Source organism: Lepidothrix coronata, unplaced genomic scaffold (genome assembly GCF_001604755.1).
Source record: "Lepidothrix coronata isolate B3197 unplaced genomic scaffold, Lepidothrix_coronata-1.0 Scaffold4, whole genome shotgun sequence".
NCBI lineage: Eukaryota > Metazoa > Chordata > Aves > Passeriformes > Pipridae > Lepidothrix > Lepidothrix coronata.
Window position 1 is genome coordinate 5,635,098 of NW_016690184.1, and position 144,179 is coordinate 5,779,276.

The 144,179-nt window shown below is 37.7% G+C and overlaps 2 protein-coding genes and 1 long non-coding RNA gene across 10 annotated transcripts in view; 2 read left to right on the plus strand and 1 right to left on the minus strand.

Moving 5' to 3' along the window:
* Positions 1–10,307: 10,307 nt before the first annotated feature.
* Positions 10,308–84,472, plus strand: SENP6 (SUMO1/sentrin specific peptidase 6). 5 transcript variants are annotated; one of them, XM_017825817.1, is made up of 24 exons: positions 10,308–10,326; positions 28,435–28,528; positions 36,348–36,411; positions 36,857–36,999; positions 42,415–42,516; positions 47,928–47,948; positions 52,993–53,063; positions 55,246–55,385; positions 57,734–58,124; positions 58,966–59,198; positions 61,619–61,789; positions 62,691–62,733; positions 64,390–64,569; positions 66,485–66,711; positions 67,315–67,421; positions 67,508–67,624; positions 68,450–68,572; positions 68,843–68,935; positions 72,270–72,703; positions 75,700–75,803; positions 77,856–77,944; positions 79,688–79,756; positions 79,883–80,033; positions 81,881–84,472. In XM_017825817.1, the coding sequence occupies exons 4-24, from the start codon at positions 36,974–36,976 to the stop codon at positions 82,079–82,081; spliced, it is 3,093 nt and encodes a 1,030-aa protein (XP_017681306.1). In that variant the 5' UTR covers positions 10,308–10,326; positions 28,435–28,528; positions 36,348–36,411; positions 36,857–36,973; the 3' UTR covers positions 82,082–84,472. The 5 variants fall into 5 exon arrangements, with proteins under 5 accessions (XP_017681306.1, XP_017681282.1, XP_017681298.1 ...); XM_017825793.1 differs by lacking the exon at positions 10,308–10,326 and adding an exon at positions 10,747–10,875; XM_017825809.1 differs by lacking the exon at positions 10,308–10,326 and adding an exon at positions 10,747–10,875 and having other exon boundaries at positions 57,734–57,923.
* Positions 84,473–96,992: 12,520 nt separating this feature from the next.
* MYO6 (myosin VI) overlaps positions 96,993–144,179 on the plus strand; it is a 107,642-nt gene continuing 60,455 nt past the window's right edge. For all 4 annotated transcript variants that reach the window (XM_017825734.1, XM_017825742.1, XM_017825750.1 and 1 more), the window contains exons 1-7: positions 96,993–97,094; positions 127,199–127,337; positions 133,176–133,245; positions 137,826–137,899; positions 139,887–140,016; positions 141,029–141,134; positions 142,978–143,033. In XM_017825734.1, coding sequence (XP_017681223.1) covers positions 127,221–127,337; positions 133,176–133,245; positions 137,826–137,899; positions 139,887–140,016; positions 141,029–141,134; positions 142,978–143,033 — 553 coding nt within the window. In that variant the 5' untranslated portion in view covers positions 96,993–97,094; positions 127,199–127,220. The remainder of the gene's footprint in view (positions 97,095–127,198; positions 127,338–133,175; positions 133,246–137,825; positions 137,900–139,886; positions 140,017–141,028; positions 141,135–142,977; positions 143,034–144,179) is intronic.
* Positions 140,954–144,179, minus strand: part of LOC108502639 — a 17,113-nt gene continuing 13,887 nt past the window's right edge. Inside the window, exon 3 of the long non-coding RNA XR_001876539.1 lies at positions 140,954–141,100. This is a non-coding gene — a long non-coding RNA (uncharacterized LOC108502639). The remainder of the gene's footprint in view (positions 141,101–144,179) is intronic.

A 144,179-nucleotide genomic window follows, 5' to 3' on the forward strand; every position in this document is an offset into this window, starting at 1 on the left:
ATGTCACAGCTGAAAAATGTAAAGAGTTGAATCTGGTTTCTGTTGCTTCAAATACACACACAGAAATGAAGTTAAGTTCTTCCAACAGTTTTTATATATAAATCAAGTATTATTGTCTGCATCACCTTAATGTTAGGTCAAATAAGGTATAATTTGTCTTTCTGCAGTCAATGTAAGCCCAGAATAATCACAGTACTATTTTGTATCTACTCAAAAGAGGTGGCCTGTGTTGTCCTATCTAATGTAGAACTTATCTGTATTGTCAAGAATGTGAAGTCACTGATTTAGACATTGATATCAGTGTAGTCTGGGGAGGCTCCTGGATATAACCCCTAAGACACATTAGGCACTCTGAAATACCTGAAAATCTCATTTCTTTTTCTCGGACAGTACAGCTTGGATTTATCATACTTGAAGAAATAAATTGGGTCAGGAAGAAATCTTGTCTGGTTTCTCCAGGCCTACTGTATAGTTAGTAGAGTAAGACAGGCAGAAGGCAAATCACTTCCTCAGGAGCACTGAATCATCCTTTGGAGATGCTCTTCTATTTCCTAAATTGTAGAGAAATTGCAAGGTGTATATATAACTTTGGCTCCTTTTTTTAAGTGCTTATAGTTAAATGGGATGATTTCAGGTACTGAAGTCTGCCCCTTTTGAATTCCCATATGCTTTTATGTGGCTGCCTACTCTGAAATATAATTACTTAAAATTAAAGAGTCTGCTTGTATTATTTTTAAGAATTACCAACAGCTTTCCTCCCATAATTATTTAGGGAAACAGATATCTGGGAAACTAAAAACATGCCAAAAATTCATTTGCAGGCAGGATTTATGCTAATGATGTTGTAACATCATGTTAAGTTTATGCAAAAATTTTTTCTAGTATTTATATATGTACACTACCTCTACAAGGCACAATGATATAACTTCCTTTGAAGATATATAAAATTTGGTAAGTCCTTGTGTACTTAACTCACCTATTAAACTGATATTCTATTTATGGAATAATACAGCACATTCTCTAGCAATATGTGGTCATGTAAAAAAAGACCCTATCACACAGACACAGGAGGAGACAGAGTCAGGTTGCTATGGGAACCTTAGCTCTAAATGGTCTGGCTTTTGTTGGCTTAAAATCTCAAACATTGTGTTGCATTAATTATGTTTTTGTTGAGGTTCTTTGCACTGAGCATGAAATTTGTTTTGCATGCTGTTTCAGTCTTACATGTACGTATGCAACACTTTTAAAACAAAATGATGTGCTAGATAATACAAGAAGAGATGAATGTGTTTTATTACTAAACTGAGTTATGGCATTAAAGAAAAGATACTCAAGAAATAGGGGCAAGATTTTCCTTTTATTCATCTAGGTAAATTTCAGCTAACACTATCCTACATTACTGAATATGGATCGTAGATCCTAAAAAACTAATATAGCAGAAGCAGCAGTGGGAGGGAGCCACAACAAAAGGCAGGAATGAGGTGGCAATTGTGGAAGAAAAGGGGTGGAGAACTCTCTGCTGGAAGCATGGGAAGGATTTTGGTATGGAGAGTAGGAGGAAAAAAGCTGAAAACAGAAACTGAATCAAAGAGCCAGAGAAAATGATTTTAGGGAAGACTGAGGAAAGGGAAGAACTTGAGCAATGACAGAAGTTGAAGGATTGCATTTAGTGCAGGAACCACAAGGAGGAGTGAAAAGTGGATAAAGAGATTCAGAAAACAAGGTTGAGTTTGTGTTTTGAGGAGAAGATGGTAGTTGATACGTTGCTATAAAATATACCAATGAGGACAGCAATAGAACTCAAAACACACCCAAATGATGCAAATATTGTTCATCAGATCTTACAAATGTGAATGGACAGCATATATATAGTTCTAAGGCATCTTAAAAACTTTTTCTGTATGAAAGCAACAAAGTTTCATGCTAGAAGAAATGTTCTACAACACTGAATTTCTTCCCAGGACATTTCAAGTGCCATGATTTTCATGATTTCAGTGATGATTTTCTACTTGCAAAACTGGTTGCAGGTAATGAATAAGACTTAATTTTCTTTTCTCTAAATTATTTTATCTATTCTTAAGAAGATTTTATTTAACTTGCTGAATTTCCCACAGAATTACTACAATTTTTACAATCTTTATTCATCTCTATGGGTGGCACAGAGTCTGGAATTTTTATGATGAAAACTGATACAGAACTTTAAAACTTTTTTGTGCTGAAAACCAATACATTTAGCTTCTATACTACCAGGCAGAAAATAGGACAGACATAACAGGTCAGCTCCACTTTAAAATGTCCTCATATGGTAACCATAATTTAAACAGTCTGCTAAAATTTCACATTGTTTTAGCAACCATAGACCCTCAGTCAAAGTACATATATCTTCAAACTGATAGAAACTGTTTAGTTTTCCTGTCTTTATTTTGTTTAAAAATAAGGAAAACAGAGTTTGATATATTAAGTAAGCAAATTTAATCACAAATTAGAGGGTTTTCTTAAAAAGAGAGATTAATGTCTTCATAATATTAAAAGGAACATTATCTTTCTTCTGAGCACTAAACACTTTCCTCTGAGTAATATGCTTACATATGTTCACAATATGCTAGCACAGTGATGTGGACCTCACGTTCCTAGAAAAGACACATAACTACCAAAGAGATTCTCCAGAATGTTTAGCATAAAAAGGATTGTAACAGAAACCCAATCTAATCCACTCCTGCAAAATCTGCAGGCCAGTCACATAATGGTTATGTTCATAGTAGTTAAGATCTCCTTAGCTTTTGACAAAATCAGCAATACTATTGATGTTTTAATCTGAATGAATGTGTTACTATAGAGGCTCCACCAATTTCTGACAGGACTCAAGAGTGGTAGCAGCTATTCCCTGATCCCAACTATCTCTTTGGTTGTTGGCCTCCTACATTTAACAGCTATATGTGAGTACTTGAAGAATAACACGAACTAATGGTACCCATTAGGAATAATGACCAATGACAACCAGATTCATCTTGGTTTTATACATGCAGCTAATGATAAAGATTGTATATGCCTGGGATGAATAAAAGGTAGATACATAATGACTGACATTTTCATTTATCAAAGAGCATAAAGACTTGGAGAATCTGTAAAGTTAAAACCAATGCTTGTGATAGGCCACTTTACAAACTGGTACAGCTCGTTAACAAAGACCACAGAACTCACAAATCCCTGTGGGTTAGAATATCCCCTCCCACTAAGTTACCCTTATACAGTATAACTTTGGGCACATGGGGTAACTCTAATTTCTTTAACCTCCTCTGTCTCAAGGCTCATTTTGCTTATACCAATCAAGGTTCTCTACAGAGCCCATCAGGGCCAAGGCTCTACTCAATCAATATTTCTTACCTCTTATTTCATATGGATTATACAGGAGTTAGTTTGGTTCTTTGTATAATTCTGGAGAAAACTTCACCTCGCCTTGAGCCTTCCAAGCACACATTCTACCATTTGACAATTACATGTATAACGGTATTTCACGTGGATTGGTGCTGTTAGCGCACACCTTCATTAAAGGATGAACGTGGCATTCAGTGCCATGGTCTAGTTGACATGGTGGTATTCCGTCACAGGTTGGACTCAATGATCTCAAGAGGTCTTTTCCAACCTAATTGATTCTGTAATTCTGTCAAAAATAGCAGTGGACATCCACATCCTTCTAACAGAGGGAAATAATGTCTCAGAATGTCATTCTCTTCTTCAGGAAAAGAGGAAAAAGACTGAGAAGATCAAAGCACTTTGGACTTCTACACAGATAGGAAGGTTATCTTATACACCTCTGGAACTTGTATTCCAGTCTCCTGAGAATCTCTGGAAAGCTCTGATGTCACGCTACAGTTCTGTTCATCTTCATTGGAATAGTTGGCATGCAGGACCAATAGGGAGGGAATGCAGGTGATACTGACTCTAGTAAAACATTAGCCACTGTCATGCATGACTTCTCAAAGCTGAACCAGCAAACAGACTGGAAAAATGCACTCTCAGTGTGTTTCCCTGACAGTCTGAGAGAAGAACTTGATCCTACACAGGTTTATTCCAGCTATAATTCTATTATTTTCACTGCCAGACCACAAAGATGCAAGTACCTAAAAAGTGGTTAGGTTAAGGACAGGATTAGAATTAAAAGAAATTATCTAAACCATCAAGATGATGTGCAGTGAAGACAAGTAGAAAATCACTTTAAATGGAGAAATCAAATTAACTAATACAAATTGAGATATAGCTGACTAGGGAACAACACTACAAAAAAAGGACTGATGATTTATATTAGATTACAGATTGACCATGATCTGCGATTTGGTAAAAAAATATTGTAGGATATATTGAGGGGAACTGCAGTATGTCAGAAGCAGAAGACAGTCTTTCCACTCATTCAGCTTTGGAGAGACCTACATTAGTATTGCATCCTGTTTTGAATGCCCCAACTTTAAATACAGACAAGTTAGACTCCAGAGAGATTAAACACAATACATGAAGGAAGACTGAAGAAACTGTAGAAGATAAAAGACTGAGATAAACAACAGCAATCTCCCAGTATAGCAAGGTTACTCAAAAGAGCACAGCGAACTCTAACTGAGGTAGAAGAAATCTATTTCTAGAAAAGATTGTTGAGGTTAATATGGACATCCCATCCTCCCTCCCCCCACATCTTTATAATATTTTAGCTGTGGAGACTGAAACCAAGATTTTTAAGGGCATATGTCAGTGAGGTTTTAAGTCTGTAAAACTTAACTCTATGCAGAATGACAAACAAAATTTTCCCTTTACATCTTTCAAATCATGTACTGTGAAGATTCTATTATTTCCAGTATGGTCATTGCTACATTAACTGTCTGCACTTCACAGGTGAGGCAGAGCACACCACTATACTTAACCACTACAATACACTGACAGGAGCACACCCATCTTCATAGTCCAGATCTCAGATCTGTTTTGTACATTAAGAAAGAGGTTTCAGAAGTTCTGATTAGAAGTGGAACTTGTAAGGAACAAACTCAGTGTCTTAGCAGCATGAGCAGTAGGGGAGTAGGTCACGCAAAATGAGTACGTCCTGATTTTTTTCTCTCTGCTTTCATTATGATTGATACAACCCCATGGGTCATGTTCACAGGTACACAAATCTGACCTTTTTCTTTGCTTTGGAATGTATTTTTGCTTGTATGTGTACAGGTTAATACTTGCTGTTTTATGAACTCTTGGTGTAGTTTACTTTTAGAAACATGATTCAGAAGTTTCCCACTTGAAACACATAACAACATTTGTTAAAAAATCACCTTAAAATTGCTCTGAAAAGTAAGTATTCTTGAAGCTTTAGAATTGGCATCTAATGAAACAGGCAGAGAAAAGGTGATCCTCCTCTAAGAGGCGTGAGCCTGCTGTAACAATTTCAATTAAATATTTTCTGTTTATTACAAGCATTTGTTTAAATTGGCCATCTCTATTAACATAAAGTTCTTAAGGCTAATGATTATTCACAAAGGACCTCCAAGGATTTGAGCTACAAAAGAGTTCCCATTTCTGATGTGTGAGACCATTTTAAAGACCATCTGCAAGTTCTGTTAGGTGGCAATTAAGAACCCATATTTCTTTCCATGTGTGATCATGAGAGTGACTTCTGTATAACTACATACAAAAGAAGTTTCGGTATCTATTAAATGTGTTTAAACATAGTTTGGAAGTTGACATAAGACATATTTCCCATTGATTTGAAAAGCAAGAGATTAGAGGCAGGATTTGCCCCCGTGCATAAACACACAGTATGTTTTGTATGCTGGATGGTTTTGGATGCCCGACATGCCTTAAGTAACAGTCTGAATTCTTGCTATGTTTTAATTTTTATTGCAGTAAAAATTTCTATTATTTTATTTTTCTGATTACATAGTCTTTGATTTTAACATTTTGTGCTGTAGATGCATTTATTATATTCTTTTTGTTAGTAGGTGAAAGACTATTGTGGTTATGGTATACTATTTATGTTGACAAATGAAACATTTTCTATATTTCCTTCTTTAAATCAGTTAGAACTTCTGCTATTATCAATAAAATGATGAGTCACACTAAAAGAAAAAAAATACACTGTTGCCTAATCTTAAATCTTGGAACACAATCAATAAATGTATTTCATCAGTCTGTATGCAAAAATATATTTCCCTTAGAGAAACACCATAAGAACACTGAAGAAAAGTAAAAGTTTATTTCAGATTAACAAGAGAGTTGCTTCAGGAAACTTAAAAAATTATTTAAAAATGAGTCAAAATATGCTGAAATACCTTCTATATAAACATTTTGAATATACACTGAAAGTATATTCTATGCATCTCAGATCTGATGTGTTCTCTTGAGCCTTTTACATGCTCCCCTTCTAACACTTACACAACTATCAACAGTTTTGTTTTGCGTTAAAGATCAATATTTGCCTCAGATATTTAATGTACATTTAACCAATATACATTACTAAGAAATAATCAAAATATATAAGGTTATCCCAAATTTTTCAGGTGGAATATTTCATATTCCATCTTATATGCACATATATACATTCCCTTTCTTCTATAGTACGATTCCATGTATACATTTGAAATTATTCTTATTTAGTAAGTCTTACTTTTTTCCACAATCACAATTTTTCTTCCATTTAGGTAAGGTAACTGATGTAATGCTTCTGGACTGTGCAACAAATTCTGCAGGTTTTTTTTCTTCTAGGAAAAACAGCCTTCCAAATGTAGCCCAACCTTGCAAAAAGAAATTTTTACTTCCAAAAGTAGTATCTAATGCTGTGTTGTGGCAAACAGTGTTGGCATACCCCTCAATCACTCTTTTATACCTACAAATCTCACTTTGATGCTTAATGAGTCATTATGTTTTTTAGCCCAACACAGTTGTTTAATCTCACTGTCCATCACAAGAATTTGCAGATTTAAAGCAAAACTGTTTCTCTTTGAATGGGTCTAATGCAATAATGATCAAATGCAATAGATAAACAACACCCAATGCAATGAATAATGGGATTTTAAATTTCAAAATGTTTATAACAGTAGCAGAAAACCTAATAGGTATTTGTTTATTAATAGCACAAGGTTGTGTTTTGAGGTATGCTGATCAGATTTAAAAACCAGGTCTCCTTCAAGGAAGGAATTCAGAAAACATTTTAGACAAAGTTCCAATGATCTTTAGCAGTCCTTAGTCATTTAGTACCTACTTGACAAGCCATCTTTGATAACAAAATTTAACAGAAAACTTTTCCACATCCTGACATATCATTAGAAGTCCTAGCACATAGATGAATGGCACTCTTCCCTTTGGGAACATTCCTGAAGAGTTAACTATTGTATGCCAGCTATCCTGGAATAATATGTGGTAGGAAACTCCTAAAATTACAACACTAGCTTTAATAGAAAGAAAAAGACATTGCAGGACAACAAATAGAACTGATTTTGCTTTAAAAATACAGAAGGGGAAAAAAACGCCAGACATCAGGCCATGAGAGCACCAAGAAAATGGTTATTTTTTTAAAAACCAAGAACACAGAAGGTGCATCATCAATACATTCAAGGAACTTAAAACTAAGAACAACAGTGGAAAACAAGTGAAAATTATTCAGTCCATAAGCATGAATTTCTGAAAGGTGGGACTGTTAAAAATCATTTATTTATAGTCTATAAAATGGGTTCATGGGTTGTGAACCAAATAAATAACCAAAAAAAAAATAAAATTTCAAGGCGCCTATAAATTCCCTTAAACATCTATATGCAATTTATGTACCAGTAAAGAAAATTAGGTAATGTACACTACAATAACAGAAGCTGCAAAACTGCAATCCCAATTCAATTTTATTCCTTATGTAAGGAACTACTGTTTTGGGGAGCAGCCACCTCCATTTGTTGGCTAACCTTAAAAAAACATAGAGGAAACAAGAAGTCACTGGAAAGAATCAGAAATGCAAATAAAAAAAGACATATTTTTCAATAGTTGCAGTACTGAATCTTTTAAGCCACATTCATTAGTAACAACTCTTTCACTGTCGGAAGAGAGGCAAAAAATGGATTTCTAAGGTGAAACAAAAATTCTTCATCATTGCCTAATAAAGTAACCAGCTTCCCACTCTACACAGTGCTGTGAGAAGAGAGCTGTGCATGTGCAAGTGTTTGTAAATGCAGGACCTCGGACTGTGGCCTCCAATTGTCAACTACCCACAGTGGGACATGTCGACTTCTAGAGGCTGCTAAAGGCCAGGAAGCAATCATAGAATGGTCTGGGTTGGAAGGGGACCTCCAAGCCCCCTGCCGTGGGCAGGGACACCATCTACTAGGCCAAGTTGTTCAGTACCCCAGCCAACCTGTCTTTGAACACCTCCAAGGACAGGGTAACGATCTGATGTATTTCATCCCTGGGCTCTTATTATGTGAATAGAATTAAATTTTTGCTTCAAAGCGGGAAGAAAGCTCAGTAAATTCTGTATTACTTCCCCCAGAAGGAAGGGGAATAGTAGTTTTCTCTTTTTCATTGATCACTCAGTCAATTCTCATACACAATGAAAATCCTCTGGTTCCAAGCAAAGTTAAGAGGATGCTGAAAAGATTTTGCAAGACTTGAGTGATCTCAGTATTTCATTCCCCTCCCAAATACTTCTCCCATGGAAAAACAAGCCACTCTAAGGCAGAGAATAAGATTACTATTAAAAACTTAATGAAAAATAAATGAATAAGAGTTTTGACTACGTATTATCCTTTTGCATCCTTAAAGAGCTTCAAAATAAAACAAAAAGAGCAGTAGAATAAGATGTAATTTTGGGGCAGCTCTTTTACATAAAAATGTTATCAATCAAAAAAATCAAGCATGCATCTAGAATATTGATAACTTGTCCTTTCTGCTTTTAAAGGTATTTTAATCTATGCTGTGCCTCAGTTCATTAAAAATAAGACTGAAGCTGTATCTGATGCTTTAATCAACAAAAGCCCACTACTGTGTATCAAACATTTATTCAAATAATTCATCATCATAAATCATAATCCTCAGTTTTTTAAAAGTTGTGTAGAATTGGGTAGACTTTAGTCTGGTCTCAACTATCAATAAGAATTTGTTTTTGTGGATTAATGCTGTAACCTCCACAGCAAACCTTCTGTCTAGACAACACTTTTCTGAGATACAATAGATTATTTCTTGAAAATTAGATTCTAAAATTCCTTTATTCTCATTTTGGTTTTTGGTTTTGTTTTGTTTTTTTAATATTAGGTTTCTATTGAGTATATGGTTTTCTAGTCTCTGTATAAATAGCTTGCACCAATTTTTCCTAATTGTTTCCTGTTAATCCCATTACTAATGAAACAACATTTTGTGATCTCTCTTTCAGAAAAAGCCTTTTTTTCTAAGGAGATTTTGAAGATTGAGATTTGTAGGTTTGCCAGCACTGTTCCAGCTTTTGGGATTCTTTCTAATTACTTGTTAGCTCTGGTGGTGTGACGTAGCACTTGGGGAGCAGTCTGACATCTCCTGTCATCTTCCAGGCCAGCTCTGCTTTCTTCTCTGCTTCTTTTTGCCTCGATTGTGTAAAAACTGAGCACTCTCACACTGGCTTATGCATATGGTTGATGTCAACACAGAACTCAGGAACAAAAATAACCAATTTAGAAGGAAAACAACTTTCCTCTCTCTAGTTTTTAATTTTCATATGCACTAGGTACTTCTACTTACCTAATTTAGGACTTTAGTCTACAAACTCTTCAGTTCAAGCATTTTTGAAAGCTCACTTGTCAGGGATGAGTCGTGTTAGGAACTAGGTGCTTTAAATTAGATATAAACATTTCCCAATTCTACAGTCACTAGAATCCCAGATGAAAGAACCTGCCCCAGAAAGGAGCATCTGGTTTTCCATAGCTCTAGACTGCCATAATTTACCTTGGAGTTTTTAAAGTAGGCATGGTTTTGCTACTTAGGCTTCATGGGACAGCTTTTTAAAATGTAAAACCTTACATACTAAAAAAGGATTTTTACAAATCAAATGTACATGGGGCCATGACTTGCAAATTCACTTTAGCACATTTTGCAAAATCCAAGTTTTGGATTTAAATATGCCTTGATCAGGCCTCAGAAGATTTTATGATTGAGAGGAGTCTTTGAAGCTTGGCAAGACCTTTTGCCGGAGCGGGAGTGAGGTGAGAGGCCAGCGGGCCCCAGCGCTGCGCAATGGACTCCTGCACTCCTCAAACTCCATTCATTTTATCCGATCCACCTCCTCGCCTCCCAAAAGCTGCTGCCTCCAGGCTGATCGAGGAGGGAGCGGGAGAGCCCGAGGTACTACCGGCTGCAGCGCTGCTGCGGCCATTTTATCGTCCGGGGGCCGGGAAAGCCGGCAGCTCCCGGGCCGGGAGAGCCGCGGGTCCGGGCAGGGAAGTGCCGTTCATGGAAGAGAGGGGCGGCAGCGCTGCGCGCACCGTCCCCTCGTCCTCCCCGAGTTCTCGGAGGCGCCTGCGGCGGAGTCCCGGCCAGGCCCATCGGCCCCGCCGGGCGCCATCGGCAGCCGCTCTGCCGGGCCCGGCTGGAGCCGCTCGGGGGGTGCCGGCGGCGGGCGTTGAGGGAGGAGCGGGCGCGCTACCGCCGCCGCCGCTTCCTCCTGCGCGGGGGCCGGAAGGCAGCGCGGCCCGGGGAGCGGGAGAGGGCCGGGCCTCGGCGGCACTGCCGCCGCTGCGGGTCAGCCAGCCTTCCGCAGTGGGGGCGGGCAGGCCGGGGGAAGGGCCGGGCCCCGCCGCTGCGCTGGGCGATGGAGTGAGGGAGCGCGGCGCGGCAGCGGGAAGATGGCCGGTGGCGGCGGCGGCGGCTGCAGAGACAGCTCCTTTCTGGAAGGTGCGTGCAGGGCTGTGACGGGGGGAATGTGGCCCGCGGGCTGCGCTTCCCTTCTGGCGACCAGTAAAGGGGCATGGCACAGACTGGGGAATGGGGGAGGCGGGCGTGTGTGTCTATACGGAGGGGGGTAATGAGTCCCCTCTGGGGGCGACGACAATGAGAGGTGGCTTCGTGGTGGGGGAAGGGTGGGTGCCGTGGTTAGGTCTGGTGTAAAGAGACCTGCTTTTGAGGGAGGGCTTAGCGAGGGCGATTTGGTTCTTCTCTTTTTTCTTTCTTTCTTTCTTTTACTGTGCCGAGGCGTTGGGAGTGCGGCGTTTCTTCCCTTTGTAGGGGCAGCGCCGAGAGCTCGGTGCAGCGGGAGGACTCAGCCGTGGCTCGGGGGGCGGTGGGCTCGGGGGGTGCCGGGCAGGGTTAGCGCTGGGCGAGGAGGGGAGGCCAGGGCTGCATTTCCCTGATTCCACTCCGCTTCCAGGCCCCGGCCTAGCCCGCACTCTTTCGCCTCACCATAAAATGAGTATTTCTGAAAGGCTTCTTTAAAGGTTTGGGACTGAGGTTACATTTTTGATACGAAGGTGATGATGAACCTTATTATCTGCATTTGAAAGAAACCTTTAGCGTTTGTAAAGCGCTAATTTTTTTTCTGTTATACGAATAAAATTATTGATGTTATTGTGGATTGTTATTGCTATTTTGAGGATTTTTTTATTACTGTATAGCTTTTAATTATAATGCAAAAAGTCTCTTGAAATTCGAATATTTTTAGCTGTTGAGCTTTTACAGTTTTCACTGATACATCCAAAAATCCGCTGTTGTAGTCTTGCAAAATTGCTGTAATCACATCTCCTGATGGCATAGGTCAATAGTCTGCTAGATTCTGCCAAATTACCATGATGATACCAAAGAAAAATATATGTAAAAGAAATTAACTACTCGTAAGTAGAGTTTTTCAAGTAGAGGGATAAGTTTAGCATTGGAGATTTTGCAATACCTGTATTACACAGAACATACCTCTTGCAGGTTTTCTCTTGCTGCAGGATCTTGGGTTTTGGTTTTTTATTACGTGTTCTGGAATAGATGTACTGTGTGAACAAAATACTGCTTGTTGTTTTAAATAATTAATCTGAAGTTCTGATGTTCAGAAACTCTTTCTGGTTAATAACAGCTGTCATATTCCGTCCCTTATACCTTTAAAGGGTTTGGTGGTGAAATGCAGTCACTCAGTTATGTTTCCTGAACTCTGCACAGAATATAGGGAGGTTTGTGCAGGCAGCTGAAAGTGTCAAGGTGATGATTAGTCATTGTCTAATGCACCTTGGCCACCTGTCCAGCCAGCAAGTACTCAAGAAAAGATAGGTTTCATATGCAACTGCCACACTTTTTTTGCTTATGAGTTCTCTTTCCAACAGCAGGACTAACTGGATAGCATCCCCATTTGAAGCTTCAGTGTTCCATGATGGGTAAACTGAGTTAATCAACGGGTTTTGTGTTTCCCCATTATTTGGGGGCACGTTCATTTTGACGTGTTCATTTCAGGACTGATGATGTGATAGAAACCCTAAGAGTATGCAAGTGTGCACCCATATGTGAAGAAAATCTAATGTGGATGGTGGTGACAGAAAATTTCTGAGAGTAGTCCAAGTCCAAATGGGATGATAATACTGGAGCAGATCTAGTAAGAGCTGTTGAAGTTTGTAGTGATTTGAAGCAAGAAGGCTTTCAGATGTTATTTGAGAGGTACTTATTAGGGGTGTTTACTTTATAGAAAAAAGTAAAGGCATAGAGCATCTATAAATAGATTTATATCTCTAGCTATATATACACACATACACACACACACACACGAGTTTTTTGGCAATATGCAATCTTGAAATGTATGCCAGCATATTGGATCAACCTAATGATGTTAGAACCATCGTTATCCAAAAGCTAGACAAGCATGAGAGTGCCAGACTTGTGGAACAAGTATAATGGGGACAAAAACGGGGATAAAAGTGCATAGAGTTGGAAATACAGCAGCTTTTATTTCAGGATGATGATTAGTACATGAGCTTAGAGTTGTATCTGTAACTAGTCTGAGTGTGTATACTTCATGGACTCTCTTGAAGTCTGTGTAAGCAACAACCAAAAAGTATTTACTTGATGTTTTTGGAAGTTTTCTTAAAGGCTGGCAAAGACGAGGAGGAAGACATCTTTGTCCATCCCTGCCTTAAGTGTGTAAAACAGATGGAGAATAGGCCAAATGGATGTTAGATCTATCACCAGTTGAACTCAGTCTGATGAAAACTGTGCTGGTTAAATATGTACCTTTATATGTGTGTGTGTGTATACGTACATGTACACAGACATTTCTAGTGCTGTCATGCTTATGTTGACTACCAGTCAGGCCAAACGTACATTTAAATTAAATAAATTGCTTTCCAGTATGATAGTTGTTCAGAATTTCGATTTTGATTCCCCATGTCCAGTAAGATACTACTTTTCACTCATTTAGTATAACAGATGTTACTGTGAAGAAATATGTCAATCAGTCTACTGTAAAAGTGCTTCCTTTAATATTTTTATTGTTTTATTCTCCAGTGAAAACAAAGTGTTCTTTCTGGAAGGTTGTTCCTTCAATGATTTATCTGTTGCCTTTCTGGTAATGCTGTTCTGAGCACAGTGATTCATACTAGTACATGTTTTTTGTCCAGTTCTGCATATCTAATGTGTCATTATTTTTTCTGCTGTATTGTATAGACTGTTTAGCAGAAATGTGAAAAAGACACCAGGACTATAATATTGGACTCTCTATAAAGCTGCGTTTGTTATTCTGGAGCAGTGCTAATAGTTGATACATATCGCATATACATTGATATACAGGACATGCATGATTACTCTTCTTGAAGTGTCTGGACTGTTAGAATTTATATGCGTGGAAAGTACCTTATTTTTGTTATTTAATGTAGTTCGCAAGTGGAATTAGTAAGACTGCACTGAATTTACTTTTCTGCAATAATGTTTCAAAGTTATGAGCCAAATATGCAGAAATTCACACTAACAAAGTAGTCCTGTTAAATGGGAATTCTTTCCTGATGTGGAGGAATACAAGTTTAGACTTTTGATATTTCCATCTGCAGCAATTCCTGTGTTTTTTAGTTGATAATCACACCTAAACTATAGAGCATGATAGGCAAATCCACTTGGATTTAGAGGAGGCATGTTAAGCATGTGGAAAGGGAGAGTACTGTTGATCATTACTCCTGCAGAAAAATTATGGGAACACTTGTTTTCTACCTCTTTCACTATTACTGACTTGCAAGGGAATTGTAATTTCGCTTCTGCAGCATGAAATTTAAAGTTTCTCTATGCCATAGGTAACAGATAAACTTCAAAGTATTTTCCAAAAGAAAGGAGAAATACATTATTTGTTCCTGTTTTCTTATTTCAGTCTTCTGGTGGTTACAGTAGTGACACCGAGAACCAGTATTGAATTTGCTTTCGGGGATCTCCTTTCTAAGGAATGTTGCCAGTCTCTACCTTCAGAGCTACCGAGAGATTTCAGCAATACTGTGACAGGAATTTCCTCAATTTTCATTCCATTTTTTTGGCTACAGGTTTCCTAATAACAATAGAGAAAACTATGCAGACTACCCAATAGCAGCAGCAGTATAAACTTCACAGTTGTCTGCCAGAAGACTCCAGAGGATTGCTTTGTTCTTCTTGCAGCTCACATGTAAAGAACTGTTTTCACCAAAGCAAGGGTTGTAGACTAGTGTATTTTCTTAGAGGTGGCTGAGATTCTGGAATGGTACAGAAGCACGCTGCATTTGTGTGTTAGTGTAGAGTCATAGAGTTGCCATTTGAAGTGGTGGTCAGCCTTTCCTTTTTTTTTTTTTCTGTTTTTAATCATATTGAAAAATCTCTGGCTGGAGCAATACAAATTAGGAGGGTAGAGTGGAGTTTATGTTCAGGTAGAACACTGAAATTTTTTATCTGCCACAACTCTTTATTTTTTTCTTAACAGTGCAATTTAATTATTAATTGTAATTATCTTTGAAGTAGTCTCTGGTGCTTTATGATCTAGTGGAGATAACAATGAGCTTGAAAATGAGGGAAAGAGATGTTTTGGGTGTCATTGACCTTCTTCTCTATATCTAAAGTCTTGCTTTATCCTGTTGAATATTCTCTGGTTTGCATCGATCCCATCAATGTCCAGACATGTTCTGTTCCTTTTTTCTATTTTTCTTAAGAGTAATCTTCTTTCTAGAAGTGGTAAATTTGTGATTCTTCCATGACTTGTTTATGTCTCCCAGTCCTCTGATCCATTCAGAATTTCTTTGCAGCACTGCACCTGTGTCTTCTTAGACCTAAAGACTATTCAGCTGTCCTTTCCAGTGGTTTTAAGAATAAGGACCCTTCTTATTGAGTTCAATAACAGGTTGTTTTGTATGAATGAAACCCACTTGTTGAGAACTATTTCTCAGAAAAGTTAAATTGAAAATATCTTCTTACTGTTTGTATTTTTTATATATTTTGGACAAACTTGGGTGATAGGTGGTATAAATATTAAGAAAGACAGGGTGCTTCTTAAAGCATGTAGAAAGATACTAAAAAGAAAATTTATCAGTTACTGCTCTATAACATACATTGTAATATGCTTAGCAATGCATTCTAAAGTAATAGCCTGTGCTCCAGTCCTCTTCCACATCATCACCTTCTTAATTTTGAGACATAGGATTCTAGGAGTCCAGGCTTGTCCTCAGCTTTTTGGAGTGGAAAGCATCCAAAGTGCACTTTTCAAGTTTTCATTAGGAGGCATTTATTATTTGGTAGTTTTTCATAAGTAACTTCTGCTGTAATAATTTTTCACAAAGTGGGACACAAACTTCAGGTGTAAGAGTAACTGTCTTGTTCGGGATGCCTCATCCATTATTTTCTGGCACTTTGATTTGGTAGTAAAGCAATACTCTTTCCTCAGAAAAAGTACAGATTTTATACTGGTTTTTAGTGGCAAAAGAACAAATAAAATGAGAATGTTGCTAGAAGAGATCCTTATACTCTTCTTTATGTAAGTATAACTAAAAAACTGATAGTAATAACATAAGTAGTAACATTAATATATGGTTTGATAGCAAACATAAACCAGCAGCTTGCAAATGTGATGCTTGCTAGATACTTTTATGATGAGCCTATTTAGATATTTTAGTGTTTTGCTTCTTGTTTTATGTACCAGAAAAAAGCAAAGTGGATTATTTATTTTGATGGTTTCAACAGTAACTTTGGCTGTTGTACTATTGTTTTTGGAAGACTCTGCATGAATTTTGGTGCAACATCAAACTTCATCGCTTCTATAGAGTTTTAGCTTTGTCTTCTCTTAATTGAGACAACTGAGGAGTTTTGTGTTGTAACAGGTCCTATAATGTGAGACTAATCACTAAACTTGTCACTTTTAAATGCTGATTTATAAGAATATGGGATTTTTTTGAGTCACCTCTCGTAATTTTGCCTCCTCCCTTCCCACTGATAGGATCACCTGGTTCCGATCCCCCTGCCATAGGCAGAGACACTTTTCACTAGACCAGGCTGCTCAAAGCCCCATCCATCCTGGCTTTGAACACTTTCAGGGTTGGGGCATCCACAGCCTCCCTGGGCAACCTGTTCAGTGTCTCACCACTGTCATAGTAAAAAATCTGGTCCCTGGCTAGTGCTTTGTTATGAGTAACAAATACAGTAGTGTAACTTTTATTTTCCCAGAACTTAAACCCTTTTGTTTACAGAGGAGTAAAGGTAGAAATTTCATGAAACTTGGCAGCTTCCATGACACAGAAGTCAAAATTAGTGCCCCTGAATAGAAGGTTCCAGTGTTGCCTCAGCAAGGTTCAGTTTGCTGCTAACCAGTGGTAGTACCATACACTGGCTGGGCAGTCAGGGGTCAGGGCAGCTGGAGCGCTCAGGAATCAGGGCACTGTATTGCCTTCATCTGTGTGTGATGCAGAGAAAGGAGTGGAGGAGTGTGCAGGATAGCTTAAGATACTGCAGGAGACTGAGAAAACACGATAAATAAAAGTGGAGCTGTTGTGGTGAGGGAGACTGTTGACATACCAGGAACAAATTCTGGTTTTTTTGGGGAAGAAGAGCAAATGTAATTGTTCTTCTTACTTGGTTGTTCTAAAAGGTGCTTGCATTGAGAGTGAGGGGAGCACACTGATAATTTTTTTTTTCTTTTGGCATGTTTTAGCACCTATTTGTTTCCAATTTGGAGGATTTTTTTAAGGTAGAGGCATTCCTATATAGGTTAAAATCTGTTTTATACTCTGTACTTGCTTACTTATTTAAAATGAAGAAAATTAAAGCATTAGTAAAAATATTACTATTCTTATTCACTTAGTAGAATTAAATCTGTTGGCAGTTTATCTTACACATTTAATTTTTAAACAGCATGTGTTCTTAGCTTCCTCTTACTGTATTCTGCAGCCTAGTATGCCTAATATTTTCAGGTGAAGCTGACCTTAAGCTGTGATGAGGTAAAAATTGGTGTCTTCTTCTGGCCAAGTCATTTGCTTATGAATGTCAGTTCCACAGTGGGTGCAGCTCCGTTTTGGAAGCAGAGCTGCCTGTGCTCTCCCCCACCCTTGAGACTTACCACTTGATTGCCAAAGAAATTGAACTTGCTGTGTACTGTCTTGCCAGACTGGCACTTTGCCAAACCTTTGTTGAATTTTCTCACTGAAGGGTAAACCGTAGAGACAGGACAATGCCTTGGACTGGGAGAGCATACAGACTGTGTGAGAAGAGTAGGACATTCCCCCTTTCATCTCTGCCGGGTGATCTGTTGAGTCTGGTGAAGGTGTGATACACAACTTATACAAAAAGTATCTATTCCAAAGTTTAACAGCAGCTTTATTCTGTTCAGGGAAGTGCAATTATTTTAAATAACAGGTTAACTTCTGTGAAGAACAAGTTTATGGTGAAGGCTGGAGACTGGAGGGAATAAATTACCCGACTGTGGTTATTCTTCCCAGGTTGGTCAACAGGTGTTTAAAATGTATTTGTTAACGGACAAGTGCTGTGAGGGTTGCATGAGTCAAGGAAATATTTCTGAATGTGTCCCTAGAATTTCTATAAAAGAATAATTTGAGGTGAAAGACTTTTCGATATCTTTCTTTGAATCTTGAGTGATTATAAATAAAGAAAAGTGATGATTCAGAAACTGCATGAAGCTTTCCTGGGTTTTTGTTTGTTTGTTTTCAAACCATATAAGCTGGAGCTGGAGCAAAATCTCTATGTGTTTTTGTTTGTGAGATTTTGGTTGGTTGGTTGTTTTTATTGTAAGACTTGCCACAGCAATGTTTTAGGAATGATAAATACTAATAATATTCTGCTGGTGTGGTAAAACGTAATACTATAATACATGATTAATAATATGTAATCTTAGAAATTTATGTCTGTAAGAAACAGCTGCAAAATATTTGTTATTTTCATGAGCATGTTTTTATCCAGTGCCATACAATTGTTTCATTTGTACTAAAATTCATTCTACTGATGTATTTTTATTAATGTCTTAGGATATAATGTTGTATTTGTTCGGCATGTCCAATTTTTGTGGCTCATTTAGCAAAATATGAATATCCTGCTGATGACAGAATTTAATACGCCAGTCTAACAGAAAGATTGTTCAAGAGCCCATTAGATGAGAATTTGAACTATGCAGTAGATGTTAAGTTTCATATTTACAATTGCCCTTGTAATTTCTGAGGCTCACTTCCTCCAGAAACATTATTACTAGAGTCCATTGTAACTTTATTTCTACCAAGGCTTACTGCTTAAGAAACAATTTAAGAATCCTTTACAATTGGGACTAAACTTTTAAAAGTGAACTTCAGCACTGCTCTGGTCTAGGTTATTATGATTGCATATAGCTGGCACAGTGGGGCAGTAAACCTTTAATTGAGATTTAATAGTTCTGCTGTAAGGCAAGGATGTTGTACCTGAATCTTTACCTGCTTTACCTGATGAATACCGCAAAAAATTATCTGTCATTGATAAAGAGGTTGTCATCTAGCAAAGACTGTTAGAAAAGTCTCTGCTCATTAGGTGGAAGAAAGACTGTGCCCTGACATAGAAAGAACCGATAGATCAAGGTAAGCAGGTGCTTCATGTTTGGATGGAAGTGGCTGAAACTTATTTCTGGTTGCAGGATCATCTCTTAAGAAGGTGGATGTTTTGCTTCAGCTGTGTTTTGAGTGCTATTTCTTGAAAAGTGGTTTTATAACTAGGTACAATTAGCAGGCTGGCATCTATTATTTATTAAAAATTAGTTGATTCATAGCACTTCTTCATCTTCACTGCTTTTACAAGGAATTACTGAGAAAATGTTGGTTTTTCAAGGGATGTTAAAGTTATTTTTTAGCTTTTTAAAAAATATAGGCTGCTTAGTGAATTTTAGCATACTGTGGCTTAGTTAGCAGTTGTCACTGTTCCTTAAACTCATTATTAGTTTTGGAGAAGTTTGGTACTTCCATCAGAAAGATTTCAGTGCTTTTGGTGCAGTACTGGAGTTGCATTACATACATCATGCTTCACTGCGTGATGTAATGATCTCTAATTGCAAAGGAAGTGGAAATGTCTAGTGTATGGTGCGAGCAGGAGGCTCTTGCCTATATTTGTGTTGCATTTCACTGGTTTGTTTGCTTTTTTTTTTAACAGACGTAATGTACTTGATTTTTAACTGTAGGTGAATTTGCAGGGTGACTTTCTAGCTCTTAGCAGGCCCCGTGTGTGGGACCATGCTGTATGGCTGTGCAAGGAATTGTGCCAGGGATTTAGGACACACTCAGGCCTACTGCTGTGTGCTGCTCAGAGTTACGGTGCTGCTGCCCCTCCCAGAGACAGTGTGCTCGCAGCTGTGCTTGAGTCAACAGCGGCGCTCCACCGGCTCCATGGCTAGTTGGCTGAAAACTAATCCTCGAGGTGGGGGGGAAGTGTTGGTGGATCTAGTCCGGTACTCTACAGTCAGAGATCCAGTTCAGCTGACTGCTCTCTCATATAAGTGAAAGCTTTTCAGTGTCATAAGAATAGGAAGAAACCCTGGGTATTCAGCCTTTACAGAAAGGCAAATGCAAATTGTTTTCTAACCACTTAGAGTTTAACTAACTCTTTCATCGTCTGTTCCCCACTCAAATTTTTCTGAAATGTGCCTTTTTCATGTGACCACATTTTTGAGCTTTTTTTTTAATTAAAGTTGCTGAGAGTTTTCTTTATGTATGCTTTTTTTGCTGTCCATTTCATGTGATTTTTGAACAATTGATAACATCAAAGAGGTGTCTTGCTTTTTTCAGCTCTAATTACATTTTAAAGTTACTTGTTTTGGAGGAAACACTTCTCATGGAAGTGTTCAAGGCCAGTCTGAATGGAGCTCTGAGCAACCTGGTCTTGTGGAAGGTGTCCCTGCCCATGGGAGCAGGGTTGGAACAAGATGATCTTTGAGGTCCCTTCCAACACAAACCATTCCTGCATTTGCATGTTAAGTTCTTGTAGAGATCATAGAACCTTTGTGGATTTTAATTTCTGTATGTTTTTATACAGGGGATAATGTCTGTCTGACATAATCTTTGAAAGTTTACAGGATAAATCCAGAAGTGCTAAATAGTACAAATTCTTGATATTTTTTCCTAATTCCTTTTGGTATGTAGATACATGCTTTATTTCAACCTGATGTTCCAATTATTGCAGCAAATGTGACACTTTTCAAAGTGTCAGTTGCCTAATTTCAAGATAGTTAGGCTAGGTTATTAATCTTGTTCTGTATGTAACTGCCTTTTAGCACTTTTTAAAAATGGATTGCTGTTTGTTTAGTGCTGCTGTATTCTTGGTTGCACAAGCTTAGGTTTTATATGAAGATGGATCCCATGGTGCATAAAGGAATGTGCAAATCAGATGCATAATATACTGTAAATTTCCTGCTGTGTTTTGCTTATCTTCTAAAACTCTTCCAGTATTCAGAATTTGAGATCCTATGTGATTAACATCACATACTGATTTGCCACAGAGATTGTGTTCTGGAATTCTTGTTCAAGTGTCATCTTCCTTGAATTGGCTTGTTAGCTTTATGTACTTTTTCACATTTTGTGAGTAAATTGACAGTTCGGAAATTGTTCCTAGCCTATACTAACCTTTTATCCTTTAGTTTTATCTATAAAATAGGAAGATACTGCTCTTATATTTATCTTTCCTAAAAAAGCAATGAAACTTCGTTCTTCATTTCTGAATTTTAGTATATCTCCAGTCTAGCAATAATGATCTTATGTAAGTAAAGAATTATTTATATTCATAATAATATGAATAGAGATGAAAAAAATTACTTTTTTGTTTGTTTCTTTTTTTTTCCCATTTACTGGGTGAACCTGCTTTTGATGTTATTTGAATTATTTTACTTATGTAGAAAGTTTGAGTGGGTGTCAGACTTACTCAGAGAGGGAAAAAAAGAAGAGTGACCAAGCTGCTTAATTTTGGATGTGTTTGTAATGGTGGTGCAGTTGCCTTAGGTGATGCTTTGTACCTACGAACAGTCACTGATTTTATTTGCCTGCTGATGGGAATCACATGGATTGGAACATCGTGTCCAAACCAAGCCCAGTTAGAGCAGGTTGCTTAGGGATTTGTCCAGTCTCCATTGCTTCCCAGGTGAACCTGGTCCACTCTTGAGCACCTACATGGTAAATCTAGTTCACCAGATCATCCTTGTTACCCATCTTGAAGGGCAGTGATGTTTTTCCAGTCTTTGGGAACCTCTCTGGTGCCATGACCTTTTAAAGATAATGTAGAGGGTCCTAACAGTGACATTGGCAAGCTCCCTCAGCATCATCAGATATATTCTGTCTGATCCTGTAGACTTTTACATGTACAACTGGCTTAAGTGGTCCTTAATCATACCTTCCTCGACAATGGGTGATGTTGCATTCTCACAGATTCTGCTGGTAGAGTTGGGGAATTGTGAGGTCAGAAGGACTTAGCAGTGAAATCTGAGGTGACGGAAGAAAGAAAAGGATCAAGTTCTTCAGTTTTTTTCATGTCCTTTGTCACTAGGTTCCTGTCTCCTCGAGAAGAAAGTGTCCCCATTCTCTGTAGCGTTCCTTTTGCTACTGGTTTAAGTAAAGAAGACCTCTTGAAGTACTTCTGTATTGTTTTCTGATGCTGTCGTAAGGGCAGCATCCTTGGGTGGTACCTGTATATCTCTGCTGGGATAATCAGTACGAAAGGTCAAGAAATGCTAATCCATCATGTAGTTATCATCACTACCTTACCAGAAAAACTTTGAAAGGCATCACAAAAAACATGTTTAACATAAAGTTCTATCCTTTTATCCTCCTCTGTTACTCCTTGTTAATACTTTAAAAATGTTAAACGCAGTTCGGCAAGTGATCAAACTAACACGGTTCTGTGTTCTTCAGTCCGGTCATTCAGTATGATATTCTGCACTGTGAGCAGCCCAGTGTGCATGTCCTGAAAAAAACCCCATTTATCAGAATATGCAAATGATTTCCATCTTTGAAGTACAGATCTTTCATAAATGCTTTTGCTTTGTGAACTTTTTGTCCAGGAGTGGATGCTCTGTATTTATCATTGGTTTTCTCTTGACATCACATTCTTAAAAGGGCGTGGGGGTTTTTGTTTGCCATCTGAGAAATTAAATTCCTTCATGTGCGAAAGAATGTCCATACTTAGTATCCATTACACTGGTATCACAGAACTTTACTACTGAACTCTCTGCTTCATGTAATATTTCACTTGCTATGAGGTTATGATTACTGCCTGTTATTAGAGGTGCTTTTAACATGTTTTGCCTCTGCAGCTAATTTAGGAAGCAGAAAGTTAAAGCATCTTTTAAGCACTAGGTCTCTAAATCTGTACCTGTAAATCTAGGTTAGGCTACAATTCCATGCAAATTTCTTTGTATTACAAATTTCTTAGTACTTAAAACAATCCCATTTCTGGATGGATCTTATCTCTGCTGTGCTGTCACAGCTATGCTGTGCTAGTGTGGTTGAACAGAGGAGGGAACTGATATGGTTGAAAAAAACTTTTCCTTTCCTCTGCTGCTCAAGGGGTTTTTGCGTGAATTAGTTTCCTTCACCAGATTTGTTGTCAGTGCTCACATATCACAGGGTGCAGGATAGGAGCAAGAAGCCCCAGCTCTTAGGAAGTGAGAGGGATGTGTAAAACTGTTCATGTAGTGCTGCTTCAGAATGTGAAAATGCAACCTCACTGTGGTTACAGAGTTGATGTACTAGAGTTGATGGTATCAAAGCTGAAAGATAAAAAGCTATTTTGCATAGAAGCCTGTCTGGAAGAATAATGAAGCAATGGGGAAAGTAAACCAAAAATATTTCTGTGTCAGGCTTTTATGAGTGCTTCTATCCTCTTAACAATATATCTGATGACTCTAAATGAGCCACAGATTAGAAAGCTTAGAAGCATTCTTTTTAATTTACTTAAATATGAGTCGGGATGAAGGCAATGATTCTGAGTACATTTAAATTAATTTACATTTTCTGTGTGAACACTGCAGTATCTGATAAGTTGGTTGCAGTTGTGATGGTCTCAGCATTTGTAAGATGAGGCTTGTATTATTTCTTTACCAGTGTAAGTGGGGGAAAAGAACATAAACTGGAGATCTTCCTGGAAAAGCACCTGGGTCCTGAATTAAACCTTTGTTTGATTTAGGTTTCATGTTCAGGATGGTTCTTGGACATGCAGAAATAGATGAGATCTCAGCAGATGAAAGACTTATAAAAGCTATTGTGTGTAATAGAAACCTTAAAGTCTCTACTGTTATATTCTGGGAGTGGTAAGGAGTAATTCTGGCAATCCAGTGATACATACAGAAAAGTAATTTTACTAAAAAAATTGGTCTTTGTGTGGATAGTAAATGCATCTGACTTTGGTGAGTTGACTTTACAGAATCATAGAATGGTTTGGGTTGAAAGAGACCTTAAAGGTCATCTAATTCCAACCCCCCTGCCATGGACAGGGATACCGTTCACTAGGTCAAGTTGCTCAGGACTCCATCCAGCCTGGTCTTGAACACTTCCAGGAGTGGAGCATCCGGAACTTCTCTGGGCAACCTGTTGTAACTGATGTAACTGATGTAACTGATAACAGGTGTTCAAAAAAGCAGTGACCTATGTCAGCTACACCTGTGTAAGTTGTCTATTTAAATTACAGTTAGTTTCTTGGGCTTGGAATTGCTATCTCCCTTGGTGTAACTGCACCAAAGGGAGCTTGTGGGGGAGGAAAAATTATAGTGGAATCTGCTCCAGCATGCTGCCTTTCTTGGGCAGAGGTACTGCAATTGGCTTCTGTTGGCCTTAGGGTCAGCTCTGCTGTTCTCAATGTTTTCAGCTTCTCCGTGTTATAGTCTGGGTAGCAACTGCAACAAGGTTATTTAAATGGATACTATGAAGACGAGATTAAGGCACTAAATCCAAATGTTAAGGTTTCAAACAGAAAATGAACTTTATTTTTATCAATAAGTAAATGGTAAAAACGAGGGAAGGAGGGAGGAGAAGGGGGAAAAATAAGGAAAGTGAAAAGCTACAAAATTAAACTACAAAAGGATTGCCACCACCAGTGAGGGAAGAAACCGGGTGCATACGACCTCAAGCAGTCAGCAGGAGGACAGTCAAACAGAGGCAGGTGGTGAGCAGGGTGGATGGGTAGGCGGGACGGTGGCAGGCAGGCGAGAGGATGAAAGCAGGCGTGGGGGTCAGCAGCCAACACTGGACCCTGAGTTGAACCCGACCAAGCTGGAGGCGAGCGGGAGAGGTGGAACGGAGGCAGGCGAGGTGGAGCGAGGAGTGGGGCCAAGACTGGAGCAGACTGGAACCTGGTGGACTGGATCTTGAACATGGCGTGTCCTGGGCCCAAACAAAACTGAACTCTGGCTGTCTTGGACCCCCAAAACAAAAGACCACCAACAAAAAACACTCTTGGCGATGCTGGGTACGGTCTTAATACCCCACAGTCGACGCTCATTGGCCGGCTCGCCTCCGGGCAGACTCCTCCATGCTGCCAGTTGGTTAGCCCGTTGGTATCTGGGCAGGCTGGCTCTGCCGAGGTGGGAAAATGTAGCTTTTCTCTGATGTAAACTCTCCAGGGGGGCTGGCAGGTAGTCTAAAAATGTCCTCTTGGGACAGTGAAGACAGCCCTGCCAGGAGTTAAAGACAGAGTCTGCCATTTTGTTCACCAAACTGGTCAATGTGAAAACAACAAAAAAAGAGATGAAATCGTCTTTTACACTGGGTATGAAGGCATTTTGCTGATTAAAATGGGCTTGATAGTGTACATAGTGAAAATTGCAACATGGAGGTTCCAAATTTAAATCTTACTATAAAATAATCAGCAACTTAGCCTATGTAACAGGTTACTTGTTATCCCTGTTAAAAGAAAAAATAATAAATTCCTGTGTAGAATCAGATACCAAGTGACCATTCAGATAAAGTGACTCAGGTGAACACTCTGGCTAACATGATGGTATACTTCTAGATTTACATTTTTGTTAGGACCAAGAATGCTAGAGAGTGTGAAAAGTGATCCAGATCTGAGTGAACAGAACAGAGATATTAAGACTGTTCTTGCATGGACAGCTGCATTGATCAGTAGAGGTGGACAAACTGTCCAATCCAGAAATGCTTAATTAAAAAAAAAAAGACTACAGAAAATACAGAAAATAGTAAGAAACTTTTTGAAAAGGAATGAATAGATGCAACTGGAGTGTAAAATGTTTGCAGGCAGCTTGGGAGTTATTTAAAGATAGCATCTTGGAGGCTTACAGTATGCATCCTGTTTATTTAAATACATTTCAAAAGGCCCCTCAAATGTTGGCCTGGCTAAACAGCAGGGTAGAGTATAATATCTGAAATAAAACATCATACTTCTTAAATCTGATCTTTCATCTGAATAATGAAATTAGGGAATAATAACAAAGCTGGTGGATTTAACCTATAATTACAATGAGGTGAAGAAAAATTGATTAGTAACTCCCAACAAGCATAAAAACTATTGTTAAGTATTTCTTCAAACTCAGCAGGAAAGTTTCAGGAGTATCTGGAGGGTCAGTAGACAACGCCCTTGTGAAAGGTGGCTTAGATAAGGTCATAGCTGAAGAATGGAATCGCTCGCACTTGCTTTGACAACACTCTACAGACCTCTTCGTGCCACCATCTTTCTTAGTAAGGAATGTGATAGAATATATGACTCAAAACGAAACATCAGTGGAAGAAATTACAGTACATGAAGCAAGCTGTAAATAAGGCAGCAGGATCAAATGGCATTCATCCAAGTGTTGTAAGAGGAACGTGGAAACAAAGGAGCTAATGGGTGTAGCGTGTTACTTGTGGTTAGCATCATCTTTGTGGTAAGGAAGGTAGCTAGTGTGATATCAGCTTTTTTAAAAGGCATTGGAAGTGTTTGAGGAACTTTACATCAGTGAGCTTTGTGACCATGCAACCCAAATTCATAGAAATTATAATAAAGACCAGATTTGATTTCATTGTTATGTCTGTAAAGTCCTTTACGAAAGGCTTTGGGAGAAGCTAAGTAGTCTCTGAATAAAATGGAAAGTTTTATAAAAAAAATTTGGTAACAGATGGAAAGAGTGGGCAAAAAAGTTTCATTTTGTTAATAGAAGAAATTGAATTGAATTATGTGAGGATCTATGTTAACATTGGTGCACAGATGTAAGGAAAATGTTATGATAGTAAGGTGGCAAAGTTTTTAGATGTTTAAACTTTACTTGGGTTAGTATAATGGCTGGCTATTTAAAGCAAATTGTAGATGCTCAGTTTTTGAGTTATGTGGGTTGAAATAATACGTGAAATTTAGTGTAGGTAAATGTCAAGTAATCTAAGTGAATGAGAAGTAGGAAAGAGGATTTTTGTAGGCAGTGATTGGCTCTGAAGTGGTTCTTAACCAATCATGAGTGAAAGATGGAATTATCCTGTACATAAAGATCAATGCAATTCTCCTTAGCAATGAAAACAGATCTAGGAAAGGAATAAAGAACAAAAAGGAAAGGAAATAAAAAACAACTAGGAAAGGAATAAAGAACAAAACAGAAATATCATGTTGCTTCTGTAGAAATCCATGGGATCTTGAGTTTTCCTTGTAGTGTGTGTATCCTCATCTCAAAAGGGGTACAGTAGACTAGAAGAGGTTCTGAAAGAAGCATCAGAGAGTTATTCAAAGGCATGAAACAGCTTTCATCTGAGGAAAAATTAAGCTGACTCACTTTTTCTTTTTCTGCCTGGGAAAAGGATGACCATGAAAGGACACAACAGGGATCTATGCGATCATGAGGGAATAGGGAAGGATTGCTTATTACTGTCTTCCTAAGTATATGGAGTGAAGGAGTAGAGTACTAAGTAAGAGCAAAAGGTACCAGTTTGAATCAGAACAAACTGAAGGAGATACTTAATCATATAATTAAGCGGAGGTATTCTCTGCTGCAAGATGCTGTTGATTCTTTAAAGAAGGTTTGATTAAAAAAGCAAGCAGGGAGAAGAAGAAGGTAGGAATAGCTGTTAAAAACAAAAATATGACCCATGGCTCAGGAAGCATGCAGTAGATGCAAGTAGATGAAGCAGAGGTTGAAAATGTTATAAATGTTTCTGTGGGCAGTGTTTACACTTTGCCATAGACATCTGTTGTTGGTTGTGATTTTCTTGTTCTTTTCTATCAAAGTTGCATTTATTAATTCTAAGTGCATTCCCAACAATGTAAAGAAAAATGTAGTAAGAAAAGACACATTTAAATTGTACCGAAATCAAAGCAGCTGCATAGTTTGTCATACAGAATTTGTGTGAGATTGCTCTTAGTTGCAGTAGTTAGGGTCCAGAGGGAACAATGTCCTGCTGTATTAAGTGCTATCTCCATGCTTTGGACCATCTCACTTAAAAATACCCCATGCCATTGTATTATATGAAAATCTCCGTAGTAATCTGAAATTTTATGTAGTATGATTGTTTTCAGAAAGTTCAGGTTTTTACTTAGTTGATGATAACACTGAAATTCAGTTAGCATCGAATGTTAATTCAGGTCAGTGTCAGATGTTGAATTAAAAAAAAAGTATATTATGCTGAAATGGTGCTTGGGACTATTCAGAACTGTTGCTTTTTTATGGAAAAATTAATATATATGTTTGGGTATTAAACAATGAAGTAATAAATTTTAGAACCCTTTCTGTATGTGACATATAGTTCATATCAGCGAAGCTACCCTTAAATTTATGGGTTTCAATAAAACAGTCGAAATAAGTTGAAAACAGTTGTTACACTACCTCAGGTCATAATTTTTAACAGCTTGCTAACTTAGTGCATTAATAAGATGTTGACAGGTACTCATTTATTTAAGTAAACGAATCGCCACTGCATTGATGAACTTAGTCATCAGATGATAGTTGAACATTGACATCAATAAAATAAATACTTGGGGAATATACATACATCTGGTTTACTTTTCTAGTCTGTGTTATTAATAACTCAACTTGAAATCAAGACTTATCTTAACTTGTTCTCATTTCAGCTTTGGATAGATCACAGTCCAAGAGAGATGGAGGTTTTAAAAGTAATTGGAGCTTTGATCATACGGAAGAAAGTGAAGGAGATGCAGAGAAAGAGTAAGGATGCTTTTATTTAGGCTATTGAAAGTATAAATGTCTGTTTATAATTAAATACTTATTTTTTGTAATTTATGCATAAGAAACAATATATAATATCTTAAAATGCCAGTAATTAAGAAAAATTGTTTCAAATAAGTCTTGCCATATAGAAGTGCATTATAACGTAAATTAATTGTGAACATGGGGCTTATAACATAGGGCACAAGTGTTGCAGTTGTCTTTGGAGCTTCTGTGTAAGTCTAAGGAACACAGATAAGAAATATGTCAACACACAAAATAAGGAAATCAGTAGGTAGGGTGTGTAAGCAGTTTCAGCTTTTCCTTTAGTGATGATGTTACTCAGTACTTCACAGTTACGATTAAAGTACTTCAGTAGCTTTGTGCCTCCATCAGGTTAAACTGAGCTTAAAAGCTGTAGATTTTTTTTCTCTTGTGCTTATTTCACTGAGTAAAGGCTGGTTTTGTTCCGTTATAATTTATTCCTTTACTTAGTATATTTGGATTTTGTCTAAAACTTAAATCCCATCTATGTAGTTTGAATGCATACTTTGTCCTTATGACTTCTTTTGTTACTAATATGTTTTCTCAATATTATTGTATTTATTTCCAAAATGACTAGTGAATTGTTAAAAAACAAGTGTCATGCATGAAGAATGCGCATCAGATTATTTGTTACTCTTAGATATTTGGAGATTAGGACCAGCAAGTTTAAAAAGTATGCTTTGGTTCTCTAGTAAGAAAACACTGAATCCTGTGATTAAGTACAAAAGTTTATTCATATATGAATTTGTATCTTGTCATATTCTGCCAAATTCTGTGTGTTGGAAGGGAGATGGTAAAGTAGACGCACAACCACATAGGCTGCAGCAGCAGGCTATGTTGTAATCTTATTAAAACATTAAGAAATGTGAAGTTTTTAGTCATTAAAAAATTAGTTCAGGAATTCATTGAAGTGTGAGGAAGGCATTCAGAGCTCTTGTCAAAGAGCTGTATCAGAAGTTAAAACCATTTTTTTGAAAGGTTCACAAATTAAGGGCATTTTAGTTTTATAAAACTAAACTAGCTTTTTTCCTTAGCAACTTTACATCCATTTCCGGTGCACAGTAATATGTTTTAAGTATAAGGGCAGTACATACCATAGAGTTAGTCTTTGCCTTCAGAAATAAAACTAACTCACATTTGTAAGCCTCACAGCTTTTTTTCTTCTCATAATTTACTGCTGTTTTCTGTCCATCTCCAGCTGATGTTGACTTATGAACACAGAATGAGATAGGTATAGAGTAATGATGCTGAAAAAAAGAGAAAAATTATTATGGAACATATGTTTCATATAATTGTATTTGATTTTAAGATTGTATGTCTGGGTGATTTTTCATTCCTTTCAAATATTCTGTACAATAAACAGTTTTCCTGTAGCCAGAATTGAATTTTTATTACCTACTTAGATCAGTAATTTGCTTTTATATCTTTGAATTATGCAGAATCTTATCTGGAAACAGAGATAAAAGAGTAGTTGAAAATTGATTTAAACTGGAGATAGTGCCTTTTTTACTTACCCATCCTCTGATACCATTTGAGGCAGCTTCTCACTCCCTCCAAACAGCTACACATTTTCAGCTGCCCACGTATTTACTTTTGGTAATACCTGGGTTTATTTGTCTTAAAGGCATAGTGGGCTATGAGCATTTTGAAATAATTTATGTATTTTGCTTTTTTGATGCATTTTTATTTTATATAAGAAAACACTGACAGAAGGGAATATTTAGAAAACAAACAACAGTAAACTGTCCTTTTTCTTCTAAATTCCCTTTAGCCTTAGAACATTTCATATAATTGTTCCAGCGTAAAGCTTTGTATCCCCACAATATTTTGAGTATATTGTGCAGTAAGTAGGTATTCTGACAATTACTTAAATATGTCATTCTTATTTGCTATGGTGTACTCGTATTTACTACAATGTTTGAATCTTGCTGCGTGTCTTTGTGGAGAGAGCTGCAAGTCTGAAGCGAGCAGCTGGATGCATCTCATGGTGGTTGTTGAGGCACTGGTATTATAGTGCCTGACCTTATCACAGCTTTTTGCCCTCTTAATGGCAGACACACAACAAGTTTGTTTTGAACTAGCCTAAGAATAACATTCTAGCACTTAAAGGATTGGCTGTATTCTTATATTACCCCATGAGACCTGTGCTAATGTTGTTGGTTAATACTGGATGTCTACTTGGATTATCTTTCTTCAGTGAATTGAACTTAGAGTATGTGACCTCCTATCAAAGCAATTTTTAGAATAGGTAGATTTTTTTAAAAGAAGGTGTCATTTAAACCATTTAATAGTAAGGTATCAAGTAATGAACACAAAAAGACTAAATAATATTTGCACACTGAAGGAAATTTGGAAAAATTATTGATCACTCAACACTTTGTAAGTTTAAAATGATGCTACAGTTGATATTTGGCATGGAACTAGCGTTATGGAAATTCAGAATGATAACTGACAAGTGTCTTATCCCAAAGTCAATGCCTGCAGATAATATTCAGTCCACTTGAAAGAGTAAAAGTAATATTTTTGATGTTCTAAAAGATTTGCTCTACTGAAGACAGCAATCAAGATAATACCAAATGATGTGAGACTTTTCTTGCTTTGTACTTGGAGATCCCACAGGAGAGGAACCTTTACATAGAACGACAGGAAAAAAGACCAATGAGTCAGTTGAACACACTGAAACCTGTGTAGTCCATCACAGAATAAATGGTGGGAATGATGCATATCTCATGTAGCAGAACACGTGGAAGGCTGGCAGACTTGTGCAAATGTGGCCAAACTAATATATTAAATAAATTGATGTGTGAAATTAACATGTTACAAGATGCTTTCTAGTGTTACATATGATTATTCTTGAAGTGTCTTGAATAATTTACAGTTACTTCCTTTTTCATATCTGGATAAATGTTTTTGAAATGTACCTCAGTATGCTCCACAGTGGTTTTGTAAATGGATGGGCCCAGTTTGCTCTTGGCTGTCATACTGTTTTCTTAATAGTCTAGACTTCTGCCTTCCACTGAGATTTGTTCAAGAGCAGCCTTATCAAAAACAATGAATACAAATAAATGGTTCTGGGTTATTTGCACTGTGGTATCCTTTCTTAACTACCATTTTCTTTAAAAAGTTTTAATTTTTTTTCCCTTTTATTTCGGGTGATAAACTGCTGAATGGAAAAACAATGTACTATTTTATTTATTTCTGTTTGGCTTTTTTCCAGTACTTTTAAAATATGTAATACTTTCGCAAAAAACCCTCCCGTATTTATATAGGTGTCTTATGCTTCTTTTGTGAGCTTGTTAGTAAGGTACTATAGCCTTTGAAGTGATGAAAACTTTTGTTCAGAGGCTCAGTTCTTAATTTTTAGTAGTTTTAATTAAGGTAAAATTAACCCTTAATTATGCTTATTTTTAATGGAATGGCACTGTGAATGAGTTGAATAATACCACTACTTCTCTTGTGCCCCTGATACTGGAGCTTTTTTTTAATGTGCTGCCTACCACCACATAACTTAAAATAAAGAATGTACACAGTGCACTGTGAGGGGAAATCTGGCAACGTCCTGGTTTTATATGTAATAGTTTTCAGAAAGAAATTCCAATTAGGTTTGAAACACAGCTGGATCGGTTGGTAGTTGATAGAAATATGCTTGCACCTTATTGGAGTGTAACCTCAGTGGTCAACAGAGGTTTAAAGTAAGGCACGAACCCCACTCAGACACGAACGAGTGCCAGAGCAGAATTGATGTTTATTCCAAAACACTTAGGTTTAAATACAGCGCTTAAATATGTTACATGATCTCCCAACCAATGACAATCAAGTGTTGATTGAGCATGCGTGAGAACCCGGAAGACTACAACTCCCATGATTCCTCGTCACATTCTTCCTGCCACATTAAAGTTTGGGTGCTTGAAGGTAGTAGTGAAAACATGGTCTAGTAAACTGAGCTATCTAACTGTTGCATTTGCAACATTGAACAAATGGCAAGTGATTAGACATGAGTAAACAGAAATTTTTGTTTTTCTTGTTCAGTGCCTAAATTTGAATGTGTAATTATGCATTCCCTTTTGGAAAGAACTCTATTTAGGTAAATTACTTCTGTTTTTTTCCCTTGATTTTAGTAAAAACTTAACATTCATTTGTTATAAAATTTTAATGAAAGTATTGAAAAATTAGAAATTATTGTTCCAATATGAAAATAACCAGGGAATGCACAGGTTAAAAGTGACAAAATGTGGAGGCATAGCATACTCCCAGTACAACCACTGAGGTTTAATTTCAGCAGCATTAAAAACGTTGCTGACTGGTATGTGGGGATGTAGTATAGTGGGTTTTTTCAGGGCTGTATAAATTGCATCTTTGAAGCAGGCAACTGCAAGCATGTGATACATGAGCAAATAGGCATTACTCAGTTGCTGTCTATTCTGCTCTCTGAAAAAACAGCCTTTCTGGTACTGATGCATTGTGGTGGTTTAACACCAGCTGGGAATTAAACTCCAAATAAGGCACTCTCCTTTCCTCCTGCCCACCTCCAGTGAGAGAGGGACAAAGGCAGACTATGGGTTGAGGTAACAAACAAACAGCAATGGAGTAAGAAACACACAGTAACAGCAACGATATTAATATCAGAAGTATATGGGAGAGAAAGTGCTTTACACACAAAAGGTATTCACCACATTGACTTGCTTCTGCATGGCCACCAAGACAAAGAAGATTTTGAATGTTCCTGCAGCTCAGCAGTGACATGGGGTTATTCCCGAGACAAAGACACTGTGGCAGGCGCGCTCTGCAGTCGACTTTCCCTGTCCTTGAGCCCAAGACAATGAAAAACAATGATGGAGAAACCCCCAAAACCCAGATCGTCTGTGGCACCCTGACCAGCCCAGCTCAGCCGTGCTCGGCTCCTCCTGGCTCCACTCGGCTGGATGCCCACGGCACAGCTGGGCTCCTTTCAGCTGGGTTCAGGCTTGCCTACACCACTCCGTTCCCCACGGCTGCTTCTTGCACTGGTGCCGCAGTGGGCTGTCATGGATGGGTGTTTTAAGGTCACAGCACCACATGGGCTCAGCTGTTTTGGCCGCTTGGAGTCGCGTTCTTCCCAGGGGATAGAAGGGACGGGCAGTGGCAGGAGAGGGACAGAGTCTGCACTGCTGGGTCCCAGCAGCTTCCTTAAGGAAGAAAACTGAACAAAATGGTGAACTTCTGGTTTGTTTTTCCTTCCCCCCTGGAAGCCATGTCCCCCAGCGATGATGTGGGCGGTATAGAACAGCATCTTAGCCATGTCCACAGGGCTCAAAGCTCTGTCCCTTGCAAGCAAGCCTAGGGCTTGCATATACTTCGCATTCCTTGAGATCTAAAGATACTGTTTAAAATTTTCAATTCCCTGATATTTTTCTAGTCATGTTGCATCATAAGAGATACTCTTGTTCACTTTGATTTAAGCATTGTTTCAGTGTTTTGTTCATTTCCTCTGTGCTCAGCGCTGGTGAGGCCACACCTCGAGTACTGTGTCCAGTTCTGGGCCCCTCAGTTCAGGAAGGATATTGAGGTGCTGAAGCAGGTCCAGAGGAGGGCAACAAGGCTGGTGAAGGGATTCAAGCACAGGTCCTATGAGGAGAGGCTGAGGGAACTGGGGCTGTTCAGCCTGGAGAAGAGGAGGCTCAGGGGAGACCTCATCACTCTCTACAACTCCCTGGAGGTTGTAGCCAGGTGGGGGTTGGTCTCTTCTCCCAGGCAACTTATCAGCAAGACAAGAGGGCATGGTCTCAGGTTGTGCCAGGGGAGGTTTAGGTTAGATATTAGAAAGAATTTCTTCACAGAGGGGGTGGTCAGACATTGGAATGGGCTGCCCAGGGAAGTAGTGGATTCTCCGTCCCTGGAGATTTTTAAAAAGAGACTGGATGTGGCACTGAGTGCCATGGTCTAGTAACCGCAGTGGTAGTGGATCAAGGGTTTGACTTGATGATCTCTGAGGTCCCTTCCAACCCAACTGATTCTATGATTCTGTGATTTGCAGTGTGTTGCCTTCTCTCTCAGCATCCCCCTCAAATGCCCTTTGTTAAAGTGGTTGCAGTATTGTGGCATGTTGAAATCCTAAAAGTATAGCCACAGGAGAAAGGAATTTTGAAAATCGTCTTGATTTTTGTATGAACTGAAGCTGAAGAATGAAAATGTTTCTAGAGGTGAAATGATCTGGCTAGGTCAGTACAGTAGGCAAATGCCAGAGCTGCAGATACCGTAGGTTGCTGTTCATATCTGCAGGTTTTTGTTTATTCTTTAGGATCTGGAAAACTTCTGAAATTGTTAAACTCGTTGTTTTCTGATGAAGGGTTGAGAAGGCTCAGTGAGCCTCCTTTGAAAGAATAATCTCTCCTGAAACAGAGTTTAAAAAATGTTGCAGTATTTTAAAATTTTAATATCCATGTGTAGTCTGTACAGAAGTACAACCATACTCTTTTGTCTTTGTTTGGAATTACTGATGATCCACTACACTGTTCATTTTCCATTGAGCACCTAGAATTGTGGTGGTCTGTAAATGAAAGGAAAATACAGCAGTGTGCCACTCACTGTCTGTGTGTTGATGTTTACATCATTCTTGCCATATCAAGGGCAACAGTGTGCACAGTTTCAGAGTCTCCAGAAGTTTCAGAGTTTCTCTTTCCTGAAGTTTTGAAGTCTGCAGATCTCACCCTATCAGTCAAGAACTTTTTTCTTTTATTTTATTTGCTGTAGGGATATCTGTATTGTGTAAGGTGGAAAAATAAATTGTAACATGAAAGGAAATCTTATTCATCTGAGCCATTACCTAATATATATAAAGAGCTAAAGTCACTGTATGTATTGCAGTCAGCATGTCATATCTGCAGCTGAGAAATGTTTCCACCTTCACCTCCATACTTGTTTCTCTTGTGTAGTTGTTCCCTTGGAACTCCTGGCATAACTGCTTGTATTCTTAAGTAATTTCTGCCTGAATGATCTTGATTAAAACTCTCCAAAGCATGCAATTACAAGTTGGCTAAAAGTTATGTTGTTTTCTTGTGGCCCAGAGAGAAGTAACCTTATCAGGCTCGATGAGAAAGGATTATCTGCAGGTGCTTCTCCGGAAAGCAAGAATATGTTAGCCTAGTCTACCTACTGTCTGTATAAAATGTGTGATGGGGTTCTAATTTAAATACTTAAGATTATTTGAGGGTAATTGCCTATTAATGAAAAGAATACATTCTTTTTCTTTTTAATCTTCTTCCTCATTTTAATATTTGGGGATTACAGACATCGAAAGTACTAAAGAAACACATTTTAATGAGCAGTAGAACCAAACTGAATATGTTATTTTTAGGAAGAGATATTTTGATAGTAATCGCTATGGGATAAAATTTATTTATATTAAGTTCTTCTCCTAAAACACTATGAAGTTTGCAGTTTTGAACATTGATATGCATGAACAAATTATGTTTTACAGGTTAATGAAATATTTGACTCAATGTAAGAATAGGGTGTAAACTCTTTTGTGATGTCAGTAATTGAATTAATCCCTTTAGTTTTGCTTTTTGTGAAATAATTTGATATGCACTCTGAGTTCAGGTTCACATAATGCATCTGATCACTGTGTTACTTATTTCATGTTCCTGTGGTTTCATGCCTGTAAATACAGTATATGTATGATGCATTTAAATTTAAAGAGGGAAGAGAAATAAAAAACGCTTTGTGTGTTTAAAGTGTTTTGCTTGTGCTCTGTTGGATTACAACATATGTGCTTTTCTCTCCCACACCTGTCTAGCGAGGCAAATCTGCTCAGTTTAGATGAGAGTGATGAGCCTTTCAGTCCCAATGAAGAAAGAAAGGTAAGTAATCTCTTTATCTCATGGTGAAAATGTATCTTTAAAACATGCTAGGTTCTTAAACAATATTGCATAGTCATCTGTGGAGCATTAAAAATGGACATTTATGTGATGGTTTAGGACCATATGCTCAAGCTGTCTATCCGCCTACCCTTAATGTTTTTGTTCCCATCTTGATTTGTATTGTAGTCTGAAAATATAAGCATGAATAACTAACGTTAAATTTAGACAATTATTACTATTTTATTATATATAAATTATATATTATATTTTGTTTAATAAGGAATCCTAGTGGGTAAGGGTTTAGGCAGTGTATTTTACGTGAAATTCAATACAAAAGCAGTTTGAAAAGGAGGCCAAAGTACTATTTATACTAGTAACTTGTAAATAATTTTGTCCTTTTAATTTTATGCAATTATTTTAATGTATGTGCATTGTGTTGTTACAGTCATTTCGTTGTCGGCCTGGAACTATTGGCACTAGCAGTGATTCCATAAAAGCATTTGCAAGGCGTGGCAAAGCTGGAAGCTTCAGACTTTTTAAGGGGAATGCAATCGGCCTCAACATGATGGGAAATAGCAAGAAACTTAGGTAATGCATATAGTTTTATGTTGGCTTGCCTACTTGATCATTGATACAAATCAATACTAAATAAACAGAATTTCCGGTATATTTCCATTATCTGCTGTGCATTTTGAGAAGCTACACTGTGCTGTGTTTCTCAGTAAAGATAGAAAACTAGATTGTTAAGGTCTTTTCCAAAATGTTTGACAGCACATTAGTAAAGTACCAGAAGACTACGGAAATGGAATTAGAGCATTCACTGGCATATTTGTCAGTACCTTACAAACATTACCTGCATGTGCTATTTTTTCTTCTATACAGTGCTAGCAGATAAAAGAATATTGGTAACATCCCCATCAAGAATCTCTTCTTTCCATGACCATGAATTGCCAAGGTTAACTCAGGATGCATTTTCTGTTTTCCTTGCTGCAAGATAGAATTTAATTTAGGAGTCAGAGACTATATCTTTAAAGGATTCAGCAAATGCCATACTCCTGTATGATAGCTTGAGCTTGTCACTTGCATTTAGTGCTGACAGGAACAGTGTTGTACTTGCTTGTTACTACTGTCCCTTGCTTGTAAGAGACTTATTTCTTTACTTAGCATATAAGAAAAAATGACATATTCACCAAACTTTCTGAGGGAGCGTTTCGTGTTACTGAAGTGCAATCAGTTTGGTGACCTTTGCAGGAAGGAAAAGTTCATGAGATAGATAGCTAGCTATAATTGGAGCAGTCATCAAATATAGAACCTCTGTGTGGCTGCATGAGGGATGTTCTTGTCTTTGTTCTTTCATGCTGATCCCCAAGAGCATTGTTGGTTAGTGGGACCATTCTTATCACAAAGTCACTCGAGAAAATAAATCCTTGAAGTCCTATGTGATGTGCATCCTCTCCTGCTGTTTTGATCTTTGAACCTGATGTCTTGACTAATGGGATGTTATTTGGAACTTTAAAAAGTTGTTTTAAAAATAAAATTTATTTAATAATGGCAAGTTTTTTGTTATAGGCTAAAAGAGCCTTGCACAAAGGTCTGTTATTTTTCAGCACATTCAAGCACTTCTTTGTCAGCTCTTGCCATCTCTGAACATGGGTACTTCCTTCTGTCCCTCTATTAAATTCTTTTTACATTTACACAAATTAGCACACTACTTCATTGTCCTTGATTTATGCTGTACAAATAATGTTTTGTGTTTCAGTCTTTTGATATTTTTTTTGCATACACAACACATTTATAAGATTATATCCAGATTTCTGTCTTAATCCTCTTCAAATTTACCAGTTCTTACAGAATCACCCTGGTCATTTCCATTCTTTAGGATTCTGTTCTTGAACATAGACATGAAGATAAAAGTAACTTTTAGAAATCTGTCGAGTCTCCTTTGATCTGGTTTAGTGAAGACTGTGCATGCACATTATATTTGGTCGTTGTTTTGAGCACACCTAACCATTTTAAACAAGTAACTAGAATTTTCCTCTGTCTGGCTGTGGGATTTTTAGTGAAATCCAACATTACTATGTAATTTTTCTTCATTTTCTGTTAAAGCAGTCATATTTCACTGTGTCCATTGTTTTGATTAAGTTCCAGAACGGAATTGTTTTTAAAATAAGTAGTTACTGAGGGTTTTTTAGATGGTGTAAGCATTTAGATCAGACATTCTGTTACCTGGACTGGGACTGCCTTCTGTTGACAAGTAATACATTATAAACCCAAGACCTAGTATGATTTATAAAATTCAACTAAAAAAGTAAAATCTGTGGAATGTAAACAGGCATCCACCCTCTGTCTAGTACTGAGCTGCATACTGAATTTAAATGAAAAATATAAGTATTCTCTTCCTCTTAATAAACTGTCATTGATGAAGAATTTTAGTTGTGAATAATGGATGTGTAGAAGCCACTGTGACAGTTTCTCAGATTTTGGTCTCTGAGTCTACTTGGAAATGTGATTATGCTCTAAAGTGATTATCTTGAATTAATAACTTATTTGTGATAGTGTTGTATCTTTCATAACACATGCATCAATAAAGGTTTATGGTCTGGTCCCTGCAGTGATGACCAGTGGTGTGTTCACTTTGACATGCAGAATGAAAGGTGATTAATAGTTACTCCATCAGTATTTGAACTCTTCAACTAGAGAAGATTCTGGAAGTTGATCATGCAGCTAAGCTGCTAAATTAAATGCAAGAAGATCAGATACTTGATGTTCTTGATCTGTTCATGGTGATTTTTATCACAATGGTGAAGTCTTTTTTTCCACCTTATTTCCAGAATAGGCACTAAAAACTTTAGATCAGTGGGGCTTTACTTAAATGAGTAGTATTGTAGTATAATAATCCCTAAAAATTCAAAGGGCGAGTGATAGGAAGAAGGGATATGCAAGGACAGTGAGAAGAAGTTTTTGGTGTATATATCCACTTACATCTACAAAAACTTCAACCAACCAAGAAGTTATGGTCTGTTACCTGATTAAGCAAATCCAGTATCAAACTCTAACCATAACAGTTTTGTTTGTATTTTTTTAATCATGAGGTCTTACTTTAAATTACCTTTATCTTTGCTAGTTTTCAATAACTTCTGTCAAAATTTCTCAAATTAAGTCCCTTTTACTTTTTTGGGGGTAATGTTTTATTAAAAAAGTTATTTGATGAACAGCAGAATTAATGTACTCTGTAGTTGTGTCCGGTGTTTTTGGTTGTGCTTCCATTACTTCTAGATTCATCTCTTTGCCCAATGAAGGATTCTTTTGTGCTTGCCTCTTGAATTTGGGGTGTTAAGAAGTCCATAGGATCAGCTGATAGAATCTGATAGTAACATCAGAGTTCTTCAAGTCATTGTGTGGTTTCTGAGATAATGTTGATGAGACATATATTGTTAATATATTGTAAGTTCTTTGAGACTTCTAGAACATTTGTTCTTTCCAGGAACTTTCTGACCATTATATCATCCTGGTTTTAATGTCATATCTTAATGAAACTGTGCTGAAACTTGCAAACTCAGGTTTCAGTTCTGATGTGCCCATTTTGCAACTTGCTAAGACTTAATGATTGAATTTTCTGGTATTTCTCTCTGCGCGGGGTATGTTCTCTTCAGAGAACAAGATTAGAGCAGATTGCGTTTTACAGCTGTCTGAGTTGGAAATGTCTGATGCTGGATGAACCATTTAGGTCTACCATCTAGAACAGTTAGCTTTGACTCAAACCTGATTCCCGAGCATTTTGTGATACTCTATTCCAGCACCTACTGGAGTTTTTCACTACCTGAGTGTGAGGCAGAAAGCAGAAGTGCTGCCTTAACATTTTTTCTACTGTGGGGGCACAAGACAGAGTTTCATAACCATGATAGTTTAGCAAAGCTCATATCCAACAAATACAAAGATAAAACATGAGATAGGTGTTTAAAGGCTTGCTTGCTTGCTTGTTTAAACTCCTTAGGCCTTAAGCCTTTGAGAAGACATTTCTGCACTCTGCTTCTGTTTTCTTTTTCGAAGACATTAAACTGAAAACCAAAGAGGATTTGAGACACTCTAAAGTATTTAGGGCAAGTAGCTGTCAGCTTTTTATTTCCCAAGTGGCAACATTAAACAGAGAGTTGACTGTAAATTGGTCTGGCTGATGACTGACCAGCTGGAGTTGCATAGTCTTGCCTTGGAAGCATCTGGGATGAATGTGTTTATTTTCAAGAGGTTGGTGTTTGAATAGGCTGCTATTAGGTTAATTTTCAGGAAATTGAACTGTTAGATCATTTTTAATGTTTCTAAACTTCCTATTCTAGAAAAGAGAGTTTTACCATTTGGTTTTGATAAGTCTTATTCTGTTATGTTCATAGTTATGTTATGATCAGTCAGATCATAATAGTTATCTTAGGATCAGTCAGAAATGCTCTGAGAGCTTCTAATCTTGATTTAAGATATTCCATATAAGGCTCCCAAAAGGGTTTGTAATGCTAAACTGGAATGTAATAAGCAAACTAACAGTTTGCTCACGTTCATCTTTTGCAGTAATGTAAAGGAAGGATTAGGAATTGATTGTCAACTTTTTTGAGAATTTTGGTACTTCAGGGTTTTTTTCATTGCTCGTAACGGGACAAACAGCAGGATAGTATTTCTGAGAAATATTATTAATCAGAATGCCTTTTCACATAATTTTATTTAGTGCAACTAAAAATTCCAAGGAATTTTAAAAGCAAAATTTAAGCACTCTATTTCTATAATTTGAAACAGTTTGCATCATCAACATGCACTCTGTTAAAGTTGTGTGTTTTCTGAACATTTCAAGCATAGTAATGTGTGTCCTGTCACAGCAGCATTCAGGATAATTGTTAGGGTCTAATGATCTTTGAAGGAGTACTGTATTATTGATCTGCTGTATCTTAATGTCAGCTTGTACTAGAGAGAGTAATGGTAAGAAATCTTCTCTCCAGAATTACTGGTTTTACATCACTCACTCACTCACTCATGGCTGGGCTTCGCGAATGAAGATTTGGGAAGGGCTCTACCCACGTTGGTTGCAAGTGCGTTGGTGGCTAAACAGGCCAATATGAGACAGGCATGTCCGGTTGCAAAAGGCACAGCAGAAAGACTCCTTAGGTGGTATATTCTGCAAGACACAATTCTTTCTGCGTTGTCTTTTCTCCTCAAGGGTGATCCTGCGTGCTTTCTCAAAGGCATCAGCAGCGTTATAGATGGTGTGTCTCCAGGCCTCCCGATTGGAGGCCAGAGTAGACCAGTTATGATGATCAATATGGCCAAGGCTGAGATGTTGTTTCAGGGATGGTTTTACATAATAATGAGATAAAAGTCAAAAGGCAACAAATGAAGAAACCAAAAAAATGCTAAAATACATCGGTGAATGGAGTCCTGCTGGGATATTCAAGTACCTGAGGATCTTGCTTTTTTCATTTTGAGATGTGTTGTTTTGTTTCAGTTACAAGCCATTTTACATCCATAAATTTGCGGCATTTATTTTCTCTTATGAGTAACGAGGGAATTTGCTGAATGTACATTTCAATCTGCTCACGTGTTATGCCCCTTAAGTTGTATTAAAGAAGTTAATATTATGCCTTAATAATATGAGAAGTGGAAGTATAAAATTAATTATAAATGGTTACAATACATTACAAATGGCAGCGTCTTATTGCAGTACAGGGTTGAGTAAAGTAGAGCTGGTTCCTAGTGTTCTGGAAGCTGATAAAATTTTAAAAAATCTTTACCTTTTCTTCCAGGAGAAAAAAAAATAATATATATTCCTATTTGTCTGTTTTATGATAGGGCTGAATGGTTTTATGCCTGTAAAAGAATCCTTACAAGTTGTATTAGTGGTTCAGAAATACTTTGATTTTTGGTTTTGTATGGCTGTTCTTATAAAAGTAGGACACCACAGTTTTTAGCTGACTGTACAAATACACCAGAGTCTTTTCTTAAACATTTTTTGTATGTTTGCAGTGAAAATGCTCAGAATATGTCTGGTCCTGTAACTGTGGTACATGGCAGACGTTTTCACCATGCACATGCACAGACAACAGTAGTAAAAACAGCAGCCCAAAGGTAAGACTAATTACATTTGTTTCTCCAGATATTTCAGTTGTAAAAAGTCCTCTCTGGTTTTATATGTAATGGTTTTTCTTATGCTATGAAGTGTTTTAAGAAAATGTAAATAATCATATGGCTGCATTCTTGATTATGAGCTTTGATCTTAATTACTAAAGTTTCATGAGATCATTATATTTCAGGAATAATTATCATATAATATTAGAATTTACTCATTTTAAAACACACTATGGCACATAGCAGGAGAGCATCTGCTAACATAAGTATTTTTAGAAAACACTTGGAAATGAACAAACATAGTATGCAGTAGAAATTCACATAACTGACAACATGATCAGCAAATACTAATTCGCAGCAACTCCAGCTTGTATAAGATCCATCTAAAGATTAAATTATAGATCTGTTGATCGCATATGGTCTATACATACAGCATGAAACATAAAAACTGGAAAGTCTAACAAAAGCAAAGTTTTGCATTTATGTGAGGGGATGACTGGAAACTGGGGAACCTTTCTGAACTATGCTGAATTGAACTTCATTGATTTGAAAACTTGAAACCCCATCAGATTTCTCTAAATTGCAGGGTTGTTTTTAGATGTTTTTAACATGCTTTTCACACCCAGTGTGTCAAAAACATATAAGATAACCACTGCTTTAAGGATTTTTTTTTTAAAGTTTATCCATTCAGAACTCTTCTTATATATGAATTGCATGGATTTCCACCATCCCACGTGAATGCTGTCTCCTGTCAGTATTGTCTAGCTTCCTTTTTCTGCCTTCTTTTTTTCTCTCTATTTTTTAGCACAGATTTTTTGGGGTGGTGGGATCATGTGTAGCTATCCTTTTTTTTCATCCCACTTCCCTCACTTGGATTTGCTAACTTCAGAAGAACAAAGCCCATATACTAATGAGAATAAATTATGTGATCCAAACATGTATTAGTGTAATCTGGCATTGAAGAAACAGAGCGAAAAAGGGGTTTTGCAGTCACAGTATAATAGAATCACTGAACAGTTTGGGTTGGAAGGGTTCTTTAAAAAGGTCATGTAGTCCAACTGCTCTGCAGTGAGCGGGGACATCTTCAATTAGATCAAGGTTGCTCAGAGCCCCATCCAACCTGACCTTGAATGTTTCCAGGGATGTGACATCTACAACCTCTGGGGGCAACCTGTTACAGTGTTTCACCACCTCATTGTGAAGAACTTCTTTCTCCTACCTGGTCTGAATCTACCCTCTTTTAGATTTAAACCATTATGCTGTTGAAATAGGCCCTGTTAAACTGTTTGTCCCCATCTTCAGGCCGCCTTCAAGTACTGAAAGGCTGCAGTAGGGTCTCCCTGGAGCCTTCACTTCTCAGGCTGAACAACCTCAACTCTGTCAGTGTTTCCTTATGTGAGAGCTGCTGTCTTGTCCAGTCCTTGAAGACTTAGACCATTGTTGCCTCCTTCCATTTCAAACAGTACAGTAGTCTGTAAATGTTATATAGCATGGACATTTCCAACCCCTTAGTAATAGCAGATGCAGTAGTAGGTATCTCTCTTCTCTTTATATTTCTCTCATTTATTTCAATCATTGCAAGACTGGGATGACTAAGAAGGATTGGCAGAGTTTTTGCCATGAATTAAACTGAAAGATGAAGTTTATGTTATCAGTGTGGTTTAGGCTGAACCAGCTGTGCCCTTTTTTTCTTGCATGAAGTCCTTTTTAGAATATTATCAAGTTTCCGTTGAGTAAAGTATGGCACATCTTTAAGCATACATGCCCTTACCTTTCTGATGGGGTTTGTTTTTTGTGTTTGTGCTTGCTTTTGTTTGGTGTGTGGGGGCTGTTAGTTTGGATTTTTTTGTAATTCTGAGGGATAAAATCTTGATCTTCAGTGCTAATTAAAATGATTTGAAGTAAGCATAATCATGCAAGACTGCTTTGAATGTTGACCTTGATAATACTGGTGTATTTGATTAAGCTTTGTTGTGAGATGGTTCTCTGAAACAGCCAGTCAAGATGGATTCATCTTACCAAGTCGAGTGCCATAGGTTTCTTCAGCCTGCTCCAGAGATTCTTAATCTTCAGGGGATATTAAACTTGCCTGATTGCCTTTCTTGCCTATGGGACTTGCTTCTTTTTAACCCTACAGTGTAATGTGAAATAAAAAAGGGTAGTGACTTGGTGCAGAAAGCAAGCTAATGCATAATGTGAGAAGTCAAGCAATGTTTTGCTGAAGCCAGAGTGACTGGGGGGGGGAGAGGCAACCCTTGTTTCTTACTTGTAGCTGCTTATTGCTTAGATGTGGTTTAGACTGTTCCTTGCCATCTGCAAGAGTTGTTAAGAACCAGTAGGAAAGGTTATGCTAAAGACTTGCCAAAAAAGGCAGAAGATGAAGGGGGGAGGGAGACTTGGGGCAAAGTAGGCGGTCCAGAATGTGAGTCCCTGAGTACCCAGCCAATGGGAAAGGGGACAGGTACCACCCCCGGCCGGGGAGGAGATAACACACATTTTAGTGTGTGTGTGTCCCTGGAGAGAGATGCTGGGCACAGCTGACTAATTTAGTAAGGTAGTTTTGCTTTGATGACTTTGTCCCCTCTCAAATTTATCAAGAAGTATTTCTCACAATAACATAACCTGAGTATTGGGTGAAGTAATTGGATAGTAGTCATCTTGAGTGTTTCTAGTATGTTTTCTTTTAGGATTGTTATTGTAATTCACTTATATTAGCAACAGAAAATTAACTCTTATGCTAGGAACATTTTGGAGTTTTAAAGGTAAGGAATTGTCAAGACAATTCCATATGAAATGTGTAATATTTTTTGGTAATGTATTTTTTATTGTGTAGGAGTTTTTTATCCTTTTTTGCTGGTCTTTACTGACATTAGGCATTAATTGAATTTAAAAGTAAATGCTGTGATGGTGATTCCTTAAAAAGGACTATATGCAGAAAATGTGAGTGGCAAACCAAGAATAAAATTATAAGTATATATTGAGACAGAAAAGCTCGTAGCATGGAAATTGTGTCACCTGTAAATTAACATAGAAAAAAACCCCACAACACCTTAGAGCTCAGAGTTGGCTTCCTTGTTTGCATTTGTGGAATTGTGTTATGGTGTGGTGATCGCTAACAATATGGAGAAAATAATTTTATCTAACCTAATCTATTGTACATAAACTTATGGTAGATTTTTGAAAGGATAACAAAAAATAAAAACATGATTAGATTAGTTCTGAGCAGTTTGAGTCTCTGGCACTGATGTAACAGTTTCTGTTATTTATACTGGGTTTTTTGAGTGGGGATAGTATCACATGGGGCAAGCTAATTATGCCATTTAGTTGTAATCTCTCAAGTTGAATTTGAAGTTTGTGATTTGTACTGTATTTCTTACCTCTTTCTGCAAGTTTTTTGCATGTGCATGTTAACATAAAGCCTGGCTGAGTATCGGCTGCACTCATATTTAAAATAAAGTTTCTAGTGCAACAAAATTGATATTTCAAAGTAATATTATGATGAATATTATTCATGTTTTTTCCAGTGGAATCTGGGGATTAAATTAAAATTTATTCACTTCTGATACAACGGATTTTCAGATATAGCTTGGCCTAGTGTTGTAGTTAGTTCAAACTATTTTGCTTCATTTAATAGATACATAGTTTTGTCTTGTGCTATTGACTGACTATTCTGTAAAACTTGGCACTGAAATAGCAAGTATGTACAGCATGTGTAAGAAATTTTATGCATGAGCTGCATGAAGCAATTGGTAGGGACACTGATCATTATAATTCCTATATCTGTCCGAGGTTCTAATTTCATAATCTTTGTGATATGTAAAAAGGAGAATTCATTTAAATCTATTATATTAATAAGGGATTTTAAAACAAGCAAGTGAGGCATCTAATATATTGACAGTGTACCGTATAAGGCATTCTAGAATTTCTTTCCTGCCTTTAAGTTTCCCTAGTATTAAGCATGTGTTCCTTCAGAGTGAGATTCTTTACAACACCTATAAAGAGGTAATCCAAATTTCGTCTTAACTGTGCCAAGGATACAAAGATAGTGGATATGGCTCCATGCAGACATGGTTTGAATCTGACTGGATTTAAAAACTGAGATGTGGCCTGCACAAAAGCAGCGTTTATTGTTTGTGAAGGCTAGATCCTGTTAGAAGCAATTTTTCCCCACCTTCACACATCACTGGCCGATTACCTGCACCCCAGTCTAAGTTGCTGTGGTCACATTCAGTTTTGAAGTCCTTTTACTCTCTTCCCAGAGCACTGTGGAGATGGAATGTGTTTTCATACTGCATTCTGTAGGATTATCATGACTATGTTCTTACCTGCCTTACTTCCGCTCCTGCTGTTTTCTGAGTAACAAGAGAATTAAAGTTTACTCTGTTCTTGTGTTTTGTTTGTGAAAAGAAAAGGAACATGAGATTTTATTACTCTGTAATAATAGTATTCTTTTTAGTGTGACTGAAGTAAAACAGGAAACAATTTGAATTTGTTCTGTTTTAGAACACTGTTAGTGTAATGCATATGTGACAGAAGGTCATTAGCCTTTTGATGGTTGGGAGGAACAGTCAAGTTGATTAAAAGCTTGCAGCATTCCATATTGCAAATTTTGAAGACAGGAGACATAAAGATGCTATTTTCAGGTTGTCTGAATGCTATGCTTAGTTAGATCTGTTTTTATATCAGTCTTGGTATACAGAGGACCAGAGTTGTGAGCATCAGCTACATTCTGTTTTATGTTAACTTACGTTAAAGGAGATGCTTGTGAAACTAGTTCCTAAATATTTTGTAAGACTGTTTTTTTAGCCCAAACCTCAGAAAGAGGTTTCTGTCTATTTTTCTCTAGCTTTTGCATGTGGTTTCTTAAATATTTAAGGTCTGCTTTCTGAAATCTTTTTCTCAATTAAACACTTGAAATATTTTTTTTAATGTTTAGAAACAAGTTCTTACATAATTTTTTTTAATGCTTCATATGGCAATTGGGGATTGTTTTAATGGTTGGCCTCTGTCTTTGAGGTCTTTTCCAACCTTAATGAATCTGTCATTGGAAATGAGGCATGATCTTAATTCAGGTATTAGGATTCTGTCTTACCATCTTCTACATTGCAAGTGAATTGACATGACCAGATTAAGATCAGAATTAATCGAATTTTACACACTGAAAAAGGCTCAAGTCAATGTATTATTTAGACCACTGACTGTCACTGTCTTTGAAGTAACATTTGTGCATTTCTAATTACTCTTACAAAAATGCGATAAAAAATTATAGCGCTTGTTTGAAAACTAGTCCAGTGAGTGCAAGAGACAATGGAACAGTTATAGCTTATATTTAATAACCTTTGCATTTAGTGATGTACGACACATATGGGGCTTTGCATCTTATATGTTTTTTTCTTTTTTCATATTTTAAGCAATCTGGACCGAAAGGAAAGGTAAGCTTACTGTTGATCAAATGAGCATGGCAATGAGCATTAAGTAAATTAACTGATTGAGTGCTGTAGCAATGCTAGTTAAAGAATATTTAATCCAGGAAATCATATCTGCTTATGTGTAATGGGGGTTGGTTGTGTTTTGCTCTGTTTTTGTGGTTCACTTACTCTCTTTGACTGAAAAAGGACTTTTACATTCATCTCTAAGTAATGCTGTGTTAACGTGAACTTGAGGTGCATTTCCACTGGAACTTTATCTCTCTATTCATATAACCAATGTCAAATTAGGTAAGCATTCTGCTAATTCTTTTGGTAAAGCAGCAAACTTTGTGTAATAGAATGATTCTGAAGCAGATCTTAGTAGGCTGTTTAACAACTTTCACTCGTCTCAGCTTGGTTTGAATAGCATTAAAGATTTTTGTTGCATTACTGTGTATATTCATGAAGTATATATGTTAAAACAATTAACAGAAAATGTATAGCAAAAACAGACACACTGGTTTTTGATTGCTCATTTCAGGCTCGTTTCTCACTGGTTTACTGCCGTTAATATTTTGTTAGCAGTATGAAATACCATACAATTGTTTTTCTTCATACGTAGTTTATAATTGTATGTTAGTGGAAATGTTTTGTGGACAGTAAGGAATTCATTGAGTTTTTATAAATATCTTGTCTATGTAGGTGATTTTTGGCAGTATGAGCTTGATACCAGGTTGATTTGTTTAACAAGTATATATAATGTTTAACCATTAATGATAAAAATAACACAGTTCTTTGTGAATTCAGGATTTTCCAAATTTACTTCAAATTCAGTAATAAAATGAAGCCTTTCTGGTTTACTGCCTTTTGTTACTTTTTAAAAGAACTATCAAACTCACCAGCCGGTTAGTGTCACTGAATGGCATAGAAGACAAGGGTTGCATTCCATGCTGGTGTGATCTTAATTTTCTCATGGGGGTACCTGCTGCTTCTTAATCCAATACTACTGGATGCATTCTTTTTTTTCTTTCCCTGGTTTTTGTTGCTGTCCTAGCAGGGCAAGATGATGTAGGCAGGAGCTGCTTAATGTGGTTTTCAACATTACTTTCATGATAAGTACAGCTGCAACTCCTGACTTTCTGGGCCAGATATGGTTACTGACCTGTGTACTAAAAACCCTGTTCCCAGTGCTGCTCCTTTTCTTTTCAGCTTTTGACTTTTTCACTCTGTTTCTCCTGTAAGACATGCTGAAGGTAAATCTTACCTCAGCAGCTTGATGCTTCAGTCTTACCATGCTTTACTCTTCTTTTGTGTAATGATGTAAAAACCAACAGCTTGCCTGCAGTGGTGTATCTCCAAATAGTAGCGTACAGAAGCAGAGGAAAGGTTGAATAAGGTGGCCTCTCAAAGAGGCAGGCTGCACATTAAACACAGCTCTTGTGTAAGCCTGCACCTCAACAAAGTTAGGAGTTGGTGCAAGCTTTTTGATGTGGTGTGCCAAATCGTGGGTGGCACTGTCTCCTAAATTCCCAGATCGAGCTGTTTCTTAATGTTTATTTCTTTCTGGCATAGCCAGAAATTGTGGTCCTGCCCTTTTCCTGCCCCCCTTTTTTGTTTTTTGTTTTTCTAGAGAAGAAATGAAGTGAAAATGTCAGTTTGGCTAGGGGGTGTTATGGAGGTCTGTCTAGCAGTCTGACGTGAAGATATTAAGGTCTAATTCCATCAGTAAAGGAATATGGCAGTAATCATGAATGTTTGCTTAAAATACAAAATCAGCGACACCATTCTGTCTGGGCAAAACATGCTTGGTCAAGAATACTCTAGGACTTAGCTGTTAAGATATGTCAAAAGTTCATGACTCTGCACAATCCAGACTGCCTCAGTATTCGGTCATGTCTGTTGCAGAAAAAGCCCGATCTTTCTTGGTACTGTGATTAATCTTTTGTGTTTGATGCTTTACTACTTCTGGAGATTGCTTTTATCAAATACTGGTCTACTTCCCTTGTACTTAAAGGTATTAAAAGTGCTTATAATGGATGAGATAAATGAGATGCCTAAAATTGTTTAACCTCTTAGAATGGAGCCTTGTTCTTCAAGCAAAATCTGAATCTCATAAATATTTTTAGGAAATGTAACAGGCAAAAAAAAGTATATTTTAAATATTTGCTAGGATGGTAGGAACAGCAATCAATATTGTATTTCTTGGGGGTTTTAACTGTTATTGTATTTCTTGGGGTGTTTAACTGTTAGACACAGTATGTGGGTAGTCTTGCATCTTGATCTGTTCCGGTGTTTGATCTTTCAGTTACTCTTGTTGAAATGGAACACTTAGTTTTGGTTGGGGTTTAACAACGTGTTAATTGAGCATGTGTCATGTTCAATTTAAAAAACCACCATAGTTTCCATTCTGTTTCTGCACTCACATGCAATTAAATGAGTGCTTTACTGGAGAAGGTCTTAATGGATCTGCAAGTGTTCAGATGGCAATAGACATTGTGCTGAGAGGGGCACCTTAGTGCTGTAGTCTGTAAAAACTTTGGGGTGGTGGGCTCTGCCTTCCTGTTTGTGTGTGGGTTTTTCAGGAAAGGAAACTAGTAGGAGGCACTTAGTGTTTCTGCCTCCATGTGGGAGGGCTGTCACTGTCTCCAAGAAAGCATTTTTTTTTTCAGATGAAATCTGAAATTAAGTAGTGATTGAAATCATCTTCTGTAGCAGTGAATCTGATTAGAAACTTGTTTAAACATGTCTTAAAATGGCCTTTTGTTGTCTCTTTGCAAACACGTGTTTCTTCTTCTCAACACCCCCCAGGACAGGTTATCTCCCATACAGGAATGTCCTGGAAAAGGTGTCCTGAGGTGTTTCCCATTGGACCTTGTTAACCCCATCCTGTGATTGGGTGTTCCTGTAAGCCCCTTGAGACTTCTAATTGGTTACTCTGTGAATCCTCCTAAACCCTATAAATGTAACCCCCCCAGCAATAAACTCCTCTTGCCTCCTCTCTACACCGGGGTGCTGTCTCTGTGCCTGCCATGGGACCACGTGGGTGCTGGGGGGAGGGGGGGGCACCTCTCCCCTCCAGGCTCGGGGCCTGAAAAACCCTGTGGCTGGAGTTCCTTCTCCCCGTCCTTCAGTCCTTCAAGAGGTCAGAATGGTTCATCAGATGGAGATGGAACTAGAACTGGGCTCCCCCACGTTGTGGGTGGGGAAAGGGATCCAGAATCTTCACTTTTCTTTCTAATTCAAAGCAACTTCAAGCCTGACCTTGAATTGCTAACCGTGCTAAACTTTGCTGGGAAGCCTCAGTTGAATTGGAGCTGGTTTTTGTGAGTTAGGTTTGGGTGCCACCGCTTGATTGTGAGCATATGAGTAACAATTCTGTATTGTAGGAGAAAAAAGATACACATTTTTTGCTAGCTCTTCTGTATTCTTGCAAGTGTTTGGCCATTGAATAGGTATCAATATGAGTCTATGCTGCTAACATAAAATTCAGGCAGGGGTAGATAATGCTACTGTATTCTGATTTATTTTAAAAGAATTATTTAGCTGTATATGGTAAATAATGAATTTATAATCTTAAAAAGATAAATATATATTGCATGTTAAAAATGTAATACAATCTTGTTTGATTCTTAGAAGAAAAATTGTAAACTAGAAATGTCCAGAGACTTTGAATTGTTGACTACATTTTAAAAGAAATTTTAGTATTCTAAATCTGCCATATTATTTGCTTTATTGTTTGCTTTCAATTAAATGACAAATAGTTTCAATATTGTTCCTTTTAAATATAATTTCAGTGTTAGAAAATAATTTTTTTAAGAGTGATTATGTTCAAAACAAGACATGTTATGAAATACTACTGAAAGGTAATTATGACTTGTCAGACAACAGCTGTTAGTTAATAAAATACGTGAAGACCCTGAGAAATACTACCTAGAAATGCAGAAAATTCAAAGTTTTTATAATTTGATGCATTAAAAAATGCTGTCCTGGAAGAAATAAAATCTTATTTTATTAGTGCTGAAGTCTATCAGCCATAGCCAAATTTTTTTCAGATGGGTCCTCAAAATTAAGCTGTTAGTTGGCGATCTTACTGCCTACAGCTGTGTGCTTCACCCCTTTGCTGTTGGTTGTAATCAGAGGTAGCAGGATGGGATGTGTGTGGCCTATTTGCAGCCCATTGGTTAACTTGCCAATAAAACCAGTTTCTGCTGACGTTGTTGGCAAGGCCTCCTGTGTTTCAGGTGCATGCCATCTTCTGTTATGACAGGAACAGTAACCTACAGCTTCAGGGCAGAGGAAGCACTGAGAAAGAAAAGTGCCACAAAAAGTAACCGAGATGCAGTGAACTTCAGGAATCTTAATTTGGTAGTAGCATAATTTGATGCATGTGTACATGAGCTGAAAATATCTTTCAGGAAACTTAAAGAAATCTTACTGTAATGCCTTATATTGCAGTAATTTGCACAAAAAATATGTGATATCTTTATTATGCAAATTACGCCAACAGAAGTTTTATTATCCAGTAATTTGTCTAAATTAATTACAGTATTTTAAAAACAAATATATAGGAACTATGTTTTATCCTGTGTTGTTCTTTCTGGTTTCTGGCCAGAACAGTTTTTGATGTCAGATCTCTTCCCTCTGTTTTGCATCTTCTTTTCCTGTTTTTTAGGTTGTGGAACTTGTGGAATCTACTTTAATGTTAAAATAATATTTGTTTCTATTCTTGGCTTTTAAAAGTATCTGTCTTGTATTTCTTGAATGATGAGGAGGGGGGGAAGATGCAGGCTTCAATATTTGGAGACTTGGGTCTGCAAGTGAGAGACTCCTGAACTATTGATTATTGTCAGAAGAGATTTAGATTAGAAACACTTCTAAGACATTTACTGTGGCTGTTCCTAGCATTCTGGCAATACTTTTTAAAGTGTACAAATAGTATGTAATAGAGAGAAGTTACTTATTCAGAGCTTTCAGATACATTTCAGGTTTATTTTGTTCATGTATAATTATGACTAAATTATAATGGTGTCTGTCGAAAGAACAACCATACATCTAATTAATTTTCCAGAAAAGAATACCCACCTCAGCTTCAGAAAGTAGAGGCAGACCACATTAGATTACCACGGTCACAAGGAGTGGGTAAGTTATCTTTAGAGTTCTCATTTCTTTTAAGCAGAATAATTTTTTGAATATGAGTGTGTTGCCAAATCTTACATAACCTTTAGGGTGTGTGTGTACATATATATATATTTATAGCCTTACATCATGTTATTCTGGCTTTATACAAGTTTGTGCATGAAGTGAGCATTTTACCCTTTTTGACAGATTTCTGTAACCGGTTCAGTCTTGTAATAAGTAATTTTAAATTAGGCTTCAGTTACTTTAAAAACAAGAGGAATAAGGGAAAATTTAGAGTCACAGAACTGGAGATGGAACAGATCTCTGGAGATCATCCAGTCTGAGCCCAGGCCTCCAGCTTGTTTGTGAATTATTGATGAGGAACTTCTGTAGTAGTGTTAGTATGAGAACAATAGGACATGGTAACCAACAAACACTTGGTATATTGATACACTGAAGGAGTTAATAGAAGAGCAGCATCAGCACTGCTCTGTACCTCAGCTGAAGCAGTCTTATACTGTTGTTAGGGAAAATTGGTGGAGGTGCAATAGAGAAAATGTAGTTTGCCTTGAGGTGTGGAAATCGTGAAACTGGAAAAGAAAATTCACTTTTGTGTTTTGTTAAGCTTTGTTAGTACAGATACACTCTGTAAACCTGCTATTCAGCTGCATAGCCATCTCCATTGACAAGTTGTTTTGCTGTGCCATTTTAGGTTAAATGTTAAGTAGAATTTCAGCAGTACTACTGAAAAGTAAGTTAACTTAGAAAAAAACCCCACCTTTTATTGTTTCTTTTTTGAAAACAAGGTATTCTTTAGTTTTGAGATGTGGTCTGATAGGATGTTTGTGAGATCATCAGTATGTATACTGAAAAAGTATTCATAGCTTTTGAAAAAAAGACAGTCTTAAAAAAAGTTCCAATATGGAGACTGCAATTAAACTAGGGAATATAAGTAGCACTTTTACCTTAAATCTAATTGAGGCACTCTTATACAACATATTCCCCTTCTTAAAATGCACAGGGTGAGATTTTAATTCATGGGTTTCTGTGTTCCTATACTCTTACAGTATTTAAAGGAATTCCCCAGTATAAAACACTGTAATTCACTGTACTGCTGTGTCTTGTGTTGAAGGAGTAAATCTGCTGGTTTATACCTGGCAGTGTGCCCAGGTGGCCAAGATGGCCACTGGCATCTTGGTCTGTATCAAGAATAGTGTGGACAGCAGAACTAGAAAAGTGATGGCTCAGCACTGGTGAGGCTGTGCCTCGAGTACTGTGTCCAGTTCTGGGTCCCTCACTTTAAAAAGGACTTTGGGATGCTGGAGTGTGTCCGGAAAGGACAATGAAGCTGGTGAAGGGTCTGGAGCACAAGTCATATGAGGAGCAGCTGAGGGAGCTGGGGGTATCTAGTCTGGAGAAAAGGAGGCTCAGGGGAGACCTTATTCCTCTTGACAACTACTTGAAAGAATGCTGTAGCCAGGTGGGGGGCAGTCTCTTCTGCCACGTCTCAGGTGAGAGGACAAGATGTAAAGGCCTTATGTTATGCCAGGGAAGGTTCAGATTAGATACTCGAAAAAATCTTTTAACTGAAAGAGTGTTTAGGCCTTGGAATAAGTTGCCCATGGAGGTGGCAGAGTCACAGTCTCTGGAAATGTTCAAGAGGTGTCTGGATGTGGCACGTGGGGATGTGGTTAAGGGGTGATTATGGTGGTGCCAGGTTGATAGTTAGACTAGATGATCTTGAAAGTCTCTTCCAACCTTGATGATTCTGTGAAATTGTAATTACACAGAACATTCCCAATTATTCTAAATGCATTCATCAGTAATTCTGTAGTAAAGATTACCAAAAGCATAATCTAGCATCCCCTCCTAATTTGGCAGCAGACCTTCCATTTGATCTGCAGTGAAGTTAGTATAGACTTGCAAATCCAAACCCTCCTCCAAAGATATCAAGATACAAATTGTCACTGAGAGACACTGAGACAGCATTAGTAAAACAACATTTTTGAATTTACTTTGGGGAATTTTTTCTTACTCATACAACAAATCATGAGACACTTGAAGCAGTGTAGTTTGTTGGAAATTTAAAAAGGTGTTTATATTTGGTTCAAGTTAGTGTATGTAAAGAACTAAGTTGATCATAAATATAACAGCGTATGAGTGGGCATGTAATGTTAACATTTTTGCATTTTTTCTCTCCTAGACAGTGGAATGGAAAATACAGAAGACTCAGAATCAGAATGTGAAATAAAGAGAAAAGTGCGACAGAAAAGTCACTGCAATTCATATCAATCTGACTTGAGTCAATCTTCTGCTACAAAAAAATGCTTAACTCAGTCAAAGGTGGGTTAGATTTTAAAAACATGTAAAGGCTTAACTTTAAAGATTGATGCATATTTTAAAAGCAGACTTTGAAGGGGTGAAACAAGGTAATGTTTTAAAAATCCCTGGAGTTGGGAGGAAGATTTACACAAATAAAAAAAAGTTACAATGATAGAGATATTTAAATGTTCATATTAATACTAGCCATGAAATATTTATATTTTGATTTGAACAGAAAAAGAATTTGAAAAGAACAAGAATCTGATTTAATTGAATGGTTGATTGGTAAACTGGAGACTGATAATTTCATGATTTTCTGTACTCAAAACAGTAAAGTACTGCAAAAATGCAAGTACTTCTTACTAAGTTGCTTGCTTTTTCAGTGAAACTAGCTCTTTTGGGTATCCAAATGGTATTCTCTATGGTCTAGATGCAGCCAACCAACATGTTTTTGTCAGGAGCTTTTCTGAATATTGGATGTAAGATATTTTTGAAATTCCTTTAAGGCTCTCTATTTTTCTCAACTTCACAGGTTACTATGGAAGTTTCATAATGCCCACATACAGGTCACACTGTATGACTATCAAAGAAAACCTTCCTGTAAGGAGATCTTGATTAAAAAAAAATAAATCACAGATCTATGATTATTGTATATACTTAGCTTGTGCTTGCTCTTGTGTATTAGAAAGTAACTCAGACTGTATTTCTTTGTTAGGTGGAAGCACTTGGTACTGCTCTAACACATTTCTATTGTATATTTAGTTAATTAATATGATGTTATTAAAGAAACTGGCTTAAAATTCTTGGTGTGTGGTTGAAGTAGAGGGGTACAGTTACTCTAAGATCCTTCAGGTACAGTTGGCACCTTGTCTTGAATATTTTAATGTCTGACTGAAATTCTTCAATTTGATAAGCAGTAACTTTCTAAGAACTACATCTGGTAACAGCACTGAAGCACAACTCGTTTTCATGTCACTTGATATCTCTTCCCACCACTCAGATTTTAAAGGTCTGATATATTTTATACACTGGGGGATTTTTTTGTTTCTCTACAGTATGCGTAGCTTTGTTAAGTTGCAGAAATTTGGTAAAAATAATACTTTGTCATTGTATGACTTTGGTCTTTACATTTGGGTTTTGAATTGATTCAAGGTCGCACACCTGAGGAACTCTTGGAAGCGTGTTCGTGGCTGGGAGTGGGGGTAGTGTAGATTGTGATAACTGTGTTTTGAAACCAGATTTCAAGAGCTTTTGGTGGGATGTAGGTATTTGTTATCTTCAGTAGTTCACAGTACAGTGGTTAATGCCTTTTGAGTTCAGTGTTCCAGGAGACAATAACATGCACTAAATTTCGGCTCTAGAGGTGTCCTGTATTCAGTTTGGTACACATTCTGTAGTTTATGTGTTAGTATTGAATCCCTTAGGTTTAGAAGTCCAAGTTCTACACTTGTAATACATAATTAAGTTGGACCTAGTACATGTGAGAAAAACAAAAGACACCTCTGTATTTGCAGTGATAGGATACACATTTTTCTTTGAGCCCCTGCTTTCCTGTGAGTTTGGGGAACTCCTATTCCTCAAGTCCTGTTTTCTTTTTGGAGATAATGGACTCGAGCAATGTATTTACTTTTCTTTTTTTTTCCCCTCCCTTGAGGAGTGATTTTTCCTGCATGACTTGCCAGGCTGTTAGAAAATATCTTGGAAAGACAAATGACTTTGACCTACGAGGTTTCTTTGAGTCCTCTTTGGCATTGCTCTGTGGATCCTTAGGTTATTTCACAACAAAACTCTTTTTACAGAAATGTATATAACTGGATGATCTTGCTGATGGATATATGCTGATGGATATATGTATCTGAACAGTGTATTACTTAAGGGAAAAAAGGCAAGAAGGAAAATCCGAATTGTCCAACATTAATCACTTTTTCAAAAATTGCCACAAATGATGTTTGTTCCTGGTAGAATGTTTTTCATTTTCTTAAAAAAAAAAATCAAGCTGTATTTTAATGTTTGCTTTCTCTGCTTACTGTAATTGCTAACATAGTGGTCTCAGTCTCTGGATATTATGAAGAACTTCTTCACCGAAAGGGTTTTCAGGTATTAGAAGAGACTGCCCAGGGATGTGGTTGAGTCACCGTCCCTGGAGGTATTTTAAAAATATATGTCGATGTGGCATCTGGGGATATGGTTTAGTGGTGACTTGTCAGTGCTCGGTTAATGGTTGGACTCCATGATATTAAAGGTCTTTTCCAACCTAAATGATTCTGTGATTCATTCTGAACAGAAATTAAGTGCAAGATTTGTTAATGGTATGTTTCTGCTTACAATTACTGATTGTGTGTGTGTTTCTCCTTTACCTTTTGGAACAGATTGATTATTCTACTGATTGCCCAAATTGTGGGAGGGCAAATGAAAATCAGACCAAATGCCGACATTGTGAAAGTGCTTCTCTAAAGGATTTGCAAAGAGTCTCCAGACAAACTGTGACATTAAGTGAATCTGTGGGACCTTTATCACGTTCTTCAATACATCAGAATTCAGCAGGGCAAAAATCTTCAGGTACAGGGTTCAGCACAAAGAAGTTTTATAGTTCTGCTGTTGGAAAAGGTCCAGCAGATATTCTACTGAGTAATGAAGTTGTAGGACATTCTATGTTACGACACAATGGGAAAGTTGGTCTTATAACTGGGACAAAAAATCCTAAAATTACAGGAAACTTAAGACAGAGAAGTACAAGACCGTCTGAACTAAATGATCCAAGTAAGTACTTTTTTATGACTACAACCCTAAGCTGGAAACCCAAAATATGGTATAATGAAGGAACTATTTGTGCAGGTTTACATTTACTGATGTTGCATGGAATTTTTTTGTGTATATGTTCTTGGGGAAGGGGGACAGAACTTTTAATAATTTCCTTTTTGTATGCAGAGGTCCTCTCCAAGATCAAGATTGGGGAAAGCAAAAATTATTTTGTTAATCTTTTTCTTGTTTGTTTAAAAAAGACTTACACTTTATAGTTTTTAGAAAAAGCATTCTTTGCAGATTTCCATTATTCATTCTCCCAAAGGGAAGGCAGTATTTTATTTTTATTTAATAATTTCTCCCTTTTCTTTTGAACTACACATCTATTTAAATTTCACAGTTTGTAAAATGTTAATTTTTGTGCTTTCTGTATGTAAATTCAATTTATAAGCAGGAATGATGGAATAGGAGAAATTATGTTTCTGGTTCTGTGCTTATTTTATTAGACCACGTTGTCCTACTGATTTGAATGATTTCAGTCATAATTTTCTTGTTGGTTTTTAAGTTGCATTGTTTACTGTCAATTCTTGACTGAACCAAGGAAAGTGTGGCTTTACATCTAGAGGTGGATTAATGATACCCATTTTTTGTAGAGTTAGTTGTGAGAAATGAAAAACGAGGGAGAGAGCACCTGCAAGCAGATTCCAAATAGACATTAATAAAAGCATAATATAATGATACATGTGGACTTTTTTGGCACTGCAGGACAATTATATAAATTACTTTTAAACTATTATTTGAAAAAAAATTTCTGTTACAGAAAAATTTAGTGGTTGAGAATTTAATATTTTCTGTTTAGTTGTTTTGTCTAGTGATGATGATGAGGAGGAGAATAGTGGCAGCACTAGGAGAATGGAAAGCATTTCACCTCGTCCTGCAGATTCAGCCCGCTCCTCCCCAGCTCCTTCTACAGGAAAGGTGGAAGCAGCATTAAAGGAGAACAGTTGTGGAATAGAACAGAGGATAGGTAGTATAACAACAGATACAGAAATTGCAGTCACACTACCAAGAAAAGCAAGAATGAAAGATCAGGTACTATTTAATGCTTTGTTTAAAGAAAACAAAAATCAAATAATAAACGGAATACATATGTAAAGGCTTGTTTCGCACTGTCAGATTTTGACTATATTTGATTGTTTTTCTTATTCAGCAGCTAATCAAGTAGTATTTTGGCCTACATAATACTGGAAACATAAGAAAATGCGTTCATTATATTTTTGCAAGGATTCATGATGATTTGAGTTATGCTGTTAACATAAATGCTTCTGTGTTAAATGTTTACTCTTTGAGACTGGGCAGGGATTCTCTATGAAGCTCAAGGGCTTACTTAGTTTGCAGAAGAATGTCAGAACCAGCTGTTGCTTGTTAAGACTTTGGACATACGAAGTTAAACTTGAAAAGAGACACTTGTATCAATAGTGGCCCTTGAAAATTAAAATACTTCGACAACTGTCCCAACTAATAGCACTTATTTTAGGGGTTTTTGATGGGGGTTTTGTTTTTTAGTTGAATATTACTGTAAGAATTGCATAAACAAAGACAAAAAAATGTACCATGAGCAGACACCTTAAGTGTGGTCAAAAGGGACAGATTTCACGCTGTGGTAAAAAGCTATCTCAGTAGTGAGCCATTAAGAGGAATAAATTTCCTGTGACAATTGGTATTGGATTAATAGTGCTGATTAAAACCATTCTTGAGTCACTTGTCCAGTTTCACTATTGTGAGTTTGATTCAACAAGAACACTAAAGAAGCCAACATTCTAGTGCTGTAATTGATGAAACTGTGGATGTTTATAATGTAGTGTATAATTAGTCATCACTGTCAATATAAAGCTGTGAACCTCGAAGCCTACAATAAAGCTGTGGGGCTAAAAGACTGGATTATAAAAAGTTCTGAATTAAGTTATTCTAGTGGTATTTGCTGAATTAACTGAAAGCGCTGCGTTGTGAAGGCACTGGTGTCTAAGACTTCTGAAAGTCTCTCAAATGTTTGCATATCCATATGTTCCTGGTCACTAGTCTTTACGAACCAGTTTTAAAACTGGAAATTAACTACATATTTTAGATAAAAGTAGAAAAGAGCTTACATTTGAAAACAAGGGATATAGATCTTTTTTTGGTGAAGTATAACACAAATTTTGCATTGATTCAAGACCAAGAATTGCAGGTATCACAACAGTTTTGCCAGATATGATAGAAAAGGCTTCATTCAGTTGTGTTTCTCTCAAAATATGCGTTAATTCTTCACTGAAGAGGCTACTTGAATATAGCACCACTTTGATGTTTGCTGTTTTATTGTGTGTGATTTGTTTTAAGCTTTTAGTAATATTTAGCCAGTCCAGTAGACAAAAATGAAAAGCTCTCTTCAGCAAGAGTCTTAGGAAAACATTTAATTACAGGGATTTAGATCCCTACCTTCTCCAGTGTATTAAATGAAGCACCCAAAAGTATATTTTGAATTATTGCCAAGATGGGCTAGTGATTAGGGACTTGGATATAATTTTTGAGATTTAGTCTTAATAGAATACTGAATCCTGTAGAATGTTTTTCTGTGGGAGTTTAATTGTATTTTGTAACAAAAAAGAATGCTTGCTCATGGACAGCTTTATGAAACGATATAAATACCAAAGAGAAGACTAGTGTACAGAAAATTCAACAAACTAGAGCAATATAAGCAATACAACAAATAAATACGTTAATCTGATGCCTATCAGCAGGGTTTATTTCATTTTAATAGGTTTTTTGTAAGGTTGTTCTGTTGGTAAACAGGATACTTCATTGAGATTACAACTTCAGTCAGCATCTAGAGACTTTCTTGAATTGAAGCCAAACTCCATGTGGCCTTCTTTCAGTACATAGTCTCGTGACCCTGGAATCTATCCTGTAGGCATCTTAGTAGTTCTGTAGAGATGCCTTGAGGAATTCTGATTTGGCTTATTTATATTTCTGGAGGATTCTACTCTGCTAATGTGGTGATGCATTGTACCTCAAAAATTACTTGATCACAAAAAGCTTGGATTAACAAAAACTGGAAAAAAATGAAACCACCAACATTGTTGTATTTTTAGGGCATTAGTGTTTTTATCTAAATAAATAAAATATACTAAAAATAACTTTGTTTTGCCAGGTGCATGGTGTTTCAAAATGACTAAAATTGAATTGGTTTTGGCAATTTTAGAAGCACTATTCATGATTTGAAAATGTTAACAAAATGTCTACAATTGTCAGCTTACCTTTTTTTTTTCTTCTTGAATGCAGCAATGTTAACATCCTCAGGCTCCCAAAAAGTCTTTTAGTAAATATCTACCTTCTGTATATGAGGTGGAAGCTCTAGCAAGTAATCCTGTTGACCAACAGAAAACTTGCCGAAAATTTAGTCCTTAGTTTTAACAAGCTTGATTTAGCAATAAACCTTAGTGATACATTCTGAAACCTTGAAAATTACTTTTCAGTTTGGGAACATTCTGTCTGACGCTCCAATAAAACGTCGTAAAGTTATTTCTCAAGAGATGGTAACCGAGGCTGTACCTCTAAATTATCAAAATTCCTGTGAAAGTGTCATTCTGAACTGTCGAAGTATACGAATAGGAACGCTACGAAGAATGGTAGTGGAACCTGTGATTGTAAGTAAACTTGTTATTTGACAGCTCTCCTTTCAGGTTTTCATGGACATTGTTATTTTCATACTTGAAAAAACGTAATATTTTGCCTTTGTCTGTGGAACAGTGAGTTTGTCCATAATTCCAGAGGCCATGATTTCCAAAGAAACTCAGATTACTGTTGCGTACTAACACCTGCAGTCTAGCTCTGGTTTTTAATAGAAACATTGTGCCTACAAAAGCCTTGAAAATCCTGTTTACTTGGTTGCTGGGGAGTTATGGGTTAGTATGCATTTCTTAAGAAAATTGAAAACAACAGCCACAAAAAATATGGATATTGATAGGTGGGAGGAAGAAGCATTGTCCTACAAGTGAATTAATTTTGCTTCTGTAGAACAATTTTTTTTTTTTTTGTTAGCCTTCCAAGTTACATGGAAGTTTTCAAGGAGACATTGAAGGTTAGTTGTATGCAGTAAGCCAGATAAAACACATACTTCTCTCTGGGGTAACCACAGAAACAGCAGAGAGGTGTTACTTGTTCTTTCCACCTTTCTGCAAAACCCTGGGTTTTTTTTAATTTGCTTAAATAATGATAGATAACATTCTCTTTTGAAGAAGTACAATTTGTTATGTTTTTCAAGGTATTGTAAATACTTTTGGAAACTGAGTACTTGAGAGAGATCTAAAATTCAACAGTAGGACTGAAAAGGACTCTTGAGTAGTAACGAATGTGCTTGCCTCCTTGAGTTGTGCTAAAATGTACATTTTGGGTTTTTTTAAAAATTTAACATGTAAAATTTTAATTATAAAATGTTTATTACTGAAGTACTTAGTTAGTTGAAATGTATTTACTAACAGTTAAAAGGCTTTCAGTCAGTTTTGGTTTAGAAAAGATGTGAAATCTTACTATTATGTTTTCTTTCAGTTTTGCTTGGATTATATCAAAATACGGCTAGAGAGTCAAGAAGGTGAGTACATTTTTCACGTTATGTTGGTACTCAATATATATATTTTGAATGAAGTAACCTTGTTAAAGGTATTAACAAGTGAATGATAATTCAGTATTCATTCTGTTTTTGTCATTTATGTAATAAATTATACTGGTGTCTGTAGTCAGATAAGAAAAAAAAAATGGAGAGTACAAATTCGACCTGAACTACCTGGTGAATAAAAAACAAAAGGATTTTGCATTATCTCTGCCATCTACTGACAGAAAAAAATTCACTGATAGCGGGACTTAGCAATTTGTGCTGTGCATACAACTGGGTCATTAGTTTTTCCCCCTTCATCTGAGTTGAAGATCTGTAGATATTCTGGTGATGATGGGCTATGGTTGTCTTGAAAATTATTATCAAAAATAAAAAGCAAGAGTAATCCTCCTGTAAAACTTGTTAGCTCTTTAACACTATATTAGTTCATTATTTCGGCTATCATAAGTAGACAGTAAAAAACACCCAGGTGTCTTAGACCTTTCTTGTCTATGTCTCCCTTGGTAATTTTTTCTCTTGCCTAAAAGTTGTGTATTTCATGTTACTGAAAAAAATATGGTATAAAGAATAAACTCCATAGCTTAGGAAATGATGAGCTTACAACACTTGCTCTGTTTTCTTCCTTTTCTTTTGTAGGATTTTGTTCTGGGCCTGAAAAACTTTGCTACCTTTTGTTGGGTGCAGTCTTAAGATACAGTTCTATTGAATTTTGCTTTTGTTATTTCTAGAGAGAACTATTGTATTTGTCATTGTTATATGCAGAAAGGTGTCTCACAGCCTGTAAAATGTAGCTTTTGTAAGTCAAGTATTTATGTTGCATCTAAAATAAAGATGAATAGAAACTACCAGTTTTCATGCATTAAATTTATTTTAAAAAATAAAACACTAAAAAACTTACTATAATTTGTAGAAGACAGCTATCAAGTTTAGTCAAAAAAGGTGCACAGTGAAGTTATTTCCATGGGACCTGATCCCTCAATAGCATAAAAATGGTGATTCATTAAGTGTTGTGTCTGTTGGAGCATTTAGCACTTTTTCATTTAATTTTTTTGAGTTTTGCATCTACATCAATTTCTGTATTCAGTTTCATAATTCAGTAAAACCTGTAAAATACTCAACATTGGCATTGGCAGCCATCAGATGTAGTGTTAAAAATTAACCGTGTTACCGTCGTTTCTCTTTGGAAGTCAACTGAGAGCAGTACCTTGTTACCTTGTTATCTTGTGCATTTCTCTGCACGTGTTTATTCTCCTTTTTAAAGTTATTTTTCATAAGAGAACTTTCTACAAAGAAAGTTTTACGAACCTATTGTAAAATGTGTCATAGTAATATTTGCAAATTTAAACCACTGGAAATTGTGGTTTTTTTTTCCAACGGAATAAAGAGTCGATTAAAGTTGGTGAGAAGAAAACAGTTTGTTTCTGATTCCTGACAGGTGACACTGGAATTCAGTTTGTCTTATTTAAGATATAAAACCCCATCACTTCCTGGATATGCGTTAACTTCAAAGTCTTAAAAACTTTTAAGAATGTTAGTGAGCACATAGTGATTTTTTGTTAAAATCAAGGTGGAAATTGTAAAGGAAAGATAAAAATTTTTGTTATAATTTAATATCATGTTATTATTTTCTCGTAGAATCAGAAAACGATATCAGAGAGATTAACCTGAAAACTTCAGAGCTTACCAAATGTGAATGGTGTAGTGTCCGAAAATTGCCAGTAGTTTTCCTACAAACAGTACCTGCAACCTGTAGTAGCCTGAGAGATCAACTGAAAATGAGTAAAGATAATGTCTGGTACGAATGTAAAGGAGACAGTAAGTAAAACAATTTTAGTCTACTATTGACTTTAAATTGTATTTTAATATTTTGGGTCATGAATTCAGACTAAATGCGTTAAGACTAAAACGGTCATCATTGGCTGGGGTAGGTGTAGTGTATTTTCAGACACTGTCACCTTCCAAGGCTGGTGAAGAGTTACAGTTCAGAACAGCTTGGCATTCTGTTTGTCCAGACACATGCTAATTAATTACAACATTCAGTCAGTTTAGTATAACTTTTTTCACTAATATTTGTAGTCAATGAAAGCAGGTTGGTTTGTTTAGCTTTTGTATATGAGTCTTTACACTTACGTGACAGATTTTACTATTCTTCTGCTTTCTCTGCTGTACTCCTGACAGGCCTTAGTTTCAGTAGAAACTGTTGTACGGCTTGCCTTGGATTTCTTTCCCCAATATGCTTGTAGTGATGTTATGAGTTAGACCAATATCTGCTTGGAAAATACGTGGATAGTCTTTGTGCATGTTGAAATAAAATTTAATTTCCACATAGTTTTCAAGGACCTAGCGTATGCATCTTCATATGCACTCCTGTTACAATCAGCATAGAGTCCTCTTACCCTTAAGTAGGCTTTTCTTTAGGTTAAATTTTGTGATTATTTATACTCAGTTCTGTACAAACATGATGCATTCAAATGGAGGAAGAAAGCTTTCAACAGTCTCAGAATTGTGTGCTTCCATAATACTATTACAATAACCTTATCCACCTCCCATAAAAAGTATGAGCTATAAGGAGTATTATAATTACAAAAGTAATCGGAGAGCACGTAGGGGACCTTTACACAATTCTGGGAGCAGGAAGTAGACCCCAGGTGGACACAGGTGTTCACAAGTGAAAAAAGGAAAAGCTTCCTGAGCTGTCTGTGTGAGAAGTCCTTCCCTTGGCATGCCTCTCAGCAGTGCCTCCCAGCTCTTTTCCCTGGGGCTGTGGCACTGAACTAGTTTTATACCTAGCTGCTTTATTGTATTTCATACTTAGGAGCACTTTATGATAACACAGTTGCTCTTTGCTTTGTAAACAATGAAATTAATTCAAGCCTGAATCCATAGCTTTGTATACAATTGTGTGTAGATGCCTAGTTCCCAAAACAGGAACGCCCAAAACCCAGTTACACATCTAAATTCTCTGTGCAGTAAATTGAGAATTATGCTGCTGAAGAATTATTTCTCACAACAGTTAGCATGCTGGGTTAGGAATGACCAAAGGGAAATGGTTATACATGTGTCTGAAACTCCTCTTAGGGAGAAACAGGTTCTGGCAGCTCTGTGTTAGGCAGCTATGTGAGACTGGGATTTGCAGCCTGAATCCTATTCCTGTGTCTGACTGCCTAAAATAATTCCTCTCAGTGCAATTTACTGCTTTTTGATTTTTCAGATGATATAAATGGGTGGTATTTATATAATAGCTGCTTGATCCGACTCATTCTCTCCAACTTCTTCCAAAACAGTGATGTTTTATAGTATAGCCTTCTAGGATCAGAGAGGACATTATGCTGAATACATAATTTCTGGAATTGTACTGAAACAATAGGATAGGAACAGCAATAAGAAGAAGAGAAGGTATTGATTACAGAGTCTTGCTGTCAGTAAGCAGAGAAGATGTTATTTCAAACAAAATTTGTTTTGGCTTTGCATTCAGTGTCATTTAAAAATTTATCAGGTATAATTAACATTGCCAGATTGAGGCGGAAGTTGAATGCACTCTTTGCAAATGTAGGTAAGAAAGATTTGGTAGTTAATCCTTCTGTCTGTCTGCACAGATCTGTATTACTGCTTACATGTGTTGTCAGCAGTGTGTACTCATGTTGTCCCACGATTCTATAAAATTTGTTTATTATTGCAACATGCTTTATTTTATTCCTAAATGAATAGTTTTCTCTCTGCTTCTTTATAGGTCAAGAAGAACAATACATAATTTTGATTTTTGAAACCGGTCTTGATCCTCATGCAAACTCAATATTTGAAAAAATAATTACTGACATTGGTATTAGAAATAATATTTCTGACTTCTTTGTGAAAATTTCCTTTGAAGAAGCCAATGCCAGGCTTGTTGCATTTACTAAGTGCTTGGAAGACAATTCCAAAGGAAGCCCATCTCACAGAGAAAGCAAAATAAAAAATGTAATTATGTTTTTGTTTTAGAACAAAATCATTATGTTATTTGGGTTGCAAATACACTAAAGACAGTGTATTAGTCATTAGCCAAAAAAAAATTTCCAACAACTTTTGATGACTTTAGTATGAGGATTCCCATAATTGTCCATGGTGGGTTATGAAACTATGTGAAATAGCCTGTGCACTCACAGTACTTTTTAAGGTGTTTAGTTTGATTGTAAGGTTATACAATGGTCCACAAGAAATGTTATTTAAAAATTATTCTGGGGTGAGAAATCTGTAGTATAATTAGACAACATAATTTTTTCCCAATTCATCTACTGGTAAAATTACAATATCTCAAACAAGAAATAAGGTTGCAGTGTTGTAGTTACATTTAATTAATGCTTTGTTTAAGCAAACTGCCTTTTAAAGAATTAGAGTTTAGTGACTCTGCAAGAAACGAATAAAGAATTAAGTGTAATTGATGGAAGTAGGAAAGAAAAAACCCAAACTTGAAGTCTTTTTCAAAAACAATGGATATTATACTGCTGGACTTCCAGAGTTTTATTACCGCTTCAGTAAAATTGAGCACCGTATGCAAATTAATATTGACTTTATTCTTTTAAGGTTGCTTCTGAGTCCAAAATGCAGCAGCGAAATAAACAGTTACCGTTTTTTGAGGATGATGAAGAAATTGGTGAACCACATACAGTATTTATTGGTCCTATAGAAAAGTAAGATAATTATCTTTTCCCTGTACCAATTCTCTGAGTGTTTTTTGGCATTTCATACTTCTTATTGAATGTATTTTTCTTCCCAGGTTGATAGTTTATCCGCCTTCTCCAGCTAAAGGCGGTATTTCTGTGACCAACGAAGACCTCCATTGTCTAAATGAAGGCGAATTTTTAAATGATGTTATTATTGATTTTTATTTAAAGTAAGTTTTATTTCACATCGGTTTTTAGTTGTCTTTTACTTTAAAACTTGAGAAGTTCTGACATTAAAAATTCATAGGTCAGTTGATAACACTTGGTCTCCAACTATGTATAGCTGTAATTTTAAAGGTTGTTTTGTAATTTTGCAAGACATTTTGGTTCCTCTCCCATCCTGCTTGACAGTGATGTTGTTCTGACATGGAAAAAGGTTCTTTATAATTTTTTTAACTTCTGAAGAGCAAATTTCACTAAAAAAAGAAAAAGCCTTTTTTGTTTTGAATAATGTAATACATACATTAATTTTGAGATTTTTCTGATGCTACAAATGTTAGAAGCTTATTAAATTGTTACATGCCGCTGTGTTTATGCTACACATAAGGTGCGTGTGTATAATTTTTGGTCTATTAAAATATTATAGAGGTGAAAAGAAAATGATTGTGTCACTCTTGGGAGTGTTTGGAGATCTAGTGGCTGAAATACAAAATAGGTCGTGTAACAAATTAATTGAAAATTTGTTTTCTTACTGTGATAAAAAAATAAATGCAACAGCAGGAGAACAACTTGTTGATTGAGCAGAGCACTTAATACCTTAAATATTTACACAAACTTCGCATTAATTGGTTCCTGTGGATTGTCAGCTCTAAATAGCTGTTTTTTGAGAAGCTGCATCAATTTGGTGGGGATCATAGAATCAACTGAGTTGGAAAGACATCTGAGATCAAGTCTAGCACTGTTGGCAGTCCTTTTCACTCTGATGGTGAATACTTTAATATCTCTATTAATTTTTTCTTTTTTGTTGTTGTTGTTTGTTTGTTTGTTTTAATTAGGTATTTGGTACTTGAAAAGCTAAAAAAAGAAGATGCTGATAGAATACATGTGTTCAGTTCATTCTTCTATAAACGCCTTAATCAAAGAGAAAGAAGAAATATTCATGAGACTTCAAACCTTTCGTAAGTCTGTTGATCAGTCATTTTAACTAAGAGCTAAGTACAGTGAAGACTACAGGAACAGATACTTCTTGTACAGAAGAACAGAACTCAAGGAGGCATCCAGACCCATAGCAAACATAGAATATGCCTTGAAAATTTCATCCAGACCCATAGCAAACATAGAATATGCCTTGAAAATTTCAACAAGCTGTCAAGGTGAAAATATCTGGAAAAAGGTCCCTCGAATAAAATAAGCCACCCTACAAATTATGTATTGGTTTCTTCTTGCAGAATACAACAGAAGCGACATGGGCGAGTAAGAACGTGGACACGGCATGTTGACATTTTTGAGAAAGATTTCATTTTTGTTCCCCTTAATGAAGCGTAAGTGAACATACCTTTTTATCCTATTTTGTAAAGGTTTAAGCTTCATAATTCTAAAATTTAAAGCTACATTGTAGTGTGAATTGAAGGTAACAACTTCTTCCAGGTGATAAAAACAAAATAGTTACGTAAGACCTTTAAATGCTGTAGTATAAGAAGTATCAGGCAGTAGAAAGACTGAGGAAAAATGAACTTTTTTGAGTACTTTTTCTAAGTTTTATCTCATTCTCTGGAGCTCTTTCCCCTAAGCTTTTGTTGCTGATAACTTTTGTATTTACATTTTTTAGTCCTTTCTAATGAGATCTCACTGTAGAGGTGGGATCATCCTTTAGTTACAATAAACCAATATTGGAAGAAAATTCAATTGAAAATCTCTACCACCTTGGGAACCTTATTCTTTCTTTTTCTTTTATATCCTTTTTTCCTGGTATTTTTTGTGCGTCAGGAGGAAGACCATTAGCATTGTCACAGTTGCTAAGGACTTCGATGCTTGCTTTCCTTAAGATCAGAGCAAATAGTCACAAACACATTTCTGTATTTCACAAAAATAATCTAAACAGTCCTTAAGCCAAAGTAGACTGCTGCATTTTCAAAGGATACAATAAAAACATAAATAAAGTCAGGAGAGAGAGAGAGAGGAGTTTTCTAACTAACTTCACATAGCCATGCTAGCTAATATTTCAAAAATCAAAAAAGAGGGTTTTTTAAATAAAAAGCTAGTAAGTTTAATAAAAAGAAATTTATCTAGATACCATGCCATTGTGTGGTGGGAGGAAGATTTTTGAATCTTCTCTTTTTCCTGCCTCCTCTCCAGCTCCATTCTGAGGCTATTTGTAGAGAGGCAATTAGGAGACAATTGGCCATACATAGATCTATCCTTTTTATAAAGTTGGAATTATATTCCCAAGAAAGCTGTTCACAAGCACTAACTTTAGTTTTTTAGATACTTAGGTTATTCAGTTTACTCAGATGTAAGGTATTCCTCCTGTCCACTATAGACTTTGTCCTTGCCATCCCTCTCCCACGAAGCTTCAAGTACCAGAACTTTGAAGTATCTGTAGTTTAAATTTTGAGTTGCCTTAGCACTTGTTATATAGTTACTTCCCACCATCCTCTCTTGTATCATTCAGACATCTACATTGTTTATACATAGGAGAAATGAGGCTTATCTCCTGCAAATAACAGACAGGGTGACTTAGAAGCCACCTGAAAATGAAAATAAATAGTTCTGTGGTTTTGTAAGAATTACTTATATTGCTAGTAACTTAACACATAGTCAATTAATATGGCCAGTCTTCGCGAGCGAAGATTTGGGAAAGGTCATTGACCCTTCGAGCCTGCGCAGTGGATTTTTTAGGTGAGACACAGCGTGCGCTGAACTGAGCCCACCCTTTAATCCTGAGGTTCATCTGCCGGGGCCAAGCAAGCTTGGACAGTGGCAGTGAGGGTCTCAGGACGTAGGTTTGTTTAGAGTGACCTTCTCTTAGATGGATTGCCTTACAGGGCTAACGAGCTCCATCTGCCCGAGGGGCTGGGAATCGAACCCGGGTCGCAGCGGTGAGAGTGCTGCACCCTAACCACTAGACCACCAGGGGCCCCCTTTAACACATAGTAGTTTGTACTGAAGGCATAATGTTCACATTGTGTGTGGGTTGGGGATTTGGGTTTAGACTAGTTTGGTTTCATGGTCTCATCCATGACAGCGTGGGATGAGAGCATGAAAAATGGACTTCTAATGTGCATCTGTTACCTGGAAATAATCCTGTTCATGCCTTTGGAACTGTCCATCACCATGAGTTGAAGCTTGGTGAGTGGTGATAATAGGACATTCATTTGCAAAAGTGGTTTCCTGGTATGTACAGTAAGAATATTGCAGAGCAGAAAAATACCCACATATCCAGGGAAATGAGAAAGTGGTGGTTTGATGGGGAGTTGCTGGACTTCAGTGACTGTTTCCAGAAAGCCTTTCCAGACTGTCCCATAACCACTAGTTAAGGCAATATAGACTCATCATCTAACAGGCTGTCAGACTACAGTAACTGGAGGTGGGCAGATTGACTCTAGGGGAGAATTAACTTGAGAACAATATGGTGATTTAACCACAACTGCATCAGTGTCCTTTGCCTGTGCAGTCCTTCTTGTTCAAGTTTCCAACGAAGATATGTTGTTGTCTTAAAAGTTACAAGGCGTTTTATTTTTACATCCAGGTTAATTTGCTAGTCTGTTTACATAATTGATACGTAAAGTCTATATTAGTAGAGTACACACAAATTCTAGGGTTTGGCAGTACTTAATATGTTAATTTATTAAGTGTGGTGAATCATTCAAGACAAAATGCCTCCATGTTTCACATGCAGTTTTCAAAGGCCACTTACTTTAACTGCCATTAAGTTTTGATAGAGTTTAGGCTTCATAATCATAAGTGGTTTTAGCTACTGCTTTTTCTTCTTTTTCTAAAACACACCTGTATAATATAAAGCTAGCTTCTGTTATTTGCTGTAGGGAATCAGAGATCATTCAGAAAATTTCTAAATGGGGTCATTTAAAATCCACTTGTAATGCCTCAGTCCCTGAATTTGCTGCTGCTCCATTTCTGATTGAGTGGCAAGTCAGTGAAGCCCGAAAAGGCAAGGAGTTAGGAGGAAACTGGGACAAAACATATTTTGTGTTGAGGAGTATAACTATTTTTGATCCTGAAGAAGTTAGAATGTCAGTTCTGTGAAGGGTGAAGAGGACAACAGAGTCATGGTGATAGCATAACAAACACTCTTTTTTCCCCTTCTTTAACTCACTGTTGACAAGATTTCTTCTAAAATGTGAAGTGTTGAATACAATTGGAAGATTTCATAGGTGGAAGACTGGGCAATTCAGCTATACTGTTAGATCTGACTAGCTATACTGCTAGTGCTGAAGTACTAGAAAAGTTAAAACAGCCATAAAACATGAACTCTACAATCTCTAATTCATGCACTGATGAAGAAAATACTAAAAAAGGAATAAGTTTTAATTCAGAGAACGAAAGGAATACATAAAGTATGAGCAAATTGAAATATATAGTTAGCACATGTTTTAAGCTAACTGCATCATATTGATATATTTGTTGGTGATTACTTGCATGAAGAAATCCTACTTTTACAGAAGATTGTGAAGGCTTAGTAAAACTTGCTCAGAAAAGTGAACAGCTATTACAGTTTATCTTTGAATAATTATGGACGCGCATTTATTTTGTGTGTGTGTACTCAGTGTTTTACCAATTGGTTTTTACCAATTTCAGGTTTAACTGTGAGCATTAATGTAATTGCTAGTTTTTAATCGGTTTTTTTTTCCTTTACAGAGCCCACTGGTTTTTGGCTGTTATCTGTTTCCCTGGTTTAGAAAAGCCCAAATATGAACCAAATCCCCACTACCATGAAAATGCTGCAATGCCGATGAAATCTTCCTCTTCAGATGGAGAGAGTAACGCCCCATCTCCTTTGCCAAATGAATTAGATGCACAAAACTCGCCTTCCAAGTCCACAGCAAAGAAAACGTTGACCAAAAAGTACAATACAGCTTTAATTGACCCAAACAGTGAAACAGAGGACAGTGAGTCTTCATGTTGTAGACGAAGTCCTTGTAGGGGGAAAAGTGCTTTCAAAAAACTGAATCAAACAGACAGTGATGTGGAAGAACCTAACACTGTGGAATCAGCATGCCATAAACTAGACCATAGAACTCTGGATAAAAATGGTATACAGGGTGAATTCACAGCTGCTAGCCAATCTATGGGTATGTAATGGTAAAAGTATGCACATTTTAATGAAACATTTGGAGATTTCACATCTGTTACTACTTCTGCAATTGTGTAAACTTCATACTTTGAATGTTTAGTATGTGGCTGAATTTCAAGTGCTTGCAATATAAGTAATACACAGCTAATACATTTTAAAAGTTTTTGTGGCTGTTGACATAACTCTCATGGCAAAGGGCTGGAGATAAAACACTGCTAAAATCAGATTACTTTTTCAGTTTTGTGCCCTTTTTCCAAACAAGATAACTTTGTAGATATCTCTTTGCATCACTTAAGACTGTAATTGTTAAAGAAAGTAGTTTACCATGGATCCTTATAATGTATGTGTATGAGGAAACTGAACTAAGATTGTGAGCAACCTTAATTTCAGTGTCTTCTAGTGTTTGAGGTTTTACTTCAACACTATTCATTTTTTTAATGTACTGATAAGGTGGGTAAAAACAAGTAAGAAGAAAGTAATTCTAAAGAAAAAAATTTCTTCCATGTTACATTTAGAGAGGCTTTTTCCATGCTTTAGTGCTGTGGAAACTGAGTTCAGTGATCTGCAACAATATTTGTACCCAAGTGAACAAAGGAGCTGGCATAACTTTTAAAGGCAGGTAAAGAAATTAGGAACAGATCATTTTCTCTGTTCACTGCAAGGTTTGGATCCCCTTGAGGTATAAAGTACAAAAAAACCTGGTCATGCAAAAGCTTTTACTTTAGTCACCAGTAGTATTCCTACTGACTTAATTTACACAGTAAGGAACTGTATAACTTATAGTACAAGTTTTGAAAATATTATCAATCACGTGGTTTAATCTCTGTACTGCAGACCATTACAACTTCACTATCTTTGTGGATCTTCTATTACTGTCTAATCTAAATTTATTCATTTGTGATAACGTTGTCACTTTTTTCTAGAAGGTCTTGGAGGGGTGCTGGGGGTGCGCATAGATCTGTTCTTGTTTGAACTGATTTTTCATTTTATGTGTCATTGTTACTGTTTATGATATTGCTGCTGTATGATGTAGTCTCATGTCTTGGATGCTGCTATTGGTACTTGTCTGTAATTAATTGGAGTATGCTTTATGACAGATTTTTGCTAGGATTACATTTCTTGGGGGTTTTTTATGGCTGCACTGTATTGGCAGCTGATGGTCATTCTGTTTCTAACTTAAATGCTCAGACTCTCTTGCTCAACTATTGCATATGATGCACCCTTTCCTTAATGCAGATGTTCTTACTGGTCATAGTCCTGGTTTAAGGGTGAGATTGACCGTAAGGATATGTTTAGGCTGCTAAATTTAGATGTGCTGTGTATTTAATCTTCCGTTTCAACCAGATGGAAGATGGGCATTCTGCCTTGGTTTTTCTGACCAGTCTTTGATTGTTGCTCCAGAGGGGTGTGGATGTTTACTGTGCCAAATCCATACATATGTCCTGGATATCCAGGGATATCTCAAAAGATAACAGGTGCCTCTTCGATAGGGCCAGTGAAACCAAGAGACCTGCTCTTCTCATCCTAAAGCAGATATAGAGTAGCTGTTTAGTTGAGTAGATCTGTGCTCTAATTATGGTTTACTTTCAACATTGTGAGGTTCTAGGTGCTAGCTATATATGGGAGCCTAAACTGAGATGTCTGGATCTCAAACTAAATCCTGGTGTTGAACCTGTGAATCAGTAGGAGTTCATACCTAAATAGCTTTGAAGAAATCATCCAAAATGTATCTATATTTATTACTTAACTAATCCTCTTTTTATTGCTCAGTTTTTGAATGAGATGTGATTCTTCTCAATACCAATTTTTATTTTTTAGAAATCTGTCAGCAATAAGTCACATTAGTATATGACCCACTTCTTGTGCTAAGGTCTTTTCAAAGGCACTGAGTAAGACTAATTCTCAAGTTTCTCCCTGTGGAACTCCCCTGGTGACCTCTTTCCAAAGTGGTACTTCAGATTCTCTGTTGAAAATATTCTCAAATGCAGGTGTTCTCTGGTCTTCTCTATTAGCTAGTTCATTGCCCTATTTACTGTTCTTACAGAAATCCTGGTTTTCTTTAATAGGTAGTATGTCCTCCAGTGACACCATAAGCAATGCCTTTATTGTTGTGATTGTTTAGATATATTACATAGCCCTTTTCTGGGAAGCTTTTGGGTTTTGCTGGTACGAGTTACTTATTTTTCACTTATTTCCACAGTTCACTATTCTTTTTCCTCAAAATCTGTTCTGAAGTCTTGTATGGTGGTATAGTAAGACTAGTGAGCCTGTAGTTATCTGTTTCTGCCTCTTGCACAGGTATAGCTATAACATTCATGATTCTTTATTTCTTCTGATGCTGTTTCCTAAATGACTAGATATATAGAGGGGGTAGACAGGGAATTTACAGATATTCTTTTTATGTAGCAGTGAAGTTTCAGAAATATTTCTAAGCTGCTGCTCCCAGGAGAGCTGATCCTTCATTCTATCTTCTCCCTAGCAGTGTGTTCCCAAGCTGCATTTTTGCTTTTACCACCACAAGTCTTGATTTAACTGCACAGTGATCAAGGAAGTGTTTCCAATTAAAAAATCATAAGCCTGTGGCTCTTTCTCAGTCTGGTCCACTGTGTGTGAATGTATTTGGTGTCACAGAAGGAACCAGCTAGGGTTAGGAATAAATAGTTATTTTAGAGAGTAAATCAGAGTGCCCCTTTTGGTGGCAGTACCAGTTTATACTGTTTATGGAACTATGGGGCAGTTTCATGGTGGGTTTTAGTCTAGGGGTCTCAGATTTTTTTTAGACATTTCACAGAATAAGATGTATTTTCTGTTATGCTAATTAGAAGAAGCTTTTCACTTTTGTTCATGTCCATGATTAAATTATTATATGTTAGCTGTATCACAGTTACTTTGAGCAATCCTGAGGACATCTGAGGTATTTAAAATGTGTTTGGTCTTCAGACATGACGTCGGGTTTTTGATGTTTAAATATCCTACTGTCTGTGATTGATACAGATGGATTGCACAAAATCAGACTAAACTATAGTGAAGACTCAGCTGATGGCAGTAAACTAAATGAAGATGATCTTATAGATTTTTCTGAAGACCAAGATAACCAGGTAAAGAATTTAGCAGTTTTATTTAGGAAATGTGAACTGTTGTGTTGTATTTTGAATGGACAGCTTAAAAGCGGTATACACATTGTGAATGTGCATTGTCTAAAGCTAGTTATCTTTGTAAGTGTCAAATCCAAAGGACTGGTTACCCACAAAAATTTGCAGATCAGCTGACAGAGAGGATTATACATTTGTTAGTTTAGCTGTTTAAGAGAACTGCTGTACTGAACCTGCATTTAATTTTGTGAGTCTTTGGCATAGTGACAATATTACACAGCGATTTTAGTGGAAACTCTGAAAGTTTATATGTTTCTGTCTTTCATGTCCCCCACCCCCCTGTTTTATCTACCAAACCCAAGAGCAAGTTACTCTTCTTTCAGTTGCATTTCCTGGACATAAACAGCCACATTTATAAGTATATGCTACTCTGCTGTTTTGTTTCATTGGTGCTTCTCCTAATCAAATTTGCACAGACTGAATATATAATCAAGTACCTTTCTTGTTCAAATTGGAAAACATTTAGATTTTAGAGCTGTGGAAAAACTGATCATCAAAATGTCCTTTATTGACTCAGTACTGGGTATGAGGGCATTATTCCATAGCCCTGTTGCTTCTGCAGTGTAAGATCAACGTGAGCAAGCTAGAAGTTACACATTTGCTCTTCTTAATTGGCTTCCTGTTCGTGTTCCAGGTGTATGATTTCAGGTTTTCACCTTTGAGTCCAGAACAAACTATTATTTTTCAGAGTCTGCAGCTGTCTGTAATGACTTCCAAATAGTATCTGCGTACACACATACAAAAGCTCCAGTTTATGTTGAACCATAACTGTGCATTTCAAACGGACTCAGCCCACCTCTCCTGTTGTGCCACTCGTGCACACATTCTGAGTTTTGCCTGATGGAAGTGCCTGACTGTCTATTTTGTAGGAGTTAGAGTTCCCAGAAGATGGAGAATGAAGTACGTGGCATGAAGGCAGGGCAGCAAGCACATGGCCAGCTGTGTTCCTTGAGAGGAGGAGCAGATTGCAAGTTCCTTGTCTGTAGTGTAGCTTAGAATTTAGGCTGAAGCTGTCACTGATATCCTCTAAAATGCACAAAGCAAGTACAGAAATCATAGACTGTGATGCGGAGTGCACCTGCCTTTGCATCTGCTAAAAAAAGGAGTTGAAGCTGCAATAGAAACAAGTGTATTAGGAACTAGGCAGTAGTTTCTAATATGATAATGTTCATGGCATAGCTTGAGGATATCAGTCACAGGATCATTGTGAAGTGTACACAACTCTGACAAAAATTTTCACAAATTATGCTGAGACAGGGTTTCCCAATTTTTGAAAGCATCTCTTTCCCCATGACACAATTATCTGTGGTAGTAACATTGAACTCAATAGAATGGTAAGAAACTGTGGATCACTGGGATACTTTTAGATAGAATAACTTAGTGGGTTTGTTCATAAAACTTCCATATGTTTCATAACAGTCAAATCAAAAGGTCAGAAGATATTTCCAGGTTTGTGGCATGACTGTTTTTACAACCCATAATATACAGTATCATGGTGATTTAGTCTTCCTTGCCCTAAGAATCAAGTTGTTGCATTCTGGAGCAAAAATAGAGTTTTATGTATGAATTTGTTGCAGATTTTTGTCTCATTTCACCTAGAAGATAACATATGTGAAACCACCAAGCAAGTTTCTACTATTCATTAGCAAGAAAAGTATTGATAATTTAGGTTATAACCAAATAATGGAGATGAACCTCTTTCAAGGCAGCAGTGTTTTGAAAATACCAGCTGCAGTTTTTTTCTAGTTTCAGCAGGCCTCAAATAAATAGCACCATTCAATCCGTGCCATTCCAGCATGGATTTGAGAAATCATGTGACTAAAAGTTGGCAAACTTTACAAACAATCAGTCATTTCAGATTAAAGCTACCATTTCTTTATTAAACTTAGGTTATTGGTCTTGAATGAAAATGGTTGAGTGTAGCAGTAATTACTTTTGCATCTGTTTGAAAAAAACAATCGTAGCTTTTAAACACCTGTAACCATCTTGCTTCTGTAGGAAGACAGTAGTGATGATGGTGGCCTTGTAGATGATAACTGTAATTCAGAAATGGGACAATGGTACCTGAAGCCAACTATCTGCAAACAGTAAGTATTAAAACAGTTAAAATGGGAATTTCATACAAGTTTATGAAATATAAAGGACAGTAATTGTGGGAAATTCTCATACCTGAGTCTTCTTACACTTTTAATCAGCGTGCTCTTAGTGTTTGAGAGACAATTTTATACTTTGTACTGTCAGCTTCGGTGAGCAGAAAATGTATTGAATGAAACTAGTAGTGAAATAATGGCTTTTTGGGTTTCTGTTAAGTTTGTGCGCTGCTTCAGGCAAGCAAAGATTTTTTTCTTCCAAATAAGGCTGTTCTTTGATATCTTGCACTTGTATTCCTACAGAAGGAATGCGTGGAAGCATGTTCAAATGTGTCCTCTATTAAAAAGCAGATTAATGTCTTGAAATGAAAGTAATACTAAAGAAAACTTTTGCCACTACTCAAATTAGTAAAGAAAATGGGAATAATTTTTAACTGCCCCCTTATCTAAATGTGTTTTCACTGTTCCTCTTTATTGTCTCTCTCTGTTCTTAGTATTTTTTTTTAATAAGTGTTCCACACTTTTTTGTTTAATTTTTGATCTGTTTTGGATTTGAAAACTTTTTCTTATATGAAACACGGAAATAATTTCTTAGTAAACATTGACTGCAGTTGTTTGCATTTTGGTGTGACAGAAGTGCCTTATTCCAAGTCCAGAAATACTGTTACTAGTTTTGCTGTCTTTACTGTTTCCTTTGTATGTTTTCATCATTTATTCATTTTTATATTTTCCTTCCTTTCGAATATAATGTTTAGTAGAAAGATGAAGACTTTCACAATTACACTCTTATGATGCAGAATAAAATTGTAAATTTACTGATGATATGAAATATGTGGCAATACATTTTCATAAAGGAGTAAAAGTCCCTCTGTCTTGTGAGTTTTAAGAATATTTATGAGCTTCTGATTATAGCTTGGCTAAATTTGTCCCATTTTAATGACAGATTATGTATACATAATACTTTCCAGGAGACAGTATTTTAATCCAAATGGGAAATTTCCTAGCATCTTTGACACTTAAGTCATTAAGAGCACTTAAATACTTTACTATTAGCATATTTTAAAATTACTTCTCTATGAAATAGAAAATTACCCTGAAAAAGCTGTCACCTCTGTCTCCTTCAAAGTACTAGATTATGCTTTTTTAAAGAGCATTACCTATATAAATAATAGCTTTCTTTTATCAGAAATTAAAACAAGTACAAGAAAACATTGAAGCGATTATGTGGTTATGCTTAAAAATTGCATACATGTAAATTGGTTTATAAATGCAAACACATCTATACATAAATGCATGCAAATATTTTGTCTGAATTTACTAGTTTGAAACTTCTTTAAAGGATACCTTATCTGAATGTGTATCTGGTACTGTTAGAAAAAAAGCAGAGATTCATGAAGAGTAATCTGCATTTATTTACCCCTCAAAATGCACATCACAGAATCACCTGAGGGTGTTATAAGCAACTACTGTTTGCCAGTAACGAATTATTTTGGTCTGATAGTACTATATTTTTAAGTGCATTCCTAAGTGTACTTAGTATATGGATAAATATAAAGGTAACTTGCCATTTAGCTATCCCAGTTAGGGGGTTACAGCAGTGCTGGCAGAACTTTGTAGTTTTTGTGAGGTGACCTTAACAATAGTTTTGTTAAGGTCACCACACAAACCCTTTCTGTGTACTGTTGTGTTTTTCAGTCTGCTGTAAAATACTGTGTACTTAAAAATTGTATTCTCTCTTAGGCCCTGCATTTTGCTTATGGACTCACTGAGAGGCCCTTCGCGGTCAAACGTTGTGAAAACACTAAGGGAGTAAGTTTCATATCTGGTGTTGGGGGCTTTTTTAGTTTGGTTTGGTTGGTTGGTTGGTTTTTTTTTCAAAATTTTTCAAGGAATAAAAACAAAATGGGTTTTCATTTGCATGCTCTTTTATCATAGATATTTAGAGGTGGAATGGGAAGTCAGGAAAGGCAGTAAAAGAAGCTTTTCCAAAGATGTCATGAAAGGTTCCAACCCAAAAGTGCCACAACAGAACAACTTCAGTGATTGTGGAGTGTACATACTGCAGTATGTGGAGAGTTTTTTTGAGGTATGTATGTTTGTGTATCTATTTCTGTTTCCTGCAGCAATCAAATATAAGCTATAAAAATGATTGCAATTATAAAAAGCTTCTAGTTTAGGTCTTATGCCTATTTGTGAGATTATGCATTATAAACTAATTTATATATAACATACATAATAATTTCTTGGAAAATAAACTAATTATCCTCTTAGATTGTACATACATATGAGAAATCATAAGCCATGGAATTTTTGGAGGAAATTGTACAAAATACATTTAGACTTTACCTTTGTGTTCTTTTGGTGTGTACCCTTTAAAATTACTCAAGTAAGAACTTGAGTTCAAAATCTAAACTAAAAATGCAGTACAAAAAGCTTGTTCTCTTCTCCCTAAGAACTGTGACTAACAAATTCAGTAATGTGGCACAGGTAGGGGGTTTTTGTTTTGTTTGTTTTATTAACTTGCAGGAAGACATGCAAGTGAATTGTTACAGTAAAATGCCAAATCTTGTTTCCACTGAAGGAATTGGTTGAACAGTTACTTCAGCTGACTTGGTCTTCAAGTTACAAACTCCTTTCTTAAGTGGAGGTACTGGCACCTTCTGGTCTTGGTTGGGAGGAGAAATTATGGTCAAGTGAATCGTTGCCTGCATGGGACACTAACTCTCTTAAGAATCCACGGTGCTTTTGTTCCTTAATTCTACAGTAGCTACCCCGGGAAAGCTGGCAGCTGCTTCTTCATTCCTCAACCCTCCCCTCATTCCTACTTTACACGAGAGCAGAGTGCATTCATGCTAATGGAAGACAAAAGCTTTTGCTTTTACCAGTGAATACATGAGAGCATAGAACTTGTAGCCAGGTGCTTCCTGTTTTGTATACCGGGAGCGTGAGAAGCCACCAAGTTTCAATAATCTTAGCCCATTCCTTCTTGCAAACTGATTGCTGAACTACATCGGGCCCTGCCCAGTGTGTGGCCCGCGTTTCCCTGGGGCGGTGTGGGGGGTCCGGGCGGTGGCCACCAGGGGCCGCCGCGGGGCCACCGAGCGGGGCCGGGCAGGCGCTGCAGCCCCGCACGGAGAGCCAGTGCAGCATCCGGCACCGACACCTTCCTGGGCAGGGTCACCAGTGTTCTTCACAAGCAGCCTTGCTCGTGGTGCCTCAGCGATGAATGTAATTCACCCTGAAATAACCCCGTTAACGATGTAAACAATAAGGAGGAGTTTGTTTGAGAGAAAACACTATTCCACAAACTGTCATTTCATTAGAGGGGAGTTGTTGTACGGTGTCACTGAAGGGGCATAGATAATGTCTCATAGTATATTCTTGTAATTATTTGAATGAATGATCTCTAGCAAGACAACAGAATGTAAGTATAAAAAATGCTGGTGGTAGCCCGGGGCTTTGTTTTTTAGGGTGAAATTTAAAACTGACTTTCCTAGTTGATTGTGGTCCTAAGGGTTACTTATAAGAACAGGAATGTTTATTAATGGATTCCTAATCAGCTCTAGATTTTTATGTTAGTCATTCTTAAAAAATGTCTTATATCTTTACAGTAATTTTCTGTCCCTTTTTTTTTATTATTGGGTCAGTTTTACACATTTATGCAGTCAAATGCTTTGTCTAAAAGATGTAGCAAAAAGAGTAGATTGTTCGGGCCTTCTTAAAATCAGAACTGTGATCTGGATGAACGTTACTCTGTAACATACTGAAGCTTGATTGACTTTTACCATAATTGTGCATGTACAAAACACAGAAATTGTAGAAATTTTGTTTCATTCTGATGGAATGAAGCTTGGAACTTTTACTCATTGTAGTTTTCTTCAGTCTTTTAGGTTGTAACTCCTTACTTAATATCCAAATGACCTTTCTTTTCAGAACCCCATTTTGAGTTTTGAGCTACCAATGAACTTAACAGACTGGTTTCCACGCCCAAGAATGAAAACAAAAAGAGAAGAAATACGAAAATTAATCCTGAAGCTCCAGGAACAGCAGAACAAGGAAAAGAAGGGACAAAGAGATCCAAGTTCAATTTTGCAGGAAAAGACAGAACAACTTACCAACAGCAGCTCAGACTGAATGTTGCATGTTAGTTCCACAATCAAAACTGAAATCTACATTTTTGTCTGCCCAGACTAAAGATTTGGCATATTCTCTGCTCAAAATTACTTGGGAATGTTTAATGCCTGTATAAATGTGTGTCATAAAATGGTTTTATTCCCACAAAGATGTGTATTAAGTAAGTGAGTCTGTACATATGTTAATGAGGCCAACTTTTTCAGCATTTGTAATTACTTTTTTTCCACTTGATAGGGAGCTTTTGTTATATGTATTTCTGTTAATAGAAGTTAAATAGCAAATTCTAAACATAAAGCAAATAAAGAAAATATAGGATAAAATGGTTACCTTTTTCTTTTTCAGTAACGTTGTAATGTTACAGGCTTAAGTAACATATAGGGAATGATTTGGTAGTGAGATAATTAATTCATATTTTGACCCTATTTAATTGCCCTTTACAAGATTATTCTGCTTGCGCTACAGACAATAATATGGGTAAGTGTTTCAATGTACCATGGCCTCAGAGAGGGTGATTCCCATCCTCCCCGTATCTAAGTGTAGGCAGTGTCATAGTTCATAGGACTGCTTCAGATTTAGGGTTTTAAAAGATATGCATTGCAGTTACAATTCAACCCTTGCTTTAGTGGGATGGGCTAGGAAAAGGGAGAGAATGCTTTTTGACCAGAGGTGACTCTTTAAACAGTATTATAAAAGTGGTTTCAATGAAGTGATCTTGAGTGATTCTATTAAATCATATTTTGTGGATCCCAGTTGTTGTACAGGTGTATTTTGAGACTTTCTTCATTATAAAATTGTATTTTGGTAAGTGTACTTGGAATAGCAGATTGCCCATATTACATTTTCTATGTTACAATTCTGAATGTTACATTCATACGTGCTTTATCTAAGTAATGAACATTTAAAAAGAAAAAAAGTGTATGATTACTATTTTTTGTAATATCCACGCAAAAAACCAAAATGCCAGTGTTCATTGCTTGCTTGTTTGTTCTTGGCTTTAGGTAGCACCCGACTAATGTTGGGATTTGTTTGGATATTTCCAGTTTATTTTGATTTTACAACAATCTCAAATNCCATCATTGCTTAAACTGCAAACATAGCCTTTTATCTGTGTTCTAGAAAGGCTTTGGCATTCAAGTGAGGAAGGTAAGAGAAAGTTCATGGAAGGGTATGTTATCTCCAGTTTTCTACTAATATAGGTATCTTTGAAGGTAACCAGAAAGTGTCTCTTCCCAGGAAGGAATTTGTTTGGGGTAGAGAGGGATTTTCTATCCCTTCTTGCAGATAGTATTTACTCTCCTGATTTTTCTACCGGGAATGCCATTTACCATTTGATTCTCCCAAAGAGAAGCAGCAGAGAGTTCCTTAGCTGAACTCTGTCCCTCGAGATTTATTTTTGTATACAACACCAAGTCTAACCGAGTACTTCATGGTCTCCGTGAGTTTTCATTCTTGCTAAACCCTGAAAACATGGCTGCTAATGATGTTACTTCCAGGGCATTCCTGCACAGAGGACTCTCTGTGACACCCTCTGTTGGCAGAGGGTTCTCTCACCAAGGCAGAGTGGTTGCACTTAGAGCAATACAACCACGAGCTGCTAATCTTTTGCACAGGTAACCCGTGGGATTTAGGGGAGTTGTTTGTTCCCTCCTTTCTCTCCTCATAAACCCTGGGCCCCACGGAGAATATGTAAGCACCACATATATGTTTTATGTGAGAGGTGACTGCTGTGCAGGTTTTTTGTTCAAAGTATTTGGGGGCAATCTTCTGGACTACAAATTAAATATGTAACGTGCACATCTCCAAGTTGTTTCCTCCTTCAAACTCACCCAGTATTCTTGCCATTGTTGGGGAAAATCAGGGATAAAATAGTTCCAGGTTGTGGAACTGCAGTGTCTTGTGTGTCTGGCTTCAGCGCCACTGACATATTGGAATAGTAGTTTATACAACTGCGAGTAAATCAGCAATGGCTTGTAGAGAAGGAAGGAAAATCCTTTCTTGGAAATAGAGGAGAGACAGTTGCAAATAGAATGTATTCCTTCCCAGTCTAGTCTTTCCCAATGTTATGTTCTAATTATATGGAATATTTCTACATTTGGTCAATTATAATAGTTTTCCTTTTTCTAACGTTTGTGATGCAGGTTCATATTTTGATGCTGTAGAACTATTTGGTTCTCTTGCTAGGAATGGCCTGGTGCTTCCTCCTTTTCCTTCCTGTTTCCTGTCCTTCCCTTCATCCTTTCTTCTTCCCCTTTTTCAAAGCTGTGAAGAAAGTGCTGGATTTACTGTCATTTAATGTTAAAGGTCTCAAGATCTTCAGTCACAGCAAGCTACTATACATGTTAAATATAGGAAACTTATTTTTTTAATAAAATGTGACATTAATAGAAAAAAACCTACAGAATTAAGTATGAGTTATTTAAAGCCTTTCTGGCTTGGTTTAACAAGCTCACTACTGCATGTGCTTGATAAGTGTTCTTAACATAGTGGTCGGCAATGCTGCAGTGTTTTGCAATTCAACAAGTTTTACCAGTGGTTTTCTGAATCAAATTACTGAGTGGAAGTTAGTGGGGTGGGGACTAGATATGTTTATTTAATAGTTATATGACAACACATACACTCTGTGGAAACTATATGTTGTATATTCTTTCAGAAGATTTAGGATTACAAATGCTTTAAAAGTAGCCTGACTGCATTTTGCAGTGTAAGGTATCAGATGGCCACCTAATTAAATGTATCTGTTTGTATTGTTTTTCATGTTGGGTAGAATAACAGTTAGGAATTCTGACTAAAGTTTTAGATTACTTAGCTTTAAAAATGCATGTACTTCTGGTGCACATTTGCAGGATAGCTGCAAAAGCAGAAGAGACATCTAAGTAGTCCCTTGTGACAGTTCTTTTTTTCCTGCTTGAGAGACTGAGCACACTCTTTAAAGACCAGAGACTTCAAACAGAAGAACTGTGTTGTCGATTTTTGAGGTTGCACTTACATTCTTGTCTTGGAAGAATCTAACTTCCAAAACATTCAGTAAAGAAAGAGTGAAAAATCAAGAAAGCTTTACACCAAGATAAGGCAACTGTGCTGTTGATTTTTTTTTTTTAATGTCTTTCATAGCAAATGAGTTAAGCAGACCATGTAGGATTTTTAATTCCCATTAACATAGTACCTCTATAAACTGGAGTGAACTACTAGTCTTCTCTTATAAACAAACTGCAGCAGTTTCCTTAGTTTTGCAACCCACTGTAATTTTTTCCCTCAGATTTTTAAATAGAATGCCATTTCAGTCACTGGTTAAAGCTTTACGTTGATAACGTGATGCTTGTGTTTTAGCATTGGAAGAGAAGGAGCTATAAAGGTGCTTGTTCTTTGCAGTCCTGATTCTTGGGCCCATAATGAGGAGAGATGCAGGAGTCTGGGTAAAAGATTTTATTTTTATTTTGGTATGGCACTTCTTGTAACAGTCTTTCTTCAATGTTGCATATGCAGTGCCCATAAAGAACCTCTGTGCAGTGACTTGGGTTCACAAAGGTACTTCTCCCCAGGTTTTTGACTCTTCTCATCTACTGGAAACCAAAGGGGAGCTGATGTTAAAAACCACAGCTTTGAAACAGTAAGAGGTGAGGTAACAGCTGGTTTACTTATCTTTCACCACCATATTTTTAAACAAAATCTTTTCTGCTTAATCATGCCTGCTCAAAGATGCAATGAAAGATGTCCGTTTTGTAGGCTCCAGTCTGGTTAAGGGAGGATGTAATCTGGAAGGTGACTGTTCTGTCTGTTGTGGTCTGTTGTAATTTTCTGACAGACTTGATTTTGCTTCCTATTAACAAATTTGCACATGGTCTCTTGCAATCCTGTGGTTACAAAAGGAAACTAGCCAATGTACACCATACCTTAGGGATTCCTTATTCAGTTATGAGAGTAATGGCTACCTGCAACCTAGGCTTAAACAGCTAGGCTATGTCTTTGCTAGATCTTATTGTTTCCTTTTTTTGTTGTTGTTGTTGTTGAGGCTCATAGTTGATGTCCCAGGAGAAGAGTAAGCAGTGCTATTTGTGATGCACAATGCTTAAAAATATACATGAGCTACATTCACACGTGAATATATGTGAACAAAAGGTTATCTGGATTTCAAAGTATCCAGATTCTAGTAAATGAGACAGAAACCTGCCATATCTGTTTTTTTTTTTTTTCTTTTTCACCCCCCCTTATTTATTAGTAGTTAGTGCTTATTAGTTATTATCTAACTCTCTCTAGAGTTCTTTGGGGTATGACTTTACCCAAAACAAGCATCAGATAAATTAATTCAGGAGTGGGAGAAACGAAAACTATTAATTTTTAAATAAAAGATTCTTCTACATGAGAAAAACAACTACAGAATGAGGCTGACTGTACTTTATAAGTAGATGGTTTATTTTAATAGAATAGTCAAATCCACGTAGTACCTGTGTCTATTTGTGCAGTGTCACAGTTTTAGAAGATAGTTACAAATTCCATCTTCAGGACCAGATTCTCTTTTACTGCAAGCTGACTGGATAAGGTTAATGGGAAGCAGAGTAGTTTGATTCAGCTGAGTATTTGTTCCCCCATAAACTGTGAGGAGTACACTTAGGGGAAGAGCGCTGTGCTCCAACCAGCCTGCGTTTCCTGCCTGAAGAGTCTGTTTAGACTCTGGTCTTTAACCCAGAAATTAAAACATGTTAGATTTCCCCAGTGGTTCAACTTATGGAAATTTATTAACTATTTACACAAAACTATCTTTTTAAAAATATTTCTGAGTTTATGAACTTAGTTTAATTTTACATATATAGTGATGTCAACTAAATGTACTAAATACAACTAAATATTCTGATGCCGTCTCAGAGCAGTAGTTTGCAAACTCTTACGCAAACCTCTGCCCCTGAAGTCCTCTAGATGTAACACTTTTTAAATCAAGCTCTGTGACACTGCCTGTTTACATCAGGCTTGTCCTTCCTAACTGGAATTCTGGAAAACTAACATTGTGTTTGCCATATCTTTACATGTATGTAAGAAGTGCAGTGGTAGCCTTGATGGGGATATTACTGTATATTGGAGCAAACCTGTGACATTAATTATAGGAACTCTCAGGGAATACTTGGTTGGGAATTTAAAGCTCTATGATCCAAAGATCTAGGATCACAGAATCGTTTGGGTTGGAAGGGACCTTAAAGATCCCTTAGTTCCAACCCCCTTGCTGTGGGCAGGGACACCTCCCAAAAGACCAGGTTGCTCAGAGCCCTGTCCAACCTGGCCTTGATGAATGCACTGTTTATGCAGCAGACTGAAAATAGAGTAATTATTTTAATTCTAGAGAACTTCATAACTTCAGGCCTGGAAATTTACTTCATACTATATAATATATTGAGTAATATGCCAGATAGTGTGTCAGTTCTGTAATACAAGAAAATCAGACAGGGTAACCCCAAAAGAGCACTATTAAAAGCATGACACATTTCTCACAGAAATAGGACATAAGTTGTACTGGAAGGCAAACAAATGGAATATATTTCTTACTTAAATGTTCCTCAGTTCTGAAACTTAAACTGCTTTGTAAACAATATTGTAATAAGATCTGTCTGTGTTACAAAAGGGCAATAAAAGGCCGTGAGAAGTTCCACAGCTTCCTCCCATCCAAAAGACCACTGAAACTTCTAGACTTCAAACAAAATTTGTAAATGTTTAAGGTTCCAGAATCAAGAAGACGTTTTTAAACAAATGTATGTAGTAACATATTGGATGTGTTTTTATGGACAGTTTATGATATGGTATTTAATTAAAAAGTCATAGAGGTCTCCCTTCTCACCCCCCAGAAGCCAAGCCTAAACCAGGCCTTTGTTTTGCAAAGGAGTGGTCTCTGAAAGAATTTATTAGCTCGTTTGTCTCTACACCTTGTTGTACAGTCATTTTTGTGAGATTTTCATTCTACTCTGTTAGTCTGTCATACATGGTTACTGAATTTGGATGCAGTATAGTCAGCCTGATTTGAGTATCTAAATTGCATTCCTATGTCTTGGTTGTCTGTGAAAAGCAAGTAAGTTAGTTCTCAGAGTCAATGGAGGTTCCCTTTTCCTAGGGACAATGTTGAATTCAAGTACCTTTATTCAGATGCTAAATTTTTTCAAGCCAGTTAGAAGCTAGACAGGGTGAACTTGGCTTTGCTCTTAGTCTGTCTGCAGTCAGAGTTGCTTGATTATCTCCATTTTGCAAGTTGAGTGGTGAAGCTCAGGGAAGGAGATTAAAAGTGTTGTAGTTTAACTAAGTTAAGCTACTCTAAACTGCTGAAATTCACACTCCAGCTACTCTCACTTGTCAGCATTGAAAAGTTAGCTTAAAAAGATGCTTGCTGTTTATTTAGCTACTTGAGAGAAACCGATTTTGTAGTTAGGAGAACTGTTTGCCTAGACATTTTATTGACCTGAGATTATCAGAAGCCAGAATTGAAGTGACTGTTAATTCTGTTTTCCAGTTTTTGCTCTGTTCTTTACACATTGGAGTGCTTTCTACAGTACTTACATAGAGCTATCATTTGATTTCCATGGGTTTACAAACTGTGGTAAATCTTACCCTAAGCATCTAAAGTTGGGCATCTGAATATACAAACATAGCTAATAACCACTGGAAAATATGTTTAAGTAACTTGCTGAATATTGGATAATTTTCCTGTAGCAATGGGTCATGTGTTCATATCTGAAAACCAATATTTGGATGGTTTCACAAAGATGATTTTTTTTCATTATGTTCTCATGGAACAACAGGAATAATATAGCTCATAGTTGTCTTTACTGTGAAGTTTTAAGTTCCCTAAACACTGATTTAGCATTCATTGAGAGAAGTGGTGTCTGGAGAAAACACTACATGTGATCACATAGAAGTCTGTACATGCAAGTGGACTAAATTAAGGCTCCTTGTACAAGTTAACAATATTTGAATGTTTCCTACCTTTCTAGTGCTTGTGTTTGTCTCAGTGCATACACTATTTTGCATTTTGCACATTTTGGCTTTTCTGACTTCCATTGTCAGTGTATGATGGTCACTTGTAGAACTAATGCCACAATTCTCATTTTTGTTACTCCATAAACAGTCATAGTATGTTGTAATTTTCTAGCTTACCTAGAGGAAAACATCTGAGAGGAGAACTTGTTCTGGTGGTTGTTACAGGTTTTGCTCAAGCACCACTTGCCCCTTGCTGTTTTCCTTCATTCCAAACCCCTGATGAAATCCTTTCTGCACTGGTTCTTCTCCCAGTCTCTCTTGGCTCTACATCTGTCAATCTTTTACCATGTCTCTAAGCTCAGTTCTTCAGTCTGCACTCCAGAAGAATGGCTGCTGCTGTCTTTTTCCTCCATGACCCTGTGTTGCCAACTTCATCAGCAGAGAGGCTGAGGATGTATGGGCTGGATGAGCAGACGTATTGAGTAACGGCTGAACATCTGGGCCCAGAGGGTGGTGATCCATGGTACAAGGTCCAGTTGGAGGCCTGTAACCAGCAGTGCATCCCAGGGGTGAATACTGGCACTGCTGTTCAACACCTTCATTAACAATCTGGATGATGGGACAGAGGGTCCCCTCAGCGAGTTTGCAGGTGATACAAATCTGGGAAGAGTGGCTGATACACTGAAGGGCTGTGCTGCTAGAGGGGTCCCGAGGGGACCTCAAAAGACTGGAGATATGGGCTGATAGGAACCTCCAAAGGGAAGCTCAAAGTCCAGCCCCTAGTGGGGAACAACTGCAGGTACAAGGTCATTCTGCAGGCCTAATTATTTTAATTATTTATTAATTATTTACTGTTGGTAAACAGTTTTGCAGAAAAGGACCTGGGGGTCCTGGTGGACACAGAGTTAATATCAACTGGCAATGTGCCCTTGCTGCAAAGAAAGCACTGAGTATCCTGGACTGCACTGGGAAGAGTCACCAGCACATCGAGGGAGGTTCCCCTCTACTCAGCACTGTTAAGGCCGCACATGGAGTATTGTATCTTGTCTGGGCTCTCCAGTACGAGAGGGATATGGTCATACTAGGGAGAGTCCAGTGAAGGGCCACAAAAGGTGATTAAGTGACTGGAGCATTCCTCCTATGAGAATAGGTTTACAGAGCTGGGAGTGTTCAGCCTGGAGAACAGAAGGGTCAGGCTGGAATCTCATCAACATGTATCAAAACCTGAAGAGAGGACATAAACCAGATGGAGCCAGGCTCTTCAGTGGTGGCCAGTGACAGGACCAAAGGCAATGGCGCAAACTGAAATACAGGAGGTTCTCTCTGAGCATCAGGAAACACTTTATTACTGTGAGGGTGACTGAGCACCAGCATGGGTTGCCCTGAGAGGCTGTGGAATTTGCATCCTCAGAGATATTCAAAGGCTGTCTGGATATGGTCCTGGGCAGCTGGCTCTAGGGATCCCTGCTTGAGCAGGGGGTCAGACCAGATGACCTCCTGAGGTCCCCTTCAACGTCAACCACACTGTGATTCTGTGAGTTTGCTCTCAGTTCCTGTACTTGGTGTGACAAACCTGTCTGGTGCAATGGTCTTGCAAAGGAAATCCTGGGCAGCACAGCAACAGGAGTGCTGCAGTTCCAGGTGTGCTGTTCTGAGAATGAAGATACAGGGGTCAAAGCCACCCACAGCTAACACTCATCACAAGTTCACAGCTTTGCTAAACTTGTTGCATTGCAAGACTATGGGCAAAAGGCACATGTCTGGCATGAAACACAACTTGCTTGCCAAATTTAAATCTATGCTACGTGTCTGCAGGCAACTTTCTTGCAAAGCTTAAATAGTGTTACTGTTCTTTAACAATGTCAGTAGAACTATTTTAGCTACCATTCAATTTGCAGCAAATATCTAATTTGGAAAATTTTAAACTGAGCAGCTGAAGCTTAGTGAAGGTATTATAAGCAACTGAAAGAAAAATACAGCAGTTTTTCCTACCTGCTATTTTTCTAGAGTAATTTGAGTATTCTTGCAATTCCAAGAACAGTTTGTGAACAGATAGGTGATGCACATTATTAGCAGATTTAGTAACTGAGTCAGAACTGGACAATTTGGCACTCTCTGGGCCAGGAGAGAACATCATGCTACAGTGGGTGTTTAATTTCTCAGTGAGGATTGCCTTATCCTTTACTAAAAGTCTTAGGGTTGAAGAGCTGGCAGTGGAATCTAAGTGTAGGTGTAAAACCCAGCTCAAGGGCTGCTCACCAGCAGAAAAGCACCCAGGTGAGGTTCAAGATAATCTAGCTAGTATACATATGGAAAGGGTACAGGGAGGCAAGTTTAGTCTGTGTGTGCTTTTGGTAGCGTTCAAGTGCATCAACAACAGAGTTCACATCTTTGAGAGTGGATTTATTCTACAGGCAATGTAAATTAAACTCTCTCTGTTCTGTATAATAATCCCACAGTGACATGCGAAGGGTAGACAGAAGGGAAGTGCCTGCAAGAGCTTTGCAGAATTTCATTCCTGCCTTAGAAATATTCCTTTTCAGCCTAGCAGCATGTTTCTTGTATATTTTTTCTTGCTTCTTAGATCAATGTGAAGAGTAGGAGAGCTACAGCTGGACCCCCATATTTTGTGAATTAATTTATTGCCAGACTTCCTCTGGTCCCTGCCCAAAGGTGTGTTAGAATTTCAAGGGGATCACTTACTCCTCTTAAACTTTTCTTTCTCAAGACTGGCTCAAAAACTAAAACTAAGAATGCCTAAAATGAAATGTCTGAAATGGGATGGAAGGAAAGTCCTCACACTATGTTTTACAGGACACAATTGTTTAGGAACACAGTAGATGAGCAGTGGCCTTTACAAAAAGATTTACAAATTAATAAACCTCACAGAATTCCTCAAAAAAAGCTTCTACTTTGCTAAAAAGTATGAGAAGCTCTCAGTGCCATGATCAACCGAATCCATACTGGAGTTCATTTAATTGCCAGTGAGTAGCCTCTGCTCCATGAAGGAAGGACAGCCCTATGCCTGACATCTACAGGTTACCTATTTACTGCAGGCTATTTCTGTTTTTCAGATGAGCCTGTGGTTATTTTACTGGCAACTGCTGTTCATCACCAAAAAGGAAATCCATATAGGTGACCACAGAGTGCATTGAGGGGGAGTGGGAGCAAGAAGCAAAAATTAAAAAAACGCAGCTCTATGGTAATTACGATTGTGTATTATCTGTGTGGCTTTTACTGGGTTCTCATTCCTACACTAGAGCTCCTCCCTCTCCAGATGAAATATCTAAACCATTGAGGCCCATTCTACTTTTAAATACGTGTGAGTGGGCCCATGATATCTTTGTCAGAGAGAAACTGCAGCAGAAACAGAAGAAAAGTCTTTCCCCAGAGACATGGGGCGTGTTGTACCAGGAATGGAATCCATCTGTCTTCAAATACTGGGATGACTCCAGGAATATCTTCCAGCTACCCTGGAGTACTGTAATCTCATTTTCCTGTTCTCACCATTTGTGTTTATGGAATGAATCTGCTCACAAAAGTAAAGCAAAAAGCAATGGACTTCAGTCAGAAGGATTACGAGTTCACAAGTCAGGGATTCCCCTTACCTCCTTTCATGCTATTTTTTATGCAAGCTTAGTTCTCTGGACCTACCCACAACTCAAAATAATCTATTGCTTAAGGAGAGGAAATTGAAAAACAGGGCCAGTCCAAGAGACTTAGTCCCAGTCAAAAAAACAGAGCTTCAGAAACAGTCAAATATTGGTAGGGCTGAAAATGCAAAACCATCAACCTTCCTTAACTAACAAGTGGTCAAAGAAGAAACTACTCTCCAATTGAAATGAAACAGGAAGAATTTAAAAATTAGCTTTTACCTTAAAACATAATGTGTAATTTTTTTTTTTTGCAACTTGTATGAAGCTCTTGAAATACAGAAGGCCTGTGGAAAAGTTGGAATATTAAAAAAATTAGGTTTAGTCAAAGTAGGTGTTCATGTAAACTGTACTGGAAAGAGAGGAAAAAAAGGATCATTTCACTACTGTCAAAATCAGAGAATTGTGTATGTGCACATAACACTAAGTGAAAGGAAGCAGATAAAGTGAGACTTACACACCAATTTTCCAGTAAATAATTTACATGATAAGGAAATGAATGGTGCTTATCTAGAGTAAGCCTGCTCAGAAAGAAACCAAAGGTTGATCCTGAAAGGAACGTCATCTACCACTGCTAAAATCCCGGCAAATTTTCTTGTTCTTTTTCTGTCTCTAAACATAAGCTGCTAAACCTTGAGCCAGTTAGAAATGTTCTTTTGCGAACATATGAGCAAGCTATTCTTTATCCAGAGAAATAACAGATAAATTGTGCTGGCAGCTGCAATAGCCACATTTGCAAACTCTGCATGGGTAATTCTAAAACAGTTCTAACACCAGTGAATTTAGGTTTAGGTTTTTTTCAGAAATTATTTGCAAAAATATAAAATCATTTTAGGAAGTGTCGAAGTGCTAAACTAAAATACAGTTAGGAAACTCCAAGAGTTGATGCTGGCAAGCCATGAAGTATTTAACATGACCACATTACACAGATACAGTGTAATTACATCACATTCATATACACTTGAGTATGTCAACAAAGCATGTAAAGTAAATGAACTTTTGGCCTCATTAACTCATTGGCTGTGTCTTTAGTGCCCATGGACATTCTTACAGGCAGAACTTTACCCATTACATGGGCTGTGTAAAACTGCTGTAGCTAATACCAACACGATTCAAACACAATAAGCTTTCCGTGTGGAGAGATGCATTCAGCAAAGGCTTGCAGTCAATGTCAAACCTGATTTTTGCATTTAATTTTTCATAATAAAGTGTAGGAAGAGAAACTTAACACTCATGATACTAAGCACTTGAGAACAACCATCTCAGGAGTGAAATTTCTAGTCACGCAAGTGTGAAGACCTTTACCTTTTTTTACTTATACTGAGTGGTCTGAATTTTGATCCACTGAATTATACATAAGAATTTAAGTTCATTGAAATTTAAATATCCAAGACATTATATGATATTCTTTGAAATTAAAATATACATGATATCTTCTCAGGGTTTTCTGAGAAGTCACCTGGGGTCCTTTAGCTGCTCATCCTTGCAAAACTAAGTCTGACAAAATACAGTGGCTCATACAATTAAAATATATTTTTAAAAAATATATGTCAACTTTAATGATAGAAGCTGTTTGCTATAATCCCTAACAACCTGGATTCATATCAAAATATTAAATTTTAATAAATGACTGAACCCAGACACCTTGGATATCTGGAATACTGTCAGTTCTCTGCAGCCGGGCTACAGCAGAAGCGCATGTGCATGTTACTAGTCCTGTTAAAATGTCGTGCTACCCTTGTATTGGTGATCTTTCTGCCTTTGGTATACTCATGGGATTTCTGGTAGGCCATCCAGAATATAGTGCTTACACATTTAAGACGATGCTAACAGAGCTCTGATTCCTCACAACAGAGCCTCCTGTTCTGATGCGTACAGTCTGAGCCTGCCCCTGAGCGCCAGCTGTGCTGACAGACCATTATCTGTGCCTTGCAGCTTGTGAATGGATGCTCCTCCACCGCTGTTTGCCCCTGCTTGACACATTGAGGTGTGGGAGGAACGGGGAGATGATGCTGAAGGCACTCTGCTCTCCCTCCTAGCCTCAAACTGCATCTGCTCTTTATACAGCTATTAAGCAAAAACTAGATGGCAGCTGCAACCCATCTGCACTGTTCCTGGTGTTCTGGAAAGCCTTGGTTAGACTGAAATGACAAAGGGTTGCCCAATTTTCCTAGGAATGAAACTCAAAATGCTTCTTGCCTGCCTCCTTACATACAGGCAAGTACAGTAAAACATGTTTTACCTTGTTTTCTCTTTCTGCTTCCACCCCCCCCCACTCTTTGCGTAGTTTGAAGTTCTTGCACTCAGATTTCACTTGTGAGTTTTCCTGTATTTTCCCAGAAGATTTACAGAACAGATGCTGTTATGTCCTGGGTTATTTTTAAATTTCCCAGGAAAAAAAAAAAAAGGAGAGAGTAGAGATGGGCTCCTTCTGATGAGGGAGATCACGTCAGATGGTGAGATAGTGCTCAGCACTGCTTGGCTTCCACAGTACTGGAGAACTGATTGGCTTGTTTACACTGGAAGTATTTTGTTGACTGTTTCCTGACATTATATCCTGTTTTGCTAACAGAGGGGGTTATATCCAGTCAACAAATTTGTATTTTCATTTATGTGCCCATTCACTTTTTTTCCCCACAGATAACAATTATCCTTATCTGTCTTTTACAAATAAAAGTAAGGCTAACCATACCAGGTACTGCCCTGAAAGGTAATGCCAGAGACAAGCTCCCATGTTCTAGAAGTTATACAATATTTTGATTTGTCCAAATTGTTAAACATTCCTAAATTACGTCAAGTGAAGATGCAACTGTCAAATTCACCTTGCTGCTTTGCAGGCACATGGAATGTTTTAAAAACCAAAACAAGCTCATAGCACATTTCAGGAGTCATAGGAATGTTAATCTGGATACAGGATTTAACTCCACCCATGCTCTGCCCAGGATGTAGGATTACTCATGCACTTTGCGTACTGCCATTTTCCTTCCATGTGTACATCCATAATGATCCTTGACAGGAACCCCTGAGTTTCTCTAGGTTCTCCCTGGGTTTTATTTGTCCCCTAAAAGAGGCCAAGGCATTGTGATGAGTATCATATCTACAGGGGTAGATATGGCTGGAAGAAATTGGTTTAAATTATTTATTAGCTAGAGGCTGTATTCACAATTGTCCCTGGTGTTGTCCAAACACTCAAAAAGGATGCAGTGAATCATACCCTCCCTAAAGAAAGCTAGGGCTGGAAAATTAGGGAAAACATGAAATTTTGAAGTATGAACTTGTTTGTTTCCCTTTGTCAGCAAAATATATAAGAATCATCAAGTGGAGAACAAGGAGGCTTTGCACATATTGGCAAGTCATTGTGCCACTCGTGAAGTATTGTGTGGAGAGAAGCAAAGTGTTTATAGGAAAGCTGACAAACCAGCTAGCGACGCTAGGAATGAGTCGTTGTAAAGCCAAGGGACAGGGAGGCGACACAGAGCTGCAGCACGGCTGGTCAGGGAGGGGCGGCTGTGGGTGCCCTCAGTGGTGACGCCAGGGCTGAGCATGATGCAATGCCGTCCAGTTGGGCCACTCTCACACCACCAGCCACCAGGATGAATAGCTGGGTGTAGGCAGATGCCAGGGAAATCCCGCAGAGCCACCATGGAGTCCGGTGGGAAGGCAGGCTGGCACCTGTGTCGCCTCACAGAAGCCACAGCGGGGACAGGGTGGGGGCAAGCGATGCTGTTGTGCCACTGAGCAGCGGGTGTGACCGTCACTGCTCCCACCCGTGTAACATCTGTCAGGGCAAGACCCTGGGGACAGGGCAGGGACTGCACAGGGCCAGGGGGAGCCTGGTGGAGGAACCGGGCTGAAATAGCCTCTGACTGCCGAAGCTTGCGCAGCGGGAGAGCCACCACCTGCTCTGTACCTTTCTTTATGGGGCGATGGTCAATAAAGACAAAGACAACTCAGAACTGACCCTTTTTGTAACCGCGTTGGTAAAAATAAAGAAAGAAACTCAACTTCTCCCAGAATAATCGCGGCCCAGCCACAAGCCAGGCGCGTCCCCGAGCCAGCCCCTCAGCACCAGCAGGGCTGCGGGGTGCTGTGTCCCCCGCACAGAGGGGCGGCCGCGGCAGTGCCGGGGCGGGCGGGCGGACAGCGGGCCAGGGCTCCTGTCACACGGCCCCGGACAGCAGGGAAGGCCGGGCCGGCCTCTCCGGCTGCCCCCGCCCCGGCCGGCGCTGCCCCCGCCCCCGGCCAGCCCCTGTGGCGGTGACGTGCCGGGCCGGGCCGGGCCGGGCCGGGCCGAGCGGCGGGGGCGGTGCAGAGCAGCGCAGCAGCCGCGGCGACAGTAGCAGCAGTAGCAGGGCTGGCAGCGGGCGGGGCGGCGAGCGTAGCACTACCGCCAGGAACACCGGCAGCAGGTAAGGACGCGGCTCCTCGGCCCCCGCCGCCCTCCGCGCCCTCCTGACGCCCAGGGGAGGCGCCGGCCCACCGGCCCGGCCGCGGCGCTGCCCCCCGGCTCCCCCCCGCCGCCCTTCCCGCCGGGCAGGTGCGATCGGGGCGGGGAAGGGCCGGAAAGGGCCCTCGGCGGGATGAGCGCTCCCGCCAGCGCACCGCGGGACGGACCTGCTGCACCCGGAGCTTCCCGGCGAGGTGCAGTTAAAATCCCTCTGGACTGTTCTTTACTTCCTTAAATCCACTGATATGGGAATTTTTTTCCTCTGTGGGTTTGGTTTTTTCCTTTTTAGTATCATCCTCTATGAAATCTCATCCCTACAGAGTTACAACTGAGCTCCCCTCCTTGCTTCAGGAACATTTCTATGCTGTCACAGCAAATAAAATTTTTACAGCCCTTACTGGCCCAACTCAGCGTGACTGGTAGTGCAATGGAAAAACATCTTCTTTTAGAGTATTTGTCCATGAAGTACTTTTACAGGCTGCGGTTTTGGAGAGCAGTGTGTATCAGCGCCTTGTACGACCAAAACCCGATACCCAGTTCCTGTAACTCGCGTTCATTACTGACTAGGAAAACTTAAAAAGGTTCGTCCCCTTAATGGTCTTGGATAGAACTTGCAGTACAGCACATATATTGTTGATGCTTGCTCGATGCTTGGTCCTCAGGTTCTGAACTAGTAAATGCCACCAAAGGCCTGTAAGACGGCAATAGCTAAACTAATAGATGAGAGGTTCTGTAAAAGGATGGTTGCTACCTATTGCTTCATCCGAATGTTGCTGACTGTTGGCCCTTTTTTTACAAAGATGAAGAGAAGTTGTATGTCGAGACTTGTGTCCCCTCTTGGTCTCTGGGAGGGGAACAGACCTTTGAGGCGACCTAATTTCTTACAGTTCATTTGGCATCGCCAGGCTGCAGAGTGGCCTATGGATTGGGTTCACAGCCATCCGAGTACAAAGGTTGGCCACGGGACTGTCTCTTCTGTTGCAAGTGTGACAAATTAACAGGGTGGAGATGAACTCGTGAGTTAAATGTCATCTGCAGTTTTTAGTTTTATTTTTTAATGAAAAAACCCTAATAAAATGGAAGTAATTTAATGATTAAAATGATCATTATGAAAATTTAAATATATAAGCAAATGTCTTGCAGTTTTTGTTTAAATATAATTAAACTGTGCTAACCTACAACATAACTATGAAGTGTACAATTTATAAAATAACTGCAAAAGAAAGATCTCAGTATTCTTGAGGTAGGAGAGTAAATATGGACATTGTCAGAGTACAACTTACAAACCTGTGCAATGTTTTTAATAATGTAGAAAGAAATTGAGATTTAACTTGACTGCATTTTAGTGTATGTGTTTTTAATGTGTCTAAGTTAATAAACTATTTAGTGACGATACAGTTATGCCTTTGACTGTGAAACTATAAAGCCAGCAGTGTGAATATAAAGCTAGTAAACTTTCTTGTGGGGCTTAATAGCTTTCTGAATCAAAACCATGTCAGTATTAGCTTGCAGAAGTTGTAAGTAAGTTGAACTAATTTCGCCACCCCCAAGTTTCTAGTCAGAGTGGGCATTCCTGTATAATCTGCACTAAATACTGTGTCCTTCAGCCTCCGGCATTGCCGTCTGCCTTTGTTTTGATAATGGGTCAGTATTTTGACTCATTAATAATAATGTTCTCATAAGCAAGGTGAAGTAGTGCTTCCTTGTGCCTAATCTGCCAGGGTGGAGAAGGCTTTGTGACCCAATCTAGTCTTCCTATTTTTCTGGTACTTGATAACGCTGCTCTGAGAAAAGCTTTGAGGTTTTTTAAATTTTGACAGTCTCATGAGTGATGTGGCAAAGTTGAGTGGGGACTAACTTTTTATCAGTACACAGTGTGGAAGCATGAGATTAATCTGGCAGGTTCAAAATGAACAAAGAGGGTATGGTTTTGACCCAATGTGCAGTTAGTTAAGCTTTGGAGATTCTTTCAGAAGTGTGTGGATATTGAAAGTTTACAGGGACTTGAAAAGCAGCCGGACAAATTAATGGAAGAAAAATCCACTAAGGATTATTTGTGCCAAGTACCTCCAGTAGCTCAGGGTGTCACTGAGCTGAACACAGAGCCCAGGAGAATAAACTGGGGAAGTACTGTCAATTATTTATCAAGTTTTTATATTAATTTCAGGCATTGACCTAGTGCAGACAACAAACCTGCCTCTGACCCAGTAGGGCTGCTCTTATGGAAATTGTTCATCTGAAGTGTTTGAGAACAGCTGAACCAAAGGGACCAGATCTAGAGATAGCAAGTCTGGGTGATAATTCTCGGGGAATGATCATGAGTCACCATCAAACTGCAAGTCAGTTTAAGTGGCGCTGGGGGAGTTCTGGCACCTTTGTACTTGTCATTGATGTCTTTGATCAACAGAATTAGCACAAAATCTGAAGAAGACAAGTAGGTGTTTCAGGATGTATTTTTGATGATCTGCTTTGGAAGACAAGAGGTTTTTGATAAGTTCAAAGGCTGTATTTGAGTGCAAGATACTATTTTCAGGAAGAAGATCCCATAATCACATAGTTAGTCAACCTGGCAGCAGCACCATTGAAGCACGTCTGAGGGTTATCAGAGATCTCAGTAAGCATGGGGGTGCAGTACTGTTGAAGTTTGTAATTTAAATTTTTGTCTTGTACTAATGAAACTTAACAGAATAATGTGTTCGGTTTTGGCCACAGCCCATTAAGAAAGACAAATGCAAATGTCTCAATCCACCGAAAATGGTCATCAAGGCTTAGGAAGGGTTTGGCAAGTGTTGTCTACAGAGACTGCATGTGATTGGCAAATGTATTCTGCAAAGGCTAGACAAGCTCTGTTCCAGCAGAAAGAGATCAGGGGACAAGAAGATACTAGAGTCTTAAAATTAGTGAGAAGTGGACTGTGACTGCATCGAAAAAGATTAAACTAGTTTGCACCAAAGACTTGATGATGTTCTTAAAATCTGTTATGCCTTAGGGAGAGCTGGAACAAGCTGAGGTTGTGCAATCTCCTTTCTGCAAAGGTTTTTGAAAGTCAAATAGGACTTGTGTTAAGGATATATTAAAAACATTATTCAAAATTGTCTGACTTTTTCTCACTCAGGGGCTTGAGCTTAATGATTTCTTCAGTTGCTGTCTGTATTCTGGCCTGAGCTTATATGGAAAAAAGAAATTTCAGTACTCAGAAGATAGGCAGTTTCTGTGATAAAGTCCTAGAATCTTTCAATTATTGCTGGTCATCTCATGTTACAGTTTAAGGCATTTGGTTTTAAAAGAATTAGTGTTGAGGCAAACTGTTTCATTTGACAGCAAAATGTTGTGGTTTAGGAGTATAGCCTGTAATACCGTAGGAAATATAGTTGTAGGACCATACTGTGGTTTAAACCAGGAAAATCAGAGGGATAAAACCTGAGGTATTCATCATCTGCTGTAATATATACTGTATGTGGCCTCATAATTTATGTCCTAGTGTTACAGTGTCTTTGGTTCTGAAACACTTTTAAAGAACTGTCACCCTATTAAAAAAAAAAAAATGAAATCAGACTTGCTAAGTAACATGTGTTTCTCATTTTGTATCCATTTTTTAAAGCATGCATGGGAAGATTAAAATGGCAACATTTTAACATAACATGCCATCTATTGAAGTTTTTGCTTAGCTGTTTCTTGGAATGATTGTATTATGTTTGTAGTAAATACTGGTGACTGAAACTTGTGTTTCTGAAGTATTACTAGATACTGTAATAATATGAAAGACACATAGGAAAAATGTAATTTTTGAACGGATATCTGTGGATGCATCTTCCTCCTCCCAAAAAAACCCAAACAAAAACAAGTTTTGCAAAGCAGAATGTGAAGTATCAGCAGCCTTTGGGGTTTTTCCTGAGGCTCTGATGGCAAGAAAAACACAGATAAATCTATGGGCACTTTAATCTCTGGTAGAATGATCTCTGTAAGTAATGACCACAGAGAGGTAATGGTATGTATTCTACTGGAGAGAGCATGCTAAAACTGTCTTTCAGTAAGTGACCATCTTAGAATACCAATTCAAAAATATTGGTATTAATAAATAAATAAATAGATAAGTTCTTGCTTTTTTTATTTTTGTTGAGCAGCATGGGGAGGACTGAGGTTGTGCTCCTGTGCTGTTGTGCCGCAGCTCAGAGGCAAAGCCTGTTGCTATCTGTGGACAGCTTAGCACAGGTAGTTTGGGAGCCCCAGTAGCATACTGACTTTTTCACTCTGAAAAGGGAGTTGCAGGCAGATGACATGTAACCTGCTGGCAAGTGCTGGCTGCAGCTCCTGTAGGCATGTGGGAGCTCTGTGAGCTGAATTGCAGGTACCGTCAGTAGCAGGGCATGGACGCTCGATTAAGTGTGGGTTGGTGTCTGGCTGCCATGGCTGTGCTGCAGGTCACACCCAGCATTTTCGTGACTCCTGAAGCACTTCTGTCAAGCCAGGGGTCTTTTCTTGTCAGCTGAATGATTCTTCTTGCAAGTGGGTGGATGAAGCGTAATTTCTGCTTGCTCCAGGGAATGAGAGATGGATCAGACATCCGGAATTAAACCTCACTTTTCATATGTGAGCTTGCAGTGTCACTGCTGCTGTGCTTGCCTGGTCTCTGTGTGCTAAAGGCAGAAAGGGACCAGTTTCCAAACTGGGATCTGGCCCTGGCAGTGCCGAATGGAGGTGTCATGATCACTACTAGAACTGGGGTGGCCACATCCATGTGTGCATCTTTTGGGGTTTGATCTGCTCTCAGAAGATTCGAAAGAGAAATTCTGAGTCTTAAGCTGAAAGTCTGAGTGAACCCTGGATTTGTAAATGCTGAAGAAAAGACCTTATTTACCATAAAAGAAAATTCTTCTGTTGGTTTTTTTGAAGCAGCATGCCTTGAAAGAGCTTGCTGAATTTATTTTGCAAAGGTAGTTAAACAGACAATTAAATTAAGAGTATTAGTTACATAGCGGATAATTGTTTTATAAGCAAATTTGTTTTCCTTGTAATTAACAAGACCTAGCAGACTGATTTGAAATTTGAGGGGAAAAAGAAACAAAACAGAAGCAGAGAATTTAACAAAGCCAGTGGTTCACAAAAATCTCTTTGATATCACCTGTATTTTACAAAAATAGCAGCAACTTTCTGAATTATATCCAAATGTTTCTATGGATCCTGAATCCGAAGCGATGTAAAAATTCTTACTTTTTGCATTTTGAGCAAGTTCACCTTGTGATGTGTACGTCCAGAGCTCTGTCCCTCTCTCTCATATGCTATGCCGTCTTCATTGCCATGACACTTAGCAAGGTTTTGATCATCTCAGGTGCATTCTCATTAGTCCCAGATCCAAAGGAACCCGACTAGAAGGTGATACTGTATTAGCTGTGTTTCAGAGGAAGCTGTCTGAGGGAAGACAGCATGTCCTCCAGTCCTTAGGCATGACCCACGAAGGAGGCTGTGCCTGTGGTGGGCTGAGGACACCTCCTTCTGGATTCACATCTGTGCTTAGCTCTTTCCTGATTTATTCAAGTGCAGCTGCTCTACGGTGATAGAGGTGATAAGCAGTAAAACCCTTTCACAAAGTCCTCTGTGCCAAGACAGACAATTTTGCTGTATCTCCTTTTGTCGTGTCTGGGTGAGCGCTGTGTGCAGGCACACAAAACCTGACCTTCATGGCACTCTGCTGGTTTGAGGGGAGGCACTGGAGAGTTTTGGGGGTGGGATGCTCTGTAGCTGCTCGTCTAGTTTGAGGTTTAATGGTGTGTGATAACCTCCTGTGCTGTTGACCTTGCTTATGTATTGCAAAGTTTCCAGAACAGGGATCAGAGCATTCAGGAATGAAGAATCTGACAAACACTTTTAATTCCTTCAATTTTTATGATTCTGCCAGGTTGTAATTTTGGGAATAGTTGGGCTGAGGGAACTGCCTGCTGGCCTTCTCCAAGAGGAGGAGATCTTCTTCAACTGCGGCATATGCTGTGCCCTTCCCAGCAGTGATGATGGTTATGGGGCTCTTTCACATCCCAGTGCAAACTGATGGCTCTGCAGAAAGCAGCAAATCCCATCACCTTTCTCTTCTCCATATGCATGCTGCAGAGGGATGTCAGGCGTTTCAGAGCTTCTGTAAGAGCGCAGCAGTAGCATGTAGTGAGGAGCAGAAATGAGGGGAGGCACACGAGGGGTGTACTGCCCTGAGCCATGGCCTGGTCAGCTCACCCTCTGTCAGGAAACTGCAACATGTTTTGGAGTCTCTTAGACCTGTGTAACCTTCATTGTCTCTATCAAAAGTTAGACAAATGCCTCCAGTAGTTCTTTGCAGAGATAAATGAGGACATAAAGAGAATTTAATAGAATCATAGAATCTCAGTATGACCTGGATGGAAAAGACCTTAAGGATCCATCCAGTTCTGACTCCCATGCTGTGGGCAGGCACTCCCAGACAGAGTTACACACCAGGGCAGTCATAGCAGTAGGAGGGGAAAGGATTGTAAAAGATCACAGACTTCAGAAGGCCCAAAGATAACGTGGACTTTTATTACTGTATAAAGATAAAAACAGTTGGTTTTAGTACATGTGGTAGGTTTGGAGGTGAGAATTAATTTATTTTGTGTTTTTGTTGTTGGTGGTGGTTTTTTTGTTTTTGTTTTGTTTCCTGGAATTCTTTACAAAGATAGGAAAACTGATGGGATAAATCTTTGTCTCATTTTATAGGCTCCTATTGAATTGTTTTTTTTTTTTTCAGTGTTTGCAGTTGCTTTGAAGCCTTGGTAGTGTTCATGCAGCCAGTCTTGATGGCAGGTGCTTGGTTACACGAATGGGGCACTGCGGCAGAGAATGCATCTCTCTGCTGTTTGGCAAGTAGTGTTACTTACGTGGATGCTACAGGAACAATGCTGTTTCTCCTTCTTTCATACTTGTTGGCTTGCCTTTTGATGAGCATGCTGCTGGTCCTGTTTGTCCTCCTCTTTTAATTTTTTTCCAAAGAAGAGCCTTCAATGCTTTTTATAGATTTTGGTAACTGATCTTCTTTTGGCCGTGGTTGAGAGCATTGCTTCAAATTTCAAAGTTCTTGGGAAACAGAAGAGAAATGGGCTGTCGTAGTGGTCTTGAATTGGAGCTGTTGGGAACAAAACACTTCTGTTTCTTCTGTACACTTGGAGTTTTGGAGACAGTGAGATGATCTCTGTCTTCAGTTGTCATCCCGTTACATTACTCTTGCATCTTCTCAAGCATCTGAAATTAGTCATGGTCAGACACTCAACCTCAGATTATATTGACCTTGAGATAGTGTTTGGTTCACTGCATGAATGTCCTGTATTAAAATACTTTTTCTTTGGGTGTTTGGAGGTGTATTATGGGCTTTTTCAAAAGTAGTCTTAACACCTCAGTATTATTTTACATCAGTTATGCAAGAACAAATTTCAAGCTTTGTTTAGGGGAAATTTGTTTTTTCAAATAATTTTTTTACCATATTCTGATGGTAATCTAAACCAAATTTTAGATCTTGTTTTATATTTTGCTTTAAAGGTCTACATCCTTTCAAAGGAAAAAGATTATTTTACTAACCCAGGGAGAGGAATCTGAGACATGAAGTTTCTTAGCCTTTTATCGTGCAGTACAAGTCATGTCTTGCTCAAAGGAACACCCACAGAACATGGGGTTTTTTACAGTTCAGTCATTGGTCTAAGTAGCTGCTTTTCTGGGTCTCTGACAATCTTTCCTATTGTCAATGAACATGCAGTCTTTCAATGATAAGACAACTGATACTACAGGTATTTCTGGGTTTCATGCTAAATTATAATTATGTATATTCCACACCAAAGCAGCAAAGATAAATATAAATAATACGTTGACCATATACTCTTATGGATTATTCTCATTCAGTTTAAATCCTTGCATCTTTTTCCAGTTTTGCATGCATGTATGTACTTTTGTCAAGTATTACATCAGATTTCTTTTAACTTGGAACTGAAAGGACTTTATTTTATCAAGTGTTGGAGTTTAGCTTCTTTATTTCTGTTCCTACAGAATTCTGTGTCTGTTCATGTAGTAGTCAGCCTAGCAGGGGTTATAACATGTAAAGTTGGTTCATAGACTTCTTTTTTTAGATTGTCCTCTACAGCTTCTGTTGCAAACCATTCTGTTACAGTCTCAGATCATTTACTGATTTCTGTAGAAGGAAAGGGATTTTTTATCCCTTAAAAGAAATACAGTTCTATTATTTCTTGATTTTTATTTTTAATTTTTTTAGTAAAAGCTTGGGATTTTGTGTGAGGAATAAGTACTGACTGCTTGAGTGCATAGGATAGAAGTGGAAATTTGTATGATTTAAAAGAAACAAACAACTATTTGAGATGAGTTGTTTTCTGTATTAAGCCTGGTTTCTTGATGAATCCCTTTGGGAGGGAAGAGGGCAGACAAAAGGCACTACATATCACTGACGTTTTCTTACTGACTGCTACTTTAGTCCTAGGGAGGAGGTAGAAAAAGGGGAGAGGGAAACTACTGGGAGGAGTAGTTTGAGGTGAGCTCCTTCTGAGTAACACATGAAGACTGAAGGGTGATGCCAAGGTAGGAAAGTCTGGGGACCTGAGAGGACCAGAGAGACCCCAGCAGATTCAAGAGGAAACATTTAAAGATTGTAGCAGAACAAAAGTGGTGTTTTGATTGCTTGTATGCAAAGCCGGTTAGCACTGGGGGTTGCCCTTCCTACCATGTCTGGGCTGGACTTTAAAGCCATGTTTTCCTCATCAACTGCAAGATGCTGCCTGATCCCCATACGTGCCCAGGCACTGACCTTGGATGTGTCTGCCAGGGGCATAAGAAGACCCCGAGGCCTTGCAATCTGGGCTAAGTATTTCACCCCAAGACAGCTAAAGGTTTTGGAGTGCAATCTGAAGGTGTGCTAAGGTGTGGTTAGTTCTAATTAATGAAAACTAATTGTCTCATGTTTTTCTAGGACTCAGCACGTTCTTTTTACCGGCCTCTCTTATTACCTTTGGTCCTCTTGTTGAAAATGACCAAAAAGTTTTGAGAGGATCCAGGTAAGACAGGAGCCTTTTCAAAAGGATCTGTTACTTCCTCCACTGTACATAAGCTGTAGGGAGGAATTTGATACAGCTGTGCATGAGGCTCCTGTGGCCTTGTTTTTTTTAGTTAGATCAGCTGCTTCATTGTAAATTCATGACCTAATTTTGTGATGAACGTCTTATAGGCGGGCAAACCCACAAAATTCTAAGTAGAAGTCCCCAGTCTGACAATGAAGTGGGCATATCTGTGTGGTAAAGGCAGGATTTTTTTTCTAAGTATTTAATTTTACTTTGTTTCAGGCCTTTGTGTAAGGAAAAGCCGTGTAATTGTCACACATCTGAAGACAGAGACAAAACAAGTTGAGTATGAAATAGTAGCCACATTTTCAGGAAAACCAATTTTATGTTGTGGGAAATTAGTCTAGTAATGCTAGCAAGCATTTAAAAAATGTTTACTGCTTGGTGGGCATGCTGTTTATTTTTGAACCTCGTGTCTTAACAGACTTCAAGTTACTACTGTTGAAAAAGGAAGGATTTTTTTCCTTTTTTCTGACAAATTACCACTTCTCTCAGGCACCTCCTGCAAGTGTTTGAACTCTGCTGCGCTTCTAATATAAGCTAAAAGCTTTCACTAGTAGGCATGGAAGTAAAGAAAAACAACTGTGCCTTCTCTATTATTATACCTCTGTCAAGGTCTTCACATCTATTTCAATACTAAAAAGGAGAAAATGTGTGAGAAGAATGAAGGATTTTTAAAAGATCTTCCCATCTCTGAGGGAGGATTTCCCCTTTTTCAGGTACCAGGGCTCTCCTCCAAGGACTCCCATCCAGGTGGGACAGGAATGGCTTGGTGTGGAGCTTGGGTGCTACAGGCAACATCTACAACATGTAGATGCAAACCTTGGTTCTGTTGTACTGATATCACCTCTTTGCACTGTTGCATGTAATGGCAGTCAAATTTTGACCCAGATGCATGTGATAGTGTTCATTTGGAGTTCACCGGAGTATAAAACATAACGAATACTCCAGTGTATGTTGTTAGCATGTCACCTGGATTGGCTTCCTGGGTTGCATTGTGTCTTGTCCATCATTCATCTGCCTGGATCACTCTAGAATGATCTGGTTCCTTGGTGCTTCAGGTGCATGTATTTGTGGAGTCTTCACAATGTGTCTCCCTCTGAATCAGACTTCTTTTTTCAGGATCAGCTGCTGCCCTTAAAGAAGTCCTGTGTAAGTTATTCCCAGGACACTTGCTCTATTTTTTTTTTAATTTTTTCTTTTTTTCATTTATGTTGCTACTTCCAGGATATCCTGCCTTTTGTGTTTCACAACTTGCTGGAAATGGGAAGGATTTGCATGGCGTCAGGCCTGTAGATGAGCATGCAGCTTCACATGCTCTGTGTGGACTGCATATAACAAGACAGATTGCAAATGGAGTTTGTACAATAGAGCAAGTAAAACTGGCTGCCTCAGTGTGGTTTTCTGAGGATGAAAGAGATGCTGGCTTTTGCTTTACTTATCAGCCAGGCTCGGTGTCTAGTGAGAAGGGTAGTGGAGAGATGCAGGGCAAAACATCTGGTAGAAGCAGAATTTAAAGACTGGAGAGAGGGAGAGAGTTTTAATCAAATTTCTTATTTTCTTCTGTTTTTTGCATTCTCTTGTTGAGGATGAGCAGTGTCATACCAGTAAGCACTGGATTGGGATGCCTGTAATTACTTGGAAGCTGTCAACCTACAGTTAACCCTGCTCATCAGGCTGAGGTTGGGAGAGTGACGTGGAGAACAATTTGCTGTGGGGAACATGCCTCTTAGGATAAGCTTTGCTCATGTGTGCTCAACACAGCCTGGAACCTCTGCAGTAGAACATGCTTGCTCCCCATGTGAATCAGCAGGACAGAGTACTTTCTGTTGTTGCAGGCTATTGTGGCTGGCTGCTCTGTTGGAGACTCTTTTGGCTGTTCACGGTGGTCCTTGCACCGGTTGTAATGCACTGAGCTTGGTCTGGGCCCTCCAAAGAACACCGCATGCCTTTTACCACCTAAAATGCATGTGGATTCACTGGATTCCTGGATTAAAGTAGCATTCTGTTTTCCTGTTTTAGAAAATATGGAAGTGGGGGGAGTACTGATGCTTTGAGATGAAAATCTGCTTTACAGGCTAATTTTAGATGCAGCTTAATGTGTACGAGGGAAGCAGTTTAGAGTAGGAAGGACTTGAGAAGGGGAGTAACTACTAGAGGTCCAAAATTATTAATGCTGGTGTTGACCAGGGTGGTGTAGACGGAAGCAGCCACCTGTGCTGGGGAAGGCATGATCTGGAGCAGTGGCTGCTGATCTGTGGGAATGCTCAATGGAGGGGGCTGAGCAGATGTGGTTCACCTTCCAGGCAGAGCCTCGCTGACTAGCTGAGCTCAGAGGCTCAGCACAGTGCAGGATTAGCACAGCTCCAGTGGCAGAGTGGAAAGCTCCCGACCTCCTGGTGTTCCCCAAACAAAAAAAAGTTCAGAGCATTGCAAGGAGTTTTTCTTACCTGGAATAGCATCAGTGCTGATTTTTAGGATTGGCCCTTTCTGCTGTCATGTTTTCTCTACGGTATCTTCAGTGATTCTGCTGTTTCTGTAGTTTTTGACTTACTGATAGCTGGCAGCTTTAAAAATGAATGTGAATTTCTCTCATTTCTGTCTAGAGAGTAACTTTTTTTTATTTTTTAAAAAGGCATTTTGAGGCTGGGGGAAGAGGTAAACTATAGGATGCCTAGAGAAGAGGGAGCAGCCAAGTATCAAAGAAGATGAAAATCATTCACTACAGTCAAGGTCTAATTTTTAGTCCATTGCTACAACAGAAGAACATGTCAGGCAAAACATCAGTCCTCCCTCCTATACCTCTCTGATGTTTTTCAGTATAAATCTAGTTCAAGAGACCCTTAGCAGTAAAGGCTTACGGGAAGGCTGATGTAGTTATTAGAGCACTTCCTGGGTGGCTCAGCCTTCATCTCTAAAGCCACGCCTGGTGTATTAGGGTTCCCTATGCTGTTATTATGGGATGTGCTCTGTATATGTTTCTAGAATGATGTCAAAAGCTTCCGTAGCAAAGGAGGATCAACACAAAACACAAGCTGCTGGATGCGTGAAGAAATTAGTTAAATTACAGCATCAGTAAAACTTGAATGAGTTTTATAGAGTGGAAGCTGACAAAGCAAATACTTTTTTGATAACCTGTGAAATATAATTGTGTTTCTTTCTTGTGTGCTTTAACTTGGATGTAAGCAACTTTTGCTAACTTGTCACTTCTGAAAAAAAAAAAGAATTTATTATTTCTTAACAGACCAGATGCAGTGGTATTTTTATTTTAGCAAATTTAGATTTGTATCCTTTACAGGTCATAACACTGGGAAGATAGCCAGCATGGCTCACCCTTGTCTGTGAAGGTAGCATAGGAAACTGCTGATGCAGGATGTGCATGCATTTGAGAAGGCATTTGATTAATCTTGTTTCCTTTGTTGTTCCCAAGTTATTGGAGCTATTCAAGAAGCATGTATATTTTTTTTAAGTTAGTCACAGTAAACCATTATAGCTAGCAAGTTCTTTTTACTAGTCACCTAAATAAAGCAGAAATTCTGGAAGTCGTGAATTTCCTTTTAACAGAGCATTGATACCAAAATGCAATGTCAGCTTGGTATTATTAGTTTTCTTTCTGTGTAGTAAGAAAGAAATATTGTCTGCTTTTGTTTTTTGGGTGATACTGTAGCAAAAATATACTCCAGGTTTTCAATTCAGTCTTCTGAACTATAGTCAAGTGCTTCTTTTAAATAACCTCTATTTATTAATAAAAATAATAAGATAATTCTTCAGACCCTGTGTCCTTCAGTCAATAAAAGGAAACATGTACTTCCCTGTAATTGAAGACAGGTAGGCAATTGTGGAGGGTGGAACAGGAGTCTTTGTAGAGTTGGAGTCTCCATTAACATGGTGTGATGAGGGTCTGACTCAAGTGTTGATGCATTTTGCAAAATGAGTCTGTTCATTGGTTGTGGTTTTTTGTTTCATTTTGGCTTTTCTTATTTCAGTCGGTTGCGAGTTGTATCAGTTGGGCTGCTCTGTACTACATCTTACACTTAGAACTCAATTGTTCTTGAGTTCTTGTCTCAAGACTTCATACAGTTCACTGGAAGGTGACTGAACCCCATGTCTTTGTTGCTGTCTCAGCACCAAAGGAACTGGAATTTTCTGGGTTCCTGAGGAAGTGCCTGACTTGTATTAATCCTCCAGGTTTTTCATCATAGTCTCATTCTACACAATTGTTTCTTTTACACTGTGTTTTGAATATTTTCTAAGATGACCTTAGAAGATCTCTAATCACACAATAACATGAGACAATTGTACTTAATGGCTTTTAGTTTTCTAGTTTCTATAAATAATTCTAAACCAAAAACTCATCCCTGAGGAAAATTTTTACTCCAGAAAGGAAATGCAGGAAATCTATAACATGTTTGCTGTTAGCTTCCCCTTGCCCCCTCCAAGATGATGCTCAGGTGACAAGATGCTCAACAGTGACAAGAAGTAGCCATTGTGAAAGCAGATTTGAAATGTTTCTTTTCACAAGGAGAAATTTGGATTGGTCATATCTAACTTGTGTTGAATTCCTGATCACTGTAAATTAAGCTCCTATGGAGCTCAAATTTTGGATGAGAGAAGATATATGGACTCTATATGTCTAAAATAAAGATTATATTTGCTAGAATGTAGGAAGTGCTGAAGACTTCCAGACTGGAGTTCTAAATAGAGTGCTTGAGTGAACCTGAGTTGCAGCATCATAGACCACAAGTCCAGGAGCTGAAAAGGATGCTTTGTAAAGCCCTGAGAAAAGTTGTCTTCTTAAGTTTCATATGACCCCACAGTCTTTCCTTCAATAGCAGCACAGTCTCTTTTGCATCTTTGATCAGTCCATTTCATTTAGAATTGTATCTCTTGTCTTTTAGAAACTAGAAACAAGTTAGTTTTCCATGAAAAAAAATCAGGGACTGTTTTGTGGTTTGCTGTTTGGCAGTCAGCAGTGAGGGTCTTGCTTGTAATCACAAATGTGTTAATTAAATGTTTTTAACATCATGACTTTGCATGTGACTTCTTGAATTGTCTCCTAGGCTTTTTGATTGACATCATTGACATTTCTGAGTGCATGGAATATCTGCAAATGCTGAAACCAGACTGGAATTGACTCTCAAGTGTTTCTGGCAGAAGGCACTGGCACTTACCTTTGGCTGTATCTGTATGTGTACTGGAAAAAAAAAAGTAGCTACCTTGCAGGCTGGGTGGGACATCTTATAAATCAGATAGAAAAATATTGAACTAGGAAGAAAAAAAAAATCTAGTCCCAATTTAAAATCTGTGTTAGGGGTTAAAAGTAATTCTTCAAAACATTTTCAAAATTGTGTTCAAAATAGCTCCAGTTTCCAGTCTGTGTGGCCTCTGTTTCCACTGACTGTATTACAGCCGTTTCTGCTAGATGGAAGAATTCTGTAGGTCTGTTTTCCATGTAAATATTATATCTTTAACCTGTGATTACATGATCCTTACTGGTTTTTTATTTGGCAAAAAGTTTGTTTAAAACTTCATGGAATTTCTGTGTGGCTGGTACTGAGCATTTAGAGCAAAGTTGTAGAGAAATGCAAGTAGAAAATGTTTGCCTTGACCGTGGAAGAACAAGGGGATGTGTCTTCAAGGTTAGAAATTAGTAATAAGGTATCCTTCAGTGGAAAAAATTTTGAAATTATTGAGTTAGGTTGGTCTACAATTGGAGGAAGGCTTTAAACATGCTGCTTTTGATCATAGAAAGTGTTGGAATTAAAAGAAAAAAATATAAGAAGATTTAAGTATCTTTGAAGCATGCTTAAGAACTATTTCACGTTATCCTCTTCTCTAATTGATTAAATGGATAATAGGTTTAAATGTGCCAAATAACAAAACCCATGGATTTTATAGCAACTGATCTGAACTGATCTAATTAAGTTTGGGGTTTCCTCTTGTGTCACCTGAGTGAATTATAATGATGTATACCAGGTTGCATTAAACTGAGTTGGGCCTGTTTCTTGGAAATAGCGTTGAGAAAATCAGAAATTTCCTTGACAATGGTAATTAGATAAAAGTATTAAGTGGAAATGGCTGTTTCATGCTTCCTGGTCCTTCCACTCATTTAGGCAAATCCATTTGATTGCCTTTCTTGATGGTTTTGATATCGAGCATATTGACTGGCCTTTGTATATGTAGATGAGTAGCTGATACATGGTTTGAACCTTGGATGACGGTTTTCTCATTAAAAAATCATTTTGTCTTTTTGATTTCTGGACCCCCTGAAGCTTCTGTTGAGCGCCAGGATTCTGTTAAAAATTTCATAGCTGTGGAGTCTTTGGAATGTTACTTTTTCTTAGTCCCCTTTTGGGGGCTGCCAAAAGAACAGTTCTTTTTAACTGTTCTAGGGGAGTGTTACTTAAGTACTAAAGGTCATATGGGCCAAATCTCTGTGATCCACATAAACTGCCCTACTTTTACAGTTGGGAAACATAATGTCAACCATCGTTGACATGAGAGAGCTCAAAGAAATTCTGGCTGTACATTCCAGAAACTCTGCTGATGGAGAGTCTATTAAATTTTGCCTTTTTGTGTTGCACAAACACAATAACAAAAAATACAGTTGTTTGGTAAATACTATATGCAGATCCTTCATTTTAAAATGTTTAAAAATGTATATTTAGTCTCTGAAGATCAAAGCCATGATTTTCTAGATTGGTCTTGAACATCTGAACTCAGGTTGTGTCCAAGTAATTCAGGCCATGCTTGTATGTATATTGAGATTTTTTTGCAAAATGTTTTAGGTAACATCAGCTGGGGAAGATGAGAAAACCTGCTGACATTTCAGAAATATTGAACAAAATTTTCAAAGCTATGGAAAACCCATGGGTTTAGAAAGGTCTGAGTTTTAAACATGAATCATTTAGAAAATATGCTTAATGTTTTGGATAGTCTTTGTATTTCTGTATCAAATATTTTGCTTTCAGTAAAGGAAAACTTTTATGTCCAAGAAAGGACTGTATGTTCCTTGAGTCTACTTGTAATTCTAAGTTCACGTAGACTTACTTTGTTGATTTTTAACACAGCATCATAGAATCTTAGAGTGGTTTGGGTTGTAAGTGACTTTAAATATCATCTAGTTCCACTCCCCCTGCCATGGGGCAGGGTCACCTGCCACTAGACCCGGTTGCTCAAAGCTCCATCCAGTCTGGTCTTGAACACTTCCAGGGATGGGGCATCCACAAGATCTCTAGGCAACATATTTCAGCACCTCCCCACTCTCTTAGTAAAGAATTTCTCTGAAGTATGGATTAAACCATGCACTTTGGCAGAGATATTTTTCTGTTGTTGCCGGGACTGGTACTGCCCAAGTTGGGGAGAAGGGTACCAAGAAATGGGAAATGTGACTTTTGTCCTGGGTACCTCTTGTTTTGACAGAGGGGAAGGAGGGCTTTACTTGTTTTGTTTTTGTTTTGGTTTTGATTTTTTTTTTTGTGGAGGTGTCTGTGGGGAAGAGTAATGTTGCACCGATCTTGTATTTGGGAACTTTAAACTCCGTGTGTGAACCTTATACACTTCCCTTGAGGATATTTTTAATACTATCTTCCAGTGTGTTTTTAAAACAATTTGGAGTTGTGTTTTAGGTATTGCCCACTAATGAAATTAAAGTTTACTTTTATAACATGATGTTGAACAGGAACAGAAATTTCGATACATGGTCTGCACAATTGCAAATGCTAACTGTGCTTTTGACTCAAAGCCCTAATTCAAATCTCTTCTTTCTGACAAGCAGCAGGAAGATTAATGTCCAGAGAGAGGAATCCGTACTCCAGTTTTAGACAACACATGATGATTAAAATTATTTGTAGGTTGAATAAGCACAAGCCTTTGTTTAGGACTGCTGAACAGGGTTATGTCGAAACATGTAGGAACAGGACTTACATTCCTGTTGCTGCTGCTTCCAGATTTCCAGTCCACAGCATCATCTGTTGGGGAGCTGGTGTAAAGTTACCAGCTGAGCATGAAAGTAATATTTTACTTTGAGACCTATTTGATTAGACAGTAGTATCTCCGTGTGTCCTTCCACAGTCCGGAAGCTGCTTGTCAGGCACTTGGAATACAGTGCCCATGGGCAGGCTGGGGAGAACTGTCTGGTGGCAGCTCACAGGCTGGGGCTTGTTAAAGCATCTTGGGACAATTTAGATGGAACTAAAGATAATTTTAATCATACTTTGGTTTTAGAGAGTGAGAACACTGCAATTATATAAGCTATGAAGGGCAAAAGTTGCGTTTAGCTGGTGTTTGGACTCTATTTTTTGAAAGAAGAATATTGAAGTTTGGAGGTCTAAGGCAAAATTTTTGTGTTGTAGTAGCAATAGTTAGTCCTTGGGGAGGGAAGAAGGAAGAAAAACTTAGTTTAAGTTACTTAAAACAATATCTTTGCATTGTTTTAAGGCTAGTTTTCTCGTTAAGTAATACTGTATGATTGGTAGCTACAATTTATATGATCACTCATGCTCAGTATTAAAGAATAAAGCCTAGATTAAAACGGTGATAAAGCTGAAGTGCAGATAAAAAAGGAGAAAACCTGGCTTATGATTATTAGAGCAAGAGCCTACGATTTCTGTCTTTTCCCATGCCAGTAACCACCAGCAGCTGGAAAAAGAAATGAGTAGAGGTGTGTCTCCTCCACTGGTGTTTTAGTTCATCTCAGGACCTTGCTCTTCTGGTGAACCTCCTGGTTGTCTGCATTTATGGCACTGCAGGCCCAGCACCAAAGTGGTTTCCATTAGGATGACACTAGAATGGAAGATGCTTCTTAGAAAAATACCTGATATTCTACAGCTGTGCATTCATATTCAGGCAGGGGGACCAGACTAGAGATACTTAGTACAGGCTAAAATTAGTAAACCCCTCAAAATGTGTGTAATTTAGACACTGGCCCCTCAGTGCTGCTCTTTCACTGTACACAGTTACTCCTATTGTACCATGTTATTTGCTAATATAGGTGTATTCCTTGAGTTTAAAACTTCTTTCACACTCAGAAAAAATACTGACTTGAAAAAAATCTGTAAATAATATGCCCTTCATTTCTGAAATTCTCCTTTTATTGAGAAAATGGATATTAAAATCTTTACAATTAGTAAAAAAAAACAAACCCAAAATCTAAACCAGAAATAGCTAAATATACATACATGACTTCTATAAGATATCTTTGATTTTGGAAGCATAATACATTAATTTGTTTTGCCTTATAATATGTTCAGTTTAATTAAAAAATGTTGTAGAAAGGGATAAAAACAAACAAAGTGAAAGAAGTGTGTTACTTAGAGTTGAAAATAATATTGGTGTTTCCATTTTTCATTTTGTTCCTGAGGTGAAAATTAATGTAATATGGTCCTCACCTCACTACAATGTTAAATTCTTGGATATTTGTTAAAGAGAGGAAAATGAAATTGAAGCTAAATATTCATGTAATTAAGGAGGAAAAGGCTGTGATGATTGCAAAAGCTTTTTATTTAGCAGAGTCCCTGCTTCACTCTGTCATCTGATCTTAGGTCCACTCCCCCCTTAAAAACATCTAACCGTCAGATTATCATCAGATGGATAATGTGTCCTAGACATCTAGATTGAAACCATTCCAACTGATTGAAATGAAGGCTGCATGTGGCAGGACGTGGTGACCTGGTGTTTTTTCTTAGAAGAGTTTCCTAACCTCTGGAGGTGTGCTTTTTGTATAAAATATTTTGCATGGTCTGAAATGAAGGCTCGGGTGCCACAAAAAAATGTTCACATCTTTGAGCTACTGACCCCAACTGGGAAATAGCAGTGGCAGCATGGCGGTGCTCATTCTCCCAGAAATTTTTTTCCAGTTGTAATTGCTCAGGAAGTTTTGAATTTAAAAACACCTGAGACACATTTTATGGCTGAATTTACAACCTGACTAAAGGCTTTCCTTGACTTCACTTCTTGCCTCTTTGCCAAAATAAATAGGCTGATCTTAGCATGTGACTGTGGTGGTTTGTCCTCTGCATGAGCTTCTGTACAGAATTTGTAATTATGCTTAAGGGTTGGTCCTGGGAGCGTGATTCTGCATGAGTTATTTTCAGTTTACTTTCATATCAGACATACTGAGACCCTGCCTGCCTGCAGTCACTGTGTTTCAGTACAGTTCACAGCCTCAGCGACGGCTCTTGCACGTGAAGAGAGAGTGTGTTCGCTATATTACCTGCACTGTGACACTTGCTATCAAACTCAGATTTCTTCTAAAAGATGGGTTTGGCCAAGCCTAGTTTATTGTAACACTTGGGCAGAAAATTTATAACCATTTTTGTGGTAATGCTGGTTGGTAATTTTTAGTCATTGTTGACTATAACAGAATCATGAGCAGGGATGCACTTTCTTGCAGAATTCCTGTTAAATTAATAAGTAACATTTTATACATGATGGGTACAGGAAGTAGTGTTCAGATAATGTATTTGAAGTTTTAAAATCAGTTGGTAAAACGCAGTTGGACTTTGATCTCAATCTTTTAACTATTTTCTGAATAAGAATTGAGCGTGATGTTCTTGAGCTGGATTTCTTGTAACCTGTGGTCTGTAAAAGTATGGAGCTATGGGAGCTGCAACAGTTGCTTTCTGCGGCTCCCTGAGACACCAAGTCAGTAATAAGAAAAACAACCTGTTTGGAAGGAGTACATTTGTCTTCGGCTGTGGCACCTGAGCAAAGATTAGCTGTGGTCCAAAGTCCATATAGTGCATGACCCCATGCCAAGGTTTAGGGAAGCCCAGAACTTTCTCAAAACTTGCAGAGAGCTAGTGTCTTACCAAAAAAAAAAAAAATGAGAGACTTGAGCTGTGGTCAGGATGTGGCTAATGTGGAAGTTGTTATGGTTTGCAGTTTCCCCTGCTGCCAAGATCCTGTCAGTGCTAATAGCAGATTTTGTCTGATTTGTTGCTGTTCAGATGCCAAGCCTTTACAGCACTTGGCCTTCTGTAAAAATACAAACTATTCTGGAACAGTAGAAGAATTAAAGGTTATTTTAGAGTCACAGAATGGTTTGAGTTGGAAGGGACCCTTAAAGAGATCTAGTCCAACCCCTCTGTCCTCACTAGGTTATTCAAAGTGCCATCCAACCTAACTTCGAATGTTTCCAGGAATGGGACATCCACAGCTTCTCCAGGCAAACCTCATTGTAAAGAATTTCTTTCTTATGTCCAATCTAAATCTACCCTTTTTCAGTTTAAAACTGTTGTCCCTTGTCCTGTTACTACAGGCCTTGGCAGAAAGTCTCTCTTCATCTGTCTTATAGGCCTCTTTGATGTATGGAAAGGCTGCAATAAAATCTCTGGGGAGCCTTCTCTTTGCAGTGAACAATCCCAACTCTCTCGGCCTTTCTTCATAGGAGAGGTGTTCCAGCCCTTTGATAATTTTTATGGGGTTTAGGTGGATTTTATTCCTAAAGCATACGTTCCAGATCTTTTTTTGAGATTGAGATAGTATAAATGATCTTTATATTTTGCTGTAATTACTGTTTTCTTGTGTCATAGTAATGGGCCCATTATACTTATCTTCCCAAGAAAACTGATGGATTGACTGACAAAACCTGTTCTCTGTCACTTTTTTGAGTAGCTTTTTTGTCCTTTACTGTTAAGACTGTCTGAAATTAGTCTCCTGCTTTTTTATGTTAAGAGAAAGCTTTCAGTCACCTCCCTCAGAATTACTTTATCAATGACATTTGTGAACTTGGCAATAGATTTTTGTCCCTTTTTTTTTCTTTTTTTTAGACAATATTTGAGTAGATTTTGACAAGAATATTCCTTTTTTAGTTATGTGTTTCTGAAGAGGGAGTTTCTCCCGAGTTCACTGATCTGTAGCGGATTGTCTGTGTTGCAGCCCATTGCCTATAAATTACACATGTACTTTTTGTGAGAAGTACAAGCTGATACGGAGAGATGAAAAAGGAAATTGAAACTGGTAATGTAAGCATTTTTAGGAACTAATTCTGTCTCTGAAAGAATTATAGATTCTGTACAGAGAGGGATGGCAGTAAACAGTTCCTGGATTATACCCATTAATCTGCAGGTGCTGATTGTCATTTGTTTCTAGTATTCTCCTTTAATAAAGTGGCTAAATCAAAGTTGGTACTATTTGGAAATGTCTGATTTACTTGCTATTTGTTGTGCTGGTAGTAAGTCAGAAAGTACAACTGTATTTTTTCTAGCCCAGCCTCTTTGCAGTGATCTGAGGTCAAGCATCTGAGGTTTCCTGCAGACCCTCCAGCAGCCTTTAATGCTGCCATCTGCAGTGTCTAGTTTATTTGACTTGACTTGGGTCCTGGCTGAGTATCTATTCTTATTTTTCTGAAGTATTAGTTCCATTTTCACTCTGATATGTACCAGGAAGTGTTATCTGGCAATTTTTTTTTTAATTGCTGGACTTTTAGAAGCAATTTATCATGCAAATGTGTCTCTGTTCTGTTATTTGTGCACGTATGTATTTATCAAACTGATAAAACTCAGTGCAGGTTGGTTGCTTGTTTATTTCTGTACTTACTTAACTTTGTTCTACTGTACTGCAACGAGAGGGCTATATAGCTGAAGTTTAAAACATGACAAGACAAATGGGTTCAGGGAGGTGACAAGAGTGTGTGTTGGTTACCCATGGGAGTCCCCGGACTATTTCTAAAACATTCACGAGGGCACCCACAGAGAACAGTTACTGACAGGCTCAAGGTTACCATTCTGTCATGACTTTCTCTGTTGGAATTGTGGGGTTGCTTGAATTCTGGGCATGACTCTTCTAACAAAATAGATGGTATTGTCACCAGGTCATGTAGGCTTTCTACTTCAAGTATTTTTCTGAAAATTAGTTAACTTGTGGAGAGTTCTTGAATTACTGATGGATTACCAAAAATTCAAAAACATTCAAAACTGAGGGTTGGTTTGTGGTTTGGGTTTTTTCCTCTGAAATTGGTGGTTGGAAATATTCCTCAGATTTTCTCGTATTGAGGGTATGAATTTTCTGAGTGTATCTGTGTTCATATGACTTAAAATAAATTACTGTGATTCAGCTTCTTTTCGAATCAGCTTGACAAAAGCTGGTGTAAAATGCAATATATGCTTCCTTTAACTGGTACAGGCCCCTACTAACTACATCAAGATGTGCTTTTAGCCAACACTGATGATGGTCTACAGAGGATTATAATTCTGGGGTGCTGATAGCTTATCATAATGGGCAGCTTCTGCAATTCAGATTATGAAAGCTAGTGACCAGGTATTTCCACATCAAACCAATGTTTATGATGAGTGATAGCATTTCCTTTAAGCATCTGGGAATCAAAGGAAAGATTATCTTACTGGTTTTTTTGTTTGTGTCATCTGATTTTCTGCTTTTTGTGTTAGAGGTGAGGTCCCTTGTGTTTGGTAGACTTCGGCCAATTAGTAGCTTTTATCTTGTAAACAAACCAGTGGGTGCATAGTCTTAAAAGAGAATAAAAACAGCAGTTCTTGTATTAGGTCACCTGAAGATGAGCAAGAGCTTGGCAAGGACATTAGGTGGGGAAATGAGACTCCCTAATTTGACAGTAGGAGAGTATGAGATGTAGAAGACGAATGGGTGGGGAAGACTGGAAAATTACATAACCAGAGGAGAATTTAAACTGCATTAGCTTAGAGAGACTCATCCTCAGCCTTCAAGAAGTGTTTGTGCTTTCTGATGTTTACACTTGGAAAAGGTGGTACACTGTTAAGGTGCTAGCTGAAGGGGTTTGAAGTTGCCTGACCTTGTTGAGGCTATTCATGGAGCATGATTTAAGTTAGCATGCTTAAGCACTGCTGCCGGTGGTCACACAGCATGACTACTGCTTCAGGAGTAGTTAACTCCTGATTTCACCTCACCTGCTTGAACTACTCCAGCTAGATCTAGAGGAGTGCATCCTATGTGTTCTTTATACTTTATCATGTATAATGATGATTTTGCTTTGCTTTAATGTCTTTATCTGTTCAGTAAGTTCAGCCTTAGTACGTCCTTTCTTCCCCTGTCTCTGCCTGCTGGTTTTGTTAGGGCTGACTTGCACAGCCTGAAAGAGTTAAGTTGGTTTGAACAACCTCTTTCAAAATCTGCCTCATAGCAGAGAAAAACTAGTAAGGCTTTTTTCTGGTCTGCATTTCTGTTTTGTAATGCTTCTGAAGTGGTGTCCAGACCATAACTGAGGAGTTCTTTCTTTAATTTTAACTTCACTGCTCAAATTTGACATTGTGTTTTGGGTTTTGCTACTTTTCCTCTTTCTGCTTGTTGCAGAAAGAGTATATATATGTATATACTGGAGTAGGTATTGCTGTTGGTTAAAAATGCTTGTGCAGATCCCCTTGGCATACTTAATTCTTGGTTTGTCAGGAAGCTCCACTCAGGTTATTTTCATGAACAAGAATTGGGACAAAGACCTCGCTATTTTGTTGGTAGGAACTAAAATATGAACAATGTTATTGAGGGAACAGTAGCTTAGATAGCTGGCAGAAGAGCAAGAATCACAGAGAAAATCATCAGACCTTGCTGAACCTAATACGATTTTGAGTTTTAAGTTCTCAATGTCATAGTCAAAAGAGCACAACCTCTGTGTTTCGACTTTTACAATCTTACAAGCTGTACAAAATCCATCTCAGTCTTGTATAAGAGCAGTTGAATTGGATAAATAGTTACTATTCAAGTTGAACAGAATTTTAAAACTAGCTAGAATTTTTTAAGAACTTAACTAGAACTACCCTGCTGCAAATAAGACTGTTTCAGCCTAGCTTTCATGAAATTAAGAGTGTTTTTTTCGTTTGTTTGTTTTGTTCTCATTTTGAGCTATTTCTGCAGTAGGATATTATTGCATAACCCCCATTTCGATGAATCCAGTCTGTACTTGCCATGGGGAGCACAGGTGGGCCCAGGGCACCTGGGGGACAGTTAGGTCAGGTGCTGCAAAGATCTTTGGTGCTCATGGGGTCTGGTGGGGGATATATTAAAAAAATTAGTAAACCTGGTTGGGGAGAGTCCACTGGAAAGCTTCCCCCCCAAACACTTGCTCCTGCAGCCACCATTGTTGGCAGATGGGAAAACTGTCAACTGAGGGTTTTGCAGCCAGTGGTTTTGATTGGGCTTAGTAAAAGTGAGATGTTGCTTTTTGGTAGATTTTACACTCTTGAAGCTGGAACTACTGTTAACATTTTCATAGGGTCCCCAAAAAAGCTTCATATAAGATAATGGCTTGTTCTTTTAAGTCATTCCTTAAATGCTTCCGTACTACAATTTGTGGAGAGCTAAATCTATCAGTATTGATGACACATGGAAGCTGCTTGTTCCCTTCAATTTATTCTTTTAGGTAAAATGGTTGTATGTTTTTTTCAAAGTACTTGTTCTTACTCAGACCATCTCCCACTCTGCGTCAGTACTACTCAAGGTGGCCAGGAGAGGAAGACGCAAGAGCAGGGAGCAAAGCCAGAAGCTTATCTGGGGTGATTTGGCTTGAGCAGCAGTTAAGACTCAGGAAGGTGAGATGGTTTAGAGGAAGCTGTACAGGTCCCTACTATGCCCCTTTGGCTCCTTAAAATCCATTCTTCCAGGACTACAGATGTTCTAGGCAAAGTTGTTTTCAGAAGTGATACAGAGCATTGCAGTTTTGCTTTACCAAGGTCTGGAACAGTTTTCTGTAATTGGGAATTGCCATGTTTACTGTGGAGAAAATAATATGAGATTTCTCCTTTGCTTTAAGCATGAGGGACTGTCTTGTCTTTTCGAAAACATAGTGAGTAGTAAACACAAGAGCAGAGGAGGTATTTCCTATGTGAATGCTAATTACAAAGTGAATACAAAGAGTGGTTCATCTGGAAATACTACAGAAATCAGTTTCTGGCTGCTCACTATTGAAAACATGCTGATACATGCAAACATACAAGAAAATGAGCATGCCATGAGAATAAATCCATCAGCTGTTGAACTCAAATTGTCTCCAGCAGTCAGAGCAGGTAGCTTTAAAAGAAATTTTTATCTAATAATTCTCAGATGTGGGAATGATTACTCTTTGTTTACTTGCATACATCTACAATGTATTGACAATTAACAAGTTGGCATTAAGATTTTCCAAGGAAATTATTTTTGAAGATACTTTTGTGCTGAGCTATATTCCAGCTCATTTCTTCTTTTCCAGTTTGGCAGAAGTCTCCACTTGACAGACTTACCTTGCTGATGTTATTTTAGGTATGAGAAAGCTGCAGTGTGACATGGATGAAGCAGAACGTGTTAGAGTGACTTTGTAGTGAATTGGAAAAGTAAATAAAAATAAAACCAGAATGGATTTAATAATCAGTTAAACAGTGTGGTTATAGCTGTATTGCATTTAGCTTAAATAAAAATAAATCGGTACTATACCTGCAGCTCCTTTGAAATACTGTGTCACCTGCAGTAGAGTGCTGAATGCTGCCTGAGCTTTAATTTGTTGAAGTTTCAGTTAAGCAGTGAACTAGGGTTGAAAAAGTAATTTGTCTGAAAGTAAGCTACCACTATGTATCAATGTTTTTCTCCATCTGGTCTCTTCTGTATATTCACAGGACCTTTCCCAAAGCATTCTCATGTGCCTGCTGTAATCTGCAGAATTTTGAGCAGCTCTCAAACACACAAGTACAAGGTGTTTTTAATATAAAATAACCTATGTGTTCTACTATGATAATTTGCTACTGTACCTATTCTGGCTAGTTTATTTTCCTTGGACTTAGCCATCCTAATGAGATACTGTCGGTTGTTTAACGAAGTCTAATTTTTCATTTGTTTTAATGAGTTAATTCAGCGATCAGTACAGTGCTTTGGTATAGCAGATTGTTCATAGGAGAGTAAATAGGATCAGATCATGCAAATGCCTACCTCTGGGCTCTGTTAACAAGTTAGAATTTCATTACTGTATTTTGCCTTCCTAGAATTCTTTCATGAGATGGTAGTGTTTGATTTCCTTTTGAATAATCTAAAACATCCAAATGTAGTTGTATCACATCCTTTTAAAATCAATACTGTTTAGGTAAATGTAAGTGGGGTGATAGTGTGTCAGCTTTCAACTGAGGAATTAGTAGTTGTTTCATATACTCAATGTGTTATGTAGATAATTTTTTTGAGAAAAAAATATCATTAAACATTGTCCAAAAGGGGAGATAATAGTGCAGAGGAAAGTTCAGGAAATGTTGGTGTTTTTCTTGGAATCTGTGCAGTGCAATATAGTTTTGTCTTTCAAGTTGTTTGAAGTGCTGGCTACTAGTGTTTTAGCCAGTGCTGAATGTGTTAAGTACTCGTCCTGATAATTAAGGCAAGGTCTATTACTGCATGCCAATTATGAAAAAATAAAATCTGCCATTTGAAGGAATTAAGTTTACCAACTTTAGGCAAAGGTTTATTTTCTTATTATCCCTTTTCTACTCAACAGAAAAAACTCCAGTACCAGGTTCCTGGTCTCTTTCTGCAGACTGTAGGGAGAGAAAAGAGCAGCTGACTTCCCAGTTATAAACATAACCTTTGTGAATTCTCTTCTTCGTGTTGGAAGAAGTCTTAATTGTGGAGACTTAGTATATATTGAGTGCATCTATACAAATACAAATGTGGAAGATAGCTTCTTTTGGCTTCCTTTGGAAGCATCATTCAGGTGACTCCTTGTGTTTGGTGTTGCTTTAGTGCCCTGGACATGAGCCTCTTTGCTTTCACTGTTTTCAGAAGCTGTGTGCTCTTTCAGCAGTGTGGTGAAGCTGACTGCATGTAGGTTGAATTTAGATGCATGCATGTTGGGGAAAAAAGTTTCCCACTGACAGTTAATGAAAAGTCTGTAACCAGACTGGGTCTGTGGTTTTATGGTGAAAATACTATTTGAAGGTTCTCACTCCAAATCTGTATTTTTCCCAGTTTGTACTCTTGTGATGTATGTTTTAATCTGTAAAATACAATTCCATGTTGTTAAAAAGTACTGTTTTCTTTTTCCAAAGGACTTACATAGTAGTTGAACTTTGATCTTCTTTTGTTTCTGCTCACCTTAAAATGCTGGACTTGAAATTGGCTATTTAAGAGCTTGTTCAGAAATAGGCTTCATGCATCTGTCTCAAGACAATGGCATATACATCAGATGAAGGGGTAAATAGAGCAGGTATGACCTGATTGGTTTTGGTATCCAATTTCAGTGTGTTCTCTGGTAGAATCACAGTGGACAGAAATGGAGTGGTGCCAAAACCAAAATGTTACAACTGGTTTTGTGTCACTTCTCAGACAGAAGACTGTATTTATTAAAACTAATTGTCTCATGAATAAATACTTCACTTCTACTTAGATGCTTTCACCCAATGGCTTCTTAGATGCTTGCAAAGCCTCAGGTACTCTTCTTAAACATGCATTTCCTGGTGGTGGCTGAATTCAATCACTGCCCTGTTCTTCAAGAGGATTTTTTCAGCCTGTGACACTCCTCTATCATAATACGTTAATACAGTATGAAGTAGCCTTAAGAATATATTAGAATGCAGGAGGCCCTGTTGGTAAGCAAAGCAGAAGCATCTGGATGTGAACTGGGGAGGTTATATTCTAACTTCTGCTGAAAGTTTGGCAGTAATTTTAGAATTTGTTTCTTGTGCCATATGGTTATGTCTGGAGCCCTGGCCATGCAATGCTACTCGGAATATAAAAGACAGCCTTGTTTTTAGTGGTTGTTGGACATATCGCTTAAGTACTAAGTTGAACTAGCATTTTAAAAGCAAATGATAGGTTTGTGAAGAAATGTAGTCTTGGTTATAGCCAGAAATAAACTCAGCTGTTTAGCAACTATGCCCATGATGGCAGTTGGACTCAGATCTTGCTGGAAGAAAAATATTCCTTTTTCAGTATCCTAAAGTGAAAAAAAAATGGCCAACAGCCAACTGTGAGTGAATACAGATGTTGTTTACATGATTTATCGTATGGTGATGGCAGCACATGATGAAGATGCTGCTTCAGAGTTCATGGGCTGTGTCAAAAGGCTTTAAGTAAATAGAAGTGAATGTGACACTGGAGATTTTAGAACATAAACTTCCTGTGAGTAGTTAAAAGAAGTTAATATGCTCTGTTTGTGGGAGGAAAGTAAACCACAAGTTTTCCTGTAATAATTCTAATGTTTTAAATAGCATGAATTGCATGAGTAGGATACAAGAGAAATATTTGTTAAAATCTTCATGAGCTTTTTTGCATCCTGAACTGAATTCAGGGGAAAAGAATGGATTAACTGAGTAAATTTAAACACAAAACTAGACATCAACACTAACGTAAGTAGCTATTTTTTTCTAAGTCCCATTAGAATGCTACTTCATTTAAAAATATCTTTGTTTTTTCTTTAGAATTACTTATCTTCTATTATTTCACATTAAAGTTGCAAAGGAATAAGACAGTTTGCTGTTAAGTAAGATGCTAAGACCAGAAGCGTTCTCAAAGAGATCACAGCAAGCCTTTTCCTTCTCTTCAAACCTTTCTAACCTGTCTTTGGAGGCAATAAAAAGCATGTCAAGTGCAGTATGTCCTGAGAGATCCTCTGTGGGACAAGAATGTCCTTTTCTGCTCATGGTTGTACAGCTTTCTGGTGGGCCAGTCATTCTTCTTCCTTGCCACTGCCTATGACTAAGAGATCTGCAGCCTTCGTTGGTTGTGAGAAATTTTGGATCTTCTTTTTCCTTCAGATGCGGGAAAAGAAAAGTATGGGACACTTTCCCTAGTTTACAGACTTCTGGCATTTGCTGCTAGTGTTTTCTTTGCTGCTTGGTAGGCTCATTTCGTTTGTGCTGAGAGATGCAAGTTACACCTTTGTGATATGAGATACTTTTTACAAATTTTGGAATCACTAAAGCATGTCAGTTTAGTATCTGAATGAGTTTTGGAGGAGAGTAAGAAACAGCCAGGAGAAGTGAGCCTTTCAAGCTGAGTGGACTCTATCCTTATTAGGGTAAGGACTATAAAGTAGGTTTAAAAAAAAAAAAAAAAAACACAAAAAAAAGGGACCAATTCAGCATTTTTAAAATGGCACCATTAGCCATTCAGTGTGCGCCAATCTTGGCAACTTTCCTGGTCAGCTCAATGCGAATTGCGTGTAATCAAATACTCCTTTTTAATTGGGAGCTTATTTAGCTGCATAACTCGAGGACCATAAGGTTTGAATGTCTTGGCCTTTGCATCCATTTCACTTGTACATCAAAATTCTTCTGAAACAATTCTCACATCACGTTTTTATAGAAAGTAAGGTTGATGTTCCTTAAGAGGCAGAGCTGTAATGTTACAGTATCAGGAGGTCAGTCTCTCAAAGGCTTATAGTATAATAAATTGAGACCAAATATATTTGTGGGTTATTTAAAAAACATAGTCTCAGCCACACAAAAAGAGCGAACACATTCATTTGTCTCAAATGCCAAGAGACTGGATTTCTGCCCACATGCCTCAACATGTGACTCTTGCAGAAATTCAAGTATTTGTTCACCAAATCAGGTACAGACAACTGTCCATTAGTCATGTGACTCTCTGCCTGCACATAGAGGTAGATATATATATGGGTGTGTATGTGTGTCTTTACATGTTTATCCATATATGTATATATATAAACACTCCTAAGTATAGTCTTAGCTTTGAAATCTGTCTCTTGCCCTTCTAAATTGATCTCTTTTCTTGGTTCACAAGTTAGGGAAGCTGGGGAAAGAGCTGCAGGGAGCAGTGTGGGGACCCCCCGAGAAATTGATCTGTTCTTGAATCTTCTCCATACTCAAATCCGAGGGTGTCCTCTTTAGGCAAAGTGTTGCAGGTTGGAAAAAGGCTGGCTCCAATCTGTGGGAGCTGGCTCCCTTCACACTGAATAATAGGAATAAACATAATAAACTGAAGTCTGTGTAGTGAATCCTGATGGCTTACTGAATTTGTATACAAAGTTTTTTTTGTTTATTTTTTTTTCTTACAGGAAATACTGGATAAATCCCACAATGGAAGACGGGAAGCCCGTTTGGGCTCCACACCCAACTGATGGGTTTCAGATGGGGATGATTGTGGACATTGGCACTGACAACTTAACTATTGAGCCCTTGAATCAGAAAGGCAAGGTAAGTGTCTCACAAACAAAGGAATAGAGAAAAAACATACAATAAACCATTTTACCTGTAGGCCAAATCTGCCAGTATCTACAATTACACACAGCCTGAAGGCATGGAAAATCGGTTTTCTGTTCTAAGTTTGGCTAAGGATCTTTGCTTAGCTTTAGCTTCTATTGCAGTGAACCCTCATGCTGACAAGAAGTGTGCTTTCTGTCAGTTATCTGCATGTGCATTGAGTACATGCTCATGAAAGAGAGGAGGTTTGAATCTCTGTAGCCATTTGATTCAGTACTGTATGCTTTATTTTTCTAAATTAGAGACTGATTAAGAGCCTACTGTTGAGATTAGTTTATGTCTTTTCCCTTACATGCATAGAAATGGTCCTAGAGGGATGTGCTAGGCTCTGGCTAAGATTAGACACCTTGTTATTAGACTGATGAAGACTGAAAGATGAATCCTCTTACCTCAAGTACCTTGAGAAGTAACATGAAGTTAAACAAAGGTCCTATAGAAGTGCTATATCAAATTAAAGTCAAAATAAATGTAACATTTAAAATGAAGACCTAATTAATCCTAAGTAGTGTGTTCCAACTGCTTCAATTATCATGACATCTTTCAGATTCAGTATGTCATAATTAAATGTCAGTTTTTACAGGAAGCACCTTGTAGCTATCAATGATCCTAATTCAAATGGTCAGCATCCTGGGTTTTACGAGCTGGAATAAAATCAGACACTCTTAAAACTTGTGATTTCATTCTGTGTGAATATGTTTTATGTGGCCTTTCTAATAATGTTGTCCTTTCTGTATCTTCAAGTATGTAAAAAAGACAAAAATGTGTTTTGCAACTTCTTTTTTCATGTCAGCAATAGTAGAGAATGCCTTGTCATAGGTCAAAAGGTTATGCAGCAGTCCTTCCTTTTGAAGCAATGTTTATAGGCTTTCTTTTTCGTGCACCTTGGAGAGGAAGTTGATTTTGCTTTCCTTAGGAATACAAAGCAAGTGTAACATCTCATTTTTGAATGTGAGAGATAAAGTCTATATGTTTAGTAGTAGGAGGAGCATGCATTCTTGAGTTTGGGGAAAAGCAAAATTATCCAGACAAGAATATTAAATATTCCGAATCTGCAGCTAAGTTGTCTTTAATTGACTTAAATAATTTTCACCCCCACTGCTATTTATGGTCCTGATGCGATACAGAGCAAAAGCCTGTATATTGAAACAGAAACAGGCAATAAGGGTACTTCTGAGTCAGTATTTATTTCTAATATACCCTCGTTTCAGGGACCCTATATAACTAAGAAAACCACAAACACAAAACCGAACCAAACAAAAACCCAAAAATAAATCCTAATATATCCTAAAATATATATATTTTGTTTCATGGTTCACAACCAAAAAATCTCTTTTGTCTAGATAGTTTGTTACTCTGCTGTTGGCTGTTTTGAATTAAGCAGATCAATTAAGGGCCTAATGTTCATTTGTCTAAGGGAACAAACACTTCACAGTCTAAATGCTGTAGAGATTATGCTCCTATATTTTTAATTATCAAAGTTCCATATATTCCATATATTTACTCCAGACATGGAGTAAAAAGTTTTCATGATTACCTTCTCAGTCCTTTTTTTTTTAATAGTGAAACATTTCCCATTGCTTTTTGTCTTTTTAAGAAAACTCTGCTCCTATGTACTTAGGCCATTCATTTAAAGTAGTCAGCATTAATAACCATTATCATCAACTTTGTTTTCTTAAAATAATAGTTCAGAAGTGCTCTTCAGTAAGGAGTGATCCAGCAGCCCCAGAGTTGCTCATGATAATTACAGGGAGAAGAGGAGTAACCTGATCTTGTAAACATATCTGGGCGGTGTAACTTATTATTATTTTTTAATCTGGGTCATTACCATGTCATATGTATTCTCTGTAGGCGCTGGTAGCTTTACCAGAGGTCACAAGCTGAAAAGGAAATGTGTATGCATATGTTTGATTATTGCCTTTTATTATACTTTATGTCATTAATAACTGCAATAAATGCTGCAAGGCAGCAGTTTAATATTCTCTTAAAATCCCCACTCCCTGCCCCACCCGTAGCTATCTCTGGTGTTGCAGAGTGGCACCCTCTCAGTTCTGCCTGCTTAGCTGTGCATGACACTGCAAACGAGGTCAGAGAACAGATCCACCTTAAAAATGAAGAAGTGGAAAGTTTTCAGGAGAGCAGCAAGCTGAGGTCACTGTGGTGGTACATAGCTTTGTATTATGAAATCAAGTTACCCAGCCCAGTTTCTGTGAAGGTAGTTGGCCAACACACTGGTTCACTTACAAACCAGCAGTAGCAGTTTTGGGTACTGCAGCCCATACCCAGGTGTTTACAGCTCTGTGGCAAGGCTGTCTGTCTGAAGAGAGGTGGGGACCTGGGTCACCCAGCCTGCACTGTATGAGGAACAATAATGCAAGCTGCAGGAGTGTGTTGCCTGAACAGACGATGCATGTGTTACATGATGGGAACCTCTTCCCAAAAAATAGATCATTGGCTTGCAAGGCTGATATGCATTTACACTTCTACTTGGAGTGTTTTCTCTCAGATCCTGTTGCTGCATATATCTTTGTTTTGTTCCTTGATGCTGTAATGGAGAGAAGGCAGCTGACAGCGAAATGCCAAATGGGGAATTAACTCTTTTCCTAGAGGTAGCAAATCTGAGTAAAGAGATTAGGAAGAGATGCCATCCTGGGCTCCATGGGGCACTGAGGAGTGGGGGGAAGGCACTTCCTAGAGCATCAGCAGTAAGGAGTTTCTGCCAGTCATTGGGAAGGTGTGAGGTGCTGCAGGCACTTACTGACACCCCTCCTGCTATCAGCTGAGAGGTGCCTTATGGCTCTGTGCCAGTTGGGAAGGGTCATAGAGCGCTTTATGGGGCACCTGCTCTGGTATGCTGTGAGTAACCAGAAAGGTATTTTTTCAGGCTAAGTATAAAGGAATAAATGTACTTTGAAAGTAAGGATCAGAATGTCCAAAGTTCAGTGCTTTGAGCTAAGGTGTTTGTATTTCTTTTATGGTTGTTTTTGGTGGAACTTGCTTGTGCAAACGAGAGATGTTGTCGTCTGTCCTACACACCTTTTGTGCTGCTTTAGGTTGGTTTGTGAAATACAGCTCAGAGTAGGGAGGTCTCCTGTCTTTAACTGGAAGGTATAAAGGAGGGCATGGTTACACGTATTGGATTACATGGTAGAAAGAAGATCCTGCTTGAATGGAAAGATATCTTTTTTCACTCATCTAGTTTCTGGGAGAATAGTTAAGATTGCCATTGGATTTCAAGGGCTGGTTCCTTACAAAGGGGGGAAGAAAACCCACTTAAAAAACCCCTTAAACCCTGTTTTGTTTCCTGAGACCACTTTATTGTCTCATAAGACTAATACCCTCTCCGATTTCTTAGAACAAGCTTGTGCTAAGCTATGCTTAATGCAAAAGTCTTCCACCAAGTACCTGAAGCATTTTTTCCTTACAATAAACATTTAAAAACAGTAAAAATGGGGCAATATAGTAAAGAATTTCTTTGCATTTTTTTATTGATAGATCTGGAATACCTTGCTCATTTTCCTATTTAAAATATTAGGTTTTAGTACTTGGAGCTCTGTACTTCTTCTGTATCATATTTACCTACATAAGAAGTAATCGCCTTACATAAAGCAGTATTCGAACTGTGGCATACAGCAGTGAATTTTTTGTTGACAACTTTGAAACTAGACTTATGTTCTTATCTAAAAAAGTCCAATAGGAAAACATCAGCTTTCAGATAAGTCTTCATTTTGCTTTGTTTTATCACTTCTGAAATATTCTAGAAATTATTCATAACTTACATTGAATGAAAAATGGAGGCAATAATGCAGCATGAACTCTTTTTTTCTCTTTTTTTTTTTTCTCATTTAAATTTATCTTGAATCAGAAGGCTGAGTGGTGAGGATGTTGAAAAAGCTCTTCCTCTTCTAGGAAGAGGAAGATAGTTCTAGCATGGCTGACTTTAATTCCACAAATGTTAAAATATCAGAGGTTTATGAAGAGTCTTAGAGAATAGCTGGTTATTGTGTTCATTCTCTCCTGTGGAAAAAAAGCCTGTCATTTTTAGTGGTTACACTGTTTAGTACTGGGTTACACATCAGCAGGAAAGAACAAGAAATGAAGTTATATTTTCATGAAGTCGGTCATGTTTTTAAACTTTCCCACTGTTTCACGCAAAGGGTAACTGTTGTGTTCAAATATATCTTTACCCAATGATATATACCTTCACTGTTGGTAGACTTGTAGAGAAAATAATGATGATGATGTGTTATTACTGCTGTACTGTGAGAGGGAGAAAAGGGTGTGTGGGGAATCTCTGCTCTGCTAAAACTCTGAATAGCAGCTGGAAACTTTCTGAGGTAGGTAAAGACGTTCAGGGCTTCCATGGCTCTGCCAGACTCTGTTAAAGGATATTTTGGAGAAAGTTGGTCTGACAGATGTCAGATGTTCCAATGCAAAGCAGCAGCATTTCCCTTAGGAAAGCTTCTTGTGCATATTTTTCTGCATTAGATCCTGATAAGGAGATGACAAAATACATTTTATTATGGCTGCAAATTGCATACCTTATGATAACTTTGTAGGGAAGTAGATTTAATGTTTTCTGACTGGCAGCAATTAGTTCTGCTCTGAAACATTTTTAACCCTTCCCCCTTCAAAGGGAGTTGGAATTTCTGGCTGTTCATGATGGTGTAAGCCCCAGAAGCTCTCATATAGTGCTGAAGCAAATATGAACCAAGTTGCTGTCTTTCTCCTAAACTTCCCTGCCAGATGTTTCTCAGGGCACTACCTTGCTGAGTACAGTGTTAAACAAGCAAACATGTTTGTTTGTTTATTAAATTCATTCCTTAGATCCCGTTGGTTGCCTTTTCAAGTATAAGACTAGACTTCTTGTCTCCATTTCCACGGGGAAAGGAGCCTCTGCCTGCAGCGGCATGGCAGCTGTCATGTTTAATTGGCACAACAGGGGTTTTGTTCATTCATAGCTAGTGCAAACGAGCTATTACTACAGTAAACAGAAAAGTATAATTAAAAATCTCCCTTGTACAATAGGTATTTTTTGTGCAGATGCTGTAATGCATATGTGCTGGGATGTTTTTCCTTCCTTTTTACAACAATATAAATTATGATTTCTAGAGAGGAAAGAAGAAACAAAGTTGCTTTTGTTATGAATTTTTGCAGTTGGATGTGAACACTTGATAAATGGCTGTTTTGTAAAACTGGAATACAGGGGTTGAAGGAAGGTCTTGTTTTACTTTAGTATTGATTTATTGAATTAAAACCACCAGCAAACAACAACCAAAGCTACAGTATTCGGTGTTACAGAGGATGTTATGTATCGAACATTTATATTTTAAGTAGGAATATTGTCAAACAGAGTATGATAATGACAGCACAGTCCTTTGACTGAACTAATAATTTGGATTTTGTTCCTTCTTTGAAAAACTGAGGAAGGTGTGTGTTATTTACAGTGTTGTTCCCTTTGCAGTACTTTTTTAGTCTCTTTTTTTTTATTGCACATTATTACATGCAAATTTTGATACGAGGATCAAATATTATTGCAATAAAATGTGTATTGCAGTGACTTCATTTTTATAATGTCATGTAGTAATATAAATGCAGCAGCTTTTGTCTCCACCTAGTAACTTCGTAAAATTTCCGTTCCTGAAGTATAAAGCTGGCAACTTAATTTTAAATCATGCACAATTACAGTGCACTGACTTGTATCATTGCATGCGATATCTTTGAACTATATTTGTATTTTATTTTCTGACAATGTTAATGTTTCTCATCTAACAGACCTTCCAGGCTGCTATCAATCAAGTGTTTCCTGCAGAGGAGGATAGCAAAAAGGATGTAGAAGATAATTGTAAGTTATGAATTTAAAAATAAATTATTTATTTATTTGAAAAAAAAATCTGCAATGAAGAGAATATTGTTTCCTTACAAACTTCCTGTTGCTTCCTTGTAGTCTTTGCTTGAATTTATGTATGACCTTTACTAGTCCTTTAAACTTCTTAAAGTAAACCTATTTTAAATATAATTTATTGTGCTTTTTAATTTTCGGTTGAACAGTTTAGAGGAACGGATAGTCACATTATTCCCATATACAACTGTTATTTGACTTCAGAAATACTGCATTCAGATTATGGGTCTAACAATTTTTTATAGTGTGGCAAAAGACTTAGTTGCTTTATCAGCAGCTGTATAGTACAGCATTTTCCTGCATGTAAGACATTTCTCAGATAGCATTCCTGTGGAAGTACAGGTAATGGAAAATAAACTTTAAAATAACCTTCCCAAAACTGGAGACAGGAATGTGGACCTATCAGGACCACTGGGAAAGAAAATAGTTGAACTGGATACAGGAGTACTGGTGGAGAAGGAGTTTTGAGGTGAACTTGTGTAATAAAATTCACTGTTAATGTGCAGGGCTTTTATTTCATTCAATATTTTACAGTTAGGTGTAAGAGAACTTGAAACAAATATTTTGTTGCTACTGCTGCTCTGCAAATCACAGAGCCTCTACTGTCTTGAATATCTGATGCGGGCAAATCTCTTTAACATTCCCTGTAGTACTTGGTGAAAATACTGGTGACTTCATAAATAGTGAGCAAAAGTATCTTCTATTGTTCTTCATTTAAAATAGAGGCTAGGAGTCTGAAAGTTGTTTAGGTGACGTAACACCAATTCCTGTCTTGGAATAGGGTTTAGTATTTATATCCCATGGCAGGAAATACAGCTGTTACAGCTGCTCCATAAGGAACAAAAAGATGAGATCTGAGTCTTATGATCTGACTGAGGTGGTGCAGTATTGTTATAATTAGAACCAAGCTGGTAGCCTTGATTTCAGTTGCTTATATTTTTGCAAAGAGGATGTGGGTTGAAATTTTTCAAAGTTGGTGTCTGTATTCTCTGCACTTAATGATTGTTAGGGAAATGCATTTAACCTGTGCATCTGTCACAATGATTTTACTGAGGTGTCTTGGCACGTCAGTGTCATAGTCAGGGAATCAAAATTTGGAATGAGATTATGGAAATAATTTGAGATTGCATCAGAACACTGTTCAATTAAATTAGTCAGAGAAAATGTCTTCTTTGGCTTACCAAGTAAAAGATAAAACTTAAAAATACTTTTTTCCAGTAATCCTGTCTGAATCAAACATTATTTTGACTTTTTAAACGTATTTTCACTTGGTGCTCACTAGTTGAGGTTTACCTGCAGGATGCGTGAATCCCAAGTTCATTTTCCTTCTGTCAGAGAGCACTTGTGTTGAGTGTTATTGATCTTTAAGAAAAAAACCATACTGAGTGCTCGTAATACTGTTCCAAAAAATCCTGAAAGACTAGTTAATAATATGCTTATCATTCCAAGCTATACTTTTAGGAACTAATCTGCTGACGTATTGCTTTTTTGCACCCTTAGTCTTCCATGTGCCAAATGCACTAGCTGCAAGAGACACCTTTCTTACTATCAAGCCCATCCTTAAATGAGAATTTTTAGTAAATATTGGAAACAGTACAGAGACAACACATTTACTTCCTTTTTTTGCGATTCACATTCCTCTTTGGATCCCCCCAAGCCCCACTCATACATGTTACCATATGTGGAATTTCTTTTAATAGCCAAGAAAAAGATTAATTTCTTTTAAACTTCTGGAGTGAAAAAAAATGAAGGGGGACAGGGTATTGGATAAGACTCTTAAGAAAAACCCCAGTTCTCTATATGCAGAGCCTTGCAATTACTTGATAAAATAATTTTCCATACAAACCCTGACTCACTGTGTGTGCCAGGAGAGCCAGTCTGAGTAAATTTGACATTGATATTTCCTAGCTTTTAGCGCTTCACTTCACTTATGTGAACTTAGTGTGTGTGTATAAGTAAATATATGGGCAACTGAATGCACATATGTACACTGGCTATATTTAGGCATGAGCCATGTGAATATTCAGAATTCTCTCTCTTTCTCCTGATGACTTCCTTTGCCTCTGGATATGGATGCCTCTTTTAAAGGATTTATTCTAGAGAAGCATTTCAAAGTTGCTGTAATAAGCCCTAGTTTGCATGTCTTGAGCGGAGGTGGTGACATTCCCTCTGGGAGCAAGCTCCCATTTGCTCCCTGAGTCTGCAGGTATAACTGCTTTAACAAGGACTTGTAAAGAGAGTACTGGGGCACAATGAAATCTGGGTTCCTTTGCTGTTCAGATAAGCATGCTAATAAAAAGTTGATGATTAACTGATCACTGCAAACCCTGGGAGGTTATTATGAAGACACACAGTCAAGGGAGTCAATGCAGAATTGTTTCTCACCTCAGTACTGAGAATCCGAATGGCTTAATTTTGAAATTTGCTAGTTTTTTAAAACCCTGTTTCCTTCCAGGCAATACAGGGGGAGAGAAGGAAACTTTAACTTACATTAGAGCAAACCGGAGTTTCTGTTTCTGGCCCATTTCCTTCTAATGTCTCTTCCTCTTGGGATGATCTCATTAAAAGAGGTGAAGGCAGACCTGCGATTTGTGGTCCCAGAACCATTTTCTCAGCCATGTGAACTGAGTGTGCCTGGGGAGGGGAGGACTAGTCCTGCTGTGCAGTGCTGGGTGTCTGCACTTGATTGATGCACCTACCAGAGACTGTGGGGTTGTGTGGGAATGTGTGTCTGCTGTGGTGGCAAGGGAAAAGCCATGGTGATGGGGGCCACCCTCCTGCTTCATGAAGGAATTGTGCACAGGCATGATTTAAAGGCTGTTGTAATCCAGAGGAAGAGTTTGCTTAGTGTAAAGCTAAAGCGTGCCCTGTGTGCCTCTGCCAACACAGGAATGTGAGTGCATGGGATTTTGTGGAGGAAGATGGTTTCTTCTGACCAGTCCAGAAGTGGCAAGGTCCTTTGAGAATCGTGAATGATTCCAGGCATTTGAAGCAAAGCTGTATTTGGTCATGTAAGGGAAGGAAGGGCTCAGTGGAGCTAAGCAAGCCAAAGGGAGGCTGCAAACGGCTGGTGAACCTGACTTTACTTCAGGCATCCTTGTGTAGGTGGCTGCACAGCTTGACTTTAGGTCAATGAACTGGTAGCCCTTAAACGTTTGTGTAAATAAGTTGGAATAATTTTTTTTTTCTGCTGAAGCCCTTGAGAAAGGGCATCAGTTCAACTTCAAACAACTTTGTTGGTCATTATAGATGAGAGGTGTGTATGTAACCCTTGTGTAACATACAGGGTAGAAGTTACTATTACAGATTCACAGAATCAATGATGTTGGAAAAGACCTCTGAGACTGAGTCCAAGCTATGACCTAACACCACCATGTCAACTTGACCATGGCACTAAGTGCCACCTCCAGTCTTTCCTTAAAAAGAAGAGACATTACAGGACAGTGCTTACTCCATCCACAGTATTCAGATGTATACAACTTTTAAAGTGGTGCTAATACTGTTAAGTTTATGAGTATGTCAGTCAGTCAGTTGTAACTAGACAAAACAGTGTTGTGCATTTGAAGTTTAAGCAGCAAGATAAAAAGAGTTGCACATATTTGAAAATGGAGACTGTGTAATGAGCAGTGACCTCAGATGGTTTAGGGATAATGTTTTTAACAGTGTTACAATGGGAAGTGGAAATTACCTCTATAATTAAGGCATCTGACACTTTTGAGTGCTTTATAGCTGAAAACAAGAACCAGCTTTGCTGGAATGTAAACCTGTATGGTCTGAAGCTTTCTGTGGATGGTCACTTGCTGCCTAGAGCCACCACCTTATATATATTTTATGTATATTTTAGCAGTTAGTTCAGGTGTTTTCTGTTAAAGAACAAAGGAGAAAAATAAAGCTAAGGTTTGGTGTGTCAGCATTTTTTTCCCCTAACAGTTTCTCTGAGAAGGCCTAGTACTAACAAAATTCAGAATTGAAGCAGGGAAGGTGGGGTTGGTGCCTGCTGTTGCAATGATGGCTGCTGCTGCCTCCAGACAGTGTTTCCCAATTAGATGTTTATATCCATCAATCCCCAGAGCTAGCTGTTATTCTAAAGGTCAGCTGGGTGGCAGTACCCTGGGGGACACTGTGGCTGAGACTTGAGAAGGGAGCTGGAAGGAAGGACAGTCATTGCTAGGGATTTTGGTAGGCACCAGTTTCTGTGCTTAGAGGCCAGCATGGAGTGAGATGCACAGTGTTTGACTGACAGGCTGGTGAAAGGAGCTTATGCTGAGCAGAGCCTGTGTTGAGGCTCCTGCAGTATGGCTCTTTGTTCTGCAACTTTCAGTATGGTAAAGAGCAGGTCTGTGGTTTTTAAAGTGTATGTTGAGTCAGCAGTTTTGCCTCAAGACATGCAAGGAAATGATAGGATTAAACTGTAACCAAAGAGAGGGGAAGTAAAATTCTCCTTAATCTTAAAATTTAGGTTTTTGTTGTACATGAAGGTACTCCTGAGCTCTTAATGGTATGTGACTGTCTTTTACTTGCAGGTTCCCTGATGTATTTAAATGAGGCCACTCTCCTTCACAATATCAAAGTTCGGTACAGTAAGGACAGAATTTACGTAAGTATTATATGTCATGAGAACCAGTCTAATATAGATGTCCTTTCAAACATTCAACAAGTGTTTCCAATTCTGGTTTTTTTCCTGTAACAGAACTGCTAACATGGAAATGTTGAAGTTGTAGGCCTTTTTTTGCACCTTTTTTTCCCTTATGTTATACTTTGCTTGAGATCAGAATCATATTAATCACAATAATGCTAGCTAATTTTTACCAGGCAGAGCAATACATTTTTTTCTACATGACTGTTCATGTGCAACCATAGCACTGCTTTGTATCACAAAGCTCTGTTCCTACAGGTACCTTACTTCACTGTTAGCAAAGATGGTTTCCTTTCTTCATTATTTTTGAACGAAGCAAACAGGTGCTGTCTTTGACACCTCCTAGCTCAGATGTCCATCTTAATCTTTTATATTGCTATCAAATTGCCTAATTGTACTTAATGAATTCTGACTAAATTACATTTTGTCCTTGCCATCTGCCCGGACATTGACAGCTGTGAAACAGAAGATAAGAGTTTTCCTTCTTTCTTATTTTTTTGTCTAATAGAAAGCTGGCTAGGGGTAATACAAAACAGTTCTACGTGTTTTTTAAGTGTCTGTGTTAAAATAATCAACTTTTAGCATACTGCTGTAAAATTAATCTAGTTAAACCCTTTTATATAAATATAAAAAGAAAGTATAGCTGTTTTCTTCTGCTGCAGTTGATTTACATAGCTATAAATTTTTTATGTCCCAAGATCAAGCCCTGGTTTTAAAATAAATAAATAAAAAAGGCCATTTGAATGCTGTTCTGGGAAAATAATCCTTAAAAAACCCTAACCAAACAATAAACCTCCGAGGAGGTAAAATTCTGAATCTGAACTGATTATGAGGTAGGATAGTATTTCAGTTCATAAAGCTGTTCTGCATTGTAAACAAGTACTACTAATATGTTATTCAGAGTGGGTGTATTTTCTGGAGGGGGAAAAAAAGTTGACTTTTTGTTTTTCCGGTTTATATTTTAACTCCCCTATAAACAGTTTTCTGTCTTTTTAAATCCTGGTTAACAGCATTTCTCTTGTTATTAAAAGGAAAGTTAATATTAGTACCTGCAGCTCTCGAAGAAAAGTTTTCCTGCAGTGAAATAAGTGCTAAAAATAGAAACATCTAAAAAACAGTGATTCAACCTATCACAATAGTGTCCAAATTTCAGTTGCCTAGTGATATTTCAGTAACAACAAAGCAAATAAGTTATTCAGGCTGAAAGTTTATCTCATTTTCTTTAGATCTTTTGCTGCATATATGCTTTTATCTTTGATTCTGACCTCTCTTCTTCCCTGTATGTAATCTGGCCGTTATAACAAAGCTATGAAAGTTTTTTTCAGAAAAAACTTTTCTTCAGTCTTCCTTATCCCGTGGAAAGGTAAAAAGCAGCCTTCATTTGAGATTCTTCTCAAATTCCTTCTCTGTGAGAGAACATTTGCATTCTGTATTTCTCTCTGTGGAAGCAGCTATAGCTAATTTTCTCACAGCTGAATGCTTTTATTGCCTGCTTGAGTGCATTCCCAGGCAGTTCTTCCTGCTGAGTTGCTTCCATTAGATATTTTAAAGTGATCCTCCTCGCTGGAGGACAGTGCATTATGCTGTCCACGAGCTTAGTTTATTCACTTTTGAGGAGGAGGTTTTGGAGTCCTGTCCTTGATCCAGTAACGCAGACAATAGGAAATAATTTAAAAGGAGGTTAGAAGAAAGGTCAGATTCAGGACATACTCCATAGCTTGGTGGTTAGCAAATTTTCCCAAGAGAATGTCACAGAAGTCATGAGAAGATAATAAAAGGAACTCTAAAAATATGTCCTGTCTTGTATCTGCATTTACTGGAGAGAATCATAAATGCAACTGTTATACTTAGGCTGTAGTCTCCAATAGTAATAGTTGTTGTTAAAAGTGCTGTTAACCACTTGCTTGGACACTGGCTAATAGTTTCATGTTAATTGTTTTCTTCACAGACCTATGTAGCCAACATTCTTATTGCAGTGAATCCATACTTTGATATACCTAAGTTTTATTCTTCAGATACTATTAAAAAGTACCAGGGTAGATCGCTTGGAACATTGCCACCACATGTTTTTGCCATTGGTATGTATTGAACCTGTATTTGTCTTTTAAAAACAAACACTGAATATGTCACAGTTACTTATAAATTTCCACCTCTAACAGTAATTAATTTATTTTGATGTATTATAAAATAAACCCACTAATTGCAAGTCTTCTCATCTTCAATACGCAGTTTGAAGAACTTGGAAATAAGCAACCATGACAACCCTTTTATGATTATTCTGCACCTCCAGTGTTTCAAGTCTAAGCAGTTTAATTTCAACCATTTAGAAAAAAAAAGCTCTAAAAAAGAAATAAAGAAATTCAGATTTTGCAAGTGAAAAATGGTTTAATAATGATTGGCACTGTCTTTCAGTGTAGTGATTTTCTTTGCCTTTTATTATGTTGCCAGAGCACATACACTGTTTCTTTTTATATGTTTCTGTTACAGATGGAAAATACATTGAAATGTTATTTATGGGATAAATCCAATTTCAGCCACTTTTTGAAATAAAAAAAAATAATTGGAAACTGTAATTAAGATTTGACTTGTTAAAAGCCTTCTCATTGTTTTGCATTTTGTTTTGTAATCAAAAGTATAAATAGCTGGGAGTTTAGTACCTGTTGCATAGCAAGAAATTGATGTTTTTCCAAGTTTCATTGTCTCAGATGTTACTTGTTGCAAAGTACTGAAACTGAAAGTTTCCCTTTGAAAAACATACTAAAGCCACATTGGTTACTATTTTGTAAATACATTTAATTCAAGAGATGTAGTTATAGGTGGTTGGTTTGGTTTTGTTTTGTCCTGGATATAGTTGAGTAGGTCTTTGTTTTCAGGCCTTTGAGTTCTTACTTGTTGGGTTGGAAGATGAACAACTATACTATAAATTAAACAGAAACAGATTTTAATGAATTTTAATGCATTTAATTGTAAAGATTTACTTTTTATTCCTAAAAATGTTACATTTTGATTTTTGCATTGTAGCTCAACTTTACCCTTGCAATTCTGCTGAATATTAGTATGTGTCATGTTTAATGTATTCTTCTTTTTAAGCTGATAAAGCATTCCGTGACATGAAAGTGCTCAAGATGAGTCAGTCCATCATAGTCTCTGGAGAATCAGGAGCTGGCAAGACAGAAAACACTAAATTTGTTCTGAGGTTTGTGCATTTGGACCAAAGTTATTATGTGAATCTCTTGTGTTGATGCATTTGGTTGACATACAGAGCAAATGGTAATCAGTAGGTTTAAGACACAATTCAGTAAGATATGTATTAGCTTCCACATGCACTTTATTACAAGAAATTAATTGAATTAAACTTAAGTGCTGACATGATGATACGTGGAAATAGCTACATACTTACAGAAACCTTAACTCACTTGTAGTGACATCATGTAGTTATTATGGTTTATGATGCAGGCATTTTAGTATTGCACATCTGGTGTTGTGGTAGATAAAAAAACATAACTAGACATTTTAACTGTATCTTGCAAGACACTGTTGGTTTTGCCATAAATGTGCATTTCTCTGTTTTCCTGCCTTAGTTTTTTTTTTTAGTTTGCTTGTGTATCCAGGGTTTTTAACTGTAATATACTTCACCCTAGTTTACTGAATAAGACTGAACAATGGGATTTATTTATTTGTTAATGTTTATATATGAGCAATACTAAGTCAAGCATTTTAAACTCTATGGAAGCCATATTGCTGATGTATATCAGTCTTGCTTCCACTTACTGGCATTATACTTTAAGTGCTTTTATCCCTCTGGAACAGTGTAACTGGAGAGCTCCTTAAATACACCTATATCATAGGTGACTCAATTACGCAGGGAAGCACAGTGCGGGCAGTGTGAATACACTCCCTCACCCCACCTTGTCCTTGTTTCCTTCTATAAATCTTTAATGCCATTTTTCCTGACATCATGTATTTTCTAGTATTTATATAGAGTTATTATCTTCCACATCCTAGGAATTGTCCCAACTGTCTGTCTGCCTGTCATACTGCTCTTCTCTGCCCTTGTGCAGTCTTTCACAGATAGTTGTAAGAATTACTGCAGGGTGCTGGTAATGATTCTCACAGGGGACATCCCAACTTTGGTCCTGCTAAGAGTGAAAAAAAGTCTGGCACTGGGAGAATATTTCTTGAGGAATGCTCTTAAAGGAAGTTGTTCCTCTGCTTCTCAGCAAAGGAAGTTATGATCACACAACAAGCAACATTGCTGTTGCTTCTCCCCACCGCCCGCCCCCATAGAGTCCATGTACAAAACATAATTGAGTTTTAAGAGTTGGATGATTTTACCCTTGCATAATCAGAACATAAAATGTACTAATACAGCTCAGTTAGTGTTTCTAAAATTTTTTTGGAAGGCCCTATTTTCAGTATCTGTTTTTAGCTTGTCCCAGATATACCTGTGAATTTCTAGAAAGCGTGCCCTAAGCACAAGGAGAAAAAAAAAAAAAGGCTGGAGCTTTAGAGCAAATATGTTGTGAATTTATTTAAAATCATTTCTTCAGTTGCTAAATTGAATCTTGCCTTAATTATGCACCTGCAATTTCCTATCTTCACCATCTCCATGTGGGGTTTTTATTAACACTGATAATTATGAACACAGAAACTGTATTCATGGAAACAATCTTAAATTTGGGAAATAGACATGAAACCTTATGTGTTTACTAAGATTTATTAAGAAATACAGATAGTAGAGTAATAGTTTGATTATGTTTGTATAAAACTGTAATTTCCATATACATGTCTAAAAGAAATTTCTAACGGGTCTTGGAATATTGAAAAAAACCTGAAGTGTGCAAGAATATTTTTGTTTTACCAAAAAAGAAAAGTTAAACTGCATTTATTTTAAAATGTATAGGTATTTGGAACTTACTCAGTATGCTTTCCCTATAGTAAATGGTTAGTAAGTATGGTGCATAGCCATGCTTAACCCTGTTTAATTGAGGTAATCTGACATGAGATAAATGATACCAATTTTTTTTCTTACTTTACAGGTATTTAACAGAATCTTATGGTAGTGGCCAGGATATTGATGACAGAATTGTAGAAGGTATTGAAGTTTCTTTCATTTAACTCAAAGTTCCAACACTTATATTTTTTTCAGAAGTGTGAGTCAACAGCAACTGAATAAAAGCTAGGATATAAGTACTGTCAGACTTTCTAGGGCATAATTTATCGGTAGTTGACCTTCATCCTAGATTCTGAAAAAATATTTTTTTATTCGTGTTTCACTTTATTTTTGTTTACTGTAGTATCACACAGTCCTTGATCCAGAAAATGAGTGTGTGTTTGAATTGAACTTTACACATTATGTACCCAAGATTGGATTTTAAACTGCATATAATCTGCAAGGACAAAATTATGTTTTCATGACTATCTGTTATTACTAGGAAAGTGCAATTCCTCCTAATCACCATAAAGTTCTCAAAGTCAGATAAAACAGGGAAGTTCTTTTAAATTATAATTCAGGGTCATTTTTCTGTTACATCTTTTTTTGTCAGAAATCACATAATTCAGATTAGCTCTTTGATTGCATCTGTCTTTATAATCGACTTCCAAAACAGGTCAGAGGAGACTGTGTTGATCATTTAGATGAGCCTCTTTAATGTTGCATGCACTTCCTAATTGAACAAAAAATAAGTTTTTGAGAAAATACAAACATCTCTAAAACAAGCAACCAACCTAATATTGCCTCATATATCAGTTTTAGTCTTCTATAGCATATAATGAATTTATTTTGAAATTTCCTGACTCTTTTTCTTTAAAAATTTGTTCACCTTTTCTTTTGCTTTAAATTTTTCTGTTTTCTGTTGTTCAAGAGAAGTACTGCAGGCTTTAATCTCTTGTTGACATCGGTTTGCTTAAAGCAGTTCCTTAGTGAAATCCACTGTGTGCTAAAGGAACTCAGAAAGTGGTCAGGAGCTGGATAATGCCCGACGCAAATTAATTGGTACTTGTAGGTATTCCTCGAAGAGTTTGGGTTTTTTTAGTCTAAACCAGCATCTGATGCATGAATTCTGAAGTTTTTTGGGCACAAGTTTAACGACCATGCTTATTGCATATGTGTTAATAGAGAACATTTAACCTAGCTGAAAGACCCTTGCAATATGTTTTTCTTTAAAAGTTAATATTACATAAAATGCCTGAATAGTTATCAAAGATCTCTTAAGAAGTCAGATTTGTATTTTCATAAGCT

Bases quoted from the DNA above. Each gene is read 5' to 3' on its own strand.
- SENP6 (XM_017825793.1), top strand. From the start codon at position 10,827: ATGGCCGGTGGCGGCGGCGGCGGCTGCAGAGACAGCTCCTTTCTGGAA. The intron at 37,000-42,414 runs GTAATGCATATA...GTATGTTTGCAG, and splicing joins GGAAATAGCAAGAAACTTAG to TGAAAATGCTCAGAATATGT. The intron at 68,936-72,269 runs GTAAGTGAACAT...TTTCCTTTACAG, and splicing joins TTTGTTCCCCTTAATGAAGC to AGCCCACTGGTTTTTGGCTG.